The 134896-nt window shown below is 39.5% G+C and overlaps 3 protein-coding genes across 5 annotated transcripts; 1 reads left to right on the top strand and 2 right to left on the bottom strand.

Annotated features, from left to right (window-relative positions):
- Nucleotides 1–9414: 9414 nt before the first annotated feature.
- Nucleotides 9415–16518, bottom strand: prr16 (proline rich 16). Its single transcript, XM_085368464.1, has 2 exons — nucleotides 16384–16518; nucleotides 9415–10281 (listed from the first exon to the last, which is right to left on the bottom strand). Exons 1-2 carry the CDS (start codon nucleotides 16516–16518, stop codon nucleotides 9415–9417), a joined length of 1002 nt encoding a protein of 333 aa, XP_085224590.1.
- Nucleotides 16519–18499: 1981 nt separating this feature from the next.
- Nucleotides 18500–51356, top strand: hsd17b4 (hydroxysteroid (17-beta) dehydrogenase 4). Its single transcript, XM_085367412.1, has 25 exons — nucleotides 18500–18641; nucleotides 19124–19177; nucleotides 21564–21671; nucleotides 22824–22883; nucleotides 23029–23050; nucleotides 23262–23308; nucleotides 23520–23604; nucleotides 26632–26819; nucleotides 28096–28187; nucleotides 28335–28359; nucleotides 28491–28619; nucleotides 33174–33286; nucleotides 41072–41184; nucleotides 41456–41579; nucleotides 42544–42595; nucleotides 44210–44281; nucleotides 46193–46296; nucleotides 46416–46481; nucleotides 46831–46900; nucleotides 47041–47147; nucleotides 48084–48170; nucleotides 48276–48362; nucleotides 48548–48686; nucleotides 49690–49817; nucleotides 50825–51356. Exons 1-25 carry the CDS (start codon nucleotides 18590–18592, stop codon nucleotides 50912–50914), a joined length of 2214 nt encoding a protein of 737 aa, XP_085223538.1. The 5' UTR covers nucleotides 18500–18589; the 3' UTR covers nucleotides 50915–51356.
- A 1602-nt stretch (nucleotides 51357–52958) lies between these two features.
- On the bottom strand, nucleotides 52959–116931 carry dmxl1 (Dmx like 1). Of its 3 annotated transcripts, XM_085367415.1 has the most exons (51): nucleotides 116573–116931; nucleotides 114934–115176; nucleotides 113708–113833; nucleotides 109046–109123; nucleotides 108414–108492; nucleotides 108082–108226; nucleotides 107728–107794; nucleotides 107383–107567; nucleotides 106392–106599; nucleotides 103992–104163; nucleotides 103194–103370; nucleotides 102822–103057; nucleotides 100495–101212; nucleotides 99958–100079; nucleotides 99433–99522; nucleotides 98933–99035; nucleotides 98714–98833; nucleotides 98031–98249; nucleotides 95253–96517; nucleotides 93325–93580; nucleotides 90094–90227; nucleotides 89069–89255; nucleotides 88867–88977; nucleotides 88447–88616; nucleotides 87652–87749; nucleotides 87336–87501; nucleotides 86120–86248; nucleotides 85856–85994; nucleotides 81563–82311; nucleotides 81155–81253; nucleotides 80659–80826; nucleotides 78998–79189; nucleotides 77154–77230; nucleotides 74246–74367; nucleotides 72351–72608; nucleotides 71792–71997; nucleotides 71395–71540; nucleotides 71104–71189; nucleotides 70787–70988; nucleotides 69568–69685; nucleotides 69143–69205; nucleotides 64787–64873; nucleotides 63390–63508; nucleotides 62850–62997; nucleotides 60477–60537; nucleotides 59913–60040; nucleotides 59278–59355; nucleotides 59043–59134; nucleotides 58858–58910; nucleotides 58172–58389; nucleotides 52959–56117 (listed from the first exon to the last, which is right to left on the bottom strand). In XM_085367415.1, exons 2-51 carry the CDS (start codon nucleotides 115018–115020, stop codon nucleotides 55884–55886), a joined length of 9291 nt encoding a protein of 3096 aa, XP_085223541.1. In that variant the 5' UTR covers nucleotides 115021–115176; nucleotides 116573–116931; the 3' UTR covers nucleotides 52959–55883. The 3 variants fall into 3 exon arrangements, with proteins under 3 accessions (XP_085223541.1, XP_085223540.1, XP_085223539.1); XM_085367414.1 differs by lacking the exon at nucleotides 69143–69205 and having other exon boundaries at nucleotides 114934–115140; XM_085367413.1 differs by lacking the exon at nucleotides 69143–69205.
- Nucleotides 116932–134896: the final 17965 nt, after the last annotated feature.

The following is a 134896-nucleotide window of genomic DNA, read 5'->3' on the forward strand; positions in this document are numbered from 1 at the left end:
ACACATATTTGTTTGTAGTTATTTATTCACTCCTTTATGCCGACTCTGTTCAGAAAGGCTGGTTGTGTTTCTGGCATTCCAAATAAGTTGCAAAGTGCCCTCTTTAGCTTCTCTACGCAATATCAACACTCATACCATATTTGATGGGTGTTTCTGTTACTCTATTTCACAGATGTTATATTAGTACAATTTTTCTGCTGAAACGGTGATTATATTCCATAATATTGATGCTTACAGTTGGTTTTAGAAAAAAATATGGTGAATTGGCTGTAGATGGGGACACTTACAGTGGGTATAGAACTGATTTAATTTCAGCTTTTAACTGAGTTTAGTGCCTTCTCAGTGCTGAAAAGGTCATTTGGTTATCTCCTGTGGTGAAATTGCAAGGAATGAAAAGTGAGTTTTAACCCTTATCTACTCTGATGGCCAGTAACTAATTTTCATTGTACTAAACCTTGCATGATTTCATTTAATATGTAAGTTATTGCATTTTTTGCTTAGCTGATTTTTTTGGATGTCAGGTGGGAACTTTGATGAGTTTTGACTGAATTTCTATGTATATCCTGTATATATTTGATCTATTTGGAGTAATATTCATCTTGTTACTCTGTTTCTTTATAACTCATTTGGTTTTTATAAGTGCTATATATATATATATATATATATATATATATATAAAAGTACTTCATCATTTTTTAATTACCTATGACTCATTACCCAGAGCAACATGGAAATTTGTCAGGTTTATATTGACGTCAGGATTGACCCGATGGATGAGGGAATGAGAGGGAATACTATTTAATTCTGTTCTGGAGGGCAGAAAATCCAGCATTCCAGGCCCACTACCAGACAGCTTCTCCACAGAAATGCATAGAAAAACACAGTGATGGCAGGACAAAGTGAAGAGTCAGTCATGCGTTCATTCAGTCCCATGCCTCCCTTCTGATAAAGCACAACTAGGTATTTGGTTTTCGTCACGTTTCATCTCTGCATTATATTTTCCTCCTCCCACTGCAGCCGACATTGTAAAGTTTCTCTAAGTTATAATAGTTAAGTTTGTCATTCATGTAAACACGATTCGGTATGTATAAATAACTCATCTTGCTCTGCCCTGAAAAACATATACCTCGAGGGAATGTCAGCTTTCATCAAAATACCTCTCAGTCATCCAACACAATATCAAAAATATCATCTTTTTAAATGTTAAAGTCTCTGTAGAAAAATGCCTGAAATATACATGTACATTTGTATACAAAAAAAATTTGATGCAAATTATTACTTCTTCAATAACCCTTTAAAGCTGTAACTATGCCACACTGTACTGAATCTCTGCATGTCATTGTGAAATAAACACAGCTTGTATGGCACCAGATGAGCGGATAGATTTTGATGTACAACGAACAGAATGTCTGGACAAGGACCAGTGACCGCATCATCAACCATTTCAAAACACGAGTCTTTCCAAAAACATGCTGTGGTTGTGCATATGGCACGTGCTGACATAGCTATTATTTTCTCCTTATCTGCAGTCCAGCAGAGAGCGTTTCGCTCCCAGGCCGAACCGTTGGGCTTTCCAGACACAAACAATTACAATTCTTAAAAGGCAAATTCCATCGGTTGAGTGGAGCTATTGATTTCCATCTGAGCACGCACAAAGCAAAAACAAGTATAGACATCAATCAAATACTGGCTGACATTATTTCACCCCATCTTGTACTGGTTCATCTTTACTTTTGATGATAAGGTTTCATCGGTGTTTGAATCTTTAAATCAACCATTTATATGAATGAAAATATCACCTCCACATCAATAGATTCATCTTTTTGCACACACACAGTGACTACCCTTCCTGCTTTGCCAGTTAGACAGTAACACTGCTCCAGCACAGCTGGTTCCCAGAGATTGCTTAGTGCACAAACAGCACAAGCACTATGCAAGAGCTATGCAAATGGTGGTGGATGCTTGGCCTCAGCTCTGGCTCTTCCCTGCCTGATCAACCGGGGTCGATCGGTGTATGAAGCAAGCATCCCTTTGTCTCGTATCTCAAGTGTGTCAATGGGCCCTGCAGAGAGAGAGAGAAAAAAAAGAGGAAACATATTAGTGTGAATATCTGGCTGCACAGTGGAGAGCCACTTGACAGAGCAGTCACAGCACTAACAATCACTTTTCATTGACCAAAATGAAAATATGCCAAAGCACAAACGCCCAGTAACACATACACGAGCCATCAAAGTTATTAAGACTGAACAGTCTTGCATTTTTCTTCGTGGATTAAAAAGCCTTCCCTTTTGTGACAGACAATTTGCCCAGACTTGTGGGACTCCTTAAATAGCATTTTTTTCTGTGTTTCTCACTCAAGTCTGAAGAGGTTCAATGAGCAGAGGACCCCATCTGGGCCACTGTGGCTCTTACAGATCTGATCCTGTTGTTGAAATATTGTTTACCTTCCCCGAGTAAGGTGCAGCTGATGCCTCTAACTTTTAACAATCTCCAAAGGAGCGTGAAAGCCTCAGATTAAGTTTGCTTCACCACCAAAGCTTTCTAAGTTGCACCGAGCCATCTTTTTCACCTTTTAAAACTCATGCACACGTATCCCCTTTAAAATGAAAATAAATGCATATGAGCACGCACATGCATTTTAATAACACACATGCCCACTCACGTTCCCAAATCATCACTTTGCCTGAGTCACTGACAGAGAAGCACCAAGACGAGCCAGTATTCAGGCCTAATGTGCACCAGATTTACTTCTGAATGCTCTGGCGTTTGGCAATGTAGGTCATGTCTATTTGTATTCTAATGAACCCTGCACACAGCATCTCCATTACAGATGTAATGCCTCTGGCACAAAACACCAAAATGATTTGGTTTTCATTTTGTTTAATGCTTCCCCCATACCAATTTAATTTTTCAATGATTGCTATGAAATATAGTTGATTGAGGGAAACAAAAATCAAAGTAAATGATGCATGCAGAATGGGATGAGCAAACAGACAACTGTGTCTCTTGGCAGACTATCACCACAAACAATCAGACCAAGACACAACAGCTAATTAATATTCACTGGCAAAATGTGTCTCACTCTGACACATCTTTTGGGTTTTATCGCACATTGTGCACATGCCAGGTTGGAAAATGGAACGAAGACAATACAGTCAGTGGGAGCACTATAAGCACATGCATTGACTATTATAGCAAGAAACAAATCATAGTAACAGAGCAGAGGGGTGTACTACAAAGCATGATTAATGGGTTAGCAAGCTATGTTAAGCTTAAAGTCAGAGTTTTATGTGTTATAGAGGTGGTTATCACCTGATTAGATCACCATGGCAACTTTTCCTGAACATATAACCTGGTCTGGAGCAGGTTATGTTCTTAAATGTATTTATAATCAGCTGGGATCACCACATTTATGTTGATTTATTTAGTGTGCTTTAAGTACCATTCAGCTTCTCTGCTGAAGGAATGCAACCTGTTAACACTACCAATTGAAGGCCAGCTATAAAGTTACACCAGCACAAACTGTGCTTCGTATTGTCTGTGGTTTTACATTCATTCAATTGGTGATGCAGAAAATGTTTAACTCTGCTTGAATTGCAGCTTCTGGAACACAGAAAATCAATCAGGTGCATTTGTAGGCTATGTATCACCAAGAATACCAAAACAATCAATAAAATGAATTTCACTTTGATCTGGGCACAAAGTAAACTGATTTCCACGTCTCCTTTATTAGGCCGTGGGACAGGTTTGGATTTACAGTTTTACTAAGACTCTGTGTGAGTCTTGGATCCAAATCCTGGACGAGCCCCTGTTTAAGTTACAATAATGTGAAATGGAGACCTACACTTGTAATTGGTCATTCTTAAACTTGGATTGTTTGTTAATTTAAATGAACCCCCGTTCATGAGCTCATCCTCTCTTCTGCACTTGTTACTGTAACATATCCAAATTTACACATCAAGCCTTTACATGTAAGGATTTTTCAAACTCATTATGGAACGCGGATGTTTACCAATTCACCCGATAAATGGACTATTGACGTCAGCAGGACGTGGGATTGAAATGTAAAAGCTGTACATGGAGGCGGTGCTGGACGCATAACAATAGGGAGTAAAAGCCATCATCCCTAGAAGGTTTTTTGTCATTCAAAGTCAGGAAGTGCCTGACCTTTTTTTTATTAAACCTACAAACAGGAGTGTTTGCTGTACAAAGTGTCAGATATGCTTTAATAATAGCTACCTCACCCACATGTATATGGAGCTGCATGTGCACAAAGAGAGTGTTATGCATACAGATGCTGCTGAGTGGGAGTAAAGCATCATCCAAGGGGAAAGGAAGAAAGAAATGAAGAAATAGTGAGAGAGAGCATGAGATGGGCGGGGGGGGGGGGGGGGGGTGAGAGAAGAGAGAGAGAGAGAGAGAAAGATGGGTTATAAACAAGAGCTGTGAGCTGTAGGGAGTAGGTCAGTGCATTTGAGTCAGTCTTGACTCATGATGGAGGCGGTGAATATCCACCTCCTCCCTGCCCATTACAACTTCATCCTCAAGCCTGGAGCGCTGGAGCTCAGCTAGCCTTTGCAAAAACTGTGAAAATCTCCTACACCCATGGTCAGAGGAGTAGTGATTTTTGTGTTACAAGAACAATCTGATAATAGGTCATGCATGTATTAAACCAGTGACTGATGAAACACTTTTGCATCGGTCAGCCAGCCCAAATGGCAGAACAGTTTCTCCCACTTCATACTGGCATCCTTCTGTCACACATGTCTGGTAGAGTAATACAGAGTAGGTTGAAAGTAATACCAGAAAGGCAGAGCAAATCTCAACACACTGAAACATGTAAACCTAATGAAAGCTAGCTGTAGTCTGTGTGTCCACAAATTCTATAATTTAACGTCCCTTTTACAAAACAAAGTTCATGTGTACCTGCTTCTGTTTTAACTATGTTTAATGGTTGTGAAATTTTATTAAAATGAATAAATTGCCACTAGTGCCAAAACATTTTAAAGGTTAAGAACAGGTTGATATAATGATAATCTGTTTTGCAGTGTTGAAGTGAGAGGGCAAAACAAACAAATAATACAAAAAACCATCAACAACATTTTGGAGTCAGCAGATTTAGTTTAAGAGAGAAATATTTTTGAATAAACATTTAGAAACACTTCAGAAAAAATGGACAATGTGAGCCACTGTGATGTCTTGTATTGGTTAGTCCTGTTGTGAAACATTAAGCAGAGCACGTGTTCTAGTCTATCCTTACATGCCACACAAAAGGCAGCATGTAAATGTGCAAACATGCTTTTCAGACCAAGGGAAGAAATACTTTTTTTTTACTGAAGCACCTAGTCATCCAAATCTATTCATAAGAATTCAGGCTGAATACGTTTTACGTAATGTTAACAACACTTAAAGTATTATCCTTCTTATGTTATCCTGAATTACACATTACCATTTTGTTTAAGACAGTTTGTTCCCACAGGCTAAAATGTTTGCAATGTCTAATATAACGTACTTAAGCTAATGTAATGTAATTGTAATAATGTAAGCAGGCTTCCTAATATTTCAGTCAACAAAATATACTTTTAGCTTTTTAGGTTTTGTACTGTTCTTTGTACTGTGCTTTAATATACAGAAATGCCATTTTTGTAATTTTTTTTAAATACATGATCATACATTCAAATACATGGGAATATCTTTGTGTTTTCATATCAACATGGGTATTGAGAGCCATGTCATTCTACTGTTTCTGGTATTGACCACCACCTTTCTGGTACCCTGGCAACTTTATGTTGATGTGGCAAAAGCTTATCAATGCCAAAGTAGGCATGCCCTAAAACATACCAGAACTGAGCACTTTTGTCTCTAACAAGGCCCATAATTTACAAAATGTATATCATGTTGTATTCAGTAAGACATCTGACTGGAAGGTGCAACAGCAAATTGCCACAAATGAGACAGAGTGGGAAAAGAAAAATAAAGCAGATGCCTCCAATGTTTTCAATGTTTTTCTTTTTGTGTTTAGTTATTTGATCACAGTTTTTGATCAGAAACGGGTAAATTTGGTATGCATTTTGGGTGGTATGATGTTTAGCGCTGTCGCTTCACCGCAAGAAGGTTTTGGGTTCAACCTCAATTGGGGCTGGCCCTTTCTGTGTGGAGTTTACATGTTCTCCCACAGGTTAAAGTAAGGGTTAGGTGACTCTTAATTGGTTGGATGTGATGTGAATAGAAGTCTTTCTCTGTTTATCTGTCTATGATGATGTCTGACTCTGTCTAGCCCTGGTGACTTGTCCAGAGCGTACCCTACCTCTCACTCTGTGACAGCTGGGTAAATTTCCAGCCCTAGATACTGAGGTGGATAAGAGATTTTAAAAAAAATATGGTAAAGGAACCTCAGCGATAGACTGGCAACCTGTCCAGGGTGTACCCCGCCTCTCGCCCTAAAGACAGCTGGGACATGCTCCAGCGCCCCCGTGACCCTGAAAAGGACACGCGGAAGCGAATGGATGGATATGGTAAAAGATTTTGAAGTTTATTACTAAACTGAGCTAGCCTAAGAGTTTTTAAGCACAGAATTTGCAACAAAACAACTTTAAACATCTTTAATCACATGATGACACTGTGCCAATTTCCTCAGCTACTAAAAAACTACTACAGTGGCAGAAGCCCATATGAGTAGGATCTACTGATGATGTACCTATTTGTATGAGTATTTCAATATGTACGTATGTGTGCATGCTGCTGCCAGACATAAAACCATGAATACAACATTAATACAGTGGATGTTTTGTGCCGTGAGCACTAATCGAGTGGAAAAACATACATCCCCATTTGCTACATAACAGCAGGGCAATGCAGCTAAAAGAGCATCAGCTTTCACTGCATCACCATCTCTCTGTCTGTCTCTCTCTACGGCACACTCACTTTCTCTCTGTCCCACACTTTTACCCTATGTGCCCTCATCCCCACTCGTGCTTACTCTTTCTCATTTTTTACATGGCTAAATATCCACTGATCCCTAATCTAGATGCCGATTTTAGATTGTAAGGCCAGCGAGGTCTTGCATTGGATTTAGTCATCAATGTGCGATTTTCATTCCCCTGGTTTTCTCAGCTTTAACCTTCAAGATTTCCACCCCCACCACCCCAACAGAACATATAAGTGATATACATAGTAAATTCACTGTTTATATAACATGCCTCCCGAACATCACAACTGTCCTCCACACATCTTTACCTTGCTTCCTTATTTCTTACTTCTTATCTTCCTTATTTCTTTCCTCAGTTTCTCTGCTTGCCGGCTAGCTCTCTCCTCTCTCACTGTTTGTCATAAAAAATATGTTTAGCAGCGGTTCAGAGCTTTGTCAAGGCTAATGTTGGTACAAAGGCTTTCTGAGGCAGTGCTGTTATCTCCTCTAGTCTAATCTAGCTAATTAAGGGCATTGCTGGGAGGAAGGTGCTACTATTCTCATCTAACTCCTGGGTGTGCTGTCTCCCCAGTCTGGCAAACTGACTCGTGCTTTTACACACACCTTTGTAAATACAAAGACGTATATGCAGACACACACACACAGATTTGAAAACAATCTCAGATGTACTGAAATATCAGCCATATGCTCACACATTTCTCTCTCTCACACACACATGCAAAAATAACAGACTTTCTGAAACATGCTTCTTAATGGAAGCCAATAAAGTGGAGACTACCAACTGTTCATATAGACTGAGATGGTCCGATGTTACTGCTGATTTAAAAGGAAATAGTTCAGCATTGTTTCGCCTGATTCTCTCCACTCAAGAGCAGAACTGATAGGCTTACTGTCCATTTAGCTTCACATCACAGGGGGGTGGTGCTGATATCACAGCGGGTGGAGGGTAGATGTCAACAAAAATGAGACTTGTATTGCTAAAGACAGATTTTTATTAGAAAATAAAGTAAAAGATTTTTCAATTAGTATGCGCTGTGGAGACGTCTGTCGACGCAAATCAAAATGCCAGCTGTATCAGCTAACACTTCCTTCTCTCTCTCTCCAACCTGCCGTGTCACTCTTTTCATTTTCTCTCCCTCCTTTTACTTCTACAGTCTCACACGTCAACAAAATGAATCCTGGAAGGTGATGAAGGAAGAGGTAGTACCAACTCACTTGTCTGTCTCACAACCCTAACTGTGAATCTAGGCAGGTATGTGTGAAGATATATTCTGTTTATGTGCCAGCATATTGGAAGATCTTTAAGTTTTTGTATAAAATCTAGGGGAAGTGGGTGCTATTGTTTCATCTAGAAAGATATTAATTCATTATATTATTGCTAATGGAGAAGATCCCAAGTAATAGACTCAGTACCAACAATCTCCTGGAAGAAACAAAACAAAAAGCAGTCTACCAGTATCAGTTGCCCAAGAACCAACAAACAGATGCAGTGGTGTGTCCAGAGGGGAAACATGGGGTGGCACTCGCCCCATGTTTGAAATATGAAATAGGCACTCCTGGATAAAGTGCCCTATATCTTTAGATAATAGCATTAGCAGGAACAGTACTGGGATATAACTTGTTATATTTAACAAGTTACTTTATAGTGTTTTAATGTACTTTATTTAAGTATTTCTTAAATTAAATATACAGACTTGGTATGGCATATGCACATGCAATTTTCTTTTAGTGCTTGCTATTTCTTTTTCACTATATTTTAAATTCAAATATACTATGTGCTTCACAACAACTGTTTTAAATTGTAAGAAACTGTAATTACCTTTTTTTTGCTTACTTTAAAATATACTGTCGTTTTAATATTTTTAAGCTATAAGTAATGAAATAATTTCCAGCTGCAACATTAAAAAGATACAAATTCATGAATCAACAGTTATGATCTAATAATATCATGTATATTATACATGCTAATATTGTGCCTATTGAGGCTTGGTAAGTTGCAGTGGCAGTTTTCAAGCAATGGCATCTGTATGAGGGCACAGGAGTACCCATGAACATGAAAATTGTAAGTTTTCTACACCAATTTTAATTCCCTGTCTTGTTCTTGGTTCTTCCTGTGCTGTGCTCTTTAAAAATATCCTGGGAACACCTCTGTACTGTACATATGAAGATACTCTAAAAAACCACAAAAACACAGACAGACTCATGGGGATGTGCTGGAGCAAACAAACCTTCTTGATGAACAACTCGTATAGGCACACTCAGGAACACTCACCGCTTCGTCCTGATCTCTCCATGTACATCTCGATGCCCACGGTGAGGCCTTCTTCTGTTCCACTCACTATATCCGCTCTTTTGTTTATTATTTCCAATCCTTTCTTCTCTCTGGATAATCCAAAGTTCAACTGGAGTAGAAAGCACTCATAAAGTAGAAAACACTATGAATGATTCGAAAATGTTTAAACTAGACACAACAAGGGGGGTTGGTGTCAAACTGTGGTGGTGGTTGATTTGCGAAGGATTGTTTTCTGGGGCTTGAGAGAAGGTGTGTGGGGAGGCACACAAGGTGGAGCAGTGTTTCCTGTTGGTGGGAAACTGTGGCTGACTGGTAGACCGCCATTTTCCAACATGAATTCATGGGAAAGAGAATGAGGAGGAGGAGGGGAAGAGGAGCAGCAGTGTACTGGGCTGAGCCTCAAGTCATTCAGCTCAGCCTGCAAGTGTAGTTCTGTGTCATCTACATCGTACTGGAGGTCGCAGTCCGGGCAGTAGCCATGAAACTGAACCTTCTCGCTGAAACGTACACGTTCCCTCTCACGTGGCTCCCTGCCAGGGGCCTTGGGGCATTTGTTCTTTTCATGCCGTAGAAGAGGCATGGGTCTGGGCAATGTAGGAACAAGACCCGACTCAGGGATTCCACTGTCATTAGAAATGAAGCATGGTGTAGAGGAAAATAAATCCCTGTTTGATTTCAATGGGAAAACCCCACCATTCCTTAATAGAGACCCATTAGCCTTGGATAGATTCCCTGATAACACTAAAGTTGGATGAGGCAGATTTTTAACGTTGTGGTCCTCGGCTCTCAGCGGGGTATGCCTTGGTGGTGGTAGAGGTGGGTGTGGCTTCTTGAGTACAGTCAGGACTCCAGGAGGGTTGATGGGGACTGGCATTAGGGAAGCAGGTGTTTTAAATATGCAGTCTTCGGGAAAGAGTTTCATCTTCTCCAGGCTGGATGCAGTGGTAGTGGTGGTGGTGGAGCTCGAGCTGGAGTTCAGTGTGTCTGTCTTTGAGCTGTCTGTTAGTCCGTCTTCCTCCAACTGCAGGTCACAAGTTAGGGTGTCAATCTCATGAACAACCTGTTGGTGATAATAGGAAGTGTAACTATGACAGCTGAAGGAAAAATAAATAAGTGTGTCACAAGAAGATGAAATTAGGCCACTTAGATTATGGTATAAACTGTAAAAGCTGCGTCCTTATTCACAAGGGATGTCCACAGCAGGTATCTCCACATGTTTCACTTGGCAGAATTTTTATGCTGGATGCCCTTCCTGATTCAAGCCCAGAGGGATTTGTGTCTCCTCCTGAGACTCACCCGAGGAGCTTATGATTTGTTAGGAGAATGTGTGTAAACCACTTCACCATGGAGCCACTGGTTATGGTATAAGTTGTAATGATGCAATATTTTGGTCAGTGATTATTAATTAGATTGACCTAATTTTGAAACATTGTTTCTAGAACCAAAGTTCCTCCTAACAGCCAAACTCTTGTTAACAAAAGGTTCTCTTTTTGTCATCCTGGGTGAACTGAGATGAACTAAACCAGCCAAAGCATATGGGAGAGTTTGTTTGGATTTTTTTTAGTAAAGAGCAAAAGTTTAACGCTTTAGCAGATAGCCTACTTTAAAATTATTTGTTTTACATCAATAATCTTATTTCCATAATTGCAGAAGCCATCATAATTTTTAATTGCGAAGCCCTACAGAAAATATTTACTATTACAGTCTCATCTAAAAAGTTACCAACTTGGAAAAAATGCATTAGGATATAGGGTAAGAAGATGAAGTAGAGGAAAAGACAAATTAAAATCTTTGTATGTTCTTAATTACATTTTAAAGAGGAAACACTTCCAAATTTATAAGACTGAAGATTGCTTAATACATCCCAATGACAACCACAGTGAGAGAAAATAACTATCAATAGGATTTTTGAGAGAAGCCATGAGCCTGCCAGATTCTGACCTAAGTGATAGATTACATCAATCTCATGCACCAGCAGAATTCAAGAGAAGTAGCAGCACCAAACATATCCTGTGATGCAAGACGGAAGAACCATCATTTGTAATATGCAACCAATTTTGAGAAAGAAGAAAAGAGAAAAGATGACAAAGACAAAGGAATGTAAAAAAAAAAAGAACAGTGCAGAGGAGTGAAAAGATCACTAAACTGTTTGTCTCTTATTAATCAAAATACCATGAAAAAGACATAACCGAAGGCTTTGTTTCCTTGAAATGCAACATGTGACAGCAGACCATTAGGAGACATTTAACAAATCTGTAATGAAAAAGAAATTATGTAAAATGCCCTACTAACTTTATCAGAAAGGATATGAATACAGTAGATACAGTAGATATGAAACAGCAGATAGAAAAATACATCTATGTCTTCCCATCGGAAGTTTGCATCCACATCCTACATAATGAAAGTACTTAAGAACTGTTCAGGAAGATAACAAGCAATATGTACTGATAAAAATAAATAAAAACAATAAATAGAGGAAAACTTTAATTAGAGTATAGAATTGAGCCAGTTAAACTTCTCGTCATTTAAGTTGCAGAGAGGGTTAACAGATGCACTAAAGGTGCTACAGTGAGACTCAATACAAGAATGGTTTTATAGATGAAGGCTACTGACCCCTTTTTTCCTCCTCATCTTTTCTGGTTGTTTTTTCACTAGGTTTGCGTTTGGTTATGGTCAGTGTCACTACTGGTAGTGTGAGATACCTGGACCCTAGAAAGGCTGCACAGTCCAACACCTCCGAGCACAGTCTCCAGAGCATGGAGGAGAATTCAGGAGACAGGTAGTTACTCTAGGAGCGCTGGACAGTGTTGTAGAAGATCCTTACCCATCAGCAGGGCATTCCTTTGTGTAAAGAGGAACAGGATGGACATTGCCAGAGGCCTATAAAATGAGCTCCAGCAGACCACCGATGGGAATGTCTCTGACCAAACAATCAGAAATAGACTTAATGAGGGTGGCCGGAGAGCCCAACATCCTCTAGTGGGTCCTGTGCTCACTGCCTGGCACTGTGGAACCTGATTTGGCATTTGCCATAGAACCACAGAATTGGAACGTACACCACTGGCACCCTGTGCTGTTTACAGATGAGACCAGGTTCACCCTTAACACATGTGACACGTGATTTTGGAGACACATGTGATTGTTCAGCATGACCAGTTTGATGATGGGTCAATGATGGTCTAGGGAAGCATATCCATGGAGGGATGCACAGACCTCTACAAGGTGAGCAACAGCACCCTGACTGCCATTAGGAAATGGAATGAAATCCTTGGACCCATTGCTTTAAACTGGCAGACATGCTCACTTGACCTAAATCCAATACAGCCAAATTGAACGCCAGACTGTCCAGGAGCTCAGATCTCCTCACAGATCTAGGAGGAGATGGAAACCCATTACTCATCTCATTAGGAGCAGGTCCTGAATGATGTTGTCAGGCATGCATACAAGCACGCAGGGCCCATACACCAATGAGTACCATTTTGAGTTGCTGCATTTTGGCAAAATGGACTAGTCAGCCGCATAATTTTTTCACTTTGATTTTATGGAATGTCTTTGAATTCAGCCCTCTGTAAGTTGATAATCTTAATTTTCATCAAACAATGTGATATCCTTTCATTCCCAATAAATCCAAAACCCAGTCCATATCAGCAGAGATATCCAGCATGTTTTTTTCCCCATTAAAATCTTATGTGTTTTTAAAATGTTCCTTTAATTTTTTAAAAATTAGACCTGCATATATTCAAGTGCACATGCAAAATGCTATAGCTGAATTTCCTCTAACACTGTCTTATTAGATTGTCACATCATGTTGTTATAAAAAATGTATCAAATGTTGATAACAATATTAACTAGATATCTATTAAAAACAGAGATGAATACTTCATCAATATTCACTGGGAAGTGTTTGACCATTCTTGGAATACACCACGTCGTACTGCTCTCAGCTGCTCTCATATAGCTAACAAATGATGGAAGTAGCCAGCTTAGTGAAGTCCCTTGCTATGTGTTTTCACTTTTGCCATCTTGGTGCTTTGATACTGGATGCGATGAACAAATGGTGGATCTGAAGGTTGGATGGACTACACATCTAAGAATGATTAATCTACATATATATGCATGTTTTTTCTTCTTTTGTTTGTTTCTGGAATTGATCAATAGAATTCAGTTTTAACCAGATTATTTAAAAATACTTATGAAACAAAAGCTAAAAGTCTTTTGCTAACACTTTGGTAGTGATTTTTCTTTAGCAATCATTTATTAATCAGTAGAACAATATGTGTTATATTATCGTATATTCTTTATTGACACAATATTAATATTTCAATTTTAAATATCAATGTTATTCTCAGTATGTGATTATATTTATCAGTGGTTCAGGTGGTAGAGCGGGTCGTCTACCAATTGGAGGTCAATGGACCCATCCCAGATACTCCTGTTCATGTGTCAAACCCCCACGTTACTCCAGATGCATCTTTCATATTTTGAGTTTAAGTGAATATTAGATAAGTGCTTACATATAGATAAAAGCACTGCCTGAATATGTGTGTTGTGTAATTGGATGAATTAAACTTGTTGTAGAAAGTGCTTTCAGTGCTCAAATTAAGTAGAAAGGCACTATGTAAGTACCAGCCCATTAACCATTTACCATCAAAACCAAGGCTATTACAGTTAACTAGAGCTTACTATGAAAAAAGTCCAGCTAACTGAACTGAACTAATGAAAAAAAGAACAAAGATGTAGACTGTAGAGGAAACTTCCTTCAGTTCTGAACTTCTGCTTTGCCCCTGACAAATTTTAACTACAAAGGAAAATAAAATTAACCTTTTTAGTTATTCAAAATTAAACTGAACAATTTTGAATAACTGGCAATAAATTGAATAAGTAAACTCACTAAATAAAAACATTAAAAAGTTGAAATAAAAAAATAAACTAAAAGCTATATTAACCCTAATTGTGACACCTCTAAATTCCAGCTGTCGACCAAACAAGATACACCCACCTAAAACCAAGGGCTGACTAGACAACTAAAATATGATAGACCATGCACACTTTATCTTTAGAAATGTAAGTACTTGCACTTTCAGCACTTCCATGGACACAGATACTCTACTATTCATTTACACCTACAGTGCTCAGGCAATATCTGGATGCTGGAAAGGTTTATAATACATCATAAACATTGCCCAAGAAGTCTTTAACACAGCAGATAAAATTTAATAATCATAGTAAACTCTACTGGGAACTAATAACTGGTACTTAGTAATATAATGCCCACGTTATTGAGGCATTTTCAGAAGTCTTTCCAAAAACCTTCCCTTTAGAGTACATTTCCTTCCTGCTTCTCTTCCCTTGTTGGAGAGTGGTGCTTCCTTTGAAGCCCAGAACTGAAGTGGTGTTGGACATTTTGCTAATGTTTAACTCGGCAGCTCTCATAGGGTCTAAAAAAAGTCTAACATAAGTTGAGCTGAGCATGCATAGGTTCACAGTATCCTAGCCATTAAAGCAACCAAGGAGAAAATTTCTCTAGAAAGTAAAATTACAACATTTGAGACAAAGATGTTGTTTATCTTTTGGATTAGGGGTTCTCATCTTAGAGTACCCAGTATGTTAGCCTGCTCTCAAGCACATTTGCTATCATGTGGTTTTAAATGCATGTGCAAACAGCAACTAAGAAGAGAGAGCAAGTGACTGAGAGGGAGCGATAAAAATAAAGATGAGAAGGCTAGGGCAGAGTGCTAAACTCTCCATGCAGTCTTTAAATGGATAATTTGTTGGGACACACACAAGAGGTAATACCAGTATCCCAGTGTGCAGCCCCTGTTGTAGGCCAGGCAGCTTCGGCGGCAGTGCCAAGCATCTGGGCAGGGTCCCTCCTTGGAGCCAGGCTCGGCTCCAGCCCCGTCTGTGAGTTATAACAGATAACTGCCTTTCAAATGGATTACACCCCAAACACTGGCTTTGATAGTAACACCCCCTGGAGGTATGTGTTTAGTGTGTGCGGTGTCAGAATAACTGATCCTCTACACAATCTCCCAGAAGCAAAAGAAAAAAAGCAAGAAGGGAAGAAAAAGGAAGGGCACATCACATAAAAAGATCAGAATAGACAGATTACAATGGCTTCTTCTTCTCATTTATCTCTGGTGCCTGCTGTGACATATTGTAAACTGCTGAAAAACACAAAAGGAGTGTAATTTAGTCAAAGTTGCAGGAAAAAATGAGAGTGAGGGGAACAGAGCGGCAGAAGGAGACAGATGCTGTGTCGGCTACCCATCCATAATGTACCACAGGCTGTACGCAACAGAGTTGTATTAGAATGACAGCTTGTCATGTTAAGGTTAGAGGTTTGGCAGAGCGGACTGGATGCCTGGTGTGCAGTCGGCAGAGGAATGCAAGCATAAAAGCAGGTAAGACTGCAGGTTATTTCAAGTGAGGGGGTGAGACTGATTCAGAGAAACCACTTTAATGTGAATGAAGGGAAATATGTCACAGAGGCAGCTATATATTACTGGTTCTGTGACTGTGAATATAAACCTGAAATATCATCCTGATTTCTACAGAAACATCTGTAGTCTCTCCATCACTGAGATTTGAGACCTCAGTCAGACAGCTCTAAAAGAGTTTTGATCTTTTAGGACTAGAGAGGAGGAGGACAGCCACAAATACACATGCCGAGAGACAAAGAAAGATGAAGATAAGCAAGACACCACAAGGAGTCCAGGGAGGTGACAGGTGAAAAGAAGAAGACCACTTTCTCTCTATTATTTGACAGGAAATCATTTGGACCAACAAAACAGTCAGCATTAAGATGATGAAATTCAATGCAAAATCACCTTCCTGCTTGCACCAACTTGTCCATTAAATATTAATTGTGATCACATTTTTTTCACACTTTCATCAAAGCTTATGAGTCAGGGTGAAGAAGCTGTCCTGCCATTTCCCACCCTATGTCCTCCCAGTGCCAAATCTCTCTCATGTTGGTGATAATGATCACATACATTAATGGGAAAGGCAGGAGCACGGTGTGTAGTCTTTTCCAGGCCCCACTGGTGAGGTCGATGTCAGCCCTCCATCTCTTCTCAGTCAAGGATGCTCAGAAAAAGCACCCTCACAGCAAGCCTGTGGAAATAACACGACACATGGCAGAATACTTCTTCTAATTTACCTCTTTGAGCTCTTTAGCTACATCCTTAAGATCTCCCAGGATGGTTTCCAAATTCTCCACGATTGTCTTGATCTCCTTTTTCACTTTTACTTTGGAGACTACTCCTTCAGCTTCTGCATTTGGTGTCCCTGACATTCTTCAGTTTATGGCACAATCTATTTCATGAAGGATCTCAAGTCAAATCCTTTGCTCGCCACGCTGCCACTTTGCCAACGCATTTTCTCTCTCTTTTTTGCTATGTAGTCCCCCAGCTGCCGTCACTTTTTCTCTCCTAAATCACGGCCAGGACGGAGAGAAGTGGCGTCGGGCAGCATTCTATAGCTAACACTAGGCATGCGCAATAGAGCGTAACACACAAAAATAACGGTTATGTCAAAATATTGTATCATACTGCCTGGGAAACAGCGCCCGTCCACAGGTTTATGTCCAACGGCAACAAAAAATGACGTGCCACGGGCATCCTTCACGTCGACAGAGCGCTAAATTCAACATTTTGTTAGAAAATCACCGACGCCAGCGCTTTAAAAATTGTTTAAGCAAAGAAGGGAAAGAAGAAGAAAAAGAAAAAGAAAGAGGCAGCTGTCCGAACCGTTACACAGTTGTTCGTTAATGTAACGGTCCATAATCCTCAGGCATCGACAAAATTATAATAAGCTCCTCCTGTTCTCCACATAATTAATAGATGGTAATGATATACCATGACAGGTAACGACAACCGAGAGGCACGGTCCTCGGAAAAACACCCCGCCAGTTTCATCCTGTCTACATCGCAGCCTCCTTGGAGAGTCTGAGCACAGGATGCTGGTGCGCGGTCTCTCTCGCTGTCCTCACGCGCTCTCTCTCTCTCGCTCCTCCTCACGCTCTCTCTCCCTCTCCCTCTCTCTCTCTGTTATATCAAGAGGATGCTGCTGATTCAGTCACTTTATTTGGTGTTCTCGTCATTTGCCCTGCAAATTTGTTAACATTTCTTCGTGATTCGGAACGGTTCTGTTTGTTGCGTTCAAATAACATCATTACATCCCCACCACAGGTGGGCTATCCCTACAGTCTAACTACTGCCAGTCCCGCAATATGCATAATTAATATGCAGGACTTCTTATTATCTGTATATAGAATAAATAGTATTGTAAGGGCTGTAAAATAAATGTATTAAATATGACTATTATGAATAAAATTAGGATATTTGCCAACTTTATTTTGTTGATTAGTTAGATATGGGAATGTAACGTTAGGAGATAAAAGCAGTGATTTAAAATCAAAAACAACCAAACAATCTGCATCTCTCCAACTGGCTTTGAACTGGCTTATATTGCAACCTGTGAAGCTTCAACTTATTTTAGGCTACAGTTTAATATTCTGATTCACAGAGGAGCAAAGGAGTTCTTAAAATTATTAATTTCTCCCTGATGAACTCTAAACCATCTTCCTGATGGTAGCAACTCATACAAAGAGTACAGAATGTACTCAGATGGATCACACAGCATTCTCTGTGATTGTTTAAGTAGCCTACATACTTGTTCTGTTGTACTGGCTCAGACCGAGTATTGTTGAACTTAACCTGCTGAGTCCTATTTGTTAGAAATGCGTTAGAGAGATACCACTTCATAATTGAAGAAGTAACTCCTAACTGTTTGGAAACTAACAGAAACTAAAGGGGGGGGGGGGGGTTAAAAACACTAAAAGGCAAATGAGCATATGCTTTCCTCAAGATGTTTTGGAACTTAGTGGATAATGGAAGAAAGAACGTAATCCGTGCTGAAAACAAACTGTTTTGCAGTTTACAGCTGGAGATATGAAGAAAATTGGTGTTTTAAAATTGTTGTGAAGCATAAGAACACCTGCACTGCTGCTAATACAAGCAGTCTTTGAGATTTCATCACCATTATCCTTTATCTTTTTCTGACTGATTATCTTTCTTGTTGTAAAATTCAGATGCTACAGATTATGTGAATTGGACAATGTCATAAAACAGCCTGAAAAATTTTAATATCAAAATTTGAGGTCAAAGTACACAGATTACACGTGTAAAAAATGATAAAAACGTTGTAATAAAATCCTGGCTTCTGATTGGTCACTGCTCGTTACAGCCTCCCTATATCGCGGAAGTGGAACTTGTCAGAGTTCATCCTGCTGTCTCAGAAAGCCAGTGCTGCAGCTTTTGTAGCTTCTGTGACCCTCTCAAACCAGATAGTAAAATCTCAAAACAATGTCTCTGTCTTTCGAGGGAAGAGTCGTGCTTGTTACTGGGGCCGGAGGAGGTAAAAATCGCCGTTAGCTGAGCTGTCGACTATGTTGACGCTAAAATAGCCTCTGTATTGTTAGCACCAAATGCTAATCTGGTAGTTGTGGAGTTAGTTTCTTAGTGAACAGCCCAGTTATTAGGACGGAAATTGCATTAATTTTTTCTCGTCTTGCGCGTTTGTTAGCTGCACAGCTGCTCTAATCACGGCGTCTTGCTGACTGCTAACACTGGGCAATAACTGCAATATCAGTAAAGCAAGTCTTTGTTATTGTTATATAAAATTAGCTATTTTAATTCGAGCAGAAACCGACGTATGTCGGTCTTTTTATTTAATGGAAACGGAGATCAAAGTACGAATGTTGCAATGGCTTGTAGCTCCAGGGAAAGTGTGTGAAAGGGCATGCAGCAACGACACAGCAGTGCTGCAGGTGGTGATGGGTTTTTTCATTCTTTGGAAGTAAGCTTATACCTTTTACTCATGTGTCTTTCTTTGCACAGGTCTTGGCAGAGAATATGCACTGGCTTTTGCTGAGAGAGGTGCCTCAGTAATAGGTAAATAAAAGATATTAATTTTTTACTTATTTTACCTTGTGTTTCTATCGTAGTATTGTTAAGATGTCCTGGGACACGTGCAACAAAGCAGAATTTGGATTATCCAGGACAATGAAGCAAAGTCAAATCTTATTTATTTATATAGCACCTTTCAACATAAATATTACAAACAGCTACACAAGAAAAATTCCAAAACATTAAAATGAAAAAGTTACTTAAAAAAAAAAGTAAAAGTAAATTAAAAACACTGAATTTTTGCTGCTCTTTCAAAGACATCACTGAGTCGACATATTCCAGGGTCAAAGGGAGAGCTACTGTTGGAGGATCGCTGTCTTCCTTTAGTTCTCAGCCTTATATCCTACATAGCCAGCTGACCCTATTCAAATGACCCCAGGGATCTCCTGGGGATGTACAGATGTAAAAGTTCACCGATGTGTGCTAGTGCTTGTCCATGCAGAGCTCCAAAAGTCAAAACCAGAATCTTAAAAATTGGACTCTGAAGTTAATGTGGAGCATGTGGCAGTTAATTAGCAATGCTGTGATATGTGAAATCTTGGAAGATTTAGTCAGGTTCTGAACAACCTGCAGATGTTCCAGGGAGGTTTGGGTAAGAAAAGTGAACACTTAATTACAATAATCCAGACGTGATGAAATCAAGGCATGAATAACAATTTCCAATTCAGAGCGTAACACAATGGAACTCAGCATAAAAGCAACAGCGAAGCAGAGATGTAATAAGATAAGATAAGATAAGATAAGATAGAGCTTTATTAATCCCTCGGGTGGGTTCCTCTGGGAAATTCGATTTCCAAAAAAGCACAGCACCGACAGAAGTTACAGAGTTATACACACACACATATATATAAATACAGAGACAATATAAATAAAATATACGAAGGGGATAAATAGAATAAATAGGAATAAAAATAAAAATACAAGTGAATTGCACATTTCAAGTATTGAGTCTGTAATATGAGCATCTAGAAAGAAAGCTGAGTCAAATGTTACACCAAGTTCCCTGATAGATTTATCAAATGTGGTATAGGGACATAGAGTTTCCAGATAGGCAATGTACCAAGTTAAACTGCCATGGTAACATAGCTGTAGGCTTAACCTGTGCTGGTAAACACCTAACCTGTAATTTAGTAAGTTTACATACTCCCTCCCTTTAGGGAGAGAATACTCTGTTTAGTTCATCTGTTTTTTAGCAGTCCAGCATCCACAATTTTCAAGTTATCATATTCAAATTTTGTGTGACAGTGGACACCAACAACCGCTCGAGCTGATTCCACTTTGGCGAAAATCGAGTGAAGGTCCCACCAAATGTGAAAATCAGTACAAACTTCATATTACCCACAATATTTTTTTTATTTTTTTTATGGGTTGTCCTCAAGCTTCAGAGCGTTTACTAGGCCTTGGGGGACATGAGTACCTTGGTTGGCTAAGCATTTGACCTTGACCTTTATTGTTACTCCCCAAGGTCAAAGTTGACCATTAAATTTTTTTTTTTTTTTTAAAGAAACCATATTGAGTAATATATCATATAAAAGGGCACGGAGAGAGCTGTACAACATACGTCTTATTTTTTCAATATGATGCCATAATAGGGTTATGTCAGAATCATAAAACATCAAAGTTGTAAATATAGAGCTTGCCCTTTGGGGGAAGTTGTGATCTCTCAGTGCTGTATTTTTATTTTCTTAATTTAAAAAAAAATATTAGTGAGTATCATATTGGTATACATATTCATATTTAGCTCCGCATGGATCCAGCTAGTTTCATATATCCTGTTCATAGTTTGAACATAAGGTTTATACCACTTTATGTTCATATGACTTGCTGCTGACTACACTAAAGCACCAGCTGATTTTTACCTGAAATGAGCAAAAACGTGCAGACTGCTGCATCTGTATGACATACTGGTGAAAATACCTGCTGGTTTAGTGGCGTTCCAGGCTGACGTTGAGTTGATTTGGGATTCACTGATTCAGTTTTAAGAGACTGCGACTGAATTCCATATTACTAAGTGAAACACATGACAGTTGGTTCCAAAAATGTGGGGCGCAACAGATCTTCTGTAACAAATGTCCTGAATTGAGGTGCTATACCAAATTGGGAGAGGGAAATGTTGGACTAAGATAAATTATATTGAAATTGTCGGTAAGAAGCTTGCATTATGACTGTTGGTTCTTTTATTCTTAAAATTACACAGTTGCAGGCATAAATATTTTCTAATTTCAGTATATTCCTCCTGCCATGACTGAATTTGATCTTAACTCTGTCAAGGAATCAGCTTGCCTATGCTGTTTTCTTAACCTAATCACTCATGGAGAATTGCAAAACTCACCCCATTATTGCTAATCTTTTTCTCCTTGTTGCAATAAAGTGAATGACCTTGGGGCAGACACTAAAGGAGGCGGAAAGAGTTCTGCAGCTGCTGATAAGGTGGTGGAAGAGATAAGAGCGAAGGGAGGCAAGGCAGTGGCGAACTATGGTGAGTTCTTCTCTTCTGCTTGCTTCACGTATTTAGTTCATGTAGTGGCTGAGTGAAAAATAGTATTGATTTCTATCAGTTGGACTTGCTCAGTGATGAAACTGTTGGTGAGTATTGAAGATGTGTCTCACCTTTAGGAGAAAAAAATCGTTTTTGAAAACAAAACAATCACTCTGTTTTATTGGCAATTTTAAATGTTGACTTTTTGTCCATTTTTTTTTTTTTTTTGCCACATCACATCAATACTTAAACTTGAAAGAAGAGTGAGGCCATAAGCTTTATCACTATGAAAGTTTCTTATATGCCTCCCAAATCTGCTCATTGCTTCTGTGTATATATAACTATGAGCCAACTATAAAGGATGTTCAATATAGTCAGGCTTTCTTTGCGTTAGCTGGCTTGATAAAACCCCAGTTGTAGATAACGGGTACTGCAACAGTGGTTATCAACTTTCTTTGTTAAGCCCGGATTCCTGCTTCAGCCTCTGTGAGTGCTAACATAAAAAGTGACTTTTCACATGTCATCTGACTCTTCTTCTGCACAAATTGCTGCCTGCTCCGATCATTATCACATGATGATAATGATAAAATGGTGATGACCTCTATAAATAAAATAAAAATAAAGCAGTGAAATGCAGCATCTTGCAAATAAGACAAGAAATGAATGCCGCAGAAAATCATTAATCTTTGTATTTAGTGCACAGAGAGGTAAAATAAACAGTTTAACTTGAGTTAATTATGTTATCTGATAAATCTGATGGTTTACACTGATGTAACTTTACAGCTGAGCTTCATTCATGACATACGTAAGGTAGACTGCTTAACAACTTGTGCATATAAAATGTATTAACCCAGCAGAGCATCTGTATTAAATTTGGTGAAAAAATGCTGATTCCAGTCGATTTTAACCTAAAATTCCCAACTAGATTATATATTCATATATTCAACATAAGTTATCGCTGTGATTGTACCGAGGGGGAAAATAGTCACTTTTGTGACATGAAAAGCTCAGATTTTAAACTCTGTTAATCTCACTTTGAAGTACAACCTGAACTAAAGCTAACAAGAAACAATCTTTTAAGACCAATTTCTCAAAAATAAAAAAAAAGAATGTAAAACTGTGAAAAATGACAGTTTTGTTATGTCTATGCAGATTCTGTAGAAGATGGAGAGAAGCTGATCCAGACAGCATTGGATGCATTTGGAAGAATAGGTGTGTATAAACCTTCTATGGAAATCCTGCGGCCACTAGTGCTGATACCTGTCACTACTGATTTACGAAATGATCATAAAATGATTGTCAGCAATGTCGTTACAGTTATTCACTGACTTTAATATCTTACATTTATTTTTTCCAGATGTTGTTGTAAACAATGCTGGGTAAGTCCTCTAATAGCAACAATCACACATTTTATTTTCTTATTTATTATTAAAAAAATGTTTACTCATATCATGTGCTATTAGAATGGCCATTTGGTTGCAGTTTCCAGATTCATTTGAGCATGCAATATTAGTTTATTAAAAAAGGGGGGGAAAAATCTAAATGCAGGAAAAAAATGCTAAAACCCTTTCTTTGCTTTTCCCTACCAAGAATACTTCGTGACCGATCATTTGCCAGGACGAGTGATTTGGATTGGGGTAATTACACTTTAATTACATATTTACTTGCTTACCTCTGTGTCTTCTTTTGTTTACCTCACAATGATATATGTAGATCAATATGTTTTAAATTGTGTTTAAAACCTGCCATATGCTTCAAACCACACCGTTCTAATGCTAAATATCAGAGATGTGTATTGTTATGCATTAATGTTTACTTGTGTTTTTTACCTCTTACTCTGCATCACAGACCTCATTCAGAGAGTTCACTTGAGAGGCTCTTTCTTAGTGACTCGAGCTGCCTGGAACCACATGAAAAACCAAAAGTTTGGCAGGTAAGTAGCTCAGCTTGTAACAGCTATTGACGCAGGTAAAACTGTGTCATCCTCTTATTACGCAGGTAGGATATTTTTCTTTCCTTAGATCTGTCAAGTTACAGTATCCTCAACAGGCAACATTACTGGAGTGTTATCAAGACCTCGGTACCATGTGATGCATGTTCATACGTCAGCAACAGTACTAAAGATAGGCCGACAAAAAACTTTGACTATGATTAAGTGGTCTCTTGAGGATAATTGTCATAGACATATTCAGATGCTGCTTTAGTCACTATTCTTTAATACAGATAGACCTCAAATGGTGCAAAACAAAATTCCTATCTTGGGTTGTTTTTGTTTTTTGATTTTTGTTTTTTGATGATTTTTTTTACATACTTTTATTAGCATGATTTTTGTGATTTATGGTTTTGTTTTTGCTTTTTTCTCTACTACTTTTACACCATAAAAACTGCTGGATCAAGACATGCAATGTTAGAAAGAGTCAGTAAACCTTTTGGAATTACCAGGATTTGTCTGTGACTAATACAATTTAGTTTTATTTTTGTCTAATTCCCAAAACACCAGCTTGATGTTCCATAGCACCGTTTTAATATTGAAATAATCAACTTGTTCTCAACCTGAAGTCATTTTACGAAAGCTGTCTTTTGCCCATAAGGCACCGTACACAGAGGGATTTCAGGAATATTTTAGAGATCTGCAAACACTGCAAACAGATCTGGGGGTGCCATTAGCATTAGTCCCATTTTTTTTTTTTTATTAGCTGTGGCTAACGTCCAGCTGGCACCTTAGTGTTTTGCTCTTGGTGCAGCTTTTTACTTTCCGCCACTCATTATTTGTAGAGAGACGACTGAACAGCTGTGTCGAACTTGACCACATTGGAATTGTGGTGAAGTTGCACATCTGTTCCATATGAAGCTTACTGCCCACTCCACTGAGACTATCCTACACTTCTTTTGCCTTATCTAAAATAATTTATTTCTTTGGCTGCCTTGGAGCAAAGCGGACCACAACCGAGTGAATATGTCAGTTGTGTTTATGTTCTCCTTTGAACTTTCTTGAACTTGTACTGAGGATATGTACAGACTGGCTTTGGCGACAGTTATTTTAGATTACAATGTATAAATGTATACATTGTTTATTTGGAACTGGTGAAACAATTAAGTTTCCCTTTTTGTTTCATGTTTTTCTATAAAAGCTGAAGATTTTACTTTATTATATGTTATATATACCTGTGTTAGTTGTGTTGTTCTTCAGTATATTCATCATGTTCAAGTTCGGACAGTAAAATAAATAGTATTTGAAACAAAATCAACCTTAATCTTCACTTAGGAGCAAAAGTGAACCTTTAATCTTGACAGAAATTGTGATTTGATTTATAACATACTAATATTTTTTCCATGTCGCTCAGCCATTCTAGTGGATGATTGTTACTAACGTGAAACAGTGATGAAGTTAGCAGATGAAGTTTGTATTGATTTTTGCTTTAACGATGCTATGCGTTGCTTATGGAAGATAAATGATGACAGTGTCGACTTAGACAGACATGCAGTGCATATTCCGGTGTTTGATTAATGGGGGTTTTACTAACAGGCCTCTGTTGCATGTGCAGCTAATAACATTAGCAGTGGCTGTTTTCTGGAACGGAACTGTTATTGAGATTTTTATTAATTACAGATGGGCTTTTCGTGACATGCAAAACAGACTCTGAACAAAAGCCTTTTTTTTTTTTTTTTTTTTTTTTTATGTTCAGAAAAAAGTCTGTGTTATAGTTTGCAGAGGAATGTTGCTCAAGTGTTATCATAGGTAATAGATGTCCTTCTCAAGTGCACACAAACCATTTTACACAAATAGCATCTCATAAACACTAAAGTAACATTTGTACTGCACTGAGCTCAAGAGCATCTTATTACTGTGTAGAATAAAAAAACCTTTGGAAATAATGATGCTGATATTGAATGAAGGTTGTCCGGCAGCTGTGGTTGGCTGCTTTTTGGTATAGTTTGGATCTACTTGCCCCAGTTAGAGCAGTGCTTCTCAAACCTTTTTCTGCTATGCCCCATTTCAGAAGACAAGTCCAGGCTCCACACCCCACATTTTATTTATTTTTTAAAAATTATTCCTCTTCCAAAGAGTTCTGAGTGATTCGCTTTAGTTTTAAACCATCTATAACCCAATAACACAATGTCCCCGTCAGTGGGCCACGAAGAGGTAATTAAATGTTGCAAAAAAGGATGTACTGACATCTTACAAGAAGCTGTCCACCACCATCATCAGAACACCAGAGGAGGGACTGTCTCGAGAATGAACAATGTCAGTAGAGTTCCAGAAATGTATAGAAATAATGTCAAGCTTTATTAAGCCTGTTCTATAAGCACATCTTGGTCCACCGCCTTACACTTTGTGTTTTTTGTTTTTCATTTAATTTGTCATCCCTCTGTATTTTGCAGTGCTCATGGGAAATTTTAAAATCCAATCTCGGTGTGCAGTCACCTCAAACAAAAATGTACGGTACATTTAAAGGTAAAACCACAGCAGAAAGAAATGAAATGATAAAGGTCATAGCCTGACTCCCCTGCTCACTCACTATATGAAAACATGAAGGAATACACTTACATAATGTGTTTATGTTCTGGATCAAGTCCCTGGTGCAACATTTTATCATGCGATGCTCTTTAAATATTACTGTGCTGAGACTCTGAAAACTGACTGAGACATTTGAGCACAGAAATTGATATTATTATACAGAGTACTGTATCTGATGACTGTGTTCCTCAGAAGTCTCCTGCACCTAATGTAGCGTTGTTTATGATGGTCACCTTGTTAAAGCTAGTGTCTGTGTAAACATGCTAGGATTGCATGACTAGATGCTTACATATGCACGTTCCTGGGTGTAAGCAGGCATGAAAAATATCTAAGTCTTTGTAAGATTGTGTGTGGAGAGGCCGTCTGGGTCTCTTATGACTCCTTCGTGATGCCTGTCACTTTGCATTAATCCTAACGTTGCCTCCGGTTTTCTGTGGCCAGAATCATCATGACTGCTTCAGCCGCAGGGATCTATGGCAACTTTGGCCAGGCCAACTACAGCGCTGCCAAGCTGGGCTTGCTGGGGCTGGCTAACACTTTGGCAATCGAGGGTCGCAAGTACAACATCCACTGCAATACGATTGCTCCTGTTGCTGGGTCACGGCTCACAGAAACAGTCATGCCTCCAGGTAAGAGTAAAAAACATATATTAACATATATGAACATATATATTGTATGCAGCTGGTCTATATGATGTAGGTTCACACACCCTTACAGATAATGTTTTTTTTCTCCTTTTATCTCATTGAACAGGCTGAAATGGACAAATGGGTTTTAACCAAAGCATTTTTTGAGAGCAGTTGCATAATGTAATACCATGTAATGTGGATTAAAATTTGAGGCAACAGCACTCCTGTTCAACATGCAAATTTTTCATCTAATATTCAAGAGCAGTGTTTTCTTGCTTTTCCAAGGGCCATGATGAAATCATGCACCCTGTGAGTGCTTTAAAAGTTTTAATGTGTCAGCCCTTTATTTTAGCAGGCGGCTATGTCCTCCTTGCATTACTGTATGTGTTGTCTTCCAGTATTAAGAGAAAAAGTAAGGTAACAAATCATTTATAGTTTTTGTGTTGAACACATTTTAGAAAGAGGGCATACAGCATTGAATGCCTACAATTAAGATTAAGCAACTAAAGATATAGAATTGGCAATCTTATCTTGTGTATTAATATAACACAAAACAAAAAAACATCACCCTTAAGAATAACTGGGACTGGGAATGTTTTTCCAACCCCTGACTCGGTATTTGTAAAAATCTGAACGTCACAGTTACACTGAGCATGCTCTGTGACTGCAGCTCTGGAATAAGAAGTATTAAGTGAATTAAGGGAAAGGTTTTGTTGCCCTGCCGTGCCAGCCTACGGTAGCATCTGTCGCACACTGCGTTGTGCCAACTGTCACAGGGGCCTCACCTTAGTAAATGACTTGGTTCCATATGTTTGCTTTCACTCACTGACACTTTTCTAAAAAAAATTAATGACAAAACCCATCTTGCTAAGCAGCAGCGTGTTTAGTGAAGCAGAAGGGCTTCTTTTTACCACTAGGGTACAGATATTTTCAGCACACACAAGGGATATAAAAAAAAAAAAGTTTAAGCTTGTGCCATATTTTCTTTTTTCAGTTAATTCCAGCATGTTTAAGAAATATTTCGCTAACAGATTGCTAGTACTAGGACTGATACTGACCTGGTCTCATGAATTCAAGCATTCTGTCTGTTTCTTCATGTGAAGCCAGTTCATGTTTTTGCCATCTGTCTTGCAGAAGATTATAAGTTAAACGCAAAAACAAACAATATGTAGTATTGTACTCCATGTATAAATGAACCAAATGCAACATATTTTAAAAATCAAGACCTTCTTTGCCCTTTATTACAGATGTAAACCAGATGTTTTGTTTTATGTAGATCTTGTGGCGTCTCTGAAGCCTGAGTATGTTGCTCCTTTGGTCCTCTGGCTCTGTCATGAACAATGCCAGGAGAATGGAGGACTGTTTGAGGTACTGAAACTGTCACTATACTGCTTGTAGCTTTGTTTCATCTTAGAGAAAAATAATGTACAATAGCATATTCTTTTTCTATAAAGAGGCAATATTTCTTAATCTCCATGTGCATTTGCTCTTCTCTTCATGTTTGACTCCCTTTAGGTTGGTGCAGGGTGGATTGGTAAATGTGAGTACTGTGTGTTTTGTCCAGAGGAAATGTCTGTATGCATTTGCCATATTCATTAGTACCCCAGACTGCTGCTACAGTATGTGTGGGGTTTATACTGTGCCATGACCCCTGTATTTTTGTGTGTGTAGTACGCTGGGAGCGCACTCAGGGCTATATAGTGAGACAGAAGAACCAATCCATGAAACCCGAGTCCATCAGGGACCACTGGGAAAAAATATGTGACTTCACAGATGCCACCAAACCTGCTAATATACAAGGTCAGTGATGCACCAGGCCAAATACACACTTACGCAATTGGTAACCTACAGAAAAATGTATAAGTGTATTGTCACACTTGAGGACAATATACACACACACACACACACACGACTTCAAGTCCGTCCTCATGGGTTTTAGCTGTATTTTTTACTATATTAAAATATGTTTAATACAGTTTAATCATAAAAGCAGATTGTTTACAATAACTAATACATGGCTCACAGAAACGGTTATGTCTTCAGGTAGGAGTAAAAAACATATATTGCATGCAGCTGATCCACACACTCTTACAGATACTATTTTTTTTTTTCTTTTATCTTATTGGACACACTTGAGGACAATATACACACACATGACATGACAAAATATGGGCTCAGAGAGAAAATAATGAATAAAGACACTCTGAATAGGCAGGCTTTTCCCCATTTCACTCATAGTGGAGTAAAACTTAGTAATTCAGCCTAAACAGGCAAAGATGAGCTAAATTGAATTAAAATGAATGCTGTTGAGATGCTTGTCATTTGGATTTCTGATGTGATTTAATTGTTTTCCGCTGAACTTGTTGTCTGTGTCCAGACTGGACATTAAAATTACCATCATTACCTGAGGCCTCAGTCAGATCGTTTTATTGATCTTGCAGCGAGCAACTGGCAACCACTGCACTGGCGAGTAATCTGTACTCCCCAACTGGTTGTGAGTTTGCTGGCAGTTGCTAGCATGACACTGGTTATAAAGAGGCTGCACTGAAACCTTGTGATTGCTGTGGGTGCTAACAGGGAATCATTAGTTTGCATGGAAGATGCCAACTTGTCTTGCAAACTAATTACTAAGCAGTGATGAAACTGTGAGAAATGCAGTGCAATTCAGAAACATAAAAATGTTTACCAGTCTGGATGGGCAAGATACCCATGGCTGTGAATGGGTAAATGAGACATGTAGTACAGGTCGGACTTGAACCTGGGCTACTGCACTTTCACCATAGGCTTGTCTGCTCCCCGCTGAGCTCAAGTGCCTCCCAGAAAGTTTTTAAGTTAAAAAATATTACACTCTGAAGTGATCAGGTTGTCTAAACATGGACTCACAGCACTGCAAGCCACTGTGGCGTGTGCTTTCTCTGAGCAGATAGTCGTCACAGATGTGCTCTAGCGTAACGTTTCACCAAGACTGCAAGCACGGCTTTTGACAGTTTCACATGTGAATTATTTCATGTTACTGAAGCTCAGTGGTCTTATCCTTCAAAGTAATTGACAACCATCAGATTTGTCCATCATTGTTAAAAGATGTAAGAGATGTAAGCTTTTATGAAAATGTAAAACACGGTCTTTAAGAATTGATTTCTTGCCTTTAGTCTTGAATGGTCATTTATTCACTGTGAGCTGAATCATTTCTCTTCAAAGCAGTAACCACGCAACACAGACCAGAGATGAGACTATTTTCACAGCGGCTTTCCTTATTAGTGCCCGGATCACACTTTCACACTTGTTTGACTCACTCTTTGTTGAGTCAGAATTATTCAGATTTTAGATCATTACATGGCTACATAATTTGCCCTTTGGTCTTGGAGTAGTAGTGGGCTAACTTTGTGCTACTCTAAAGAAATTCATGTCTTTCATGTTTTAGTAGTATGGCCTTAGTAAATGTCTAGATATACACAACCTTTGAGTCATTTTCCACAATACTGGTTTATACCCAAATAAATCTGCAGTTTTGTTGCAACATTTTTATGTGATATTGGTTGATTGTTAGAAGAGAGGGAAATAAAAAAGCAGTGTTTTGAGACCTGTCTTTTAATTAAAGTTATGATTAGCCTCTTTTGAGTGGAACCACTTTTGAAGAGCTCAATGAAAGGAAAAATAAAAGCACCTGGCTTGTTAGCCCTCATGTAGTCATGCTGTCAGGCTCAGCGCTTATGAGGGTGATAACCTTCTGAAATCATCTGTATTTACAGTGAGTTGGGTAACAATCAAAGACTGAGGACCAGATGGTGGTGGAGATGATGTGAATGAGGTGGAGAAAAGAAGCCAAGTTCAATATGATGTTGAGTGTGAACGAGTGCAGTATTGTTCAGAAAAGAGCTCCAGCAAACAAGAGGCTGGCGATTGTTGATTATTATTTCTCTCCACCTCCTCCACCTTATCCTTCCTTTCATATCCACATTCAAAGAGAGGGTGGCGGTGTTAACATTAACAGAATGGGGGTGGCAGTCCCACAGGGCACTAGCTGGTCTCATTAGCATGGCTTTGTAGTACCACCTCATTTGTATCTTATTTGTTGCTACCTCTTTTTGGTAAGTGCCTGCCGCTGAGTGACGGTAATAGGATCTCTGGTCTTCTCAGTCTTACCCTGGTCCCGGTCCGTGCACGTTTCAGCTATTTTCCTTTGTTCATGCAGCAACAGGTTGAATCAGCATATATATTTAAAGAGTTGTGTTGCCTTTGTTGTTACATTTACACTTTTTGGGTGTTCTTAAAACAACCTGAGAACCCACAGTGAGGACTTGTGCAAACAACTGTTTGAATAGAGAAATGTTTATTCTGCAGGTACATAAGGGCTCTCATGTATTTCCATTTTAAAGCTGCTTCTGGATCAGTATGTTTTAGACTGAAATTCATTTATTCAGCATTTGCATAGTTTCACTGAAACATGAACCCCAGGCTTGTTGTTCTATAGCTGGGTTAAAAAAAAAAAATCAGTCTTTGCAGTTTCCTAACTGTGAAACCAGAATGAGCAACTACACATAAGAGACAATTGAAAGAATATTTCGAAATTCAAAGACCTCTCAGTGCAATCATCAACTCAGAGTGAGGTTCGAAAAACGCAACCAAATTCCTGTTTTGCAGCCTTTTAACAGTTAAAAAATAAATGCTAAAGAGCTGAACATACTAGTACATGCCCATGCTGCTGTATTATTTCATCTGCTCATACTGATATTTAATCACACGTAGAAAATGTAATTACAGTAATTGTAGGTCTCTTGCAATGCTCAGGTCCTGCTCAATTATATAAATGTTGTTGTAGTCTGTTTGGTTGTTGCTAGGCGATGTGATCACATAGTATGTCATTCATAATTCAACCTTTTGTAGATATAGATTAATGTCATTGTCATGCCATTACAGTGATACAATGGTTTTATAAAGTATTATAGTTGCATAAACAGTAGAAAACTGGTCATTTTAGCTCATTGGTAGGGTGTATACTGATTATGCCATAATATACAAACCTCCAGGGGACTAAGATGTTCCTTCAGGCTTATAGAGGGAGACTTTTTGCATTATATTAAGAAAGATATGTTTATTTAGAGCCGATATAACCTGGAAGAAGGTGGCTTTATTTCCATTCATTTAATATATGCTAAAAATATTTTTTAGAGCTGTTAAGTTGTGTCGTGCATCGCTTTGATGGCTGGCTGTTGTCTTGGTAACCTTTTAATATACTTACTACCAGCTCATATGATCACCAATGAGTGATACTGTGCTCTCATTGGTGGACAGTTCAATTGCTACCCTGGATGTTGATCAAATATTTTTGCGTTCTGCCCACTTTGTGTTTGACTGTGATTTAGATTGTTTGACTTGAAGTTGCCAGATTGATTGATTACAGTTCAACCGTTTAGTTTCTGCAATACAGATTGGTTTTTTCTGTTAATGGTTTGTATTATATTGAATTAGTTATAAACAAATTGCATCTATTCAAGTTTCACTATTTGGTTTAAAAAACATAATTATATTTGGCTGTATACACAAACTATATATAATTTATGTGGAGCAAATTCTAATATGTAATACATGTGAAATGGCATGCAGTACCTAGATGAGGAGTATTTGGTCAAATCCAGCATGATGGGGAGGGGAAAAAACAAGCAGTGCAGAAGGAATTGGGGAGGCACCAGTCTTTCTTCTGTTTGCAACACACATGCATGCAAACTGTATACTCGGCTGGAGACTGCCCGGCATGGTGAAACACACTCAAGATACTTCTTAGACTTGCTGCACAGCTTGGTGTGTGTGTGTGTGTGTGTGTGTGTGTCCAGGTCCCAGCATGCTGCTATATAAAACGGCTCCCTGAACTACTCTCCTTCATTAGCCGAGTTGTAAAAACCACACCCCACTCTACACAATATGCTTAATGAAACATTTGACATTTAGCAGATGATTATGTTGATGCTTATTCGTTATATTACCAAGAGCTACACGAGAAGACGAATTATTATTGTCATGCCTTTACAATATATTAAGCTAAGTGCAGCATCTAAATTAGTGGCACAATAAAAACAATCTGTGTAAGTTATTGTTCGCATAGATAAAACAAACCTCACACAGTTGTTTTACAAATGTCATTGGTTTTCCTTTAAGACGGGCAGTTTCCTCTTCTGTAGCAATTGTTGATTTCTACTCGTATAAGAGAGCCAGTTTCAACACTTCACCCATGCTGTGTTTATTTCCAAATGAAAACAAAACTCTTTGACTATTGCTGAGGAATAAATTCATCTTGCTGAGAAGTAACATGATTATCTTGGTTGGCTAACAGCATGTATCGCTCTCACATTTATTTAGAGTCTCTGCAGTCAATGGTGAGTGTGCTGTCTCAAGTGGAATCGCAGGGTGATGTTGGTGTGAATCCAGCAGCAGCTGCAGCCTCTGCAGGCTTGGGATCAGGGATTGATCCTGTAAGTAAAATAATCTGTTAATGTGTTTTCTTGCTTTTTTTTTTTTTCTTCTTTAGTTCAATGTTGATATAAAACTAAATCATAAAGTTTAGTTTTAAAATCTGTATTTACAAGAGTCCTAACTGCTGTCTCTTGGCTGCTGTGCTTTATATGAAATGTGGAACATGAGAAACATCAAAGGTGGATGTGAGATATCAGTCAGATGTAAACAAAAACTCAGAGCAGCTGTTTATTAAATGGTTTGCAAAATGCATGGCTTTGTCTGGAGGGGATCACTGCATGTGTTTAATACAGAGCCAGTGTATGTTAGTAAAAGTGGAAGTAGCTACTGTGACAGGTCTAACTGATTTGTGGATTGATGTTTTGAAGGCTTTGCCCTAGCATCTAGGGCATCTATCCTAGCATCTGACTATAAATCGAAAGACTTTCATACTCTTATAGTAGCAATTTGTCCACGACATGGTATCAATGCCTGAAAGGGATCAGGGTGTGGAACAGTTGCATCTTCAGGTACAGAGTAGCATTATAGCATTTGAGCTAGCTGGCAGGAGATATATCTGGAACAGTTTAGATAACTGTAGACATAGCTTTTAACCCTCTCAAGGCAGGCGTTGTCAATTTGCAACAGTTAAAAACTAACAACCTGATTACCCCACATACATATTTTATGAGTTTTTTTTTTTTTTTTTTTACTCAGAAGTACCACTGCAGGACTTGGCTGTGCATTAGCAACAAAAAGTTTAATTTGAGCCTGAGAGGGTTAATTAAAAAACATCAGGACTTTATTATCTAATGCATCTGGGATGCATTTAGGAAACATGAATAAAGAAACCCATATCCATTCATGCTTTCCTTTTTATGATGTAAAAAAACAGACATACAAGATGTTTTTTAAAGTCTTCCACTGTTTCCTGGCTTCTGCAGTTCTTAACCTTATTGCCATCGGTGTTACTCAGTCATCTGTTTTGTCTTCTTCATTTAATTTCTATCATTCTTCCTACTGAGACTGTTCTACTCTCTGATATAGCTGGGTCATAATGACACATGCAGCTCTAAACAGTGTTTCAAATATGGCAAATCATGACTTTCTAATGTCAACACATTAAATTTAGTTGGGAACAATAATAAACCACTCAGAAACTGCTTCTACGACATGCATGTGTACTTGGATGTCACCTGTAAATATTGGATGGTACCAGACAAGAGCCTGCTCAAACTAGCTTTTAAAATGTAAAGTTCCTAAGCTGTTGGAGCACCACAGAGCAGCGATGAATCCCTGGATATGTTCTCCTTTACTTTACTGTGTTTCCTGTTACTGAAGCTCAGAAAAGGGAACTTGTTACAGCTCAAACATGGCTGAGTTCCTAAAAAAAACACCAAGCTGCAAGTAGTGCTGCATCCCAACATGGTTCTCCACACAAATGGCCAAATTGAGCTTGCATTGAGCTGCGTGTAGTATGCAGTAGTTAAACTGACCAACAGATGTCCAAAATGCTACTCAAACCGAATTCTCTTTTTGCACAAATATTTATAAACTTATTTTGAATTGTGTTGCCGTTGTGCATTGGTTAGGTAATGCATTGCTTAAGAATATTATTAATAATAATAATGGATTGCATTTATATAGCGCTTTTCGAAACCCTCAAAGTGCTTTACAATTCCACTATTCATGGAATAGTGGAATTCCTAATTGGAATATTAGGTGCTAGATGATGCACAGTGAGGGTGTTTTAATGGTTCAGTGGTTACAGTGTACACCAAATGCATGCCTATACATTTCTGGACAATATTTGGGGTTTTCAGTAAATGGCCACAATGGATTCATGTAGAAATTAAAAAAAAAAAAAAAAGCTGACAGTGAAACATTTGTATAATGGAATCAAATGTCTAAAAACAATAAAGAAATATGAGCACTTGTGGAATGTTTGTATATTTTAGAATCAGATTTTGTTTGATTTTTTTCTCATTTTACACATAAAATGTTTTATAAAAAACAAGATTTCAAAACTATGTTAAACAACAGCAACAAAACTTTCATGCACAAGTATGAAATAAGATAAATAGGCCTGCAACAGGCCTGTCTAGTGTATATCCATACTTTCACCCAGTTGTAGGCTCTAACGACAATAAATTGTACAAGTCAAAGATAATGTCAGTATTACTAGCTGCCTTGGCTAAATAATTTTTTCTTCTGCTGTGTCTTATGGTTGCACATTTTGTTTCTTGGTGTTTTATTGATTTGCCTTCTCAAAATTACCTTTTTTTGCAAACTGTTCTTTTAAATCCTGTGAGTCATTAACAGCACTTACTAGCCAGGTTCAATAATATCATGATTCAGTGCCTAAATGTGAAATGAGGTATACTCACTCTTGTGTATCACTGTCCTCTCTGCTGTGGCTCTCTGAGCTTTTGTGGCTCCCTTGTTAGGAGATTTGGAACAGAGTCACACTGTAGCCTCAAGACAAACATCACAACCGTGTCCTCGGCTGACGTTTGTGTGTGTCTGTGTGTAGTTCTGCCCACACATGCTCTGCTAGTTGCATTTGTGCCTTTGTCCTTGTCATGCTAAGAGGTACACACACTGCTTAAGTTATCAGCTGTGCTGCTTCTGTATTGCTGGCATGCCATGGAGCTCAATCTGTATACAGGTCTGATAGCCCAAAATATTATTTGTTGTAACATTTATGTAGGCAAAGCAATATACCAGAGGCATAGCAAGGTTAAAATATAGAGGTTTTTATTCTAGTTTAGTGCCATGTTCATTCGACAGTAGTAATTATGGTAGTGTCATTGAAATATCTTGGTTCATACAGAGACGTGTTTCTATGTTGTTTTCTAAATGGGGTGAAAAAGAAAAGAAAGCACCTTTTTTTCATAATGCAATTCAAACTCCAGGTTTCAAGGTTAATCTTTCTAACGCTTCCATAAAGCAGACAGAAATAGAACTCTATTATATTGAAATGTATTTATTATGTTTATTGTGTGAGCCATATATTTTTGTTCTTGCACTTTTTACTAAAGTAGGTTGGCCTTATTCAAAACTCAATAGTCTTTAGTTATCTTATATTAGGCCATAGTGCAGCCCTGATCTGTTTCATTCTATCTGACTGCAAGAGACTGTATGAAATAACTGGATATCCATCGCACACATGCACAGGGATGAAGACGTAATGCTGTCAAAATTACATATGTGAGCTAAGTGGTGCAAGCAACCTGATGAGGTATCTGGCTTTTTAACAGGCGTGCACAATGAGGCTGCAGGCGTGCTGCTAGAAGCCCTGTCCCAGTGAAAGGATATATGGCGGTGTGACAGTCGACCTGTTTGGTGTCTCAACATTTCCAAAGCAATCTACTGTTCTTCTCTCCCTTAAAACCAACTAGGCTACCAGAGCACACACTGGCACACCCCTGGCCAGATTGCCTGCTGTATGTCTTCTCTTGCTTCCTTTGCTCATGCGCTTCACAGGATAGAGGGATACATACTGACCAGGGAGGGTTTGGTTCCCAGTGATCCCACTGAGTTTTGATGTCCTATCTCGGCTGCAGGGGTGTGTTTTTTCTTCCACACTCAGATCCCCTTCATCTATATGTATGGTCACTCAAGGGCTGGGCAAACCTTTGAGTTCTTGTGAGGAAACCCGGGCCCAGACCATATTAAATAATTGGGCATCATCAGTTAGGGTATTGTATTACCAATAGGTGAAAGCTCATTTCCAGCTGATGTAAAGATCAACATGTGGTCCCTTAGCAGTGCTCTAAGCTTGTATTTCCAAATGTTACTGAACCACCGGCTCTCAGTCTTAACTATCCAAGTGTATGTCGCGCCTGTCTCAGCCCATCATGTTGTGGTGGATAATTGTTATGTTGGGTGTCATCCTCTGGTGGGTCATTTTCTGAATGGTGCTCTTTGCCTTTGGCCACAACATGCTGTCACTTCCTTCATGGAAAACACAATTGTTCTGGAAGCTTCGTCTTCTCCATCCTTTGAACCCCTCGAGGGGAGTTACCAGAGATGGTTATCTGGTAAGACTGCTTTTCTTCTCACTGTTGCATCAACAAAGCATGTAACTGAACTTCATGTCCTGTCTGCTGCCATGGACTGTTTGTGTTGTCATCCTAATGGGCGTGGGATTGCTTTGTTGCTCATCACTTCTTTTCTTTCCAGAATGCTGTCCACCTGTCATACCTATTATTTTGTCTGCCTTTGGCACTCAGAGAGGGGGCAGAGGACCTGTGTTATAATGTCAACTTTGCCCTTTTCAGGCTGTAAGACTGTAGATTGGCACGAATGCTGAGTTCTATAACGGATGCATTCTTTGTCCGTTATGGGCACAGGAAGGGAACTCCTTTCACACTCGGTTGTTGATACCACTTCAGGAGCTTAAAGACTTTGAGGTTTCCAAATTCTGTGCCGCTGTTGGTTGGGCTTCCTTCTTTGCCTGCTTCTACAGGGGTAATATGGCTACCCCCCACCCCCCACCCCTTTTCCCTGCAGTCTGAGCTTGTGGTGAGTGGAGATCCCCTCTGACTTTGTGGGTATGGGTCATCCGGGTATTTCATGCCGTCTCTTGCAGTCAGGAACAATGGAATGAAACAAGAGTTAAAACTGTAACTAAGGGTATATGAATTCTGGTTGACCGCCAGAGTTATTGTAGGAATTTTGATGATTGCTGGGTGCATGTGTCACCCAAGACACACATGTGACTTTCTTGGTATTGTATTGACCTCTCTCCACATGCAAGGTGGATATCAAGGTATTTCATATATTCATATTTCATGGCTGCCATTCAGTCTTAGTTACATTCATACTCTTGTTTTAAATCCTCTCGTCTTGAGACAACAGCAGTTGTGTGCCTGGGATGATCACATTATCCTCCTTCTCCTTTAATACATAAAAAGCTAAGTGTAGGGAAGGAAAAAAAACTGTCACAAGGTAGTGAACTCCTAGTGCCGGTCCCAATCTGGGATAAATGTGAGGATTGTGCCAGGAAGAGTGAAAAGTCTGTGCCAACCCAAATATGTGGATCCATCTGCTGATAACTGCTTGGGGAATAATGAAGCAACTGCAAGTACTCCTTTAGTTTTAGGTTGGTGTACTTTATCAGAAATTGGCAACAATAGTTTTAATATAAGGAGTACAAGTATTATAAAAATGCCCATAAAGTGCGCTTTATTATTCGTGTAACTTTAGTGTTATATTGATATATTTAGCAACATGGTTTTGCATGACTAACAAAAATATCTGAAAAAACAATAGGACAAATGCAAAAATCTCAATCATGACTTAAAATGTGCATCAGTTTCAGGTGGAGGTGAAACAGTTGTTATGGATTTATCAAACAGAATTAACAGAGTACTGTGTATCATGTGTTTTGATCAACTGAGTAACAATTAAAATTTTATCACCAGTCTGACTCTTCATTGGAAAAGCAATAATTAATATATGAGGAAAAAGTGGCAAAATATCAGCAAGCTTAATTTGAAGTTACATATTTGTACACTGAATAATAGATGGAAAGAAGAGAAACAAAAACCTAGATCTGCAGTGTGGAGCAGACAGTAAATGAGTGAAGATAGACCGGATAACAAAGCTATCCTTTTGCTTTAAACCTTTTTTTTTTTTTTTTTTTTTTTTTTTTCCCCCTCTCCCATATCATCTCACTCAAGTAACTGACTAACTTGACTTACTCCTACACAAGCCACTACTGCTTTTTATCCCCGCTCCTCAACTGCAGCTTTAATCTCGCCGTGTGCATGCAGGAGAGCAGGCACTAATAATATTCCCAAGTACTGGGAAGCTGGAATTGGTCTGAAAACACACAATTCCCCACATCTGCATTTAAATGCAGTTTTAATTAAAAACTGCTCTCCAGAGGCCAGGTTTTATGTCTTTCGATCAGCTGAGAGGTGATATTATGCAGAGTGTGAATCGCACCATTCTGCCAAGCAATATTGTTTCGAACAATAGCTGTCTTATTTACAGCACAGTGGCTGTAAACATGACAAATGAGTAACTGCAGTACTGCTGTGACTGTAATGTTGCCAGAGATGTATATTTATAGTGCGCTTTAACTGGATTTCTTGTATGTCTTTATAATACTTGCTAACATGAAGGAGTCGGCGGGACCGTTTCACCCCCTTTCCTGCTCTGTTTGAGTCAGACACTTAATACAGTTTGTGCTCTTATGTGTCGCATACTAGTGCTTCAGTACAATGATAAACAACATTCATATTACACAGAAAGCTGCTTCTGAGAACCCCGAGGACCTTCATGCTTTTCCTGGAATATGTTTTATCCTTCAGTTAAAAATACATTTTTAAGCAGTTTTGAGTTTATAGGATGCACTCAAGCATATTTAAATTTGACAATATTATGCTGACAAATAAAATATTTATTTAATCAGACCTCAGTTTCTAGGATTGAGAAATGGCATTTTTATCAAGGCCTTAAAATTCTGAAAAAATTATTTATTTTTTGCACCATCCTTTCAAAAGATATTTCTTCTTTTGGTGGTTTCATGATGAGTTTCAGTCAGGCCGGAGAAAATTATTCAGATATGCTATATTCATAAAACTTCTACCAGTAACAACCTCCTACCAACCTCACCCAGGAATTAACGAGGGCTTTAAAATATTTACAATACCGCTGAGGCCTTTAAAAGACATTTGTGACTTTGTCATTAACACTCGATTACTGCGATGGCGTGTTCAGGAGTTTCGGTTCATTTTCCGGCTGCTCGTTAAGAGAAGTGCAAGCACAAATTTAACATGGCTCAATTTCTGGCCTCCCTGCGCTGGCCACCGTTCAAGACCAGGATTGTTTTGGACTGATTGTGCTGATCGCTCACAAAGCTCTGCCTGGTGCGACACAGGAGTACATTTCTGAACTGCTGATTCCTTTCAACTCTGAGGTCCCACGAGTCCTCAAACTACCTCCCTCACAGATCACAGCCAAATCAAATATGTGATCATCTGGGGAGAATCTTTTTATATCTTCTGATGCGGTCTCCTTTTGTAATATTTTATTAGCATTTATGCATACTTTTTTGTTTTCTACGTGGTTCTTGTATATTAAAGAATAAGTTCAGCAAAATCTTTTAAGACAGCAGTCAGGCTTTGGTGTGGACACCTCTTTTTCAGACCTGATGATAAACTCTTTAATGCGCTTGTAATGTGATGGGTGATTAAATCTAATCAAGTCAGAGTCAGATGAGCGAAGAGGAAACGATCCACAGTAACGATTAACTGCAAAATTTCTTTGTGTTACTCTAGACAGCGACTCACTGCTTAACAACAGCCGAGGGTGATAACAAAAAAAGAGTCTTTCTAACAAATTTCCTTCTAACTTTGGAAGATATGCACTCACTTGTTTACACTGGATGTCTGCAGCCTAATTGTTGTCAGATTGAATAAATTTTTGAAAGAGGGAGGGGTGCATTTAAAGATTTATCACCGGCACCTGAAGCGAAGCAACAGATCTTCTCATAAGCCGGCATTTCATCTGCTCCTCAGTGTTTTCTTAAATGATCGTGTTCATTTCAGCGTCCTAAAAAATACATGTAACCATTTAGAAATGCCTTTTCTCTTGGTGTGTCTGTAGTTCCATTACATGGTGTACTGACACTGACGCATTCACTCTAAATGTTTGCTTGATCCTTCTTACCGAGTAGCTGTGAGGCTAAACCATTATGGTGTGATTTTTGTGATGCAACTTGTTTTCTTTCTTTAAATTACACCTTTTTTTGTTTTAATCCCCTTTCTGTTTTCTCTTCTTTCTCTTCTCAGACTAAAGCAGTGGGACAAAAACTTCCTCCAACCACTTTCAGCTTCAACCACACCCAGTGTATCCTGTATGCGCTGGGTGTCGGCATGTCCACCAAGGGCCCAGACCATCTGAGGTGTGATTCTGCATGTGTTTGTGTTATTGACTGTAGTTTCCTCAGTAGTTGTAAAAAGGCAAATTACATGAAACTGGACAGAAAATAATGCTAATCATGGCTTCAATCATTACTGTTACCTTGACCTGCATGGAGGGGGAAGAATGCGCTGGATTCCATCCACGCTGAAACGCCTGTGCAGCCATCTGTGCTGTTATTTTTATCTGTCAGCAACCTATTCCTACAGAGGTATGCTGTTTCACTGAGCACTAACACTTGCATTTTAATGTAGGTTCCTGTATGAAGGCCATCCGGACTTCAGCTGCCTCCCCACCTTCGGGGTCATTCCCTCCCAGGCAGCTATGATGGATGGTGGTCTGAGCTCAGTCCCTGGACTCAACATAGATTTTACCCAGGTTAGAAAACGTGCATGTTGATGTCTGCTGTGTCTGTATTTGTCCTTGTGTGCAGCTGAGTTTGACTTTTGTTGTTGTTGTACGTACATGTTCGTATCGTACGGGATGCTTTTAATTATGCTAATGCATCCCATCGGCGGTTACGCTTGCATCTCTTTGTCGCATCTTTGCAGCAAGAGCGTGAGGGAGCGATACAAGGATGGATAAGCCGGAGCTGCCGAATGAGAAATGCTTAACACCCCAACATCAGTCTTAAGCGATGTCAGTTAGCTGTGATGCGCCAAACAGCTTAATCACCTGGCCTTTTATATATTTAATTCCTAACTTTGTTAATGGAGCTGATGATTTATCATCTTCGTCCTATTAGCAGCACCAATCACTGGCGTTTGTTCTTTCTTTGCATTGTTTGCACAATAACGCACCACATAGCTGTCGACAAACGTGTGTATGTTTTAAAAACAAACTTTGTGAGACGCTTCAACACATTAGCGTTAAGTTATCCCATATATTCAAATGTGTTTTCACACCCGGGGTGATGGCACATTGTTTGCATCTCGCCGTCTGACTGTGTTCTGTTTTATTATCTGTTGATCCATATGCACAAACACTACAAAGTAAGCGCTGTAAGAATCAACTGTCACACGGAGGTGAGGAGTTTATGCATCACGCCACTTGATTATAAAAGCTCTTAGTTCCTCCAGAAGCTTCCTCTCTAGTTTCCTCAAGGCAAGTTCATGGATTTAAAAGATCATGGTAGAGAGAGGGGGCGGGGCAGTGACAGTTTCTGAGTATTGGGAGGAGAGGAAATACGAGGAAGCACAAGCTGGCATTAAAGAGCGGGGAAAAAAGCACCCTGTTATAACACTTTACAAAGTCTTGCTTAAAACAGTAACTGAGGCTTTATGCCTCTTATAATTATATGTCGCAACTGATATATTCGTTTTTCTTTTTGTTTGTTTTCTAGGTGTTGCATGGGGAGCAGTACTTGGAGCTTTACAAACCTCTGCCAACTTCAGGTATTTTCCCTCTGATAATTCTGCAGAAAGAATTGGTTTTTTTTTAATTGCTGGAGAAATTCTGGGAGATGAAGCAGCTTGTTTACAGCTGCTGACTCTGGCAGCTGCCGCTGCTGCCTTCTTGCAGGACTTGCTCACAGCTGCGATGGCGGGCTCTCTGTCCTTGCAGCTGGCTTGCAGCTCTCGAAGCTGGCAGCGGCGTGGAGCTTTGACCTGCCGAGGGTTGGGAGCATGTTTGTAGCTGAAAGCGCATAAGAGACAGAGCGTGAAAGTTGTGTACGGTTTTTGTTTTTTTACAACTTGGCATTTCTGATCATGTGAGGCATTTTGCCGTAGGCCAGATGTGTGCATTCTGTAGCTTTTACAGTTGTTACAGTCTCATTACAAGATATTATTAGATTCAGTTATTTTGGCCATGCCTGCAAATGTTTGTTTGATGTAAAACGCACAAGCAAAGCTCAAGGTTGACCAGACATGGAATCTACAAAGTTTGGTTAAAAACTTCATGAAACGTGAAAACAAAACGTGTCAATCTGCCCACTGAACCCATAAAAGACTGGAAAAATTAACTTACTGAGATTATAACTAAAGTATTTTATATAGCGCTTCCTTGTGGCTCCATGGTGTACTGGTTGACACATTTGCTTTTCACAAGCAAGATCCCTGGTTTTAGACTGGGAGGAAACACAGCCAGCCTTGGGGGCTCAGAAGCTAGTGTACTCCCACTGCCAGTCTCAAGCCTGATAAATAGGAGTGTTGCATCAGCATCCAGCATAAAATCGGTGCCAAATCAAACATGTGGATCCAGCCACTGTGAAAAATGAGGGAGCAGCCGGCGTTGTTGTGATTTAGAATTGAATATCGACTCCAAACATTTATTTCTTTTAGCGTTTAAACATTTCTGCTTATTAAAAGCACTTTTAGAGCCTTTTTGTGTCACTTTAGCCTAAATCACACTGCAGTGGATAACACATTACATACAGCAAGGGACAAGTTTAGGTGTATTTACATGGATGGGTATTTTCAGTCTCATTTTTTTTTTTATAATGAGTCTAGAAATCTAAACTCTGATATGACCGAGGTTACCTCAAAAGCATTGATGCATTTTGCACGTGTCCTATAACAGGACTAATAGGATTGTGAGGAGCCCAGCTCTGCCTCATGCGTTACCATTACAGAGAACGGCTTTTGTTTTTCTTAAAGATGAATGCCTCAGAGTTTCTCACAGTAGCCGACATGTCCTTGCTTTGTACAAAGTGATCATTAAAAATACTTATTTGAAACCAGATGGTGTTTTTTCTGGTTGTAACACCCAAAACTCTATTTAGTTATCCATTATTTAAGACAAGGAGAAGTAGCACACCCTTGAAAATTGACTTTAGTAATTAACCTACTGCAGATTAACTTTCTGACTGACTAATCTGTAATTGGAGAATTGAGGATCCAGCACATGCTACAGAGAGGTTTAGAGATTTGTCTCAAGGCTTTTAGAGTTTGTATGTTTACAAAGTATTAATTGACCTTATGTCAGATACTTTGACTTAAAACTAGAGAGGTAATAGTTTGCAGGGCTTGGATTAAATAAATAAATAAATAAATAAAATACATTTTCAGGTAAACTTACCTCTGAGGCCACGATAGCAGACGTGTTGGATAAAGGATCTGGAGCCGTCATCCTCCTGGATGGTAAGGTTTCTTTTTTTCTTTCGCCATATAGGCCAAGCAGGTGATATCATTTACAGTATTTATTCCATATTCATTTGTTTTTACCACTTTAATGTGTTTCTTCCTGAGAGTCGCCTCTAAGGCTGAATTAACACGAGTTAATTTACAGTCTGTGTCTGCAGGGACTGAAATAAGGGACTGAGAGCGGCTCTTATTTTTGTTGGACAAGTCCATAGAGATGGAGGATGTTAGAGCAACTCTGATTTATAATTAATCCAACTTAAAACAAATAGCATGAAAACTTCACAGAAGAAACGTCTTCATGCACACAAAACCAGTCAGCTTCTGTTAGGATAAAGTCATTTCAGTAAGATGGCCTGTCACAGTTATGTCTCATACAAACAGCTTTGTTTGTCTCTGTGCCTGTTATGTTTTGAATTGACTTAATTAAATTAATCAGGCAGCGCGTCGACTATGAAGAGGATTTGATTCCTTCTGATAGCTGCTAATTGTTCCTCTTCATTCGGCTTCCATGCGGTTATTCGTGCGCTTCCTCCTGCTCTGGCTTGTGTCTGGCTGGTTTGTTTTTACCCCCGTCTGTTTATTATTACAGGTAATGATATGTGTAAGTATGTTGAATTCACCGTCGTTCAGTGTCTTTGCCACACTAGGGATGTTTGTTTAAATGTTTTAATAAGTTTCTCACTGCGTAGAAATCGTGTACTGCACAAGGATGAGTTTAGCTTTCTGAATCTCAAAGACATCTCACTTCAAAACATAAAAAGTCTTCTGGGACTGTTTTGCTGGACGTTAGTTGAACATTCAGATCTATTGATCTGCTGGGTTTTTTTCACACATCTCACAAGAGAAACTATGCAGGGAGTGTCCGTTATCTGGACAAAAGTGTCTTGCTGATGTCAGATAATGGCCAGACCGCTTCAAGCTGATGGAAGAGAAACGTTAACACAAGGAACCATTTGTTAAAATCGGAGGTATGCAGAAAAGCATCTCTGAATGCACAACACTCGAGTGTTGAGTGCCACTCTGGCAAAGAGCAGGAATCTGAGGCTTGCACAGGTTCACCAAAATTGACCAGCAAAAGGTTGCCTGGTCTGAGTGTCGATTTCTTTAGCCACATTCAGACTGTTGGATCAGAATTTGGTGTAAACAACATAAAAGCATGAATCCAATCTAGGGTGTATCATCAGTTCAGGCTGGTGGTAGTATAATGGTGTGGGGATGTTTTCTTGTCACACTTGGCAACAACTGGGCAACATTTAAACGACTTGGCCTACCTGAGGATTGTTGTTGAGCATGTCCATCTTTTTATAACCAGAGTGTCGTCATCTCCTGATGTCTGCTTCCAGCAGGATAATGCAGCAAAGCTCACATCATCTAAAACTGATTTCTTGAACATGTCAATAATTTCATGACCTCCACATTCTTAGGCATGTGGTGGAGCTGGAGATTCAGCTCTTGGATGTGCAGCACCTTGTGATACTATTATATGACCTATATGTAATTATTTCCAGCACAGTACGTTTACAGTAGGGGCTGGGAGTGGTTCTCTGCTGTGAGAGACTGCGAAAATAGTTAAGAAGAACAATATTTCTAATTGTAAGGTATCTACGGTATGCAATATAGTTTATAGATTTGGAGAATCTTAAGGTGTGTGTGTGTGTTTGTATGCAGAGGAAAAGACTGAAACTACTGAGTTATGAAATAATAAAAGGTTGTATTTTATTTTTTTATGTGCAATTCATTGCAGAAGTAAGATTTTGCATGTAGGGCTTTAACATAAAGTGTAGTAGTAGTAGTAGTAGTAGTAGTAGAAGATCATTGTGGATTTGCTTTCCCTTAAGTAAAAGGACATGAATGCTCTCTCTGGCTCTGATATTTGTCATTAACTGCAAGAAATTGTGCTTCCTGCAGTGAATACCTACAGTGGCAACGAGCTGGTGTGCTACAACCAGTTTTCGGTGTTTGTTGTCGGTGCTGGAGGCTTCGGAGGAAAGAGAAGCTCTGAGAAAGCCAAAGTAAGTTTTCTGTATACAAGCTGTTTTACTAAAGGGACAGTATAAGAAAATGTAAAATAAATAAATAAATAAATAAAAATGTTATCACATGTCAAGTGTTTGTTTTGTGCTGCTTCCAGCCTCCTGTTCCTCCTCCTAAACGCTCACCAGATGCTATTGTGATCGATTCAACCACAAGAGACCAAGTGAGTGAGTCTGTGTGGGTTTTGCCGCACAATAAATTAGCTGCATTTATAATATATGGGTGATATCGTGTGGGTCTGAAATAAACGAAGTTTTTCAGAGAGGCAGAAGTGTTTGGGGAGGGGGGGTGTGCTGACTGTGTGATGCAGGGGAAAAAAAGAAGAGGAATTTAAAACTAAATCCCTTAAGCTGTGACTGTGACTGTATTACTTCAAAGATATTCCTATTTTAGGTATCTCTTCCATTGCCTTCATGATAATTTAATTTCATCCAAGATCTGTGCATGAGAAGTTCAGGGGTTTATGAATTAGATATAGATCTAAACAATTTCTGTTTCCCCTGTGGTCACAGGCTGCCTTGTATCGCCTGAGTGGAGACTGGAACCCTCTTCATATAGACCCCAGCTTTGCTGCTATGGGAGGTTAGAGTCTAACATGTTGGGTTTTTTTTTTTTGTTTTTTTTTTAAATTTTGCTTAGGACTTAATCTTTGTCTGGTATTTTGAATGCATTTTGGTCTTATTTAAACGTGACATGCTGTACTCGACGTGCTCTCTGGTCAGGCTTCAAAGCTCCCATCCTGCATGGCCTGTGTTCGTTCGGCTTCGCTGCGAGACACGTCCTCAAGCAGTTTGCCGACAACGACCCCTCCAGGTTCAAGGCCATCAAGGTGAGCGTAACCTGCGATTTTAAACTGTGTGATCCTGCGAATGAGGCTTTCGAGTTCATGCGAAGACTACTTTCGTGATTTCAGAGAATGTCTTACGTTAGTGGTTCCTCTTTGATTTTGAGGGTGAAAAGAGCTGATGAGTGGTTCGTTACTCTGGTCCACCCTCTGTCTAGATGGTTTTCTCTAACAGACAATTACTGACAGATATCATCTGAACCTGTCATTCAGACTGTGCGCAGAGAGGCTTTCTTTAGACGAAGGAAAAAATCATTTGATTTCGATCATCTTTGATTGAGATTGAAGTTTAATATTCCAGAGACAGAATAACCTCAATAAAAATGCAAAAGTAGACCTGCAAAATTAATATTCTGCCATAAAGTATCATCTTCATGGTCGGAAACTTTACCGAGATGTTAGACAGCGTTTAATTTTGGCCACTTGTGCAGCTGTGTCAGCTTCTTTAGACAAATTGCTTTCCAGGTTAACGTCATCCGTTGCACCCGACAGCGTGACAATAGTTTAATATTCTCTTATTCATTCCCATGACGTCTCACACTTCAGTAATGGACTGATTCACATTAACGCAACATTTTATAATCTAATTCTGTGTCAGATTGCTCCCACCTTATTTCCATCACAGCACGGCTCTGCTGTAATGATGTGTCACTGAAGCTTACTTCCTTTTTTTTTTTTTTTTTTTATCTCCGCAATACCGTTGACACTGTTTTATGGTTTCATCTCCTGATTTCTGTCACAAGGCCTTTAAGCTTTTTAATGTGAAATTCCTTTTATGCTTTGGAAATATTTTTTTTGTGATGGAAGCTTGTGTGCAAAAAGGAGTGAGAAGTGAAGAGTTAATATGGCTACCATCTCAGAAACCTGTATCTGCAGATCCGCCACCCTCGCTCTCCTTAACCGCCCGCCTTTGCTCCTCAGGTTCGCTTTGTGAAGCCGGTGATGCCGGGTCAGTCACTGCAGACTGAGATGTGGAAGGAAGGCAACAGAGTTCACATCCAGTGCAAAGTGAGTGTCTTTAAGTTTGGCTTGGATACAATCAGAACAATTTTAGGGATGAATGGGTAAATGTTACACTACAGTGAAGTTTCAGCTCCAGTCTCTCTCATCCAGGTGAAGGAGACCGATGCAGTCGTGCTGGCAGGAGCCTATGTGGATTTGCACGGAGCCTCAGGAGCATCTCCAGAAAATCTCTCTCAGGTACATCAGTCGGAAAATACTCCATTCAATTTTACCTAACTCTGTCCTAGAGCACCTGATGTCTTTTTTCGTATTTGTAGGTAATTTGGACAAAATGAATTTGTACTTGGGACATATCACGATAATGGATCCTGAAAATGAGAATGGACATGAGCTTTTAATGTCATTTCTACTTATTCGTGCAGGGAGGTGGCCTTCAGAGTGAGCTGGTGTTTGCAGAGATCGGCCGTCGTATCAAAGACGTGGGCTCAGAGCTGGTCAAGAAGGTGAACGCTGTGTTCGGCTGGGAGATAACGAAAGATGGGAAGAAAGCGGCACAGTGGAGTAAGTCTACTGAATGCTTTGAGAATAAAAATATAACTTTAGTTCAGGTAACTACATTTGATCATCAGTATAACATAGAGTCAGTTTAATATCAGGTAGCACAGGTAGTCCAGCTCCTCCAGGGTAGCACATCTACATGTGCCGCCTCAAGGCTTTCTGTCTAGTGGAGGAGAGATCATGAGGAGAGCTGGATGGGATTGTACTATAGTGTCAAGTTCCAGTGTTCTACAAAACGACCTTCATCATGACAGTTGCACAATGGCGAGCACAGATCCTTAAATGAAGTGTGTGCTCACAGCCGGGCACCATGCAGCTGTGCAATACCATTCCTTTTCTAGGGGCTGTCTGATTGCTTTGCCAGTGGATCTGTTGCACCAAAGGAGGTCTGATGCAGCGCGGTGGTTGTATCATATTTAGAAGGTCCTGACTTTTATGTGGAATAAATAAATACTGAAGATGAATGGATGTAGTGAAGAAGGTCATGCAGAGGGCTGGTGTGAGATGGGGGGAGATGGTGCGCTAGACAACTCTTAAGGGAGCACATGAGTAAAGAATAAGAAATAATAAAGATTTGAACCTTTTACATGCAACTTTTGGAAGTTGGTTCAAGTATTCCAGGCAGATTTATTGTGTTGTAATTGGTCTGCTAAACATATCTGACAAAGGCTGCTGCTCATGTTGCTCGGGTGGTTCGGAGTTCACACATTTAAATTTCCCCAGAGAGGGTTGGGAGTGATTTTTGTGATGGATTTACAAGGCCGCAAACCTCCTGTCAGCATAAAATTGATTGTGCTGCTGCTCACTGGAGTGTCCCGTAGTAAATTTGTGCTCGACTGTCTTCCTCCTCCTTTCTTTTCTCAAAAAAAAAATCATATGATTGGCTCCCACGCGCACCCATGAAACGAAGGTTAAGACACAGGTCACGGGTTAAATAAGCCGTTCAGGTCAATTTTGAAGCTTTGATTTTGATTTAGCTTTTTTCTTCTGTGCCGTTTTCCTTTAGCCATTGATCTGAAGAGCGGCAGCGGGTCATTGCACAAAGGGCCTTACGGCGGAAAGGCGGATGTGACCATGACTGTGTCGGACGAAGACTTCATGGAGGTGGTGCAGGGGAAGCTCAACCCTCAGAAGGTGACTGTTGAGTCGTAATAAAACAACGTTAATTAGTTGCTGTGTGAAGAATGACCTTGTTTTTATTTATTTTTTTAAAATTCTGCACAGTGACTCACCTGCTTCATGCTCTTTAAAGCTTCTGTGCTCACACTGGTAAATATTTTAGTTAAAGTTTACAAAAACCTGCAGAAATCCTTTTATGACCAAGTGGTTTTGTTTTTAAAAAAAAGCCTCATATTTTAAATCACGTCTTCTTTGGGATGTTAAAATCACTTCTAGTACATTGTAATTAAAGGGAAAGTGCCTTCGAGGAGCCCTTCAGTCTGTAACGACTACCTCCCTGATCTCGTCATGTCAGATTTTTAAAAAAATAATGAATGCAATGATCTATCAGATCAGAAAGCTCTTGGCGGGGGTAATCAATCGGCAGTACTTCCCATCTGTCACTGGCGATGACAGATGGGATGTGGCTACTGTAAAGAATTTATATGCTTCCCGGAGCGCCTGATATTGATCTGAGGAGCGCATGTGCACGCTCTTAACAAAGAGTGTCATCGGGCTGGGTGCTGCTTTTCCACTCTCCCTCATGATGAAAAGGAGCAGCTGGAGGAAGATTAGTCGATGGGGTTGAAAGGGACACCGCTGTCATTGCAGGGTCATCATAACCCCATCATGTGATTGATTTTTTTTTTTTTTTTAAATCTTATCTGTGGAAAGCGGTACAAGTCGGCAGTGGTTCAGTTTTTCCCAGTGAAGGCGCTTCTCTGCTGCACGCTTGGCTCCGTACCTTGTGGATATGAATAATATAATATTCTTTGATTGTTCTGCTGCCAGAGAACCGGTAGCCAAAGATTCCCTTTTGTCCGAGACCTTGTTGGTGTTAGCTGCAGGCGTCTTGGCCCATTTTGCTCTCTCTTTGTTCTTGAAAACGATTAACAGCCAGCCGGCTCCTAAACAGAAGAGACTGTGGCTCTTTGGGAAGAAAAAAAAATGCTCAAGTGTTTCTTTGTTGTTTTCTTTGTTAGGCCTTCTTCTCTGGCAAGCTGAAGGTTAGAGGGAACATCATGCTGAGTCAGAAGCTGGAGGTTATCCTGAAGGACTACGCCAAGCTGTGAGCTCCTCAGCCAGCCAATCAAATGACTTCAAGAACTGACCAACCTACAAGCTCTCCTTCTGTGTGTGTGTGTGTGTGTGTGTGTGTGTGTTTACATACTTTTCCACTCGAGGGAAACACACAAAGTGACCCTGAGAATTAATTCTGAAGTGTCACTAATCAAGTTTCAAAGAGTCTGAAATAAAACGTCTTTATTCTCAGCCATCATGAGGAGAAACTGTAATTCAGAGCACCTGGTTATTTACACCTGGCTACAGTCGGTCCTTGCTAACCTGTGCCTAATGAATCATGTAGAAAATAACCAAAGCATTTCATAAATGTAATTGCTTCACAAAGACTGTGCTCAAATGTGTCTAATGAAATGATTGCTCTTCTATTAAAAAGAACTAAATGAGAATAAAACCTCATCGTTTAACACTTAAATGGCTAAAGATGTCTTGTTTTTTACTTTAATGTATCTACTGACTGTGTTTAGTGTGAATGAGAGACCTCCTGCAAGACTTTGGAAAATCACTAACTGAAGAATGTTAAAACATAATCCTTTGTGTAATTCTTCTTTGTAAAAGTACCACCTAAAATAAACATGTAATTTTGCAGTTAAAATCACACATTGATTGTTCATTTCAGGTCTATTGAGGTTTTACACAGAGGCAAAAACTTGGCAGGTGGACCTTGTTGTAATTGCTATAATTACCACCAAATCTTTATCAGAGCAAAGGTGATGTGCTTTTTTCCCTCCCTTTTTAAAGGAAATGAAGTGATTCAGAGTCGAACCAAAGAGTCACCACCGGCAGCTCTTTAAAAGGAAAAACTGAATTTAATGTATTTTTAGCTGGTGTTGCAGTGGTTGCCACAATCAGCCTACAGTAAGGACTCCTCTTTATATGTTAGTCTTACAGTGGTTTTATATATAGTTTAATATGAGGTCAGTGTATGTGCAGTTATGCCGAGTGTGTCATATTTTATATATGCAGTTTCTGAGACTTCACTACATCACCAGTGTGACTTTTTCCCCTCTGAAAAACCAAAATAAATTGCAAAACACATTAAAAAAGCCAGATGCAAATTAAAAGTCAATATGGAAGTTAAATTTATTTATTTTTTAACAAATTTGTCAGATGGTTTAATAAACTCACCATTTAAAATAATAATAATAATAAAAAAGAATTTTCAGGCTTTAATGGGTTAAATCTTTGGTTTGTAAGAGATGGCCGATTTACGGAAGAGGATTAGGGCCACTGGAAAAAAAAAATCTGAGAAAAAAGTCAGAATTCTGACTTTTTTCTCAGAATTCAGGAAAAGAAGAAGAATAAAAAAGACGTGCCCACTTTGCCCCCCCCAGTGGCCCTAATCCTCTTCCGTACCGATCAGACAAAAGGTCAATGTTTTAAACGTAAAGGAGCTCGTATAGCTTAAATAAACCGAGAGGTTCACCGAACAAAGCGGAAGAATATATATGGAGCTGGAAATGGGTGTGAAAAAGTTAACCATTATTTATTAAATTCACTTTCATTCATATAGCGCCAAATCACAGTTAAAGTATTTCGTCTCGTTTAAAATGACTTAAATCATCGTTCTTCCCCATTCTGATGCTTAATTTGAACTTCAGCTGGTCATCGTTGCCATGTCTGTGTACCTAAATGGATTGGCTGATTAGATCAATATGCAGATTAACAGGTGTAACTAAGTGAATACCGATATGATTGTGTATTGCAATGCTCTGACATCACAGAACACATCTGCTCGTGTTATACAATCCTTTTATTACGTCAGTACATTTTCCTGTTTATAATACACTGATTTATACAATATCTCTACTATAAAATTAGAATAATCTGATCAAATTCACATTTTCAATATGCAAGTGTTTTTAAAGCGCTTGATATGACGATCCGCTTCTTTGTGATCAAGCCAAGTGAGTTTTTTCTTCATCTACGATTTTAACGTTAATAAAGAGAATCTGAAATCTTCCAGTCTTTGAAAGAATAATGAGAAGTATTAGATTAAAAAAACAACAACAATTATTTATTCTCCAGTGTCTGTTCGAGCAGATATCGTTTGGCTTTGATAAAACTCATTTTATTGTCCTTCTGCTGCAGGAGTACAAAGGAATCTCCAAACACTTTAATTGGTGTGAAAAACAAAAATAGTCCACATCAGAAAAACAAAATAACCCAGAACAAAACAAAAGGAAACAATGACGAGAAAAGAAAAATTAGTAAGATTACATCTGCTGCCTGAACAGTATAATTCTAAATATGAACATTTTCATAAATATACCTGTTTGTACACAATGATTTTCTTCATAAAGTGGCTTTCGTCGTTACCTACCGCTAATCTACGACTAATCGTTGCGATTATGCAGGTATTATCAGAAGCTAGTTCATGGATCTTTATATTTACACACGCAGTATGTAACTGTGATCAACCTGCTTCATATAAAAGGTTTTCTATACTTCATCCACCCTGAAATCAAAGCTAATCTCTATTTGCTTCCCTACAGCAGCAAAACAAGGCTCTATGGGCAGTTAGCTTACTGGATTAACAGTTTGTAAGAGCCTCTTCCTTAGTCAAGTGGAAGACGCATCATGTGATACAACAGCCTAGATTGTATTTTCCAAACGTGTACTGAAGGCAATGAGCTGCATTTGGATGATATAAAAAGAAGTTAAAGAATTTTTAAAAAGATAATTGATAATTAAGTGTGACAAAAGAAGAAGTAAATCTAATCAAATTAAAATAAAGGCAAATCATTCAAAAGACATCTGTCAATCATGGTCCATGTGAAAAATTAGAGCTAGGAGTCGATGAAAGGGAGGTGCAGGGTAACCGGAATAAAACATTTCCACAGCAAAACTAAATCTCCATAAAATTTGAACCCCTCCCCCTCAAAAAACCCTTTCCATTGCCAACAGCAAAGCTTCCTGCTACATGATCGGAAGCTTAACATTTCCAAAAACAAAACTCACCCAGAGGTGGTGTTCTGACGGCCCCTATCAATGTGTTAAATTGAAGCTACCTTGTGCAACCGATTATCAATAATAAACAACATGAGCAGAACCAGCAGTCCTAGTACTGTGCCAGGTTGGCAGAAGTAGCCTTCAGAGATTTAAGGACACTTAATATTGAATGAATACCTCTGGTTCTAGGCCGAGATGAACAAATATCTCATTACGTATTGTCATCATCTCATCACCTAAGACCATGCCTGCCTTCTATCCTTATATTCATAACACTACATATAATTTAGCTTAGTTTTTACGTGCAAATACACAAAAATCTGGCACAATCAGACAGCCCACTGGGTGGTGGCACGCATACACCGATCAGCCACAACATTAAACCATCCAAAAAGACCGAAACAGTTTCCCAAAGCTGCTCAGATGAACAGCTCTGACCGGCTGAGGGATGGAGCGAGTGGTTTTGGGTCGGTGCAGCGGATCCTTCGGGTCCTGTAGGGTTGTGAGTTTGGGGCGGAGGGGTGGCCCCCGAGGATGAGGCTTGTTCTGGTGGCAGATCACATTGGAATCTGGGTGTCTGGGCTCTTTTCCAAGTTCTTCATGCTGTTCCTGAGCAGTATTTGTGGTGGCTTCTGGGAGGAGACGCTGGGGAGTGAGGGCGGTGTGCTTGCATGGTTGGTGTGTGTAAAAAACAAACAAACAAACCAAAAAAACAGAGGTTTCCCGGCAGAGCATGGATGATGAATGCTACTCACGTCACGTGAGAGTGGTTTAAATGTACCAAATCCTGCTAGCCTGGTTAAGGAGCAGCTCAACATTTTGGAAAACACTTGCTTTCTGACAGCGTTCGACCACTTTCATGTCTGTCTGTTAAAAATAAAGACAGCCCTGATGTGGAAACTATTGGCTTCGTCTAGCAGTAACAAAATCAGCCAAGGAGCACTTGTACTGCTCTCCGATGGTGTGTATGAAGGTAAAAAGCGTCAATATGCCAGACTCCTCTTTAACGGACGGAGCTAATTACCTAGGAGTGCGTGGATCCCAGGAAAGTGTGTGCTGATCGGCTGATTTTGTGACCGTTATTAGCAGTTTCCCCATTTCTGGTTTTTGTTCTAAGCCACCCAGCAGCTCGCTGAAGGCTCATATTTAAGCGGACAAACACGAGAGTAGTCTAAAACTGTCGCGTAAGGTCTGTATCAGAAAACGAATGAGAGAATCTCCCAAATATGTTAAGCCGCTGCTTTAAATTCATGAACCATGTTTATTGGTACCATAGTTATAAATCCTGCGTTCATTTCAATTGCAGCTGGGTTACAGAAAGGTGCCTAAAACTAAACACAGCAGCAACATAACACTAGGAGGCTGTGAAGCGTCCTGATCCTCTGCTACTCCAACCAAGCTGGTTTATCTGGAGCACCAGAACTGGATATGATGTGCTTTGAACGTCCACCGACTGTTCCGCTTTGTGCCAAGGGCTCTGAAAGTGATCACCTGAATGCTTCCAGAAGAGCTTTTGCCATCATCACAACTGATTTCCTAATACAAACTAAAACGTATCTTGTATAAGTGAAACAATGCTGCAGGTTTAGACTTCACACCTGCTCCTACAGCTTTCACTTCCTGTGCAAAAAGTGCTCTCCGTGTGTTGTTCGGTGGAGACAGAGATGGCTGTTTTGTGCAGAGTCTCCAGCTGCTTATTTTGTCTCTCCTTCAGCTGATTCTGACTGAAGGTGTCCCGTGCACATTAGCCTGCATTTGCCTTTCTCTACATTTTAAAACACTTGTAAAAGCTCCTGTGTTTGGTTAGCTTTAAAGTCAAATTTGGATTCAGGTGGATCACAACAGGTGATACAGCACGGTCACGCCTGATCAACCGGCGAGCGCTCCCTTCTGTGAAAGTCTATAAATCCTAGAAATGAATCAGTTGCCATTTTTCCAATCACGTATGACACGCAATTCACAAATCGTGCCTCTGCTCACATAAACTGTTTTAATGCCACACTTTTCTGTCTATATGAAGAATTTCACATCATTCTTGAGGTTGCCGTGGTTGTTGTTCGTAACGCTGAAGCGGTTCGGGAGGATCCTCATCTTCATGGTACCGTCGGCGCCGCAGGAGAAGATGTAGTTAGCTGGTCCCACTTCGAGCTGCATCACACCTGTGCCGAGGTTCCTGAACAGCGACTGGCGAGCGTGTTCGTTGGGAAAGGTGTAAAGGAGGCTATGCGTGGTCAGGCTCCAAACCTGGAGGAAGCAGGGAAGATTTGAAAAATCAGAAACAGGACAGTTTAATGGAGTTTGTTTCGGTCAAAGGGAGAATGCGTCTCTATAAAAACATCTATAAACAATCCAAACCTGAATGAACTGAACCTACTAAGAACCTGATGAAGCTCATTCTCTGATTAAAAAACATGACCAGTATAAAAAAATTAATTAAAATCCCCCAAACCAAATATCTTTTGCCATAAATTCTCTCCGATGCTCTAACTCCAAGATGAAAAAGTCACAAACTGCTTCTTAATTTGATGATTGTGCTGAATTCTTTGCTTTCTACAAGTAACTGTGTTACTTGTGTGTTGAGTGTGCAACACACTCAACCATCGAACAATCATGTTCTGACTCAGACTGGAATCAGTCTCAGACAAACTGGTGAAGGTTCCAATTTAGAAATGACAATTCCAGCATGTTTAAATTCATGTGAATCAGTGAGCGCAACTTGTCTGCGACGTGTCTCAATGTGCAGTAGGAGATTCAACTCAACTGGTTGCCAACTGATTGCATCCTTGTTTATATTCCTGTATAAAAGCAAGGTTACTAAGCAACTATGTCCTATGACTTACAGTTAGTAACCATCCTGCAGCAACTGGGTCACTGTTTGCGGATGATTTTCTGAATTTCTGTTTCAAAATGTATGTAATTGCCAGCTTCTGTTTTATTGCCATCTTAATGCATGAAAGTTGCTCCAAAGAATGCAAGTGGCTGCAGACCTGGTCCAAGCCTTCAAAACTACTATTTCAAAAGCAAGTTCACAGCAAACCGTCCTAATAATCTTTGCAGTGCCAGGGTCTCATCACGGTTATGATTATTATTGTGATGTTGGACATTTGTCTCCCCCCCCCCTCCTCTCATCCCTTTGTAGCTATAGTCACTAATGTAGTTTAAACTTAAATGTGCTCTTAGTGGTATCCAGTTCAAACTTGAGATTAATTTGGTACCTTTTATTCTGTCATGGCTACAACTCGCTGTTGACATTTCATTGTTTCATGCATTCTTACTTTGCCCCTTTAAGCCTGTATTTAAGAATTATTTCTTCACTGAAAACAACATCAATGTAATACGGTCAGGTTTGGGTGCTACTGCAGCAGAATGTATTGTGGCCTCTTTACCAGAAAAAACAGAAATACATGGCTGAGTTTCCACTGAAGACCTCGATAGGCTCTGAACAACTTGGATCATTTGACTCGTATTCTCAGTCTGGGAGCTGCATGATTCATTAAGGTATCTAATTTATTGAAGTTCCAGCTCTCATCAAACACTTTAATTGTATACTGACTGACTGCAAACTGCAAACTGTTGTGCTGCACATTTATAAGCTTTTAAAGACTTTAGATGAGTAACCTCACGCACAGCTTTGAAAGGTTTTTTTTTTCTGAGCAATTATCCAGAGTGAAAGTCATTTGAATTTCAAGCAGATGTGCACTGCACCATTCTACATGTGAGCGACACAGGGGCTTCATCCTTGGAGTGACAGCTGTGTGATCTGCAGCAGCATATCCAAGTCAAAAAGATAAAAAAGACCTGTCTCTGGTAATATATTAGCTGCAGACATTCACATCCTCCTCCTACTGCCTTCTCCTCTGCCTTTCCCAGTGTCAACCCACTTTCACCTTACATGTTAGTCTCCATCAGTCACACAGCTGTCCCGAGCAGGTGGTTAATCACAAGTGACAATGGATTTCTTTTGCTTTGCTGGAGGTCACCGTCTCCACCGATAAACGCAACAGAGACATACACGTCTGGGTGCCAAACGCCCTGGAGGGCAGTTCTGCAAGTGACGAATTTACGAGGGTAGAGGAAATGATCAAGTCTCTTCATATAGATTTTTAGGATAACTGTACCCAGCGAAGCTCATGTAAAACTAAAGACCTTCGAGAAGAAACTCGAAGAGCATTTATATCACAGCAAACTGTCTGCTTCCCACTTGCAAACAAATTAACAAGTGCTGTACACCTGAAAAAAAAATGCCACTCAGAAACATTTTATCACACATCAAATGTCAAAAAGACTAGTTGACAAACCTTAATGTTGCCCTCAGCTGATCCACTGATAAAGCAATCCTCAGTTGGATCGACGGCTAGTGCTTTGACCGGCGAGTCATGGGCCTGGAAGCTCTGCCGCTGGTGCTTGTGGGAAAGCTCCAGCACGCTGATCCAGCCCTTCCTCCCGCCTGTGATAAGCAGCTGCTGCCTGGGGGCCATGGAGAGCACGGTGGCACCGGACTCGTGGCAGCTGAAAGCTAAGGACAGAGAGAGGTAGACAGAAGAGAAAAATGTCAATCATAGTTCTTAAATGTTTTTCGCCATTTGATTTAATTTGTTTTCAAACTTTCTTTCCAACACCAAAAGGTATTTATTACAGAACAACGGCTCTGAATGTGGGGACACTGGCAATCTCCAGGAATCTGTGAACCATAACCAAGGAGCCTGCAAGGCATCCTCCATTAATTTAATATCTTGTCCTTTTCCCTGCTGTCATAGGGGGAGAAAACTGAATAGTCCACCAGTCCATCACAGGGCTAACACAGAGACGCAATCACTCATGCTCACATTCACAAGTACTGCCAATTTAGAAAGACCAATTAGTCTTATATGCATGTCTTTGGACTGTTGGAGAAAGCTGGAGTAGCTGGAGAAAATCCATTGAAGCATGTGATTAACCATGCCAAAGACACTACTAAATAGGCTAATTAGGTGCAGTATCTTACCTTGCACAAGGCTGTTAGCAGGAGTCACTAGTGTGTCCCACAGACACACATTCCTGTAGAGTCAAAAGTAACCAAATTACAGTATTTTCTAACATTTTCATTACAGAACATATCATTAGGCACAGCAGATTCAGTGTTTAATGAGAGGTGGCATAGGATTAAATTGACTGGAAAGTCTGTGGGACCTGTTGTCTGTTGAAAGACCCGCAGTGGCGATGAGGGAGGAAGAGCCCACAAAGAGAAAGTCATTAGCTGTCTTGTTGTGGCACTGCAGAGTCTGGTAGCGGGAAACAGAGAAGTGACAGTGACGTTAATAATAAAGCAGGACAAGAATAAACAAAAAGGAGTGTGACAGAAAAACAGGAGGACACTCGAGGGATATAGAAGAAAAACCAGCTAAATGAGCTGCGAGCATCTCACCAGGTATGGTTTCGGTGTAGTCCCGCTTGTGTTGGTCTGCCAGAGACTCAAGGCTCCATCAGCATCCACAATCCCAAACTACAGAAAACAAGCACAAAGCAGATATCACACTATGCTGTAAATAGGATAGAATGATCCCTTATATTGCATTTGACATATATATTAAAAAATGTTTGTGCTCACTCCCTCACTGTGAATTTGTCCTCCAAAACATGTCAACAGCCTCATACGGCCAAGCACCACTTACATAACTAAAGTGCTTTCTATATCCTCTCATTCCTTTTTGCCCTCTTAAAGCATATTTTGCGCTCTGGGCTGCATCAAGCAGGTAAGAGAGCGCTGGCACGAGAGAGGCACCATCTGAGAAAATTATTAGCTTGAGGCGAGTGCCTCAGTTTAGAGTGTTTGAATCACTGAGCTGAAGAACAATGCGTGCTGAAGCCAACCTCCCCGCTGTGGTCCGTGCCTGAACGGCAGAGGAAGTGTGAAAACGTTTCCGAATGCGACAGGCTCACATCACTCTGCAGTCATGTTGCAAAGCTAAGAATAGCCTGACATCTGTATGGCGGTAGTCAGCAGGCCAATGTGTTCACTATCCTGGTACACAGAGCAGGAGGGGTGTGAGAGTTTGTAACCTTGTTTCCTTGATGGTTGAATCGTATCCTGGTGACTCTGGAGTTGCCTGGACTTCGGAAGCAGATGATCTGCTGGGAGTGACCCCATTCAAACATCCTCACGCTACCATCCTGAGCTCCTGTCAGGTCTGATGAACAGAAACAAAACCGCACGTGATAACAGCTCATCTTCCAATACATCCCAGTGACCATTCAGACCTCAACAGGAGGGTTTTGGCACTTCTTTGTTCCCAAATTCATCTACTACATAAGTGAAGACCAGGTTAAATTGATTGAAAGCCGTTTTCATCCCAGACAAACACTCCTCAGCTGCATCACCAGTCTGCAGTTTGACTGGAAAATACAAGTTTGCAGCAAAGTGAGCGCACTCAGCCTTTAGCAGCACTGGGACTAATGGGAAAACAGCTCTGCCAGTTTACAAATATCAACATAAGAGAAACTTTTTTTTGTATGTAATCACCCCCTGAAGGCTGTTTTTCAACAGCAGATATATGATGTCCGAATACCACTTTTAATAGGCGAATAGTTTTCTAATCTACCGACAGACATCGGAGTTGTACTTACAGTACGGCAGTGTGGGATGGGAGGTCATTCTTCGCACATTGTTGATATTTCTCTTGATCATCTGGGAGAAGAAAAGTGAAGAGGAGGAGGAGGAGAAATTCAGTGAGAAAACAGAGCTTCATCATGGTAAAGAATAAATCTTTAAAACCAGGTGAAGTGCAGAGAGATGTAGTGAAACAGTGTTATGCTGTTTTAAAGCCCCTTTTACACAAAATACACGTTTCCTGACGGTGTCACATGACTTGAAGGAATGATTTTTAAATCCCTTCTCACATGGCTCCCTCACACGTGCTTCATTCAGAAATAACATGATGTAGATTCTGATGATTAACTTTAACGTGACCCCTTTAATCATGATCATCAAAAGCAAGAAAGGTGCTTACTCCTGCTTCCAGTGAATCCACTGACAACCTATCATTTTCTCGTTAAATTCTGTCTACGTTATAGTCCAAAAGGCAGACACTAAGTCTAACTTAATGTCTTCACATACTGTAGGTTAGACATTTTAATTGATATTCAATATTTTGTTCATGCAGCTGACGGATAAATTAAAAATATTGGCATCAAATACTGGAGGGTTGGCCAACTGCCATTAGCCAACCCTCAGCTTCCCAGTCAACACACCTATGGTATTATTTTGAAAATCCTACGTTACCTAGTTTTCAAATTACTACATTCACAAACTTATGTGACCACATTGCCCGCACGCCCAGGGGGGTGAGGACAATAGCCCATCAGCCTGAGCGGAAAAAACTTTTGCCACTTTGCTTCCCTCCTGTTTGACGCTCTCTTTCAGGGGTAATTTATTTGTAACTCCATATTCGTTCTTGCACTCAGAAATAATCCAGTTTTTTTAAAAAAGATAATAAAATAAAGGAGGATTTTGAGCTGTTTTATGGTGCATTCCATTTTTACTCCTCTCCCTTAAGACCACTGTTTCTTCTGATTGGCTGCCCCTCAAACTTTATCCATTTACATGCTCAGTTTTGGCTTGCAGAAACTGATGTTCATACAGTGAACCCATTATTTGAAACTTCTGGCATGTGTAATATGAGAGTTAATGAATAACTGTACACCAGGGCAGTGCCATATCTTACCATCCTCATCTGGTATATATTTTTACACAATTAAATATTCCCTAGCGTTCACACAGAGCTAATCACTTCTGTCTCTAAGAAAAAGTTGCCAGATCTGGTGCCCAAAACCACTGGGTGACATCACATTGACTACATCCTTCATTTAAGCAAAGACTGAGGACATAGTTCACATTAGTCAACAGAGACCATCCTAGTATTTACTGTATTTCATCATCTGATACCAAACTGATACAAGTATTAGAGTTCCCGTGTGTCAATTTATTAGCTAATAATAAACCCTGCTTTGAAATTAAAGAATAAATACAAGGCTGTTCTATTATAATGATAGGAGGAAAAACCTACTGAGCCTCAGTATATCAGAGTGAAAATATGCAACATGACTGTTGGCTGAGAGAGGCTGAAATTAATGGCAATGTATTTTCTATCGAGGATTCCATTTATCATTCATCTCAAAATATACTCCACTCTGACACTGAACAAACTGACTGGTTGGTAAAATACTTACGATGCAAAGTGGCTCTTACTGTCCAGTCTGCATATCAGGAGCAATAAGTTAACTAGCTGAAATAACAAACATGAGTCGCATCTACTTGACTCAATGACACCACAAGAACCAAATTATCTCCCTCCTGCTAAAGCAAACCTTCTCCGCTCGGTAGAAATCAGCACAGTTTTCCACAAAAACAGCAGAAACGTTTGACTCATACATCTCAAAACACCATCTCAGTTCCTCAGTAAGCCAATGAGAGGAGCTAATGTTAGCAGCCGCAACGCTTTTGGCAAAACAGACAGAGACAAAAATGAATTATTTATTTAAGCTATGCTTTGAGGATTTTTGCTTTGAGTACAAAAAGTGCAGACAACATCAATTAATTACACAAAAGCAGCAGGGAGTATTATAAACCCATTATCACTGCGTAGTGAATGAAAGCTCATGGAGCCAAACTGTGAAAAACTGTGCTTGATATTACATCTGATCGTTTCCAAACATCAAGACAACAGAAATCTGCTAAAATCTATTTGTTTAGATAATCCGGTGAACATTCAGCCAACTTTAATTTCACAACTGTTTTATCAGGTTTTGGTGAAATGCAAATGTTAAAAGTAACACTTTTAAAACACTAGCACATTTTTGAAATCGGCCCAATATTATACAACAAAAGTCACAATTATGTTATTTATATGTAAACACAAAACAAACAAAAGAACCCAACAAAAATACAGCACTCCTTGTGATTTGGCCGTTTTATTGTATAAATCCAGGTTGGGAGCTTACCACGGCGGCACCTCTGCCCGTCTGCATGCCTCCTAGCCACGGTACGTTGATAGGAGTGCCAGGGTTACTGTGGGTGTATGGCGTGGTGCCGTGGAGGGCGGCAAAATCATCGCGTGTATGGACCACCAGGAAGTCGTCACCACCCACACTTAGAGGAAAAAAAGAAAGAAGAAGAAGTGATGTATATGATGAGACGAGGTGCCTGGCTGGTTCAAACCAGTCATAAAGAGCCATCATTAGCTAACAATGAGTCCTGCAACAGCTGGACTGATATGCACAGAGGTTTCAACAACAAACCTGCAAAGTACCTTAACGCCTAATGTGATTTGTGAGCTAATATTTAGAATTCTGTATATAAAAACAGATGCTCTCTGTGCTATACAGAGAGAGGCAGTGCAGTGCAGATGCATGTACACAATCTAAAGTGTCTTTATCCAACGTTTACATTTTGCTCTTTTGGCACGAGGTTGAACAGTTGATGGCACTCTGGATGAACTCATGGCTGTTTGTATATATGTAAAAAGCAGACTGCTGTCTTACCCTTTGGCTTCAGCCTCGTCATCATCGATCCATGTCAAGATCTGAGTAGCCAAGATGGATGACACATCCAACTCCTGAATGTCATGTGTGGAGGCCATGACTAAACAGTTACGATTGGCCTGGGAGAAACACAGAGAGAGAAGTGAGCGCAGAGAGGATTGGGGTATGGGAAATATGAGTCCCAATGTAAATAAAATTGGATTGGATGCATGTGCCAAATCTGAAATGTAGAGATTCACCAACACTAAAACCACCCTTCTCCATTTTTGCTTTTTAGAAGAAGCCAGTACTAATACAGCACTCTGGATAAACACACAGCTCCGACTAACGTAGACTAATGTGAACAGAGATGAATATTGAGAAGAATTCACTAACACCAGGTCCGAACCATTGAACAAAATGAACAAAAACACAGAAGATAAAAAGGCTTGCACAATCAGCCCTGAGAGCGCGAACACGTCAGTCTGATTTAGTTTGCACCGACGAATGCAACTCATGTGCCACACATCTATTTGCAACTGGGGAATCGACTCAAATAGTTGCCATCTTTTTATAATAGTACAGAAAAACAAGGTATCCATCGCATGTAAACAAAGCATCCGATATGGATGTGAAAATGTGAAAAGAGTAAATCGTGCTTTGAAATAAGCAAGTCCTGTAAGAATTACATATAATCATGCATTATTTATCAAAGGGAATAGGGAAGAGCTCCCCCGCCCCATATTCACAATACATATTCCTTAATTTGGTAAGTGGTACTTTTGTTTTACCACACAAGATCGATCTGTCACTATGCACAATTGGGGTAAAGCTACTTGTTTGATTTTTTTTGCCTCTTGAGAAATGCGACACTGACATATTTATTGCCTATTAGTCCAATCCTCCTATTAGTCTCCTTCTTTGGTCTGCACAAACTACTGTTAGAAGTATCTGCATCTTCTTCCTCGTAACCGACAACAATGTTTGACCCCCTGCACACATGAAAATATTGATTAGAGAAACAAATATTCTTAAGGAAGATTTCTGGAGGCGAGATTCTTATCCTGGGGGTGTATATCACATTAAATGTCTAACTCCCACAAAAGGTTACCTCACACTTAACAAGCTGAATAAACTTAACAGTTTATTTAAGGTGTTAACTTTGTTTGTATTACAGTTTTCCAATAGATAAAAGTATGATTCCAATACTTTTGCACTGAGGAAACTTTGTGTTTATTTAGTTATCCTTCCAAACACTCTCTTAAAGAGAGAGATTACTAAATCAATTTAATGGCAATTTTCTTATATTAAATGTTTAATTAAATTGACCAATACAGGCTGCATGCTTGAGTAATGCATTCTTTTATTCTCATAGTACTTCGTATTGTTCGATGACATCTGTGTCAGCAAATTGTTACCTTGTTGATGGCAAAGGCTGTGATGATGTCAGATTCCTTGTGGATGATGCGTGCTTTTCCTCCAGGGCTGCCCTGATCTGACTCAGTCTGCAGACAGCAGAAAATACACACGGATTCAATCATTACAACTGAAACATTTCCCGCAGACAAATATCCACCATAATTTCAGTTTCCTTTCATGCTACAGGACCAATGACCCGACAAGAGAAGGGTTGACAAGTGAACTATCAAATTATTTGCTGTAGATGATGCTCATAAATCTAGGTAAGCGTACTCACAGTTTTCTCTGCTATGCAATTTGTGTATTTTATGTTTATGTATTCGTTTGTCTTGCCCTTAGGGTTAGGAAAGGCCATGTTCAGTGCATCAGGCCACACTGTTAAATACAGCAGCCAGCATAACTGGGCTACTGTCATTAGACAGCATGAGAACAAAAACCCTTCAGCAATAAGATAAGATAGAACTTTATTAATCCCTCGGGTGGGTTCCTCTGGGAAATTCGACTTCCAAAAAAAGCACAGCAACGACCGAAGTTACAGTTACAGAACTGTGTATGTATGTATATATATATATATATATATATATATATATATATATATATATATATATATATATATATATATATATATATATATATATATATATATATATATATATATATATATATATATATACACACACACACACACACATATAAATACAGAGACAATATAAATAAAATATACAAAGGGGATAAATAGAATAAATAGGAATAAAAAAATAAAAATACAAGTGAATTGCACATTTCAAGTATTGAGTCTATTGCACTGTTGACTATTTACAAAAAGTATTGCACAAGGTATTGTACAGTGAGGTGCAGAGGCACTACAGCTTAGTTGTTGCCCCCTCCTTTGTCCTCCTGTTTCCCCTCCCTCTCCCCTCCAGAGAGGAGTTAAACAGTCTGATGGCGTGTGGGACAAAGGAGTTTTTAAGTCTGTTAGTTCTTGTCTTGGGGAGAAGCAACCTGTCACTGAACAGACTCTTCTGGTTGTTTATGGCCGTGTGCAGAGGATGTCTGGCATTGTCCATAATGTCCATCAGTTTCTTTAATGTCCTTTTCTCTGCCACTGTCACCAGAGTGTCCAGCTTCATGCCGACCACAGAGCTAGCCCTCCTGATCAGTTTCTCCAGCCTGGATGAGTCCCTCTTTGCTGTGCTGCTCCCCCAGCACACCACAGCATAGAAAAGTACTCCAGCAACCACCGACTGGTAAAACATCCTCAGGAACTTCCTGCAGATGTTAAAAGACCTCAGCCTCCTGAGGAAGTACAGTCGGCTTTGGGCTTTTTTATACAGGTGCTCTGTGTTGCATGACCAGTCCAGTTTATTGTCCACCCACAGCCCGAGGTACTTGTACTTGTTGACCACCTCCACCTCCTCCCCCTCTATCTGAACTGGCAGTGGACCTTCTCTGGACCTCCCGAAGTCCACAACCAGTTCCTTAGTCTTTGAGGTGTTGAGTTGCAGGTGGTTTGTGTGACTCCATGCGACAAAGTTCCTCACCAGACTTCTGTACTCCTCTTCCTGATCATCCCAGATACACCCCATGATGGCCGTGTCATCTGCAAACTTCTGAATATGGCATAATTCAGAGTTGTAGCAGAAGTCAGAGGTGTACAGGGTGAAGAGAAGAGGGGACAGCACAGTTCCCTGTGGTGCTCCTGTGCTGCTGACCACTGTGTCAGACGTGATGTCCTTCAGCCTGACGTACTGTGGTCTGTCGGTGAGGTAGTCGGAGATCCAAGCCACCAGGCAGGGGTCCACCTCCATCCTGTTCAGTTTTTCCTGAAGCATACAGGGCCGGATGGTATTAAAGGCACTGGAAAAGTCAAGAAACAGGATCCTGACCGTGCCTTTTCCCCCATCCAGGTGTGAGTGGGCTCTGTGTAGGAGGTACAGGATGGCATCCTCCACTCCGACACCCACCTTGTATGCAAACTGTAGTGGGTCCTGGGCATGTTGTACCTGTGGTCGGAGGAGGTTGAGGAAGAGCCGCTCTAGAGTCTTCATAAGATGTGACGTCAGTGCCACCGGTCGGAAGTCATTCAGCTCATTGGGCCGGTTCTTTTTGGGGACCGGGACAATGCAGGATGTCTTCCATAGGGCGGGCACTCTCCCCAGTCGCAGACTGAGGTTGAAGACTCGTTGTAGCGGCTCCCCAAGTTCAGCAGCACACGCCTTAAGCATCCTAGGACACACCTTGTCTGGGCCTGCTGCCTTTCTGGGGCGAAGCTTCCTCAGTTGCCTCCTGACCTGATCCACTGTGACACTGGGAGATGTTTGGGAGGAGGGGAGGGGGGGAGATGTCTTGCTGCTGAGAGAGGGATTGGAGGAGGGGGTGTCATGGTGTCAGGAAGGGGGGGAAGCGAGGGAGGCAGGAGAGTGGGGAGAGGACTCTGCACAAGCACAAGTACACACTGTACCACTGTGGTCCTGTGGGATATTGTACAGAGATGTTACACTTTGATGCCAAAGCCAAGCATCCTCTAAGCATGAGATTGAATTAACGTCTTCACCGCATTTGTTCGAGAGGAAAAGACCATGTCATTTTCTGTCGGATGGAATAAAATATAACTTGACTTGCAGAAATCTAAATATGGTGGTTTGCCATTTTTGCCGAGCACATAATCCCTGTAGGATGCAGATTCACTGCGACAGTGTTGGGCCCATTAATCAGAAGCTATTCAGCTTCATAGTTTGTCCTCAGAGAGACTGGGTTAATTAACACTGAGCCAAATGGAGTAGCTATAATATGGGAGCTTGCATGGTGAGAGCAAGAAGATTAGAAAACCTCTATGAAGCATCAGTTTACAGTGCAATTTAAAATTGATGGTTCACATTCACATGAATATTTAGATAGCTAAATGCAAGATTAATATCTCACTCTTGACAAGAGCATTCAGGGTACATGGCACTAAAAATACATGTACTGTAATTTGGTCCTGATCACAGTTTTAGCATTTAAGATAATGCGTGACAGGTTCAAGACGTAAAATGTGCACATCCGCATTAAACAGTATGGTCTCGTTTCATATGGTATTTACATTTCATACAGTCACATGTATAATGGCTCAGCCACACTAGAGTAAAAGTAGGACAGCTACCTCCCTGCGACTAGAAACCATTAAATGTTTTTGCTGTTGGTAAATGAATGCAACAGATGCCACAGGTTCAGTGTATAACCCCCGAACACTGAGCAAAAATTTTGATTGTACAGATTACATCCAAACAACTGCAGTCCAACCTGGATCGGATGCAAATAACTGGCATTTAACTTCTAAATGCAGACACATTGTAGTCAATCAGACTCAGTTGAGCACAACTTGTTTATGACGCCTTTTTGACTCTCAACTTCTACTCTACTGGTTGTATTTTGGTTATACTATGAAAAGCACAGCTTGTAAGTATTTGTAGAGAAGTTTCTGAATTTCAAATCTATGAGGTTTTGACTGAACTCTGAATGTAAGTACTTAATGTTTAATGTCAATTTCTTTGTAGATAACAAAATTTGCAAGTGACATCAAGAGACTTGTGATCTTTACCTATTTATTCCAACTGCTGTATTATCACAAACTCAGAGCAAACTGACACCGATTTCAAAAGCAATGAGACTGCAAGTTCTCTGCACCCGATCGCCAACAACCGTTTTTCCTTAGTGTGACTGAAGCATAAAGAGGGGTCTTGTCAACTCAGACATACTACTTTGTTATGCACGTCTGAATAAACATGCTACAAGAAAAACAAAAAGGCAAGGTACTGCAGGCTTCAAAGCTTTACGTTTGCAGTTGTGTCATAGGGACAATATGTAAAACTCATATTTAAGTCCCTTATAAACTATAAAACTCTGTGACCAATTAAACAGCCTTGAAGCAACAGTGATTTTCACTTATTTATAAAAATAAAAAAATAAAAATAAAAAAAAAAACAACACAAAAAACCCAACCTAAAAACAAAACAAAAAAAGAGCAAATAAATGTGGGAGGATTTTTTTGAAGCCGACTTGTCAAACTTGTAAAAAATGTACACAACATCTGACATGAATGTTACATTTCTTGCAAGCATGCTATACCTGCAAGGCATTTGATCACCCGCAGTCTTTCAGTATCCATCACTGTCGACGTATGTACCAATCTTAGGCATCAAGAACTACATTTAAGCTTTTGCTGAATGTAGTTCTTGATGCACATTCAGCAAAAAAAAATCAAAAGCTTCAGTTTTTGATTTTTCAGTTGGTTAAATATTGCAACAGATACTGAGGTTTGTTTAGCAACCCATCCCACTGCAACATCATGAGCAAAAATTCATCAGAAACAGTACCTGATTGTTTCCTGTCTCGTCCATCCCTGAACATTTCATATTGTCAGTCTGGTCCTCAACCGACTTTAATGACAGGGGAAGCAGCACAGGGTGGACACACAGACACACACACACACAAGTGCAACCACCACCAGTGGCAAGCCATGCAAACACATACAGAGACTCAATTATTGTGCTGTTAATCAAAAAAGGTGGAATTATTTGAATGAAAATAATGCAACTGGAGGCAGTAATAAGAAAAAAAAAAGAGGCTGGCATGCAAAACAAAAACAGTATAACAAGGATGTAAAAGCAATAATAATGCAGTTTAGCTTGGGAATGATGCATTTTGTTATCATATCAAAATAGTTAATGTGTTATTCAGTGACTATGATTAAAATGTGCCAGCAACGCAATCATGCAGCAGGGGGATATGATGTAAATACCTGATGTGTGCCCGGTTTCTTGGTGAAGATATTTCTGATAAAGGTCTCCTGCACTTCTTCCTGCTTCACCAAAAAGTGCCATAAACGTTTGACTGGCAGCGCCGAGTGGTGGCTGGACCTGAAAGGAACATCGTCAACAGTAATGTGCATTTAACATCACAAATCACGAATGATGTTGTTCAAAGAACAGTAAATCCATGGACTATGTTACTGTGGTATCCAACGGGGTCAGTCTGCACATGGATAAAATGGTGGTCTAAAAAAGTGAGAAAAACTGATTTTTTGAATTTACTGAATATTTTTCTATTTACTCCACAATTTATTAAAGATAAGAGATATTTGAGTTAGTAAAATCCCAATTTTTGTGATTTTACTATCTTACAGTAGCCAGTTAAACAGGAAAAAAGTAAATAACAGACAGTAATTAATATGTCTTTATCCTTCTGTCTGTCTGCTGTTCTGAAGCAGATGTTAGCAAAACTGTTGCAGCTGGATGTCCACTAAGTGGCAGGGAGGATGACTTGGATCCATTAATTATCCACATTTATTTATTTATGGATTATTAGGTTAGCCGTTTCCTTTCTTTTGTTTTACTTTCACTTTTAAATATTATTAATAATACCTTTAATACAAATTTTCATTTAGCATTTTCCCCAAGCCAAATTAACCGATGTATTTCTTTATTTTCTCCATCAGTATGCAAATTGTGTAAGTCATGAGTCCACTAAGAACTCTGCAAATGAATTTATTAGAACTGCCAATCGGAATTTTCTCCACTCATGTGGACGCTGTTAAAGACAGTGTTTTAATTAGCAGTATACATCAGCAGTACACAGAGGTGTACTTGCTGTTCATTGTGAGTCATAGCCTGAATTTGAATGTAAACAATGCAGAGACAGTTGGGCACTTTCCTCTTAAGCTGCATGCACAAGCAGGGAATATTGTTTTTTGTTTTTTTTTTGCTGATGTGTTTACTTTGCTGTAGATGAAAACTTTACCCCAGGCCACAAACTGAATCACTGCCACCTCACTTACATGCCAAAATAAATAACAAATATATGAAGAAGTACTGACATAAACAGGTTTGTGGAAATAAACATGGGGAAAATGCAAAGCATTGACTGAGGACCTCTGTGGATACACAAGAGAAAAAAAATGAATAAATAAACAAACCACAAGACAAAAAAAGTAAAAAAAAAAAAAAAATCTGATTCAATACCTGAAAGGGGTATTTGATGCTTCAAATAGGGTTTTGTGCCTGAGGAGGGCGGGGCCAGGTGTGGCAATTTCATCATGGAGGTGGGTGGAGATATACTTGGAAGGGGGGCCCCCGAAGATCTCCAGCCTTTTCTGCAGCACCTGCTCCCACCGCTGCAGCGTCTTCAGCACAGCATGACACAAAGGAGAGGCCACAGGCAGGTCTGTGGTTAAAAAGAAGACAATAAGACTAGCTGAGACAAGCAGTAAGAAATAGGACAGTGCTTCTTTACATCCTGGATGTACATCCGAGGGGCTGGCGTATATTTTAGTGTTTACCTAACAAATCATATCCTGCCGTAAGGTAGAAAGACTTGAGATTGGCCAACACCAGCTGAACCATGGCCAGCCGCATCAAACACCAACTTAAAAGGAGAAGAAACCAGTTTAGAACCGAAATAGAGTCTTTAAAAAATTACATTTAGGTTTATTCAGATAGAGTGGAGAAAAATTTAGAGGCAGCACAAATAAATAAAAGACAAGCAGCTGTAAAGAGCTTCAGGTTAAATCTTGGCAGCTCAAAAATGAGTCACTGACTGGAGAAATATGCACTCAGTGCTGTGCCAATACCTGTACGAATTGTGGTTTGAATGCTCCCTTTGCGGTGAGTTGGGATCAAACACATCATCATATTCATCGTCGTCGTCTTCATCTTCGCTTCCCTGGCTCGCCTCGGAGTCATAATCAACTCTGTTTTCTGACGGTGGTAGTGAAGGCTTGAATGCAAGAAAACAGAAGACAGACAAACAAAATTGTTTAGATCAACAACAAAACCGTATAAGGAAAGAAGAGACAACTTACAAAATTAAATGTATTATAGAAGATGTTAAATTGAAGTTATATTAAAAAGTCATTCTATCATTATACAGGCTGAAGATGCAACAAAATCCCAACAGAAATGAGAGCAGATATGCAGGCTTATGTTTTAAAACTACTTCTTAACCACTGTTACTAATATTTGGATTACCTTTGCGATGAAGTAATCCCAAATGCTGAGCTCTGGAGGGACGAACTGTTCTTTAAAGATAGAGGGAGCTTCCTGTTCCACAACAGGGACATGGTGCTTTGGACTCAATGGTCCCTCCCTCTCTATCCCAGACTCTTCCTTGGATCCGCTACGTGATGAGAGAAGCCTGAATCGTTTGGACTTCCTGTCTGTGCCACTTGGTGAGGCTGGAGTGTTGAGAGAAAGTTAAGAGTGTGTTAAATCGCCCTTTCAAGCTGCCATTAAAATGCTTCTGATTGTGCCTTTTGCTCATTAAAAAAAAATAAAAAAAATAATAATAAATAAATAAATAAATAAAGCGCCTAGATTTTTTCCAAATATTTACAGTAACTTTATATCAGGTCTACCAAGCAGTAGCAAGCACTAAGGCAAACCCACACCCACACAAATAAGTTGGTGGATATCACTACGCTAACAGTCCAATTAATTTAACAGGAGTAAAGTGGTTTATAGTTACAAGGTCACCTTCAGAAGAACACACCAGTGTCACAAAGGAAACTACATCCTCCAAATGAATCACCTGGTGGGGGCGTCCTTGTTGGACTGCTGAGTTTTTCGATGACAGGGATTCGAGCGCCTCCTCCAAACACTGTCACCCAAAGCTTGCTGTTGAGTGGGTGTGCCATGATGCGAAACAGCTCGTTGCAGGAGTGAGTGGTCATGCCGTGAACAAACAGACTGAGGAAGACAGCAGTCAGGATCTCACACAGCAGCACAGCTAAGCCTGGCTGGCTTTCCTCACCTGCTGAGCTCAACAGACGAATCAGAGAGGCGATACCTGGTGAGAGGAACGAGTAAAGGACAGCGGGGGGGGAAAAAAAGAGAAAAAAGAAAAAAAGATATTTAGACAGCAGAATCTGAATATAGACTAAAAAACTACATTTGCTAATTGCTGAGTAAAACATTGAGCCCCACAGACAGCATTCTTTTTTGTATTTTAAGAAACATTTCATGGAAAATAGAAGTATACTAAAAAGTAAGTAATACATTTAAAGTTTTAAATGAGTCTGGTGACATCGTATACAGTACATGGACAAATGTATTAGGCCACACCTCTTAATCTTTGTCTTTAGGTTTTAGTCTCACTGGGACAGGTGTAATAAATCAAGCACCTAGCCATGCATTTGTTAAAAAAAAAAAGAAGGAAAGAAAAGGAAAAAGGGTCTTTCGAAAGAACTCAGGGAATTTGAGTGTGGTACTGTAACAGGATGCCACTGTTTCAACAAGTCCATGAAATTTCTTGCCGTCCTAAATATTTCACAATCAACAGAAAGTTGTCTGACTGCAAAGTGGAAGCGTTTAGGAACCACAGCAACTCTGCCAGTGCAGACCATGTAAAGCTACAGAGCGAGGCTGCTGAGTGCTGAGGTGTATTATGTGTGAAAGCTGCCAACGCTCTGCTGGTTCCAGATCTCCTCCTCCATTAACATCAGAACAAAAACTGGGAGCTTCATGGCATGGGTTTTGATGGCTGAACAGCTCCTGCAGATGTAGTGTGTGTGTGTGTGTGTGTGTGTTAGTGCATTTACCTTATCTGCAATACAGCTTAAGAAAAAGACGTCAAAAAATGATCCTAGTAGTTTAACCCAAAATCCTTACTCTTTGATCGGTTTAAATATTACAGTGCATAACAATTCAGTGCACTTCAGTAAATCGAGCCATTTTAACAAAAGGAACATTGACTCTATGTCTGCCCGTGACATAAGGAAATAAATACAGCGTATCATAGCATAGCCCACAACTTAAATATTGCCTTGTGTCTTATGTCTTCTCATGATATTCATATAAGGCAATATTTATGTTGTGTGCCATGCATGGTCACATTATTAATAGTGTTCATAATTAAGAGTTCATAGAGAAGTTTAGAAAAAGTTTTTATCTTACTAATTTAGAAACTTGTGCAGTAGGAAACACCACAATCCCATCAAATCCCCTATGTATGGAAGACCCGTAATATTAAGACATTTATGCAATGCTTCGTTCTTGAGTTTTCAGGCTCACAGTCGGTGTTCTTAGTCCATTAGCTAATTAATTTGCACAGATTTGTAGCTTAAAAGCAGTTTCATTATCGAAATTAATTAATTAATTAAAAAAATCTCAGTCTTTCCTCATTTAAAAGCAAATTAATGCAGGAAAGTACTTGAAAATCTAATCAGATCAACTAATCTGTACTTTATACCTGTGGCGAAGGTAGCTAAAGTGAATTATTCAGACAAAAGCATTAAAACATAACCATGTGTGTATCATATGACATGTTGGTGGGACGCAGAAATAAAACAGCATACCGATAACAAGATTTATTGCAGCGTGTCACAAACAGGAAGGGTGAGCTGGTAAAGACTTGTTTACTGTTCTTGTTTACTGAAAACAACCAAAATATGCTTCGGTGTGAAAAGTTTGTTTTGATTGATTTACCTGGCCACTGTGCAGGAGAAGTGTTGGGCTGAACAGACTCATCCATGCTTATAGCTTTGAGAGGCTGCTTCTGAGACAGCAAAACACTCTGGTACACAGTCCCAGTGAAATGGTTCACGTGGCTGTGGGAGAAACAGAAACAAGAAATCGACCCCGCAAAGTATGAGGTTGCGAAGCCAAACATTTATATTAAACATGAAAAGCTGTACAGAAAAGTGAGGAAAGGAAGGGGTAGGTGGTGTAAATATATAATGCTAAAATGTTTTACTCTGTTCCCAATTCTAGGATGTTGTTTCTAAGAGACACCACTTTTGAGCTCTGTTCTGTCAGGACATGAAATACTAATTGGCTGCATCTCAGGTTAGCTGCCTATATATGCTGTTTGGTGATAGAGAAGAAACGCTACGTAATAAAGAAAACATCAGTGCCCGAGTTCTCACATCAAGTGGCTTTCGAACATACAAAAATCCTTGGACGGTTAGAGAGGAAATCTTTATAGAGAATATGGAATGCTCAAGTCACCAGGGAGTCTATTAAGTTTCTAACATCCAATAAGTCCCCCTTTAAGCTCCTACAAAAAACCCCAATTGCCTCCACTTCAAACAGAATTCAAAAGTCAAAGGGAACGTCATTCAGAAGGAGCGGCAAGTCACAACTCTGAAGACATCTTTTCACAACAAACTTTATTCATAAAGCCACACATGCTGCAACTGTGCAGGTATTGTAACCTCACGTATGTTTAGGCTTCATTTTGATACACCTCTTGGCTGATTTCCTAACCAAATTAGACTGAAGATAACACTTCCTACCAGTGATTTTGTTAAGGTTCAAAATATTGGGGATGGAGACAAGAGAAAAATAACAACACTGGTCCGGTCGGGTTGAGTCAAACGATGATTTTAATGAACACACGCGTGGGAGATGGACACTGATGCAGACAGCCTCAAAATCTCAAAATGGTGGAGCATTGCTCAAACTTTTATAGCCTCTGGTGCCTCCACCTTATCATACAAAGCCTAAACATTCACATGCTTTCTCTCACACAGCGCCTGAGCTACGACCTTGGCTCCCTGTTTATCTGCTCCTGCTGAAATGGGGCAGAAAACTCCAGCACACTCTGTTCTCTTCTACTCAGACAAATTAGATTTCTTATAACTCAGCAGTATAATGCATCATAAAACAATATCATTCATTCACAACAAGTCAGCAGTTTAATGTAATGCAAATCAGTTTAACTAATGTAATAGTTATCAGCTTCTTCTAATTCAGGAGAATAATGCAAACTAAAACTACATAATAATTCACAATCTTTAATTAGGGGTATAACATGGCATAAAATAATATTATAATCTAACAGAAGGAAAAGAATTAAAACCCTGTCAACCTTGCAACACTCAACCCCCGCAACCTACATCCTCAAAATACCTTTTGAAAAATTCACACACTTGCTCAGATGCTCAAGAGGAAAAAGCGCTTCATCAAACCTCTGCAGCGGCACAACGGGAGATTTTTATATTATAATTACCATAACAAAGATAGTGTTAAATTAGAAATTGCCTTGCAAATTTAGTTACACTATTTAACTCAGAACAGCATGGGATAGATGGCTGTGTGTGTGTGTGTGTGTGTGTGTGTGTGTGTGTGTACACGTTTAAAGTATTTAGTGAGAAAGATGCCAAACCATGTGCTCATTTAATCACATCACTTAGAGTCGTGTTAACTTTGAAATAGTGAGGTCGGACAGCTTGCTCTGAACGAATAATGAAAGTTTGCTCTCAGTTTAAAAATGAATCTTCATCTTTTCTGATACATGACACACGAGCAAGTCTCTCTGCAGTCACGGCACTGTGACTCAGGTCCCAGTCTGGTGAAGCACTAGTTAATAAAATTTGCTACATTATTTTAAAAAGAAAAAAAGAAAAAAAGGAACTCACATAGCAACAGGGCTGTAAGCCAAATGGGTCATTAAAAAAAATGTTATAAATAAAAACACACTCATCCATTCTAAGCTTAAATCCTTCTGGGTTGTTGTCAGAGTGATTGGGAGTTATGGTAGATAAGAGTCTTAAATAAACAATGTTCCTCCCATCTGTCAAAACCAAGAATCTAATTAAGTATTTACAATAAGAATGACAAACAGCAGCCCTGCAGCTTTTATAATTCATTCTCAACATGATCAAAACAGACAAGTAACTGTCATACTTCTGTGTGGTAAACGTCCAACACATCTTTATTTCACCCCTCCCAAAAAAAAAAGTGCAAATCTGAAACAAAGAATATGCTTAGATGATCTTGAACAGCAGTTTCTACATTGCTATTACATGTATAGTGTTTGGCTGTATGACTGCATTACGCTCCCATTATAAAGTATGCTTGGTTACCAGCAGTCAGGTCCTGTCCCCATTATTTCTTATTATTCTGCTCCAATAAGCCTAAAAACACTAACACATATACAGGGTGAACCAGAGGACACAAATGTGCATTATTATTGGCAGCATTTTGGCTTTAATTGAACCACCAGGGACATATAATAACAGTAGTTATGACAGATTAATAATTTGTCTTAATATTCAGTGTGAATGTGATGGAAAATGAACAGAAATGTGTAATTAGCTTTGCTTGAATACATAAAGAATTCAAGACTTTTGCTCAGAGATGCAGCCCAGTGGATACCCACAATGAGCTCCAACCCTTTTGAGTCAGGTTATGTAAGAGTTTTTCCAAATTGCCCTGGTGGATTTCAGTTTAGTATAAAGCTACTCATGTACTCATGATACCTTGATGGATAGTATCTGTAACATGACAGGTTAGGGATTAAAAGTCTAAAAAGTATAGTAAAGTGGGTGTATTTAGCAAATGCTCAAGAGCAAATAAATATATGAGGAAATAAAGTTCTTGCAACACTTACCTGTATGTGTGTCCATCACACAAACACTGATATATACAGGCAGACAAGGAGGCTGCCAGTGTGTGCATCACATAGATCTGAAATAAGAAGCAATGAAAAAACAACAACAAAATAAAACATTAATTAGCATGAGAGTTCAATAATTAAGCTACACTTAAAGTTTGGTTTTCAATCAACGCATAGTTCCCAGAAATCTGATCAAGAGCAAATAACAGCTAAAAGACAAGTGACTGACACATTCATCTGTTGAATACAAAAACACATTCCTTTTCATTTCCCAAACACAAATGCTTCATGTGCAAACAGCCTCCTATATGCAGCATAGCAAATATATTCTGACTCAAAATATTGCAAAATGAACCAAAATCTCTCTAGAAACAAGTTTAATGATAAGGCAGCAATCAGCACTCATGGACACACACACACACACACACACACACACACACACACACACACACACACACACACACACACACCCCATCTATTAACATCAATTCTGATTAAAACTGCCTAACATTTGCCTTACTACCCCAGGTTATTCTTATGTTACGTATTGCAAAGTCTCCTGACATTTATAGGTTTATTTACAGCTCAGTCTCATATACTGTATATAAAAGATCAATATACAAGATTTCACAAGACTGCGGTTCTCTGAAAAACTATGTACATTTAGAGGAACTGAGAGGGCAAATAGCAGACAGGTGCAACACTTGATCATTAGCAAGTGTGAGCACCTCTATAAAAGCAGAAGTGTTTGCTGGTCTGGCGCATTCAGGTGTGTGTTAACACAATGCCACATTCTTCCCAGGAGAGGATGTACCAGCAAATTCACCCCAATATCAGACTGTGCAATGCTCAGAGAAATTGTAAAACAAAGAAATCCCAAGAGCTACACCTCAGACCCTACAGGCCTCAGTTAGCATGTTAAATGTTAAAGTTCATGTCAGTGCAATTAGAAAAGGACTGAACAACTATGGCTTGTTTAGAAGGATTGCCAGCACAAAGCCTTTTCGCTCTAAAAAGAACATGGCAGCATGGCTCAGGTTTGCAAAATTACATCTAAACAAACCACAAGACTTCTGTAACAATGTCCATTAGACAGATGAGACCAAAAGTGGAGATGTCTAGCATAACGCATGGAAACATGTTTGGTAAACCCCCCCCCCCCCCAAAAAAAAACAAAAAGCAAGCACCTTATACCAGGTGATACGTATGACAGTGGATAGGAGGTGAGCTTAGCTTATTTTGCAGCTACAGGATCTCAGTCATTTAGTCTACCATGACCTCTTTTAAATACCATATTTTTCTAGAGTGCATCTGTCGGACAGCTTAAGCTTCAATCCATACTGGACCATGTCAGAACAGTGACCCCTAACACAGCAGAAAAAGAAAAGAATCAAGGTGTTGCTTTGGCCCAGTCTAGTCTAGACTGACCAGGCTGCCTGAAATGCTGTGGAGGGACCTTAAGAGAGCTATGTATCAACAAATGACCATAAACCCCAAAGAAACAGAAGCAATGTGAGCGAGAAGAGTGTCGTATAGAGGTTTTCACAGGATTCGGTGCAGCCCTACTAATAAACTTCATGGATGCCAAGAAAACTACACAGTTAAAACTGTTGCAAACCTCTACTGTGCACATATGTTGGTGCAAAAACACAAACTGCTCACTACAGTTTTTAATATTATTTGAATGCAACATCTCTCCATCTTTCAACGGTTTGGCACACACATAATCCAAATAAAAAGCATATGTCCACAACAGTATGCAGTATATAAACCTACAGACATAACACAACAAAATCAACTCTTAATTATCTGGATAAGGAGGAAATTAATTGTCTCACCTCGTTGGTAACAACATCTGGATGTGGAGGAGAATCGAGTGCACTGATGGTTTGCAGGATGTCGTGAGTCAGGTTGGTCAAATAGACAAGTGGATTGGCCACCACTGTCTTTACATTGGTTGTACAAGCCATCAAAAGAGGGATGGAGGTGGGCTGTGAAGTCACCGTCACCACAGATTGGATGAAGTCATCCTGGGTACAAATGTCATAGATGAGTGTCAAATCATTATGGTACATCTGTAGATGTCTATCATAGTAAATACAAACCCCCACACCTATACACAAGGACACAAACTAAGGTTACACAACAGTAAACTTAGCAAACTAAGAAAATGTAGATGGATTCTACTTTCTTATTTCTTTCTTTAGGATGAAGAAAGAAAGACACCTCACTAAAAGAACAAGGAACAGAGGGGAGCTGCTTTGAACCTTTGACAGCACAGCCTTTTCTGTAGCTATAATGACAAGATGAGCCAATTCGTGTAAATGTCATACATGATTTCTACATACATTTTGTGTGAATGACAGTTAATGAGCAAAAAAAGAAAGCTTTGGCACTGGAGGGATGTCTGGTTCTTTATGTATCTACCAAATCCCTGAATATGACTCTGTGTGTAAGAATACCACAGACTTATGTTCGTCACTCTTGATGAATCACATTCAGCTGTCACCATCTTAACAGAAGCTCTGCACCCTGACTGAAGTCAAGGCAAAAGCAAAAATGCAAAAATTTCCTTGACACCAAAGTTTAAATTTGACAACCATGGGAGCAGAGCTTGTACAAAATAATCCAATTTTATCTCAAATCATCACTTGTGCTAACATTTAATAGCACTGTTCCCATGTTGGCTCATTGAATTGTTTACCTCCTAAAATTTTACTCTCTAATCGCCAGCCTGAGGCACGACCCTCCCTTAGGAGCTCCAGGAATCAGTACAGCCTGTCGGCCTATTGCTGGCAGTGTGCAGACAGTTGCCTGGGCACAACAACGAGGTGTGTGCATGCGCGTGGTGGTGTGTGCTAACACAAGCTATTCAGATGGCTTCATGTTCCGTCTATCATGCGTACTCTTTGACTCATCTGCCCAGTATCATTCCCTTCAAAGAGAATATGCTTCAGTTAAATTAAGTGGAAACTCTGGGCGGATTATACTGCCCAGAATACTTCACTGTCTGTAGTGAAAAAGACCTGCTTTAAATATGACGCAGTATTCAAGTATTGTAAGACAACAGAGTGGCCATAAAGAGAGCAGTCATAATTAATTATTCTTGACTTGTTGCTTAAGACTCAATTAATAAGACTATAAATTACTGCAAGAAGCCCCTTTGAAAAACCAAACCAAAACTACAAACTAAGAAACATGGCAGTGTTAGAAAACTTTAAAGCTATCACTTTTGTCACTTTTAAATCCATGAAGACCAACACTAGTAATCAATGAGCAAAAAACTGTTTCATGTTTAATTCTAAACACGCTGATAAACGCAAAATCAAAGAGAAAAGCATGAGAAAATCTTCCTCTGAATCACCTGAATTATAATTATGTTGTAATCAACTAAACATTTCATATCAAATCCCCCCCCCCAAAAAAACAATATTACTATTGTTCATTCATTCACTGACAAAACAGCCCCAACTGAAAGAAAAGTTGCCATTTTAATTACCTGGTGAGATTCTTGAAGCAGCAGTATGAGCTCCATGCGTACAGAGGCCAGACCTCCTCCGTGTGAGCCGTGCAAGCTGCAGTAACTCAGAAACATCCTCAGTAAGGGCTGGTTACTCTGCAGCCAGTGTCTCCTGCTCCTGTGGCTGTCACCACGGGGGCTCCCAGGCTGGCAAAAACATTCAGACTTCATTAGTTTTATAGACAGTCATTCAGCCTTTCTGTAAATCCACCCACCTGGGTAGGGCACAAACAAAAAGCAGCATGCTTTGAAATGGTATATATTAACGTGGTCTATCAACAATAGAGAAAAAAAAAAAGTAGTGGGTTTTCTAAAGTAATTTGTAAACACACAGTAGGTGCATTGTGCAAGGGTAAGTATATATAATTGGGTATGCATGTCTGACAAACAGAGATAATATTTCTTCAAAGTACGTCATTAGATATCGTTGCTGTTTTAATTTTAATATAGCAAGCAGCCAGCTATCAACACCCACCTGCTCCTCCTCCACTAACCCAGAAACAGGGACATCACCCTGGACTGACAGTTCTGGCAGGCAACGCTTATAGCTGCAGCAATGCTGGAGAGCCCCCACCTGAGGGGAAAAGAAACAAAAACAAAACAGAATCCGATCTTAAAAATCAATTAATCAACAAGGCGCTCCTCATCCATGAAATGTAACATTTATATGCACACAGACAAGATGCTCAATAATCATAAAGGCAAGAAGGAGATGTGTGGGCATTATGTAAAATACAAAAGTTTTATTGCGTGGCTTCAAGTCTGCAGAAAGACTTGTTATATAACACAAATGAATGAATAAATACATTAAAAAAAAAAAAAAAGAAAAATGAAATTTGACCTCAAAGTTTGCAAAGCTGTTTAAATATGTGTATGTCAGTACCTCTCTTTCTAACCACAGGCAGAGCTGGTAACGTAGCTTTCCTCCATCCAGTTCGTACCCTGTTGACAGTGTCCGGAGCTCATTGGTCATAATCTTCAAGCACGCTGCAAATTTCAGTTGAGTCACCAGGATATCATCAGACGGTTCAATGTAATCATTGCTGTCCTCGCTCTCCTCAACCAGAGATACTGGTTCGTGGAACACACTACCACTGCCACTCTTGCCATTTTTAGTTTCTTCTTCATCCTCATTTTCTTCATCATCTTTGTCGCTATCCCATTTCAGCTCTAGGGGCTCATCTGGAACTACCACTGACGGCTGGCTCCAATCGAAACTTAACACTGAATCCGACCGGCTGTTTGATAAGCTGTTGCCATCTGACTCATAGCCATTCAGAGCTGACTGACACCAATCCGGGTCCGATGCTTGTCCGTTCCTACTCCCAACACTGAGCTCAGCAGTGTTGCCTGTATCATCCTGGGGTCTAGAATGCTTGCGGACTTTGGGCATCTTGGAGAGGACTTCGAGTGCAAGCATAGGGCACCCTGCATGCAAATGTGCATATGCAGCTGTGAAAAACAGTCTTCTCTCATCCAGGCTGATGGAGTCAGCGCTGCGAACCTCAGCAGTCAGACCAACTTTTGCCTTGTTTGATGAGCCAAAATGCCGGCGAAGGAGGAGTGGGTGAGTACGCAGGTAAGTGTAAAAGTTGAAAACCTCAGGGTTACAAGCCGACACAGAAGAGGTACCTGCCACAGACAGAAAGTTAGACAAAACGGTTTCATCTATTTCTTTGGCGAGTCCTAGCAACAATACCTGCAAAGACAAGCTGTGATATTAGAGGAAAACAAAATACAACTATACCTGACCTAACTGAATCACTGTCAAAGCTTCAGACAACTTCAGGTATGCACTTATGAGAGAACTAATGACTGACAAAACTACCTTATCTTGTCACTCGAATGCAAATACAAGATGGCACCAGTGTTCACGGCAAGGATTTCTGATCACTTCCCAGTTTTATTTAATACTGTAGCGATGTGAATTTGAACAGTGATGGTCCTGTGTGGCAAACGCGCACTATTAACTCCCAGTCAATCGCTCACGTCACGGATGCTTTCCTTGACTCTCCCCTCTCTGATGCTAACTGTAATGGGGTTTTATCAGCGGATGAGCTTGCTAACCTCTTTTATACTACATGCGCTGACATTCTTAACTCTGTGGCACCTCTGAGGATTAAACGTGCCAAATCCTCACAACCCTGGCTAAATGATACTACTCGCGCCCTTAGGCGTGAATGTCGTCGTGCTGAAAGAAAATGGAGGAAAGACAAACTCCATGTCTCTCTGGACATCCTCCATAATTGTTTATCTAAGTATCAAAAGTCTGTTGAAGCTGCCAAACCTGCCTTTTTGTCTAGCATTATTATGACTAATAGCCACAACCCCCGAGCCTTTTTTAATACTTTTAACTCTGTGATAAACCCTCGCACTACCACTTATAGGGATGCCTCCCCTGCTCTTTGTGATACATTCTTAAAGTATTTCTCTGAAAAAATCTCAGCTCTAAGGGCTTCTCATCCATCTCATTCATCATCAGTTTTAGACCCAGTTCCAGCCTCTGAATGCTTGACTGTCTTTCAACAGTTTGAGCCAGTGTCTTATTCTGCTTTAAAAGATATAATTGATCATCTCAAAATCTCTGGTTCCCCGCATGATATTCTTCCTTCTCGTTTCTTTAAGGAAGCTTTACATGTTATTGGTCCTTGTATCTTATCTCTGCTGAATGCATCATTGTCATCAGGTTGTGTACCGTCTGTCTTTAAGCATGCTGTTGTGCAACCTATTATGAAAAAGAAAAATCTTGACCCTAATGGTCTCACTAACTACAGGCCGATCTCCAAACTCCGTTTTATTTCCAAAATATTGGAAAAGGTAGTTCTAAAACAACTTCAGACCTTTTTAGATGCAAATGGTATTAATGAAAAGTTTCAGTCTGGTTTTAAACCTCGCCACAGCACAGAGACAGCCTTACTTAGAGTTTTTAATGATCTTCTTTTAACCGTTGACTCTGGCTATTCCGTGGTTTTAGTTTTACTAGACTTGACTGCTGCTTTTGACACTGTTAACCACAACATTCTTCTATCAAGATTGGAACATGTTGTTGGTCTCAAAGGTACGGTTTTATCTTGGTTTAAATCCTACCTCTCAGAGAGGTCGTTCTCTGTTGCTATGGGGCAACACTCCTCGGCTTCTGCCCCTATTTATTGTGGTGTGCCTCAAGGGTCCGTGCTCGGTCCTGCTCTTTTCTCTTTGTGCATGTTGCCGTTGGGATTAATTTTTAGAAAATACAACATCTCCTTTCACTGTTATGCTGATGATATCCAGATTTATTCACCTTTGAAATCCGATGTGTCTGCTTCTTTGCAACCTCTGTTCAACTGTTTGCATGAAGTTAAAATATGGGTATCGCATAATTTTCTTACATTGAACGAGAATAAGACCGAAATCATAGTCTTTGGTAGTCGCACTCTGCTAGACCAGTTAGCTGATTCCCTAGGCCCTCTCGCTAGCCATCTCTCGCTCACTGTAAGAAACCTTGGAGTGTTTCTGGATGGCTCTTTTAAACTTGAGAAACAGGTCTCCACTGTGGTAAAAAACAGCTTTTCCCAATTGCGTCAGATATCTAAAGCAAAGCCGTTCCTTCCTTTAAAGGACCTTGAAAAGCTTGCCCACGCATTTATCATATCCAGATTGGACTACTGTAACTCCCTTTACTTGGGCCTCCAACACTCTTCTCTTTACCAGCTTCAGTTAATTCAAAATGCAGCTGTGTGTCTTTTAACAGGTACGAGAATCTATGAACGCATAACTCCAATTTTAGCCAAATTACATTGGCTCCCTTTTAAATATCGCATAGATTTTAAAATTCTTTTGTTCACTTTTAAAATTCTGAATAATTTAGCGCCCAGCTATCTTTCTGAACTACTCGACTTATACAATCCCAGCAGAGCACTTAAGATCGTCCAATCACATGGTCCTAGCACAACCTAGGTCTCGACTGAAGTCGAGAGGTGACCAGGCCTTTGCAACCGTGGCACCTAAACTCTGGAATAACCTCCCTGTTCATATTCGTACTGCCGAGTCTATCCAGTCTTTTAAATCACGTCTTAAAACTTTTTACTTTGGCTTTTGATTCTAACTAGTTGGCTGTTCTAGCTTGTTGTGTTGTTACCTATTGTTTGTTGTCCTGTTTTATTGTTTGTTTTAATTGTCTCGTGCTTTTACTGACTGTGAAGCACTATGGTCAACATTGTTGTTTTAATATGTGCTATATAAATAAATTTTGATTTGATGTAGATGGAAGCTCAAAAACTGACAGTTAAATTAGAGGTGAAGCATCATGTTCACTCATTTTCATTGAGGTATAAAAATGTCAGAGTACCTGGCAGCAGAAATGTCTACAGAGTTAAAGAACTGTTTTGCAGTTTTTATAAGCTGTGTTACCTTTGCTAGAACCATACTAAGCATGCTCTGAGAAGCATCATTTACCAACCACATGTCACAGCATTTTAATGTGGGACTGGTTGGGCCCTTAAGTCAAAGTGAGGTTCACTTTAAGTTCATTTCTTCATCCATTCATAATTCATGCTGGTTATAATTTCTTTTAATAAATTGAGCTCTGTGGTCAGAAGGTTCCTTGTGCAATTTCAGCTCACTTAACGAACCAAAAATAGTTGCAAGGTTGTGAATGAGGACTTAACCTTAGTGTGTATTACAATCTGCAGCACTTTCAGTCTACCTCGTGTTATTATCTGACAACCTATATTGGACAGCCCTTTGATATTCTGACAACAAAGGCTATATCAAACAGAAATTTACAAAGGAATCTTTTGACAGGCAGATTCTGGCTGAATTACATTTTTCCATTCATAAATAAAATGGCCCTTGAAACAACTGTTCTATATTTTAAAGGAGTGGTAAGATAAAAATCAGAAAACTGGATTGGATTCCTATATTATACTTAAATTTATCTGAGAAACTCCATTTAGAAAAGCTAAAGTTCACTGTAGACAGCTATTAAAACAAATGTGGTCAGAAATGATGGTATGTGTATGAACCTAAATTTTCACTATGCCCTATTTTCTTGATTTCTTAATTAGCTTAAAAAAAGAAAAAGATTGTAGTAATGTGAATCAGACAGTGAAACCAAGTGTAACAGATCTATTGTTACAAATATATTTTTTTATGGAATTTTTCTAGTTAAAGAACATAAAGAGCACAGCAGACCTACCAGTGTCATATCGGTTCTCAGCAGACCCAGATCTGGCAATGTTAGCTTTTTGTTCAAGTAGAGTATCCAAGGCTTTGCTGTAGTCCTCCAGGACCCAGTAAGCCATGCTCCGCAGAAATGGGTCTTGGTGTGCCGGAATCTGAAATTCATGAACTAATTACAACGGCTCATCTTGCGTTTTTTCATGTTATGGATTCAAACATTTGGTATTTTGCTCAAATTATACACTTAAAACTGAAAAAACAACTTTTGGTGTCTGCACACCTGTTTGTCTTGTCCTAAAACATGTCTCTGGAGGATCTTTTTGTAGGTGGATGCCGTCTCAAACTCAAACTCATACAACCTTGAGATCACCAACGCTAGCTGGAGGTCCTGCATTTTCTCTATACACACCTAGAGGACGACAAAGAAGCCAGGTATTTTTTAGCAGTGGATTCTGTTACTGGCAAGACTGAGTGAGGTAGAGCAGATAAATAATACATATGACTTGGTATGTGTTGATCATCTGAAACTGTTGTTTACCTGTCAAAATGGAAAGGAAAGGGCCAAAAATGCAAACAACAAAAGCCTGTGCTCACAGCAAAAACTGAGTGACTAGTTCAAGTTGTTGTGGTTGCTCCCAACTGGGAAGGTGTGAGGTGCATATCAATGAGACTACCTCCCAGTCAGACAGACTTGAGCAAAGTCAATGATAGCCCTTTGCCTGAGTGGTGCTTATTTCCATAAAATGCTTAAAGGGCTTTCAGTTACTCATGCAGATGAAATAATGTGACCCACTGCTTCAGGGACTCACTAAACAGAAATAACCTTGACAAATTAAAGGTTAAACAATCGACATGACCAGGAGCAGCTTTCTGGACATTTCTGTGGCTCGCACTGATTGACGCCAAGCTTTCAAACCACTATTCACAACAAACACATGTTTTCACATTAACTAACCAGCACTCTCCAAATATAATGTAAGAGGCATTAAGTAGAGTCTAAAAAGGGGGTCAGAGATGCTGGTTTATGAATGAGATAACATGCAACTGATAATTCACCCAAAAAGAAGTAGCGACAGCAACACCCAAGAGTCAATTGCCAACATCAAAAATGCTTCAGAGAATTGTGCTAAAAGCTTTTGACAAAGACACCACAGTGGAAATGTATTGAGGTGTTTTAATAATACAAAGAACACCACAGAAATACTGCTGGTGTGCTCTGTTTTTGAGCAATGTGGTTTCTCTGCTTTTGAATAGATCATTAAACATTGTCCTTGACTATGAACTGTTGAGGAAAAAAAAAAAAAAAAAAAACACAAAAAACCCCCAACGCTTACTAAGTTACAGGCAGTTTGCAAATGAAAAGGAGGAGCACTTGACTTAACTCATACTGCAGTAAGGTTTCTAACTGAGGTTTAGCGAGCTGAGATGCGTCGGAGGTGTTGAAGGGAAAAAAGATGGTTCTTGGAAACACTGTTTTATGTCTGTTTTCCACTTGCCTCCACAGCATCCTTAAGGGAGCCGGCTAGAAGGAAGAAGGCTGCAGAATGCTGGAACCGCTGCTTTCCCAGCAGAGAAAAGGCATTTTTCAGTGCTGCTTTTCTCCACCGGTCTTCGCTGAAGTTGTTGTGGAAAAACTCTGTCATTTTAGCATTCTTCTGAGACCTGGGGAGAATGAGATTAGGGATTGAAAGCAGAAATATTAAATTCACTGGTCTTCAGCGTTCTAACATAGCTAGCCTTGGTTAAATCTAGTAACAAATGTGATAACTGTATGTGTATTTCATATGCAAAAATCACGCCAGTTTCATTTACCTGTACAGTCCCCAAACCACTGCCTTCTTTTTCAGTGCAAGGTAAAATATAGCTGCATCCAGAGGATCATTATTTCTCTGAAAAGAAGCCTTGGCAACCTGACAAAATAGAAGGAAAAGTACATTCAGTCTCTCCCACCGCACACCACACAGCATTATCCACAGAACAAGTTGCAAATTTATGGGTCATTTTAGGGAGTAACTCAGTATGCTGCAGTTTAGAGCAGCCTCAGCACAACTGTACTCCCATATACCTGCGAGTATTTCACTTATAAACTGAACACCCATGAGGAAGCAAACAGGCCTAACATACTATTTGACATCCTTCAGAGCTGTTAAGTGTGCACGCTTAAATTATACGGATGCTTTTTTTTGAAGAAAAAAAAAAGAAAAGGCAATCTAGATAAAAAAAATTAATTGAATCAATTTATTGGTTAATGTTCACTCCGCAAAATACAATCGAAAACCGATGTTACATCGTTCACTGTACGTTGTTCTTTTTTTCATGGGAATAGCCATTAAGATATTACCAAAAAATAGTTTCCCATTTTGTGTTTATGATCTTCAAACTAGTTTCTAATATGTATTACCATGTAGATCCCATAAATTACCAGATCATGAACTATTTGATCATTAAATCTTTAGTAAGATATTTTAAAAAAAGCAAACTCTTTAATACGCAGATTTATAACCAACTATAGTCTGAAAATTTCTACTTCAAATAAGTCAATTTACAAAAGTGGCACTGGCTCAGGGATTAGCATTTGGGATCCGACAGCTAACTTGTTCGCCTCACCTTTTCAATGCATCTGCGTAACTTGTTAGTGCTGCGAAGCCACCAGCCAACACCCATTGAGCGCAGCTCAGGCCAGGTTGGCTCTCCCTTTTGCATTGCAGGTAGCATGTTCAGGAGTTCTTCCTCAGCTTCAGAGTGGAAACCCCAGGCATAGTGACATGTTGACAAGCCTGCAAAGAGAGGAAAAGGAAATTATAAATCTCTATTTTTACAAGGGGCGATGACATTACTGTGACAGAACGCAGTAAAAAACAAAAATGTCAATAACTTTTGTTTCTGCCCATTCAGGAATTACAGTGATAACAGGGCTATAAAACTACAAGCAGCAAAGCAGAAGTTCACAAAAGACTCAAAATCAAGACCTCGCATCATTTTTGAAGGACATTTGACATAAAAGAGTTTGAAACAACACCACTGTACCTTGCCGCAGTAGTTGTGCTCTGTGGGCTGGAGGCAGCGAAGTAGAGAGGAAAGTGTGAAGTCTGACAGCTAGCAAGAACTTCAGACCGCACTCATCCAATGTCTCTCCCCCTGGAGGTAAAAAGAATGATAACAGAGCTTATTTACTAAATTTTTACCCATCTGAAAAGTCTGTATTTATGTTATCATTTCCTTGCAGTACCTTTGCTCTTGCCCTGGCTGTCATTGAGGTCTATGCTTGTAGAAGCAATGGTGTCAGCCAGTGCCATGAGAGACATCTGCTCCATACGAGTTAATCCTGGCAAACTGGAGTGGAGGAGATGGCTGGACAGAACCTGGGCGTGTTCTGGACCGAAGTATGTAGGACTGTACTGGGACAGGTCTATAACCTGGAGACAGAAAAGGTGCCAACCTGTTAAATTCACTGTTTGATATTTCCAATTTACAAAAGACAATACAGAATCGGTCAATAATGTTACAAAGCAGAATACAGCATCACTGGATTCAATTTCACAACATAAGCATGATATTCTATGTGTAAACTGACTATATAAGCTTTTTCAAATGCAGTAACCTTTTTTTCAAAAATCTAGAGATTAGTTAATAATGTAGATTTTTAATGCATTAATAAGGCCCATCATGAAGATTCGACTGGCCTGCTTTTTCAGGCAGGAGTAAATTTAAAATAAACCTTGAGATGCATGTCTTGGCTACCAAGAACAGACGGCCTGTTAGGAGCACTGGGACATTTCCTGCCGTAAAAAGGAGCTTTAGCCAGATGTGACACAGCAGGCAGGAATGAGCTGATGGACCTTTCAGAAAGAGTCTTATTCTCACTGCAGTGTCCCTGGTCCAAGGATGTGTGCACCAAAGATGCATATAAATGGGCCAGCATAAACAGGTTAAAAATGTGTTATTTTTATATCGTACTAAAGCAAATTTCTAGAATTAATATGAATACCGCTTGCCAAAAAACAAGTGCTTTCAGGACTGGGTGATAATATGTCGATTATTGATCTTGCAGCAGTAAATCCTTCTGCATAAAACATCTGAGTCTGCATGTCTAAATGAACCCAGTGTCACAAAGTTTTCACAACAGCACAGAAAATCAGTTTTCTTAGAAAATTAACAGTCATGTCATTTGCATGCACTGAATGGTAGGGAGAGAGTCCCAGTTTGGATTAATGCTTTCTGTAATCTATACAATGGAATACAGAAAGAGCTCACCTTATTTCCTGTTTTCTCTTGATCACTGTCCAGGGGGTCCAGATCCATCACGTTGGGTGTGTGAAAGAGCTCATCATAAGCATCGGTGTGGCTGGAACCATGCCCACTATCTCCACTCACACTGCCCACTTTATCTGTAAGGAAGTGTAGGACAGAGTTAAATAACATGAGACAAGTATTTCACAAGAGGCCTGAAGAAAAGTATCCTCCTGCTGGGAAGATGGCAGATTAAAATATCAGAGAGCTTTAAAAAAAAAAACAACAACCCAAAACTGTATACATGCATTTGCTTTCATTCTTTTCACCATGTATCCCCAGACAGATAATGAGGGAAAATCTGAAAGAAGTGTAGTTGTTATTCTCAGTTTCTTCACCTTAAGGCGAGGTGGTTAATAATAGTAACTGGTTTTACAATATAAATACCATTTCTTTGTTCTTGTTTGTGTACCTGCTTTAATGCATATCTGCAGAACATTTTTGATTTCTGACAAATATGCAGGCATACTCTCAAAAAGTCATAAACATTCATTTTCAATTCAGCACTATCAAACTGTCACCACTGGTCTAGCTTTAGGGCTGTTATTGCCTCCAGAGGAATAAGCCCTATTCACATGGGATTGGTGTTAACAAGGGACTTTATGTATGACCTTTAAAAATACCCCCCAACATCTACGTTTTATGCTGCATATTCACGTGGCATGAAAAGTCTGTGTTTCACTCAGATTTACTGACGTCTCTCGATACCCCTGGGGACCTAATATTAATATTAATTAGTGCTGTCAAACTTAACACGTTATTAAAGCTGTCATCATGATTAATGCGATAAAAAAAATTTAACGCTATTAATGCATCTGGAGTGCAGAATGACTCAAAATCCCTGAAATATTTCTGTCCACGCATTTCGGGCAGTTTGTCCAAGTAGTTACCTTCACACATGCGCAAATGGGCAGTTGATCTGGGAGTAACGGCCAGCTGAACCAATCACATTGTGCAAGAAGGAATTTTCTTTTCACCGAAGCACTTGCAGCTTAAAATATGACATTGATGCGAAGCATATGTTAGTCGGGGATGCTGCTAGGACTTTGGCTAACACGTCATCCAGCTTCCGACAAACCACTCACGGAGCATCGGGGACTCAGTAAGTCTACCTCACGGTACCGTTCCGTGAGTCGTTTGGTACCGGGCCGCGAGAGTTGAGGCTCGGGTGTGAAATGTATGGTTTTCAGGGTTTTTAGCGTTATTTTTTTATCGTTATCTCGGTTTTCCTGGGTCTTTTCACGTGTGTTGTGGATAAAACTTCTTTTTTTCCCGTACCGGTACTAGTTTTATTTTGTTGTATTTATCCGCGACACCTTAAAGGCCGGTCCGTGAAAATATTGTCGGGCATATACCAGTCTGTGGCGCAAAAAAGGGTTGGGGACCGCTGCTTTACATAGCTTTGGTTCCTCGTTTCAAGGACTTTAAGTGCCTCCCCAAGCGTGACAGAGAGAGAGTGTTTACAGAGTTTTTTGTTAACATGAATGTTCAAGATGTTCAATAAACATGTTAAATGCATATATTTTCCCTTTTTTTTCTGAGTCTGTTTGCTCATGCAAAATGAAATGTGATTAACGTAGATTAAAAATGAATGATATTTAATTGTGATTAATCAAAATTAATCTACAGTAACCCTGTGATGAGTCCGATTAAAAATTGTAATTGTTTGAAAGAACTAACATATATATATTATATATTAGTGTATACTTACCTATTAGTATGTAGGTTTTTAAAAAGTTTTAAAAAGAACCTGTGCTAAAACTATTCAAATTCTCTTTGAATTTAAGCACACATTCTTTGTGTTTATTCTCCGTTTACTTCATTATATTGCATAAATGTCTGTTACAAGCTTAAATATAAAGTTGAAAAAGCCAGCTAGCCAGGCTATTGATCAAGTAATTGCAATTAATCACGATTAATTAGAGAAAATTGTGAGATTAATTAGTTAATTTTTTTAATCTATTGACAGCATTAATATTAATATTAATAAGCTGCCACATAACTGCCGAGCATGTTAAAAAAAAAGGCAACAAGTTCTTTACAAAATGCTGCCAAGCAAGTCATGCTTCTGACTTTTGTTATTCTGATGGATTCAAGCTCGCCTTTTACCTTTCATTTATTTTCATTCAACTGCCAACAGAGCATCCATAATGCTGTTTATAGAAAATATCAAAGAAATCAGTGACATCCTGATTATTAGTGGACTTATACTATCACAGAACATCTTTGTTTGATGAAGTATGTTATGTTATTAGCTGTGGAACATTTACTTTGAATCAGGTCACAGTTGACTTCTGCAATCATTACATAGAGGTCCCAAGATAAACGGTAAATGGACTGGTTCTTTTATAGCACTTTGCTATTCCACTTGAGCACTCAACGAGCTTTATACAACAAGTCTCAAATAATAATATTAGACTTGTGTGAATAAGGCTTCAGTCTTAGTCGTGAAATGCTTTCACCTGCAGAGTGCCAGGTCAACAAAGGAAAACAAAAAGGCAAAAACAGCAGCAAAAAGTAGAAAAACAAAAAAGCCAAGGCTTATGCTTTTGTACCCATGGTGCAGAGTGTTCTTGTTCACCAAGTCTTCTTGTTCTTCTGCTTTCAGTTGCTCCCGGTCCCTTGCATCGTCTTCTATCACACAGCCTTCTACATCTCGTCCTTCATTACATCCATAACCTTCTCTTTTCCTGCTGCCTGGCACACTTCATACACTTTTCTCAGACAGGCATGAACATTTTCACACTTTTCTCTCTTGTTTAAACACCCTCAAAGTTCAAACCTTTGTAGAAAACTAAGTCCAGTATTATAGAATGAAACCAAAGATCAAACCCTGTTTTCAGGCTACCGCACATGCCTTTGACAGTACAAAATGTTTTGTTGATATTGTTGTGTTTGTTGGGGAGAAAACGTACAAACAGTACAGCACTTCAGAGTCACACTGCTAGCGATCAAAGATTTATGTAAATGTGACTGTACAGGAGACACTGCACGGAGGAGACTGAATGACAATGGTCTACAGCCAATCAGGACGGAGAACACAACACGCTGTTAAAAAAAAAAGAAAAAAAGAAAGAAAAAAAAAAAGCATGCAAAATTGCACAGAAAAAATCCGAGAAACAGCGAGGCCGCGAAAAGTGACCCGCGTTATAGTGAGGGACCACTATTCTCAAATCACATGCTGTATATACCCACCAGGTTTTGGTGTGTCGTCATCAGCTCCTAGAAGGGCGTAAAGAGGCAGTGGAGGGATGGAGCTTATCTCTGTGTAGTCAGCGGACGAGTTCTCTGCTTTGCTGAACATCTTCTGATCCGTGGCTGTGCTGCCCCCAACACTGATGGTTCGAGACCGCACACGTTTTTCGGGACTGGTGGAACTGTCTTGAAGTGTTATGATTTCTCCAGCAATGCATTTCACGAGATGGGAGAGGATAGCTTTGGCACGGTGAACCTGAAGACAGATGAACAATATCAACATAATAAATCAGAATACATTTCAGATTTTGTTCAGCAACCACAACAAAAGCAGTTTTTGGAAATTTTCATGGCTTTTAATTGTATCGGTCCACCTTACTACTGCTTAAGCTATTGTGGAAATCAGACAACTATTATTAAAAGTTTTTTTTTAATAAAATATTAAACAGCCCATAAATAATGCTTCTTTGGTGCTTCAAACATATTGTAGCGATACCAAATAGCAGACTTTGGCATGTACTGATTATACAGTTTACTCAGCACTTAGTTCTGTCAGGAAATCTCAAGAAACTACACTGGAAGCTCCATTAGCTGAAGCAACACGCAGGTAACTGGAAGCCAGCTACTTAATACTTCAATCCAATTTAGTCAAACACATCATCGACAAATGCATCCTGTGTACCCACGCAGGGGTTAAAGAGGGATCTGAAATGGCATTCAAGGTCCTTCAATTACTGAGTAATTAGATTTGACCGGAAGTTTAATACAAAATGAGCTCAGGTTTCATATCCTGCAGTTCACTGGTCCTTTTAGCTGATGCCACACAGAGCCATTGATTAAGTAACTTACTCAATGGCTCTGATGTAATAGAGATATTGGATGAGAAATTTGATCTGTACACGACAAGTTATCTGGATATTCCACACACTAAAATCTTTTTGAGTTTTTACAAATGAAAAGACAATAAACAATTAAAAACAATTTAAGGTTTACACTGGACAGTGAGTGGGTAGTTTACTCTGTTGTGGTTTAGTTTATAGTGACTGACTATGTTGAACTGGTGCAGTGTGGACTGTGTAATCCTTTAGGTCCCAGGTAGCAACAGAGACAGTGAGAAAGATACACTAATCAATTCTCAACTGAAATTAATGACATAATTTTATAAGAGCAGAGTTAATGGTAGAAGTACAACGAACCTATAGCATCAACTAAAGTAAATTTGGCAAGATTATATTGTCCTAATGTTATTTTATTAAAGAAAAATAAAATCAATCTAACTTCAAACACAAAGATGGACTAAAGAACATATACAAGTTTACTACATTATTTTTAGTTGGAAAACAGTGTCATGGGAGGGGGGGGGGGGGGGGGAGAGGAAGGAATAAATAAATACTAATATGAATGGGGGGGGGGGGAGAGAGTATCAAGAGTAAAGAGGATAGAGAGAGAAATAGACAGAATGTAATCTTGAAGACCGAAAGAAAACAGGAAATGAGAGACGGGGAGCAGGATATTGAAAGCAGAGACACACAGGAAAGGAAGCTGGAAGAAAGAACACAGGGGACAAAGGAAAAAAGATAGAGCACACAAGCAAAAACATCTGACAATACACAAATAGATCAGACACATACACACGCAGGTCCAAGTATTTAGACAATGACATTTTTTTGTAGTTTCTTGCCACCACCGTGGATTTCAAATCAAAGAATCAAGATGTGACTGAAGAGCAGACTTTCAGCTCGAATTCAAGTATTACAATATACAAAAGTAATACAGTAACTGTTCAGGAATTAGAGCCATTTTTACACACAATCCCTCCCATTTTAGAAGCTCAAAAGTAATTGGAGACTAGACTTACACTTAAAAAAAAAGCCTATTACTGCTAAAGACTGAGTACAAAAAGTAATTGAGTAATTTATTTAACTTACCTTCCCTAGGTCCATAAGCTCTAGCAACTGTACAGGGTGGTATTGGGGTAGAGTTGGAAAAAGTTGGTGAGCTGCTTCAAAAAGACCAGAATCTTCCATTTCTACAGGTAAGTCATAAGCGGTTTTCTTCCCACTGAGCTTCTGAGCCAGACTCGTCATTGATCGTGTCAGGGTCTTTTTGGGAAGAGAAAGTGAAGAAGTGGGGGCCCCAGGGCTGAGACCCTCCTCCTGGCACTGTCTGACAGCTGAGACTATGGAGGAAACACTGCTGCTGATGTCTTTGTCCTGGGCAACTGTGACAGTCGGTTTGGGTGGTGCTGGAGGCTGCCACTGAGAGTACACGTGCATTTCACACTCCATGCCAACTACCAAGATTCCATCTCGTACCCAGGACAGGGAGACTGGGATAGGTGGTGAGCCTTCGACAGAGGAGAACAGACTGACCGATCGAAGCAGAACCAGGCGAGACAAGCTTTGGTCTCTATTAGCATCAGAAGACACTCCCAGATCTGGAGGCTTTCCAGACAGACGACCATATATATATATCTTTGTCCCAATGCCAACAGTCAGAATGTGTGATCCATCCTCCTGGGAAACCCAGTCCAAGTGAACCAGACTCTTACCAGTAGAACCAAGACAGTTCTCGTTTTGTATGGATAAATCCATGTTACTTGGAATGCTGGCACTTGCAGTGGTACTACTACTTAAAGGATAGCTGGACATAGGGTCTGTATTGTCCAATACTATGGTCTGCTCCAGAATCCACTGCGAACCACCAGTGGACTCGCACTGAAAGATGCCAATGTGGACCAGCGGCTCTCGAGTGCTTGCATTAGGGCTGTGAATGGGTTTTGGGCTATGCGGCACATTAAGGGTCGGGGTCAGGTGGGTGTTGGTGGTGCTGTAGTTTACAAATGGGGAAGATGCAGAGGCTGGGGGAGAAGTCAGAGGTCCATGAGCATTCAGATGAGGAGATAGGTTCAGAGGTGTGCTAGGCATCTGCTTGTAGGCAACTGCAAACCGTCCAGCGTGACAGCAGCTGACCTCAATGGGCCGGCCTGGCACACTTACTGCACTGCTGCTGGGAAGTTTTTCCTCCACCAGGAGAGGCCATTCCTCCCACTGGTACACCAAGTTGTCCACAGTGGGGGGTTCTGTTGTCATGACATTACACCTCCAGAAGCGCACCTTACCATCAGAACAGAAAGTAGCAAGGAGATAAGGCACGTGGCCGGCTGGAAGAGAACATGACGCACTCAGGTGACCTGAGAAGAAAAGTAATGCACCATTAGCAAAGAAAGATTTGATCTATAATATCATTAGAGTTAAATTTCTGTGATTTATTCCATTTTGAAAACATTTGGCAGATATATTAAAAAAAAAATACAATGTAAACGAAACAAAAGATTGCCTTCGTCTATTCTTATGTTTCATTCCAATAATGTTAGCAGCAGCTTTTTACTCAGGCCTCTTTCAGCCATACACGCTTTTCTTAATCTACAAGTCGGCTTCCTGTCTCACTGTGCACCCTGCTCATTTTTATCTTAACAGTGTTGCCACAATCTTACCAACTTTGACCTAAAAACCTTGACCTAAAAAACATTTATGCACCATGTTCAACACAGAACAAGCCTGAATGCATTCTTTCATATTAAGGTGCAAGTACACACTAAATTATAACTCAGTTCACAAAAATACACCACTGCCTTAGTAAACAACCTAAAGAAAAATAAAGAGAAAAATAAAATCCAATACACTTTTTGCACGAAGCACCCTCTTTTAGACTGTCTTAGGTTCTCACTGTATCCAAACTAATCTTATAGAAGCATTAAACCACTTCATTTGTGAAAAGAAAATAAGTGTACATTATAAATTGATTTAAGTGCAGGAGAAAGCAAAGTCACAATCAGGTATTTCGACACTCTAGCACCAACAATGGACCATAAACATCACACATTGGAAGAGACACAGTGGTTGGTGGTTTACACCGCCTCATCAAAATCATTAACAACTCAACTTCAAGGGGAATTCTTTACATGATGCAGACAGAGCCTGTGATACCACAGGTCAGATCAAACACTAATAATTATCAACTGAGTTCTGATGGCAATCCGAGTTTGTTGGTAGCTTTCAGCTGTTTTCTTTTTTAAGTGTTTTTCTGTGATTCTTACATTCCACTCATAACGTTTTTCATCAATTCATAATCACATGTCACAACAGAGGAAACGTCATTAATTACTTATAATAAATCATCCCCAATACAAGGACATTGATGGTGAAATAAAAGGAAACTACGATGTGCACTTTACTTCAGACGGGTAAGATGTCATTTATACGCAACGGTTTAATCATTTTTGATGGGTTTACTCAAGAGTGTGTATGGATGTTGTCCCATGACTACATATAGCATATAGACTACATATTAGCTTTCTCTAAATATCAAGATTGAACCATCCCGTTAGGAAAATGCTGCACAAACTGTTATGTCTCGCTTACTGTATTGACAAGTCTCGCCAATAAAAAATGCTAAGTACTGCACCGATTGTGTGGTGGGTATGTCTGAATAATTTCATGTGATTTCATGATATTTCATAAGATTTAATGCCTAAAATGACTTTAGTGAGTAACTTCTTCCATCATTAGCTAGCCGATCAATTATTTAGAGTTTAGGTTCAAGCTGCAACATTGAACCTTAGCATGCATCAATATGCATAAGGAAACAAAGTGGTTTTGCTTTGCGTCCTTGGAATAAGAATGCCTGTCCTCATTGTCCCTCACCTGCCGAGGGAGTAACACTGATGGCTTCCACTTCTGCTGGAAGAGCCAGCTCTTGGCTGTACAGCCTGTGTGTTGTGAGGCTGAGACGACAGGCACTCTGCAGATTGGAAGTGCAGGATTTACTCTTCTGAGTTACCGGAGAACTGGGTGCGTCATAGACACACTGAGAGCTGTTCAAGGGAGAAGTCGTGGTGAGATCCTTATGAGCTGCAGTCTCCTCTGTGGGCATACAAAAAGTGGGAATATATTTAGAACAGTTAGGCTTGGTCAAATCCATTCACCATTACTACACTTCATCAGAGTCATTATTTGAAAAATCTATAAAAACAAATCTTTCAACAGATGAATCACCATCTGGCTAAAGCACACTGTGATACTGGAGGTCTCTTTCAATCATTAGAGATACTTTTAGTAATTTTACAACTTTTACACAGCAGACTTGTAATAAAGATTGCAAGGGAGACAAATCTGGACTTGGAACTTAAAAAATGCAAGGCATCTACAGTGATAAAGTTATTACTTAGTTACTAATTATAATTTTGCAACGCTTCCAGCTCTTTTAACCCTTAAAAACTTCCCTTTATGGTCTGCAATCATTTATTTTGGCTAAGGTTAGACAGGATGGCAGAAAACCTCTCTTACATCACCCAACTTTTAGGGTGTATGAGTGTATAAGTACCCACCCATAGTGACTGGTCGAGCAGCAAGATGGAGATGCCACATGTGGAGCAGTGAGCGACCTGTTGGGCTTAATTCTACCACCACCAGAAAAAAGCGGGCTGAGAAGGCTGGTTTACTGGAGGCTGCAGGGGGGGAGAAACCCACACAGTGATTTTTTTAATGAAAGATGCAAGCAGCTGCTATTAAATACAGGCATGAAAACTAGGAAAAATAGGTTTTACCCGTGCGAGGAGAGTCGGGAGTTTCATGTATGCTCTCCGTTATCTCAGTGCCAAGAATCAGATGTTCCTCAAAAACATGCAGGAGCTGTGTCTCCTTCCCCTGCTGCAGAGAACAGCAGCAGATATTGTCAAACTACATCAGATGTAGACTCTGAACATCATTTTCTGTCTACACACTGACATAGACACAGGCTGTATTAATAGTACATGCACAAAGACACGCACACCCTAAGGAGACGAGGGAGGTTTTTTTTGCCTTTTATTATTGTGGTTGACCTTTCAGCGACTCAGGCCACTGCCGAATGCTTCATGCCACAAATGGTTTGCAAGTCAACAATGGGGGTTTTTTTTGGTTTGTTTTCAGGGGAAAACCTTCAAAGATTCTGACAATGTCTGTCTACTGTTAGATGAGACAATCAGAAAGTCCCCAAATAAAGGAGGTTGAACTTTGTTTAGTGTGAGAAAACAATTCGGTTCTCTTGGACTCCGTGTATACTTACAAAGTCAGTAATGGTATCCAGTTCTATAATACACCCTGGTTTTGCTGTGGACTGCTGACTGATGATGTTGAAAACCTCCCCAACATATTTCTGAAAGGTGGCAAACACACACAAAAAATCATCTGCATACATTTATAAATTAGTATTACACAGTTTAAATATGCAAGCAAATTATTTTACCAATTTGAAAATCACTTAACATCTTGCAACTGACAGCTAACAGGTGGCATAGTAAACGCAATAAAAGAAATGCAAAAAAAAACAAACAAACCCAAAAACATTTATATAACAATTTCTCCTCTTCTTGCTGCATACTACTTTTTTTCCCTGAGTTTTAAATGTTTCACTCCAATTAATGTTTCATGTTATATAATTTCGCCTACAGTCATTTTTCTCCAAGTCATCTCAGGCCAACACTAGTAATAACAAAATGGCAAAACAGTGACGTACATTATTTGACAGATTCTATAAATGGCTGAGTGTTGCTATTAATGTGCATGAAAATTGTCAGGCTTGATCACTTACTGATATTTCCGGATTGGAGAGCTCACTCAGAAGTTTCTTAGCCTCAATGACAGCCTGATAAAGCCTGAGTGATTGGCCATCACTTGCCACGAAGCAGGCACTGGGAGAGTTACAGTACAAACCTAAAAAGAAAAACAATTGAATGTTACCACTATTATGCTTGTTTTTTCTAAATAAATATGTCAAGCGAACACTACTGAGATTTAACATTCACTCATGTTTAATTCAGAAAATCTGAAGTCATTTGGTAAAGTAAGTTGCTTTTGTACATTTATCTACAATGCACAGTAGATGTGTCAAGTGGACTAATAACCACACATGGAGACTCGTCTCAGACCTACTCTTAGTTGGACATAGTTAACTATATAGAAAACAATAACAATAAACAATCCTTCACATCAATCAACCCTCCCAAACAAAAAACAAACCCCCCCCAAAAAAACCCAAAACAAACAAAAAAATCTCATTACTGCCTTTTTGCTAAGGCAACACACAATAAAGTACTTAGCAATCTGACCAGTAATAATATTTTCTCACCTAAACAGCTGCTGGGAATGAGTGTGGGCAGCCAGGCTACATTAGCAAATGCTGATGCATGGAGAGAATTGATTCTAGCAAGCTCCGAGACCCCGCCTGACAACGACAGCGGGCCGACGGGGTCCACTCTCCATAAAATCAGCTCACTGTAGATCGCATTGGGATCCTGGGAAACCATACCCAGGGACACCCGCGTGGGTCGTGACCCACGAGATAGAGATGCAGAATGAGAAAAACCAGAGGAGGAGGCCTCTGGAGGAACCAAGATGCTGTCTGCCTCTGGCGTCCTCAAGGCATTGTGGTGTGAGGTGGTGAGGAGAAGAGGGAGCAGCGAGTGACAGGCCAGGTCATTGAGGTGAAAGCGGTGACCACAGTACCGTGACTTGTGAGAGACACTGAGCACAGTCGAGAAAGCAGAGTCCTCTGCAAAGCTGACTGCCCACTGGTTTAAAGAGCCATCAGCATGTTTGGAGATCATAAGGACATTGGGGGTAAATATGCTTAATCGAAGACTACTGCTGGGTGCAGATTTTCCTTGACCTCCGTAGCTTATTAGAGCAGATTTGGCTTGAGGCAATGTGCTCCCAGGCGGTCGCTGTCTGCCATGTTGGATAGCTAGATCCACGTTCTTGTTGCAGGCATACATTACCACACTTTGGCTCAGGGAGATGGCGTCACCTGCGGGGAACGCTACAGGAATGCGGGATGCAAACGACACCTGAGACAGAAAGAGATGTCATAGCAATGTCATCAAAAGTGACTGTAATTTGCAGCTCAGATTTAAAGAGGAGGACTAATTAAACTAATTAAAACAGCCAGGCCTAAAAAATGAATGCCAATGAAACCTGAGATTCAGTTTTGTGCCTGAATGACCAGATTCTCTGTCCTCATTATTTTTACTGCTCATAAAAATGCACTAGGGCATGTCTGAATTTGATATGAAGTCATAGACAAGTACAATATATTTGTGTGAGTCGCCAGATGAGAAGACATTAGAACAAGTACACCATCACAACTGTGAAAATAAATCACAACCTTACTCTGATGATAAATTAATGATTTCCCACAAAGCACTTTCTGAAATTCTGAATATAAACAAATAACTAAATAGAAAACTGTTTAATCTAAAGGTTAAAGTTATATTTTGAGCAGAATTCAGAATTCAGTTACCTTTGATTGCTGCATGATTATGGTCAAATGATTAACAATTATTTTGATCAATATTGAGATCACTGTTATTTATTGATTATAGTGGAAAAAAGGTTTTAATTACAATTTTCATTAAACATAAACTTGTTTTTATGTTGTGCAGTATTTCCACTAATGTAAAATAGTTGCTTAAAAATAATACTGAACTTCCTCACTGACCTAAATTAAGTAAATCTCTAAGAAGAAAAATCAAGTCTTTCACCCCATCGATTGTACCTGCATGATTAATAAAACTTAGCAGCAAATGTTTTTAATATGGTGTAGGTTTTACCAGAAAAATAATTCCAGAATAGATAACAGCAGCATGCTGGCCAATTCTCCAAAGCCTTTGTTACTGTTCACTGTGTTTACTGGACACTTGTCTCTGCCCAAATAAACTGTGATTAGATGGATGATTTTAGTGCGTCTTTGGGAGCTAGATGGTTATGCAGATGTGGTGTACAGGCTTGCTTTTATAAATGTCTCAGATGAGGTTGAATGACTCATGCTGGCAACATCTGCATTGTTTTTCTTAGCCTTCATGCATTAATAATACTGCAGTTTTTGGCATGTTTTCAGGAGGCTGAATATAAGTTAGTAGTCTTGCCTTACAGACTAGTTAACTCTACAGCACTTTTTGCAGATGATTTCTTTATAGTTAATGTTACTTGTGCCAAATCAGAAGTACTTCCAAACAACGGATGACGACCCACTTTGAGGGACAAGTTCTTCACCTGCTGTTGTGCTAGACATTAAAATTTTGTAGTATCTGTATTTTTAACAAAGACTTTCTTATTCAGACCAATCAAGAACATTTCAAGCTTGCATGGGACAGACGCAGGCACAGTATCAGGTCCTGATCAAGGGGGTGCTTGACTTGTTTTTACTTTGTGTTCTTTTGGAAGAACATGCATTTTCAATAACAGTTATTTATGTTCATTTATTTATTATAGAGGAAAAATCCATACTGAGATTAAATTAAGACCAATTGTGCAGCTAACTGTGCAGTTTCTCTGTGTATCAACCTCTGAAATAAGACTATAAAAGATAAAGAGGAAAGAAACTGGAGGAATACTCTCATGAAACAAACAGAATGAATGTACAACTGTTCTATATAAAGAACAATAGCAGCAAAGTACCTGAGCTTGTCTGAACATGCCTGGGTGGTATTCATCTAACCAGTCCACATGCCAGACCAACAAAGAGCCATCCATGGGATGAATACTGAACAGCATGTCGGCCCCTTTATTCCACTCCTCTAACAGCACATCCAACTGGTGCTCCACTGCTGCCAGAGGCAGCTCCACTGTTCCTGGTCCTTGGGGTTCACTTGGTCTGTTCTCCTCTTCTTCAAAGTCATCTTCATTTTCAGGCTCTGGAAAAGAATACAAATCATGGTAGCCAAACAATATGTTAAATTCTATTCTAAAGGTTAGACTTTAACTGTCACTGTTATGACAGCTTCACATGCACACACCCATTACTGACTCATCCAAATCATTTCTCTCTACCTTCATTGGAGCACTCGTTCTGTTGCTCTACACTAATTCGAAGCTGTTGCAGAAAGACTTCCATGGCTAAAGTAAAGTGAAGCTCTTTGTTGTTGAGCCAGTGGACAGAAAATGGGCCTCCTGGTTCCTCATCATCCACAGCGTTCAGAGAGGAGATGGAGGGCAACAGGGGAATGTCTGTGAAACATACAAGTTATAAGCTGTTAAACATTTAGAAAACTTAATGAATAAATAACAACAACAACAAAATATACATCAGACCGGGCTGCTGACATGCAGGACAAAAATATATCTGCTGGAGCAAATTAACTTTCATGAATGTAAGCATGGTTTAGTATCCTAAAACATAATCCAAGCATACAAATCCTGCAGGACTTCTCAGCCTGAAGGCTGAAAGAGTCTACATGATTTTATCCTAATTCAGGTCAAATTAAGTTACCCAACTAAAACGGAGAGGAAGAAAATGAAATGCTCACAGTTACTCTGAACAGCTCTCACTGAGCACAAGCTCATTGGAATGTTAAAGAAACAACCTCAGGCAATCTGCAAAATTAATGGTATTTTTGCCAAGAGGTTAAGACTTCTGACTTCCAGCTGAGTTAACCATCCATGTACTCTGTACAGTTCAGGAATAGCAAATGATGTGCTTTAGTTCATTCGTCTTTATCAAGAACTTTATGTCATGTTAAAGCTTTAGTTCTTCAATATGTTGTGAGATTTCTTTTGGTATTTAACAAAATACCAGTGATGGGGATCAACAGGATTATTAAGTAGTTTCAGAGTGTGTTCAAGTCAAACCTGTGGCTGGGTTGATGCTGGCAGCAATGTGAAAGTGGCAGAGAGCATTGGCATGGGGCATGTTATTGCTGCTCTTCTTGTGGTTACAGTGTCCACTTTGAAGGTGAGGCAGGCCGCTGGTCCATGATAGCTGAGGTATGTCCCGATAGTGCCGCGATTCTTGAAAATCCAGCTGTGCAGAAAACAAGTATGATTATTATGAAGTATTGCTCAAATGTCAATTTAATATTTTATGACTGCAGACATCGTCTGTGCCATCCAAATGCATAATACTAAATGTAAGAGGCACTAAAATATTACATTAACCTGTAGAAATGTGGAGCTACTTAAATAAGATTAAAAAGAGAAAAATGAAACACCATTGTTCCTTGTTGCCTTTTCAGGCTGAAAAGACAGGTTGAGCTTGTCTTTTGGAGGTTGATGTGAATTAATCAACTTGTGTCGACTTACAAACCTCTCCAGCTCTCATCCCAGTCTGTGCTAAGCTACTCTACTTTGGTGAACAGGTGGTCCCCTCAGGGTGGGATTTTAATTTATTGGTATTGATGTTTAAACTGCATTTAAGTGAAGAGCCCAATTTGTCTTAAAACAGAGCAACAGGAGCTGGCAACATGGAGGAGTGGCTGTCACAGAGCGTGTATAGAAGAAATTTTAAAGTTTATTGGGTATTCAGGTTATGTAATTTGGTGTCTCACAGCAGACTGCAGCTAAATGCCCCAATGGAAAACAAGTCTCACAGGATGACAAACAATCATTTAAAAGCAGAGTTTCTTTAACCAAATATGTGATTGTATCTAGACTCACAGGTGCAAAATGAGTAAGATAAAATGAGCTGTAAACCTGTAGGTTTTGAGATTTATGAAGACTACAAGTAAACTCACCATTAAAAAGACATGACAAAGCAGGTACAAATACTTTTAAATGAAATCCCATAACCTTGCCTCCTCCAGATGTTCTCAAATAACAACTTATTCAGAATATTGGGGCTTAATTAACTGCACTGATTTGCAAGAACATTTGCTGGGATTTCTAATGAATAATTCCCTACCGTCTTACAGTCTTACAGACTCTGCGTATCCATTTTTTGTAAACTAATATGCCCCAAGCTTTTCAAGCACTGGTGACACCCACAACTTTCCAAAGATAAAATGAATGTCGGTTAGGATGTTGCGAACAAGCTGGGTCACTTAAAACAGAACACACCAGTATTGCAAACACAAACATGCGCCAGAGAACTGAAAAAGATTAAACACTGATCAAAAGTCAGAGGTATAATTTTAAGGTATCGTACACATTACAGAAAGGCAGACAGTTTCAAAAACCTTCATGTCTGAGACCCTTAATTTTCCCTTTTAACTATACCAAACCTCTGTTGCTCTCCATCTACCTTCTCAAAGTTGTTTTGAAATTTCTCAGTGCCTCTTTGTTCTTTTACGCTCATCCTTAAATTATCACTGTGCAATACATAAAAATACAAAAGCTTGGAAATTATTTCTGTAGAAAAAAGGGGAAACCACAAATCATATCATTTGTACCATCCATTTCCAACTACACAGGAAATTACAACTTGTTTCTTTTTGCATGTTGTATACAAACTAGAGAGCGATACAGCTTTACAAATAATACTTCTGATACGGACAAGTTATACCCAAAAAGCACAACGTTTCCGATGCAACAGTGTGATGAAATGAAATGAAATTTCTGCAGCCAGTGTAACACTCTGTCAGATTATCATTTCAAAGCAAAAAAGGAAAGAAAGCATGACATCTGAACACCTGATAAAGTGCATATATGGGAGTATCTAGGGAAGTCATGAACAACGCTGATGATCATTTCATAGCTTGTTCTCTGTTATAAAGATAGAATTATTTACACAAAATGATGTGAGGTCCTTTTAAATATTCAGTTTATCCTAATTATTAATATCACTTAAGAAAAAATAAAACACTGACATACAAGTCTTACTATGCAATGCTAGACTTAAAGGCGTATAATGAGAAATTCTTCAAATCAAATAAAGCACCATAAAAATCACGTGTTTCACTTGTGTTAGTAAACTATATTTAAACTGATCACGAGCAAAGGGTCCTGCCAAATTTAAAAAAACAATTAAACTAAAGTAATTGCGCATTTTTTTGTTTATCGAAACAACAAATAGCATTTTTGTGTTTGATTTTTAATTTCGAGCCTGTGTGCAAATAGTATAGATTTTTACATTTCATGTGTTTTGAGTGATGTGTTGCTAAAAAGGCCTTGTTTTCTGCACTGTCATACAGCTGAAACTGAAAATAAAGGTTAAATGCAGGATTGCTTAATTAGACTGTGTTAACGTTAGCAAAGTCCTGCTGATTATACTGAGTGTTTATTTTAAGCAGGAAAGTCAAAGTCATTGTGGCTTACTTCTTGTGAGGCTTGTCCGTGTGTCTTCCCATTGCAGCCGTTTTTCTTTGAGAGGCCAGCAGAAGATTTAAGCGTTTCACTGTGTTGGCCAGAAGAAGGGTTTTTATGGTGACCAGATAAGAGGCTGTCACCTGGCAACAGCGTCTCTGCCCACAGCCGACATACACTGTCCTTACAGCAGGTGAGCAGCACATTACACACTGCGCCCCTGTTAGGATAAAGGAGGGAGAAAAAGAGAGAGATTTTTAAAAAAAATTAATGGAATTTTAATTTCAGTTACAATTCTGTCTTACAATGATTATTACATCACGATAACTGAGACAGAAATGATTATTTGTCTCAATCCATTTCACATTTGTGCTCTCGTTTTGCATTTCTGCCCCTTATTTTCACTTACTTTTGCCTCTAATAAAAAAAATTCACATTGTGACACCTTGCCAGCTCACATTTATTTATTTAATTCTTAAATTATAGTTGAAGTTCAGTTAAATCTCTTTAATTAAGACAACTGTGTTTTTCCTTTTTCAAAGTTCAGTGTAGTTTTCTTAAATTTAATTGTGTACGTAATTGTGTGGTTCTTCTGCTTGACGCCTGCAACAAGAGCACCAGATTGCTGCAATTCCCCTCCTGTGTGGAAGCCCTCTGAAGGTCACATACGATTACCAATATTATATAAAGCTATGAAACAATTTGGAATGTGCCAAATTTATTCAACCCACACCATCTGTAGTGACATATTTTAAATAAACAAAGACAGACATCAAACCTGTCCACAACAAGTTACCTCAAGCTGCTTTCTACTCTAATGTAAAGAAGATAAAGACCTAATATTTTTCAACCATCCTTTCAACCAGCTTGTTAACTTAGGCATTTTTTTCTTTTGCCCAGCTGTGGAAGGTTAGGTCATTTTGACCTAACCTTCAAAGAAAAGGAAGTTAAAGAAAAGGAAGTTAGAAAAGGCTAGGAGATGACAAATTAACAGTGTCTGTACCGTGGCATGTACTTGCTGGTCTTCCTCCAGGAGAAACTGGTGACAGAGCGGGGATGAGCCAGGTAGATAAAGGAGAAGGCCAGCTCTCCCGGGTCACTCACATTGGCGTCTGGAGGTGTAAAGAGTGTGGTAACACCCATCTTCCACTTACTGGTGCTGTACCAAACCTTTATTAGGCAATCATCCTGAAAAGAAGAGGCAATGAAGGATATAAGCGATACCATAGGTAGTTCTAACAAAAAACACACGACACCAGAAGGTAGAAGTTAATTATTATCAACTAATTTCACATGAATCTAGAGTGTTCGGTTTTTAAGTGCGATGTAACAAAGGGACACAACTTACCTGACCAGCTGTGGCAAAGAACTCACCGTCAGGAGAGAACTTCATTAAATTGACTGGAGAAGCAGTCCTTGAGATACAAAATGAAAATTATATTCAACACTCCATGTCAATATAATAAGTAATGTTTAGGACAAAATAAAATAGGTTTAAACAAATTGCAGCAGGACATGAACTCAATCAGATAACTGAGTGCATGTCCTGCTGCAGTCAGATTTGTATTGAATATAATGTTACAGAAAAATGTGCATTAGCTGATTTTATTTTAATGTCTATTTGGTGCTTACAAGATAAATGAAAATCCTAATTTTAAAGTCTCTGTCTTGTTTGTGACTATTTTACAAACTCTGTTCTTACTTGCTCTGCCAGATACACCTCCAGGCAGAACGGCAGTCTCTTATGGTCATTTCTGCCGGCTGCCCCCTTTCATCAGCTTCATCCTTTACTCCATCAACATTAGACCACAACTGCAGGCTACTAGAGCCTGTTAGGAGAGTGCAACCTGGACAGACAAACATATACAGATATGATCTTTCAGGACAGATATCATCAAATTTCTGTTTAAAAAAAATTATTAAACATTTATATTTTGCCGGATCTGTAGTACCACCCCAACACTTCTTTTTAAATCACAACTGTTTATCTTAATATGTCTGTGTTACTTTAAGAAAGAACAATGGTTAGAGTACCTGTAGGGTGCCATGCTAGGTTCCGTACTATAGACTGTAATACAAATTGACCAGTCTTCTGCCATTGGCAGTTCAATTTCTGTACAGGAAAAACAGAAAAAGGCAAAATTCAAAACAAGTATGTCATGTTTTGGCAATTATGTTGGCTGAAACTTTGTGCAATAATTCCCTATTTAGATAAGCTCAGAAATAAATAAATTCCCTGTTTCGATGGTACATGTGGAACTATAGATGAAGCTTTAACAAGCGCTAACAGTGAACTTTCAATTGAGTCACATGCAATCAGGCAACACACACAGCATTGTAATACCAGGGTACTTCTGCAATAAACGAAATACGGTTTGTACTTAAGATGTTGTAAATTCTTCTCATTTCTTGTGGTTATTCTTTGACTTCTCTAACAACAGCTCAGACAAAGCAAACGTCTTTACAGACTACAGAACAGAAACCAAAACAGTGAACATGACAATAATCGCATGATTTATGCAAGTAGTTACAGAGGAACAATATTCTGCTCCATTTCAAATATCAAGAGAGTTTTGCCACACAGAAAAAGCTTCATTCATTCATTCTGGATGACCTGAAAACATGCATGACTATACTGTGACTGGAAGAAAGTGCAGGCTACTCACGGTCAACGATGAGTCTTTTTGATCTGGTTGCTGAACAGGCTCAAAGACACACACAATGCTTCCATAGGAAGCTGCAATCTGCCAGCAAAAAAAGGTCGACATTTTAGATATACTACAAAACAAATACAAAGGTATCACTGCAAACAGAAACATATACTGTCCTCCATATCAGCCTAGTTATCCAAATTTAAGTAATTCAAAAAAATTCTTGAAAGCTTAAACTTATGCTTTGTAATATAGATCAAAAATACTAATACTTATAGATCCTAATCAGAATCAACTATAACTTGCTTTATGAGTCATGACATATCTACATAGTAAGAGAGAAGACACCTTGACAACAGGCCAATAAATAAATAAATAAAAAATACCTTAAGTCATAACAACTCAGTGATGAGTGAATATAGTCTTATCTACTCTATTCACACCTCAATTTCATCAATTTGTAAGGGCTAAATTTTCAAGTAATTTCCATGGGACCCAAGAGTCATAATGTTAACTGAGCAAACGATAATACAAGCTGCGTCTTTAATGTGGTAAATAATATGCCAACTGTCAGGGAGGGAATTCTGTGAAGGGGTGAGTCACATGCACATGTTTAAATGTGTGTACACAGACATACAAGTCATCACATGCACAAGCATAGTCACATGGACACTACACAATGGCTCAAAGTATAAGACAGGCTTTTTGGGGCACAAATATAGGTTCTGCAGAAGCAGCACAGTTCAAATTTAATTAAATTCTAAAAGGCAGACACATTTATGCTGAGATCAAGTTCTGGGGATAAATCAGTCAATTCAACATGAGCCTGTAGAGCGACTGACAAAAAGAAAGAAACTGTGAGTTGTAAAAAATTAAGTCTCCCTCTCTGTGGTTATAATGATGACTACTCTTTGGTCTGATTTTCATAAATCCCCAACAGAGACTTTAAGATGGTATTATGCTAATATTTATGAATATTACAAGAGACATCTTAAGGCTCTCATGAAACCATTAACTTTACCAAGAAGAGATGAACAGTAGATTTGCAGGGCTAACTGTGATGGATGCAGCTTTTAAAAAGTTATTTTTACTGCTTTATGATGTTTGTAGAGATCGCTTGCTCCACCTCCATACTGACTTTCTTTATTTGATTTCTCATCGCAAGTAGACATACATTTCTCAAAATAGTGTAGTAATATTTATGCTCTAGACACCTAATTAGCCTTTAAAATAATGTATTTGGAAAATATATCCTTAATAGGAACAACTTACTAAAGCTCATAAAATGATATGAAGTGCTACAACACTTAAAGTATGAGCACAAAGGATGTACTATGTAAACTAAAAGCATTGCAAATATCACAGTGAGCAGAGGGCAATGAAGTGGAAATGGCAAGCAGACCAACTTGGCATACTTAAACAGATGCTAGACCGTGCTGGAGGCGTGTGTGGGTAGTTCTGGCCCAACGGATTGGATTTAAGGTCACAAGGGAAGAAGTGAACGACTGGTTGAGAATGTTTTATATTTATTTAAATTATTGCAGTGTTGCCTGCACTTTTTAAAAAAGGCTACCACCCTCCCTAATTAAAAACTAATCCCAGTTCATTAGAATTCTGCTATATGATCTTTATTATCAGGTTTATGCAGATGTTGCAAGCTGCTTTTGTGGCTCCTTTTGCAGCAATGCTACTTACCAACAAGCAGAACTGTGAGTACTCGACTGCATAATGACTGTTGCCATTATGTGCCAAGTTTTGTTTCCAGAGACACAAGAAATGTGTAGTGTATTAAGAAAGAATCTAAATTCTGTGTTATTTTATCCTCTTCCTTTTTTCTTTTTTTTTTTTTTTTTACTGAAGAATCAAATTTAAATTCATGAAAAGAAGCCACTGTACAGGGTGAATATCTTGTAAATATATATATATATATATATATATATATATATATATATATATATATATATATATATATATATATATATATATATATATATATATATATATATATATATATATATATATATATTTAGATTTAAATATATACAAATAAATAAATACAGCCTGAGACAAGTAAACAGTATCCACGAGGGACAACCTTTAAAGTAAAATTGTCAGCAGAGCCCAAAGTTGATAGAAGAGTCATACTCTTACGATGAAAACTTGAGATGATATATTGGTCAATATCAGTCTACTGACTGTCTTTAATACTCAGATAAAAGAAGACAACATATTAATGGCAGCCACTTATGGTTATGGCTTAGTCACACAAGTAAAAATTGGCCATCTCCAGCGGTCCACCTCCAAATGGCTCTCGCAGGTAGGAACAACCAATGCTTGCCTGGTGACTTTTTGCATTTGGTAATCAATTATAAACAGCTGTGGCCACTAACTGATTAACCAAATGTTGAACGTGCAACACTTTCAATCTTTAGCTGACCGCTTTTGATCATAAGGCAATCGCAGAGGTCACCTGCTATGAGTCTCCAAACATTTGTGGTCTGACTGCAGAGTAACTGATATGAAGCTCAGAAAGAATGGCAAGCGTCAGTCAGATTCTTTAAATTGCAAACTTAATTTTTTAAGTAACGTTATGCATTTCCTCATTTTCCTAAGAACTTTGCAACTGCAATGACATCACTATCTACTTCCTTAATTAGGTCCATCAAAGCAAATGCAAAAGAAAATCTTTCATCGTCTTTGTTCTGCATATGAAATGGGAAAGGCAATTAAGAACAGAACAGAAAGACTACATTAAATAACTACATCTTTTTTTCTTAAATGCAAATTACAATCACAGAAGATCTTTTGTTTGTGCCCACATTAAAGGACTTGTCAGTGACAACAGCAAATGCACTTGCTGTACAATCACCAGCTTTACTGGGTGGTTTTTACTTCACTTAGAGCTGATGATGGGAAGCTCGAGTTCATTAAGCTGCCCATTGATGTTGCCCGCAAGTGACTTTCCTGAAAGCATAAGCTGCCAACACTTAAGACAGCAGTAGAGATTGCTAATAAATTGCACTGCAAAACAGCTAATATACCAAAACAACTAAAAACAGCAAGTCACAAAGTGGAACTTGCTTACCACTCAATATAATCAACCACACGTGTGTGGTCATTATATTAAAGTAAAAGAAAACGGTATGTCATGGGGCCCTGCAATGTTTAGCACCTTCTGCTTTTTTTCTTTTTAATTTAATTATGGGTCAGATGTTTTTTCAAACATTAAAGCTAATTTATAGTTGATCGTTGCTTTGTCCCATGTAACCAAAAGACAGTTTATGGGTTTGGAATGAATATAATGTCTTATAACTTTATTCAAGGCTGGAACTAAAATATATTTAAACTCCATTTTTCAATTAATTTGTCTAAAAAACAAAACTTTTAAAAAGCCATTCAGAGCACAAACGAATACCCTAAAATGATATACAACAAAGACAAGCACTGAATCTGCACATTTTCTAAGCTCAAGCAACTAAGTGTTTGGTATTTTTATGTGGAAAAATAAATATAATTAAAACAATTAATGAGCTATAAATAGGGCTGGGCCATATCATACCGTTCACTGTAATAATGTTGGGCAATAATAAGAAAATGAAATATCGCGATAGAATATGGGTAAATGCGCATGCACCGTGCCTTTGTTTTCATATGCGCATGGCGGAAAAAGCATGGCGGCGATGGAGAATGAGAAGGGCGAAAGTGGATCGTTGAATGAAACGGATGAACCAGAATTGGTTTGTAAAAATGCTGCAACTTCAGTGGTGTGGAACTGGTTTAGCTTTCATCCGTCAGATACACAACACAGCACTATTTTTGGTAGAGCGTGCTAGCACGCCGTCGTTATTACGTGTTGTTTGGAAAATACGGCACACTTAAAATCAATCCTTTGATTTTTCTGAAAATCGACAGTGCCCCTTATGATCCTGTGGGCCTTATGTATGAATTCTGGTTGTGTTTACTGACCTCGAAACGATTTTATGTGGTACACGGCGCTCAAAAATCTGTCAAATGTTTTAGTACAACTTTGCTAAGCTACGAAGCCGCACCGCTTGATGGATTGTCGGGGCATTACAGCTATCGTAGGCAGGAACCTCGCAGAGTGATACTTACTGTGCTTCAACATAATATTACTGTATTGTGTGTGTGTATAACCTTTTTTTAAGTTTTGTGGATATTATACATGGTTATGCTGAGGATATGTTGGCCAATTTCCACTGGAAATGCCTTTTGGTTAAACTGTCAGCAAGGAATTTGCATTTGCACTGTAAAATATTTATGTAACTTTAATGCAAATAAAAAACAGCTGCTTCTTTAAGTGAAAATACATTGATGGGTTTTTTTTTTTTTGCACTAATAAAGTTGTGGAGTTGTAAAGTATTTTGTCTAGTGTCAATTATATCGTCAGTTATATCGTTATCGCAAATTTTCAAATGTATATCGTGATAAATATTTTTGGTCATATCACCCTGCTCTAGCTATAAATATATGTTATCGTCTAATGGTCTTACATAATTACTCTATGTGGCAAACCATTTATCTTTTACTGAAATCTGGCTCCATTTATTTTCACTGGGATTTGCTTTAGTTACATCACTGGGATCTCACGCTTGCGCATTCAAGCACAAGTCAGCCTGAGGACCCCAGTGAATAAAAGCACCACACCGTTGGTCTTACCTGTCCACCCTGCAATGAGCAGTTGACACAGCCGACCTGTATGTTGCCATGTTTGGCCCCTGGGATGATCTGCAGTCGCTCAAAATCACTGCCCAAAATCACCACGTCACAACCTGATGCATAGGCCTATCAAGAGACAAGACAGTGAGAGGGTTAGAGAAATGAACATAAAACTCTAAGATTCATCCGGCCAGGATTGCATGAAGGGTCACTTGAACTGCACTTGTCCCAGAGCTATTGTCAAGGCATCAAACATGCCATCATATGACAGCCCTCAAGTCCAAGCAGATAAGATTAGAATTCCATGCTCTATTTCTGTGGCACTCAAAAGGAGCTCCTCACATGAACTGTGATTCACTATGACTTTTCCTCTTTCACAAGAGGACATAAGGACAATAATGGCTCCCCGATTAATCCATTCCTGAAAAGCATGTTGCCAGTGTCTGAAATTAGCACTCTGACTCACCTGTCAAGGGGTCAGGTAGACAAAATCCATCAGTAAGGTTTTGTTTTGTTTTGTTTTTTTATACCAGTCTCATGAGATGGAATTACATTTTGAATAAAACCTACCCTTGAAGGAAAAAAGAAGTTGATTTCAGCCCTCAATGCTCTGAAAAATTAGAGCATTAAAAAACGTAATGTAATCTAATTACTCTAATCAACTTAAATCTCCTTTCTTCACTGTTCAGACTCTACTGCAATCACATTCTTCTTTGCATGGTCTCAAAGGTTTGGCCGCCTCCTCACAAACTCATGACACCACAGAATGACCAGTACAGGCAGGTTTTCACATACTGGTGATTAGTTGGTGTTTATTACTTACTTCGAGGCAGAGCTGGGTGACAGCAGAACATACAATAACATTTTGACAAATAATAAAACAATGACACAGAAAGCCTATAATACAGCAGAGACTTTCATTATTGTTGTTGTTTTTTAATTACATTTATTTTATTTACAAAGTTGCCACCAGTGTGGCGAACATTTATGTAATTCTCTAATAGAGTTTTAAGCTTTGAGATCACATGTATTTCAGCTTCTGTTTTTCATACATAACAAAGTCCCAAGCCCATTAAACAACTTTGTGCGGTACATTAGCACATTAGGTTTCAAAGGAATCTGCTAGGAAATCTGCTATTGTGACAAATCAGTTTAGCCACCCCCCATGAATCAAAGCTCCTAAACTGCTGAGGGGGGAAATACTTCCAGAGTCTGAAATATCTTACCGTGAATGGCACATTGTTGACGCTTCCTACAGAGAAACAGTTGTCTCCAGGGTTGACAGCTCCCGTAAGGACCTGATGGAGATTCATGACTCTTGATTATAGTCCACGTGTTATCCTTCCTCTTCTTGCCCTTTTCACAGAACCCTCCCACTCCAGGTGAGATTCATGGGAAACCATGAGAAGGATTTGCTCATCTTTGTGCGTAACCTATAATTTCACATCAGCAGCATCACTACAGACTTGCTGTCACAAGAAGAAGAGGAGGAAGAGATAAACAGCACATGATTTGGTTCAGTCAGCGTCAAGCCTCAAGTACATTACCGACTCCCGGATATTGACTGCAAATTAATTTTAACACTCAGCACTTGTAATATTAGCATGGAAGAAATACATGTCTCTAAACAGTCTTTGTCAAACCACACTATGAAGGCAAGGCATTCAGTAATCTTAAAAATATTTTGTAAAAGAGCCTTGGTGTACCTTGGTATTAGTCTTTTTATTTAGCAAACAGACAGCTTAGCAAACTGGCACCAAAGCTCTTCTGATCCCCGTGACCCAGCTCCGAATTTAAAAATGCACACCATTAGTTCAACATCAGCACTTTTAGAGGTTATAACCAAGAGGGCTTTAATTGAAAGAGATATGCAGTCAGCTTGGCAGACCAGTCTCTAATTGTGCTAGAAAAGTATTCAGAATCTGTAATAAATGGAGTAACAACCAGGACGGATAAAAAGTGATAGGGGCTAAAATATGAAGGGTATTTTTCACTGTGGCTAAAATTGGGAGCACTGCAGAAGCAAGGTGATGGTGTAGCTCATGTTTTGCTAGCTCTGTGCACATTATCTAGTTACAGGAGGGAAATTTGAAACCACTGTCAAAGGTACATATTTGCACATAGCTGAAACAGCACTGACTGTCTTAACAAAAGACAAATACAAAACAGTTCTCCCAGAGTTACTGTTCCTTCAGTAACAGGAACAGATGTGGGATTTAAAAGGGTTTACTAATTACACTTTAAAAAAACAGTATTTCACCTTTGTGTATTTGGCAGCGAAGTAAATTCAATACAAGGAGTCCATTAATCAAAAGGGTGCAGGGAATTTGTACGGAGGGTTAAATGGATCACCGGTGCAGGTTACACCTTACTGTAACCCTACGAGCCCGGTTAATCAACTTATCATACAATCAAGGGCTGAACAGTCTGAAAATCACACGTTTAAACAAGTATAGATTACGTGTCGACCGCAGGTGCGCTACTGAAAATAATGAACGAAAAGTTTCAGAGACAGTTTTAACGATTCAAAAATTTAACGCTACAGAACAAAAATAACACCACCAGAAGGATAAAAAATCCACGTCAGAGGGGTTAACATATGCTTCCTGTGCTGTGGCAACTCACGTGATAACGTTTCACAAGCCAGCGCATTAAGACACAGCTACCGATACCTCATCTGACTAGCATTTTTTTCTCCCGTTTAGACAAAAGCGTGCATTTAGCTCACTGTCACTGTGCAAAAGCAGACATTCCATACATGTTTTCAATCCCTCCAGTCGTAACGCTAACTTAGCTGTCAAGTTTAACTAGCTATCAGCAGTCTTTCAGGACACACAGTAACACCACCAGTAATTATCTGCTTACCTTATGCTGCTGCTTCTTGACATCTCCTGCAGATATAACATCAACGGTTACTCCCGTCGCCTGATGTTTTCGGTGAATACAGTTATAATCTCACGGATTCGGTCTTAGTTTAGCTAGCTTTTGCTAGCGTTAGCTCGCACTAGCCTCTGAAGCTCGCTCTCTGAGCAGGCTCCTAGGCTACAACGCTAGCACTATGTCACTTATGGCGCACATTTGCCCAACAGTCAATACTTTACGAGAGAAGGAACTATCTATTGACTCAAAATGTTGACTCTGAGTAGGAGTCACCCTCTGCCCGAGGTTAGCAAATAAAACCCTTCCAAAGAGGAAGCTTTTCCTTATGTTGAAGATATGTGATGATAATGACTGTTTCGCTGCAAAGCATCGTGGGTCTTGTAGTTTTAAAACCGTGCTCGCACTCTCGCACGTGACGTTCAGGCACACAGGCTTTTACAGTTGTAGCTAACACGTTTTGCGTTGTTTTTCGTGGGTGCATTGGCTTGTATAGAGAAGGTAAATAGTTAAACACAGCCATACCTGGAGATGGTTGTATTTAACGTTTTTCTTTTCCACTTTAAAAATGTAAAAACGTAAAAATATGACTTTTATGTTGTTTGAACTTTGTCCCCAAAATTTTACAGTAGCACTATCATACAGTAGGAGTATTTTTGAGCACTGTACTGACTGTAGGTTGACCAGTTCATAACTAAAACGTGTGGGGTAAGGAATATGCCTGTATGAGGGACTGGGATCTTACCCAATAATGAGAAGTTTAAACTGTTGATACATCTAACACAGCTCTGTCATCAGTCATTTGAAGGACTAATACTATATTTAATAAGTGAAAACTTTAGCTGTAAATGACAGCTAAAGTTTGTATTCATAGAGTGGCTATTAAAGCTGTTAACTCATCCCCTTTTGAGCTGTATTTTTCTTCTTTGGGTAAAATATTTGGAAAACTATAACCTTTGAAAATGTGGGGCGTTTTCTCAATTTTTGGAAAACAAGAGGTAAAAATACTTAGCAGTCCCACACAAATTTGGACACCTAGGCCACCTAACTACATTTACACAGCTGTGAAAAAGTATTTGCGCCTTCCTGATTTCTCAGTTTTGGGTTTTGTTTTTTTTGGGGGGGTGGGTTGAGGGGGCTGGATTGTGCATATTTGTCACACTTCATCACCAAAATCAGAATCAGAATACTTTATTGATCCCTGGGGGAAATTATTTTTTGTTACAGTGCTCCATTTTAAACCAACATTAAGACAAGACAGACAATACACTAACTAAGAATAGTACAATATATACATATATATACATACATACATACATAAGTCACTCATAAATAAATAGTTGGAAAAGAAACATGTGTAGTTGTAGCAGCAAACAGTGTGTTAAGTGGATGCGTTGTACAGGGAGATGGCCACAGGCAGGAAAGATTTCCTGTGTCGTTCAGTGGTGCTTTTCGGTAATCTCAGTCTCTCACTGAACGTGCTCCTGTGACTGACCAGCATGTCATGGAGTGGGTGGGAGGTGTTATCCAACATTGTCTTTATCTTGGACAGCATCCGCCTCTCCGACACCACCTTGAGGGAGTCCAGCTCCATCCCCACAACATTGCTGGCCTTACGGATTAGTTTATTAAGTCTGTTGGCATCTGCGACCCTCAGCCTGCTCCCCCAGCATGCAACAGCATAGAGGATCGCACTGGCCACAACAGACTCATAGAAAATCCTCAGCATTTTCTGGCAGATGTTGAAGGACCTCAGTCGCCTCAAAAAATAGAGACGACTCTGGCCCTTCCTGTAAAGTGCTGTGGTGTTTTTAGCCCAGTCCAGTTTATTGTCAATGTGTACTCCAAGGTATTTATAGTCCTCCACAATGTCAACACTGACCCCCTGAATTGAAACAGGGGTCAAGTGTTTCCTGGTCTTCCTGAAGTCCACGATCAGTTCCTTGGTCTTTGCCACGTTGAGCTGCAGATGATTCTGCTCACACCACGTGACAAAGGAGTCGACCACAGCCCGGTACTCCATCTCATCATCCCTGCTGATGCATCCAACCACCGCAGAGTCATCAGAAAACTTCTGAAGATGGCATGTCTCTGTGCAGTGGCTGAAGTCTGTGGTGTAGAGGGTGAAGAGGAAGGGGGAGAGGACAGTCCCCTGTGGTGCCCCTGTGTTGCTGATCACCTTGTCAGACACACACTGTGGGAGACGTACATATTGTGGTCTTCCTGTCAGGTAATCAACAATCCAGGACACCAGAGAAGCATCCACCTGCATCGCTGCTAACTTATCACCCAGGAGGGTCGGCCTGATGGTGTTGAAAGCACTGGAAAAGTCAAAAAACATGACCCTCACAGTGCTCGCCGGCTGGTCCAGATGGGTGTAGACACGACTGAGCAGGTAGATGATGGCGTCCTCAGTTCCGAGACGAGGCTGATAAGCGAACTGAAGGGGATCCAGGTGTGGTCTTACTATGGGTCGCAGCTGGTCCAGGATGAGCCTTTCCAGGGTCTTCATGATGTGGGAGGTCAGTGCCACGGGCCTGTAATCCTGGGGGCCACTGGGACGTGGCGTCTTTGGTACAGGGACGAGGCATGATGTCTTCCACATCACCGGGACCCTCTGCAGACTCAGACTCAGCATAAACAGTTTATGAAAGACTCCACACAGCTGGGGGGCACAGGTCTTGAGGACAAGGGGACTCACTCCGTCTGGTCCAGCAGACTTGCCTGAGTGAAGTCTCCTCATTTGCATCTCAACCTGGTATTGAGTGAAGGTGATGGGTGGGGGAGGGGTGTCAGGAATCTCACAGGAGGCAACAGCGCCATGTGACGAGAGAGGCTGGCACAGTGGTGTGGTTCTGGATTCCAGGCTGACTACAGGTGAGGTTGTGGGGGTAGGAGCAGACACTGTGGTGTCGAATCTATTGAAAAACAGATTCAACTCATTGGCTCTATTCTCACCTCCCTCAGTTCCCCTGCTGTTGGTTGGCCTGAATCCAGTGAAAGAAACCAAACCAAACCAAAATGCAGTTTCAAATGATGATTTAATTTATTAAGTAAAAAAGTTATCCAAACCTACCTGGCCCTGTGTGAAAAACTACCCCCACCCACTCATTAAATCATTAATTAGCTAAAAAAAAGGCAAAGGATAATAACATCTAAGAGTAATCTAAAGAAACTCAAAAACAGGTTATGTCACGGTCTGCGGAGGCAGACCGTGCGGGAATGTGTATGGTGGACCCAGGTGCGAACACAAGCGAGGATGCAGGAGTGGATTTAAACAAAAGCAAGCCTTTTATTATGGCTGATGAAAGGAACAAAACAGAGTGAAGGCAGCATATGAGTAGTAGCTCAACAGAAACCTAAACTGGACAAACTAAGGAAAGGCTATGGCTGGAAATACGGAACACAGGGGGTGGGAACACAGACGACGCGACACAGACTGTATGAAACACAGAGACTAAATACACATGAGGGATGATCAGGGGAAGTGGATGCACACGGGGAACACAGGTGACACTGATAATCATAACAAGACACGGCAGGAGTGAACGTAACACTGATGGGAGATGGGCAAAGTAAAACAGGAAGTACACAGAGGTTCAAACAGGAGGAGAGAGAGCACGGGGAGAACGCAGACATAACGGGCTGGGGAAAACATAGAATAAAACACAAAGAGAGACGAGGGCTCATAAATACACAGAGGGGCACACAGGGGGTAAGAGTCACGAAGGGAAAACACATAAGGAACAACGTAACAGATCAACCCAGGAAGCATGGCCTAAATAAAGAACAAAATACAAAAATACATGAAAACTAAGAATACTGGGCCCACATGGCCCAGGACCATGACAGGTTAGATACAAAGTCACTGACGTTTATGAGTGTGGCAAGGCTTACAGTAAACCACAGTAAGAGCCATTATCCACAAATGGAGAAAACTTGGAACAGTGGCGAACCTCCCCACTACCAAAATTACTTCAAAAGCATTTTGACTACTCATCCAGGAGGTCACAAAAGAACCCATAAAGGACTGAACAATAAGATTGAGGCCAAAAAAAATTGCATCCATGGGAGAGTTCCAAGGAGAAAACTGCTCCTGACCAAAAACAGCACAAAGGCTTGTCTCACATTTGCCAATAAAAATCTTGATGATGATCCCCATGAATTCTGGGAACATATGGGTTTGTGACCCATTACATCTGGCCTAAAATAAACACGGTGTTTTATAAAAAAAATAACATCATACTCACAGTCAAATGTGGTGGTAGTGTGATTGTCTGGGGTTGCGTCAGGACCTCGATGACTTGCTGCAGTTGATGGAACCATGAGTTTTGCTCTCTACCAGGAGGAGAATATCCAGCCATCAGTTTGTACCCTGACCATGTATGCTCAAAAACCTTCCAGTGTGGCTGAATTAAACAACTGTGCAAAAAATAGTAGGCCAAAATTCCTTTACGGTGATGTGATGTATCACAAATGCTTGATCACCATCAGCTGAGATTTGGAATCTAGAGAAGTCTGAGTTCTATGTGAGACTTGTAGCTAAAAAGCCACTGTTCAGATGTGGAATCAAGATGACGCCTCACTTCAGCCCTGAAAATGTGTGCAGAAAATAGCAGCAGGTTCAGTGGACTGATGAGTCAAAATGTTGAATCCTTACCACTAACAGAAGCCAGTTTGTTCTCCAAAGGGCAGACGATTTATGCAAGGAGTGTAGTCTAAGGATCCCTCAAGGCTTGGGGTGTAATTTTTGGCAAGTTTGACAATTTGGTCAAAATTATCTGTCTCTTCAGTGTTGAGAAGTACAAATCCACCAGGGAAGCATCTGATGAGCCCCAAATGAATTTGGAAGCATAACAATGATCCAAAAGAATTAAAAAGCTGCATCATCAATTGAAAGAAGTCCCACAGAGCCCTGATTTCAACATTCTGGAGTCAGCATAAGGATAGTGAAACAGCCTAAATACATGAAGTAATGTGGGGAAGTTTTCCAAGATGGTGTAACAGCCTAACTCCCAAAGTAAATGGAAAAACCATGCAACTCTTGGAGAACTGATGCTAATTTTTAAAGAGAAGGCATGATCTCAGCAGCTGTAAGTAATGCCCAATTATTGTTTTTGTTAAAGGTAAATAAATATTGGTCCTTGCTTGACCAAGACTCCAAAGTGTATAAGTGAGGCGACTGAATTTCTTGTATTAATTACAAATAACCACAGGGTGTCATTGTTGTTCAGCACACTGCATTCCAGTTTATTTTCACCAGTCGGAATGATTGAACCATTAGGCTATTAGGCCTAATGATGTGATGCTTTTCATTTCCTCATGTCGCACCTCTATAAATACTTTGTGCTATCGCCTTTTTGTCTAAAGCAATATAATTGGATGGAAATGCATTGAATTTTAGTGAATGAGCACAGTATAACTGTAATCTCATAGAGGCCCATGCTCTGTGATAATTTATCCCACAGATAACTTCTTAATGTGCACTATATTTTCACAAATTCTGCTTGAGCTCCACTGTAATGAACAAAGCAGTGTTGAACGGGGATGAAAATGAGGATGGTGGGGAGTGCAGGCTTCAAACTCAATTAAGTCATGTTGAGATAAATGGGACAGACACTCTCCATTACTAATTAAAATGGCTGACATGTTAGTGACATTAGGGAAGGTTGACGGCGTTTAGCGATGATGAAATTGTTGACTTTCCAGTCAGGAAGTAGGTCACAGCATTATTAAAGATGATACTATAAGCTATTTCATACTGTTTTTTTTTTAATATTCTTAACATTCATGGTTGATCAGCGTACTGCTGCCAGTTAAATGTAACCTATGTCTACTATACATGTAGAAAACTGACATGGGAGTCATTTTTGCACACAGGCTTGTGCACGCCCACGTATCTCTGCACCCACACACAATCCATCTTGCTGTATATTGTCACCCTGTCTCCTTTTACCATCTCAGTTTTCTAGCAGTGGGTTTGACTTTGAACACCATTCACAGAGAAAATAAAAGAGAAATTTTTCATAGACAAACTCTAGCCTGCAGTGTAGAAAGGATATTGCTGCTATTGAATGCTGTGAGTTTGACTAAGGGGGATTAGTTCTTTGGCAACATCTTTCTTTTTTTTAAAAAAAACAACAACTTTTTGCTGCAGAGATACAGTAGATGTGTGCCATAGTGTGCCTTTAAAAAAAAATAAATGTTTGAGTTTTTATTTGAAACTGGAAATAGTACAGCTTAGTTACACATTTAAGCCAAAACAAGACCTTAATGACAGAAGATACTGAATTACTGACCAAAAAAAAGAGTGTGTTGTATTGAGCTTCCTGCACCCCTCTAGTCTATTTCAGTAATAGACGTGCCAAGCTAAAAGTTAGAAGAGATCAAATGTCTCTGTGCAAGATGTATTTGTTAGCATCCCTCAAAACCTACAAGATAGTACATCTATGGAAAATGGGAAGAAAATTTAGGTTTTAAAATACTGGGTAGGATGGAATACATGCTCTACATGTTATGCATTATTGTACTTTTAGAAACTAGTTTACATTAATCAATAGCAAATTGTAACAAATTAAGTATGTGTGAATGATTTGTTCATATATAACTACTTTGTACTTTTTGGAAAATACTATACACTCTGCCAAAGATGCAGATGCAATTTCAAGACACAACATGGTTGAAGGGTGTCTCCCCGGGTCTCTTTTTTACTTCTCACATATTTCATAATTTGCATTTATTGGCCATTATCAATGCCAACATTCATATATATTGGCAAAAAGGTGATACGTGACCTATTGACAAATCAGTCAAGCTCTTTGTTACTCTAATTTGGCTTATTTTTAACAAGAACACAATCAAATGTTTTCATTGCATTGCTAAAATTGTTACTATATTATTATTATTAGTAGTAGTAGTAGTATTGTTTGAATTCCTTTAATAGCAATAAAAAGAACTATTGTGCATTTGTATAAAAAATTATTAGCTGTTAGTATATATTAAGTTTGTGATTCCTGCAATATATTAGCACCATTTAATTTCCTAAAGTGTACATTTTGTATTTTTTTTCACCTCGTGTTTGGATCTTGCGGTTAGTTTTGTATTTATGTACAGTAACACGCAGGTTATGTTTCTTTTAGTATTTTGTAGTTGCTCATAATATAGTATTTTATTTTTTTTAATCTCTTTGTTATGTTTTCTGTTCTTTTTCCATGTCAGGTTGAATTGAGAATTTCAGACGTGGAAAGGATTAGTGAGAACATCTTGGTGTAAAACTAGACTGCAGAAGGTTCTCGTCTAATTAGGGAAGAATATGTTTTTTAAAAAGATACAAAACTTGTATTTTATTTTTCCATATTGAACAAAGACACAAGAGGGCAGTATTGAAACGTAAATAAATTCTCTCTTGGCAAGACTCTAAACTGACAAGGCACTGCAGTTTAACCTCACAGTCTAAATTCATATGCGGCTGCTGCATAATCCTATTGTTCCAATGAAAAAGGCACTGCATTATGAATGAAGGTGAAAACACCTCAAACCACTGGCCTGATCGGTTTTTACAAACACGTAAAATTTAGTTTCAAATTAAAGCCAACATAAATCTTCATTATGAAGTTTGGATCGCGTTCCAGATACCGTGAACTGAGCCACAGAAGGTTGAATCAGTCCTTCCTAATGCATAATCCATTTATTTTTAGTTTTTATTTTTCCCTTGAAATCTGAGTTGCCTCTTTGAAGTGCTTTGTGGTGTTATTATACAGTGGTTTGACGAGTAATAATGTTGATGTCTTGTATGAACTGTAATTACTGGATCTGGAGGTAGGAGGGCAATGCCAAAATGGGGCTTGAAGTTTCAGTGTGGCCATGCTTTGATGTTTCATGGGTTGGGGGAAGTGGAGCAAAGCTGCTTTTTCACAGCAGAAAATTCCCACAAGGTGCTGAACTTTGTCTGACAGACAGGGACATAAGTAACTAACCCTAATGGAGCATAGCGGCGAATAAAACAACTGTTCTTTCACAGAGAATAGCCATTTAACATTTGGCTTCAGTAATCACAGAATGCTAAAGAGTCTCGTCGCAGTGTAATTAAGTGTATCCTTTAAACACTCTTTAAACGATAAGCTTTCATTTGGATGTGTATGTATAAAACTGCACTGAGAGGGATAATGGGCTTTGTTTGCACACAGTAAACCAAACCAGCTGCACTGCACTGCATGATAATATTGTTTTCACTGGTGCCATCTCTGGCAGGCTTTCTGTATTTGTAATCCACCAGCTCCTCGTCCTCAGTTCTATAATTTCAACACCGTCCTTCACTTCTGCGTAATACAGTGACCGGAGTGAAAGCGTCCTTGGCTGTGACTGTTGAGTCAACTGGAGGTGTGGTTATGTGTGTGCCCGTGTGTGTTTTTGGCTGTCAGCATGTGAGAGGGCCTGAGTACATCAGGGCATGTATCCATCTGTGCGTGCGCGTGTGTGTGAACACGTGTGCGTCATTGCATTAGAAGTCCGTGAGTGTTTTCTGTGTGTTTGTGTTGCTCTTGAGCACAGTCATCCCGCAGAGGTGACTGTGAAACGATGGGAACAGGCATAACCGATGGAGGAAGAGGGGTTAACGGGCAGGCAGCAGGATATCCCATCACATTCGGAGTGTTGCTGCTGCGCCCACTTCCCTTAACTCTTCCCAGCAGCTGGATCCAGGAAGAGGTCAAGAGGGGTCAGGCAAGCTCCTCCCTCTGTCATTATCCTTCCATCACCTGCCGTCCTCTCTGTGCTGACAACAAAACTTTCTCTTCTGTCTCTTTTCTCCTGACGTATGCTTCTGGTCTTTATGGCCCTCACCCTCTTATTCTCTCTGTGTGACACTGCCTTTATGATTTTCGCATCATTTCTCCCCTCCATCTGGTCTCCAGTTTTCCCCTTTCCTAGCCTTTTATTTGTGTCTTTTTCCTCTTTTGATAGCCCGGCATCACCCTTAATTTCCTGATGTCATTTTCTCTTGTGGATACGGAGAATTTATGGGGTCCCTCTTGCTGTGAGATTTTTTTTGGTTTTTTTTATATTCTTGCAGTTTATCTCTAGATCGCGACTGAGATACTATACACCCAGTACTGCTTTCACAGACAGACTGGAAATTGAACAAAATTCTTTCAGAGGAGAATCTCTAGTGAGGAAGAGAGGCGAGGACTAAGTGTGTGCTGAGAGCCTAACACAGCCAAATGTGTGTCAAAAATCAAGCTGAAATCTGGGGCAAGTGGTAATGCAATATAGATGTTATGTCATCATAAATATTTGAAGATACACAACAATGTACTGTAATAGAATAATGTATGGGCATCGACTGGAATGAGCAACAGAGGTGATAATTTGACGTCTTTATATTCTCTGTCATGCAAATTTAAAGTCAGATCTTTCAGGATTGTCGCAAAACACGCCAGTTGCCTAAAAATGGGCCAAACCTTTATTGATATAACTCAATCTTTAAACAGCACTTCAATTCTTTAGCAAGGAGTTCAATATTTTAGGAAAAGCTCTATCTGTGAGTGGACCAGTCAAAGCTAGAAGCTGCTGATTTGCATCTTACTCATTAGATTTGAAGTTCAGATGCATTCTTTATCTCGTAGATGTCTTCTGGTTTTTAGAGGGAAGTTGGTGCTCAGTGGTTCACAGAGTATTTAAGCAGTATTTTCCCAGATGTGTTTTGACTTTCTTTGAACTCAAATCTCTTTGGCATCATTCTTTGTCTGGCTGCTTCCTCCTGTCTACGGAAATATGGAGTGAACTTGCTTAATGAGCAGATTTGAACAAAGATCACAGAACAGACATCCAGAACACATCTCTCTCAAACAACATGCGCCTGATAACAAATCAGAACCACTGTTGAAACTTTGTAGATGAAAAACATTTACCACAGGAATTTTCTTTCCTGCCTGTCTCACATTCAGAGCATTTACAAAATGTTCAAAGCTGCAAAGCTATTTTTGACGATTTCTGCCACCTTCACTAAAATGGTTTGTTATTAAGGTGGACATCGCACCTGCAAGTGCTATTTGATAAACAGAGTTCACTCCAATCGAGCTCGAATCAGGAATCACCTCACGTTTAAACCACTCGGCTCGCCGTGTTTTTCTGCAACATCAAATTATCTGTTAGTAGTAAAATGTTCAATCCAGCAGTTAGTGGCTGCGGCAGATTGTTGAGTTATAGCTGTTGAATATACCTGTAATGGCTCTGGTTGGGCCATTATCCTCCATGATATCTGGTTATTATCCCTGTCTGATTTATGCTGCTTCCGTCGACCCTCACCCACAGTGACCTACATTCCCTTTCATCTCACCCATCAATCATTTAGAAGTTCAAAGCTAAGGTCTGTCTGGGGAGGAACACATAGGGCTTGATCATAATGACATTAACTCTCGGATGAAACTGTGAAAAAAAATTCCCAGTATTTCTGGATCTAAACTTGCTTTTGCTGTGAAGCTGGGGACAGGAAGGGATACAAACTGCAATACAAGCTATAATAAAAACACACTGTTTTGATAATCATCTTCAACACACAGAATTATCCAACTGTTATTAAGGGCAGCAGTAAATACAGTTCCCATGGTTTTTCATTGCAAAGTCCAATTTCGACTGGTTCTTTTACCACCTACTGTTACATGGATCACAACCACTCAGCCCCAACCAGAAACAAACATCAGCAATTCAATAGAAGCAACCCATTAGGACTTCCCAGAAAGCAGGATTGACTCTAACAGGAATCATACCAGAATATGTCGTTGAGTACAGGACATATTATTTACACAGAAACAAACAGACAGGCAGAGAGACATGGGCAGACAGGCAGAATGGCAATGAGATGGAAAAAGAAATTCCCAGGACTGAAAAATAGATGAACCTTATGGGTGTGTCAGTAGAGGCTAGATGACTTATTCAGTGGGGTCTGTGTGTACCTGTTATTAAATCAGCTACCATACACAAGGTGAAGTTTAAAGGTGGAGTTCGGGCACAAAATTGAGATGCTGGAGTTCAAATCTAGATTTGGAATTGGATCTGGATCAACAGTCTGGCATGAAGATGGGAATTATAATATACAGTGTCAGGGGAACATCTGCTTCCACTTTGTATGCCGTTGTAGTTCGTTGTAGTGACGCTGCGCTCTGCAGCATCATTTCCTCATAAAATCAATTTCACTCAACACCTGATATGCATTCGTGGGTGCAACAAGGTACACTGTACTGTACACAATAATCTTGCTTGCTCATGTAGACAGAGCAAGGAGACAAAGGTCAGCTGCTTCTGGCAAAAAAAGTCATAGGATATAAACCTGGGAAAACTTTTTAAACCTTTCAAATAACCACAATTAACCTTTCTGTTGCATCAGGTCATGGAGATGAAGGGAACTCAGTCGATTATTCCATAACAATTGCTGGATGTCAAGTCCTGGTTTTGCACTCAACATGCTGCATGTGGAAGAAGGGAGCAGTTGTAAAGACATGAGGGACTTTTATGATGGTCAAATTGTTGGTGACTTAGACGAATGGGTTAGAGTATCTTCAAACAGCAATAGAGGAATAAATCATGAAGTGGCGACAAGGTGGTGGGGGAAGTGCATGACCAATGTGATCCGTGGCGGCTTCATGTCACATCTTACAGGCCTTAAGGGATCTGCTGGTTAGGTCTCGGGTCCTAGGCTTGAGAGGTTCGGAGTTGGCAGCACACAAAGGAACAACTGCTCATTAAACAGGAGTTGTCGTAATGTTTTGGCTTTGCTTTGTTTACATAATAAACTGACAGTCATTCAAAATCAGGTGCCTTTAATGATAAATTAGAGAAACGTCTGCTTTTAGTCAAATTTTCAAAGCAGTATCTCCTCATGTTGTGAAAAGAGAATTCTCAGCATAAAATGCAATGCCATAAAATCCCTTTTAAACTATACTGGAATGGAAAATATTTTACAAGTTACTGCATTCATAGTGGTTCGGAGAAACACAATTCATTTGCAAAAACTTTGCACTTTCTATTGGATCCCCCAACACAGCAACTAAGAGGGCAAGTCAAACAAAATACCCACTCTTTTCCCAAAATGCATCATCTACTTTGTCACCCTAATAGTCAGACAAATGATATTGCAGGAGATTAAGCCTCCAATACCTCATTTTGCATTTCAGGTACATTATCAAGGACTTCTTGAGGAAATTTAGCAAGAAAAGTAACCCCTACATCACCAAAAAGCTGGAATTGCAAGACATTTCTGAAGCTTTAAGCCTCATTGCTAAAGTTTGAGACACTGGTTAAAACCTAAATAAAGAAGAGCTGCAGCCTATCTTAGGTGACAGCCTTTCCTAGTGTGAGACACCCTGGAGGTTGCCTGTCCATCACAGGTCTAACACAGAACGACATATACACTCCAGAGAGAAACCCCCTTGCTGCCAATATGCAGGACAGAGTGTATTAAACACTATTCATTTAAATAAACAGTAAATCCACATTTAGATTTTACCGTGTTTGCACCTACAGAAACAGAAATGAACGTACTGTATCCCAGTTTCTACGCACTTGTAGAATACTCTATAGTAAAAGTAGCATTTGCTCTTTCCCCTCCCTAATGTTTCTATTTTGTTTACTACTTCTACCTTTGTCTTATCATTCTTGCAGTTACCAGATGTTACAGAATTACCCATCTGTTCTAAAATGAAAAAAATGTCAATAAACAGATTGGGGAACAAAATGAAAAACATAAAAATGTGGGGGGAAGCTAAAATGAAGTGTATTGCTCTAAGTGTAAGTACCTTCATAGACAATTTAAGGAAAGGGAATATTCATATTTGAGCACAGAGATTCATTCAGAGATTAACTATTTGAATAGAAGACTCCTGTAGTCTACCCACTAAGTATAAGACAATTTGTTATTGATCTGATAAAGTTCCTTAGGTGACATGATGACACCTACAAAGCTTAGGTGAGAGGGCTCAAACACTGGATCTCAATTTCAGAAAAACATATGTGGACCTCAGAATATTTTATCCCAGAAATAGAAAATTTATTCCAGCAATATTGAGGTTTGGTTATGAGGAACCATCTGGTTTGCTTGAACTCTCTTTCCATTTGCTGCTGACGTCAACAACCTCTCCCCTCTCCCTTTCAGACCTCATCAGCAGCATGACGTCCATTTGTGAGGGATAAGGGAGTAGGGAGCACACAGGCGCACATGGACAAGCACTCAGCCACCCCACCCATACACGCACACACACCAACACGAGTCTTTGTATCCAGGGCTTGAAAGGACGTTAGATTGACTTGCATATTAATTTCCTGGATACTTACACAATAGGAGTAATACCTGGAGCACGTAGATACACATTTATTCATGCACACATGCACTCTGAATCCCATCTGAGATCCTAAAGACTGCTCTCTAACCATCACTCCTAGTTACAGACCTATCATGCAGAAATGCTAACTTATTCATGGCTTTCATGCCAACCTGGATGCAGAGAGGAAACTGAAGCTGGCTAGGGCAAGGCACAGGCTGCTGTGTGTCTGCATATATGCATGTGTGTTTGTGCACGGATAATCATTCTCACAGCAATCTTTTCCCCCGGATGCTTTACTTGGCCGTGTTTTACATCGATTTACGGTTATAGGTTAATTAATCAGAGATGAGTGCACTCAAAAACAGAGATGCACTCATTTGGGACATAAATCCTGATGTACTTGCCTCTGACTTATGGCTTTTAATATTTTTTGAAACTGTTGACTTCATATCCTTACTAGAATAGAAATACTGTGCTCTGCAGTGTCACATATTCATATTACTGTATCACCTTTTAGTGGGAGCATTTGTGGCCAGTTTGTAGTATCATAAAATTACAGGACACACACAAGCCCCTGATAAAAAAATGATAAAACATTGTGAAAAATGTTAAACTGCTGCTGTGTTAAACATTCAGAGTTACCGCTGTTCATATCCGTTATAAAGCAGAATAAAGTTCGTGCTTATGTTGCTGCTGCAGCAGCAGCTAGTCATTCCTGAATACAAAGCATTTTCTTTTATTTAGCTAACAGCCATTCTACTTGATTGAGTAGCACTGTTAGGGTAAAAATAATAACTAGAATTTTCCAGGAGACCAATTAAACTTGTGTGAAAGTGTCACTTACCAGTAACACTCGGTGCTAAAAATGTGGTGACAATGGGAGATCTGTATATCCTGTAATACTTAATATTGTCTCCCAATTATCATAATATCACCCCCGAACTTCATTGTCTCACTGTCTCTCTGTCTCTCTGTCTCTGTGTTTAATCTAGGTTAATGTGCATTTGTGCACATATACATCCACCTGTGAGTGACGTCTCCCTGTGAGAACTTTCAGGCATCTGATGATCGTTATTCCGCTGCTTACAGGCAACGGTTCCACATCGTTTTCATTTATATAATATATTCCTGTATTTCTGCATAAATTGACATCATCCAGGATCTGTAGAGCCTTCACTTCGGGTATTTGACAGTTACTTCACAAGGAGGAAATATAATAACAGATGTGTGATACACATAAACACAAAGACACACATGTGCACTCTGTAAGGAAAAGCAGAATATGTCCTTCTTAATTCCTGTGTTTTTGTTTGCTTGTAGGCATTGTTTTTAGTCACCAGTATGAACTATGTAAAAACAATCTGCAGCTAACTTGCTTTATTGGGTATCAGGTATTATAATAGCTTCCGTTTAGTGCAGAGAATAATTTGGTGTTGGTTAATTTAACACTGATGCTACACTGATTTTTTTTCAGATCATATTTTAACACAAGTATTATCCTTTTTGTGAAAACCAGTGAGAATATGCGTGCACTTTGCGACATATTAAATCCCAGTAGGTTGAATAAGCTATCCTGATGATAAATTGGCCTAGTGTCACCATGTAGCTTATTTTAGTAGAAATGCACACAAGTTTTGCAGAATAAGGAGTTCGTTTTCTGTAGAAAGGGCAGTAACTTGCAATGTGAATACATTTTAAATTAAAGTTCAATTAAAGCTTATGTTTGCATATAAAATTATACGCATTAACAGAATATTATGGCCCTGAAAGTTGTGCAGACGGTTTAGTGAACTCTGACAGTGTTTCCAAAAACCAACAGCATCATTTTCAGGCATGCAGGTGTTTGCCAGTGTGAGATTAGAACCTTGTAAGCCTCACTTTCCTGTTTGTTTACAGCATCCACATTGGGATATCAATTATAAGATGACAGGAACAGCTGAACACAGGATGCACCAAACGTTGCATATAGAAAGATTAGTGATCAGCAGTATGTTCGCCTCAAGTTTTAGATGAAAATACATATCTGCTGTTTTTTCTGTTTATACTCGGAAAATAAACAGGCTGCAGCACCCATTAGAGTACAAAGATGGCAGGTAGCATGCCGATTCAGTGATTGGCTGACAACAGCACAATAGCAGTTACCTCTGTAAATGGGCTCTGTTTCTTTCTCAGCTGTCTGTATGATCCACAGGTGAGCTGCAGCCATTAGGACTCAGGCAACAGCAGCAATGGCAGTTTTAACAAACGATGCTCCTCCAGCAGTCCAGCTGTAAAACACACAGCTCAGCAGGCCTCAAATAGACACCCAATCACCTATACCGTTTTGTGATAAAAAGCACAACAAAACTCCAGTGTCTCCTGCAGGCTTAGTTACAAAACCTACACGAGTCTTTCAGATAAACACTGGAATGACTTGTGTGTAAACTGGTGAGTCCAAGTACAGACATGACGTGCTTAAATATCTTCACATGAATGTAAAATTACATATTACTCAAATACAGTATTTAAATATAACTTAGATTCTGTTTCTGCTTTTATGTATGTTTTTTTATAAACGTTTTTTAAGTTTCTATGTAGAAAATATGGTGCATTTTGTATCTGTTCAAACTTGACTAGCTACAACATTTAACACAGTCGTTCTGTATTGGGTATAGGGAGTCTGTCTTGCTTTCACTTTCCTGGGAGTATCCATTTAAGTGCTACTTTAGGAATTTTGGCATTCATAGCCTAGCCATGTAAAAGATCGCTGTTTCATTTCATCAGCAATGCTAAAGCATTTAGTGTTTTTCAGCATGTTTTTGCTGGTGTTCTTGTTTCACCAATAGATTTTAAGGATTTTTATTTTATAGCTAGCTGTTTTGGAATGATTCTGGTCTCTGGACGTCAGTTTGTGTTATTCAGCGGCATTCTGAACCATATAGCAGAAGTGATTTTAACATCACTGTTTAACATTCTTATCTTCGTGTTGATGCTGTAATTACTTGATTCCCAGATGGGCTGAATTCTGGGATAAGCTGTGCAACTTTTGACAATCTTGATTGTATGTCTTTATTTCTTGCTGGCACTGTACATTTAAAGGTAGACTCACTCTTGGATGCACAACACATTATTTAATTTATTAGGATGTTGTTTCCATTTTAATTCAAGCAGGTTATGAGATCCATTCCACATGAACTGTATGTTGCAGTCATAGTACATATCAGTGTGACAGCGGTTGCTTATGTAAATGTAAATAAATACACACTCGCCTGTTATGAAAATTTATTTGTGATGATGCGTTCGCCCTGTGACAGATTGGGCGTACCCTGCCTCTCAACCTATGGTAGCTGGGAAAGGCTCCAGCTACCATAGCTACCCCCCCCCCCCCCACCACCACCACCACCCTACCAGACCCTGACAAGGATAAGCAGAAGAGAAGGGATGTATGGATGCATGGATTACATTTATACAGAATTTGGGAGGTAATTACCTAAGATCAAGTGTACAGTTTTGATATGGTATGAATTATTTAAATGTTTCCATTTGATCCTGCTTATCTTTCACTTTGTGCCACTTTGTATAGATAAAACATACTTATGTCTCTTCTGCATTAATCTGACAGCTGTAGTCACTTTTCATGTGATATGCTGTTATAGATGATACCAATGCTTCCAGCATTTTGGTCTTGTGATCACTTGAAAAACTCTCTTTAGTCTGAGTCTTTTGTGCCATTTCAGTTATTAGTTATTTGCAGCTACAGCAAACATTTTCGTTTTAGCTTGTTTGATTTAAAAATAATAATAATAGAAAAACATTATTTTAAATGTATGTCAAAAAGCAGTTCAAAGCAATGAATAGAAATGACGTTAGAAATATTTTCCTGTTTCTTACATCCTTATTTACCATGTCATAAAATGTAATATTTGACTTGTGCCACTTTAGGAAAGCAAAGGGTTAAACTACAGATTAATCAATAAAGTAGTAAAACCTAGAACCACCTTGGTTAAGCAGAACAGTAACGCAGTCTACTTTTTATAGTTTTACATTATTTTTTACTTTGAAAGAAGTAATCTTGCTTACTTGTAATTAAGTATTTTTGCAGTGGTAAGACTTTTTGCTAACAGAAGAAAAGGCAGCAAAGGAGGCTGAAGTGCCAAAGGAACAGGAAATTGCTGCACGTTGCTACTAAACTTTTAAAGCCACACAGTGGCAGAAGGTGCCTGTGATCCTTAAAGGCTAGCACAAGGATGTGAATTAGTTGTAAGACATTACTGGAAGCCAATAAAATGAGCAGAGGATATCTGTGACACTCCAGGAAGTTAATGTCATGGATTCTGTTCTACAGGCTGGAGAGAAGACTGGCGAATATAAGAGCTGTACTCTTTTAGTCAGGAGATGTAAAAAGGCCTGAGTGTGAGCCGAGCTGAGTCCCTGAAGAATCGCTGTTGTGTGCCTGCTGTCTGTCCCAGCCTGGGCTCTGATGGTTGCTCTATTTCAACCACAGTTCTTCCACACAGAGTCCTAATGCGCCTGGGACAACTTCACCAAGATAAGTAAGATAAGCTCTGACATGAGCATATTTCCAGTGTTCAAACTAACTGGCGTATATCTTGACATTATTGAGCTCGAATTATATCCCGCCCGCCTCCCACACTTTGCAACACTTCCACTTCAAAGTGTATGTGAGAGTGTGAGAGAGACCGACTGAGATAGAGGGAGAGAGATTAAAGATTGTAAAGACGGAGTATGTGAAATACTCAGGAGTTGTATGTAGTTTGATTTGGTTTGAAACTTGGAGCATTTGCCTGACTATTGATGTTAGGAGATTTAGATGCTTTTCTCATCTGGGTTTGTGTGTATCTATAATGATTCACCTGCGTTTGTCAACAGCATGCAGTACATTGATATCAAACGCAGAATTTTAATGATTTCACACAAAGTTGTTGCTTATAATTATACTATAAGATAAGATTCATTCCAGCCAAAAAATTGCCAAAGAGGTGCTTTTGTTTTCATC

Source organism: Diplotaxodon limnothrissa, linkage group LG12 (genome assembly GCF_057381915.1).
Source record: "Diplotaxodon limnothrissa isolate DT_005_m linkage group LG12, D_limnothrissa_male_GT1.1, whole genome shotgun sequence".
Lineage (NCBI taxonomy): Eukaryota > Metazoa > Chordata > Actinopteri > Cichliformes > Cichlidae > Diplotaxodon > Diplotaxodon limnothrissa.

Bases quoted from the DNA above. Each gene is read 5' to 3' on its own strand.
- hsd17b4 (XM_085367412.1), top strand. From the start codon at position 18,590: ATGTCTCTGTCTTTCGAGGGAAGAGTCGTGCTTGTTACTGGGGCCGGA. The intron at 19,178-21,563 runs GTAAATAAAAGA...GTTGCAATAAAG, and splicing joins GAGAGGTGCCTCAGTAATAG to TGAATGACCTTGGGGCAGAC. The intron at 26,820-28,095 runs GTAAGAGTAAAA...TGTTTTATGTAG, and splicing joins AGAAACAGTCATGCCTCCAG to ATCTTGTGGCGTCTCTGAAG.
- prr16 (XM_085368464.1), bottom strand. From the start codon at position 16,518: ATGTCAGGGACACCAAATGCAGAAGCTGAAGGAGTAGTCTCCAAAGTA. The intron at 10,282-16,383 runs GTAAATTAGAAG...TATCACCAACAG, and splicing joins TAGCTAAAGAGCTCAAAGAG to GTTGTTCATGAGATTGACAC.
- dmxl1 (XM_085367415.1), bottom strand. From the start codon at position 115,020: ATGAATCTCCATCAGGTCCTTACGGGAGCTGTCAACCCTGGAGACAAC. The intron at 101,213-102,821 runs GTACTTTGCTGC...TTTCTGTCTCAG, and splicing joins GCATGTTCAGACAAGCTCAG to GTGTCGTTTGCATCCCGCAT. The intron at 63,509-64,786 runs GTAACAATTTGC...TGTTTCTCCCAG, and splicing joins CAGCCTTTGCCATCAACAAG to GCCAATCGTAACTGTTTAGT.